Below are 144,179 nucleotides of genomic sequence, written 5' to 3' on the forward strand. Positions count from 1 at the left end.
TCAGTCCAAGTACCAGCCAAGGGTGATGCGGAACCAGCTACAAAAATACTCAGCTGTAAGTTTGAAAATAGAAATGTTTTTCAGAATTCCACATGATGTTTCGGCCCTAGCAGAGTCTTTCTGGGAGTCTTTGAGAACGACTCTGCTAGGGTCGCAATGACAGGCTTTACTACTGTTTGCATTCATACCATTGGTCCTTTTGGTCCCCAGCCGTGACACTTGTGTCCTTAAGCAATACACTTAACCATTGCTTCGTCCTGATGGGGCGTTAAGCCGTTGGTCCCATGTGCTGTGTGAAGCATGTAAAAGAACCCAGTGCACATATCGAAAAGAGAAGGGGTTCGCCCCGGTGTTCCTGGCTGTGGCTTCTGAATGCGCCGTAGCACCTTGTTAACCCTTAGAAGGTGCTACAAAGTTGGGTCTCAGAATTCATTACTTCAATAACCTACCCTTCTGTAATAGACATCTTAAACCATCTCAGCTCCCTGGTGGGGAGTATGCAGCCTGTGCAACATTAATATGCGCTACTCGGCTAAATCAGTCACAAGAACCATCTCTGCCCTCACAGGTACCCATTTACCCCTGGGTGGAGAGAAGCAATTATAGTTAAGTGTCTTGCTCAGGGACACAAGTGTCACGACCGGGATTCGAATCCATACTCTGCTGAACAGAAGCATCAGAGCTTGAGTTCGGTGCTCTTATCCGCTCGGCCACGACACCCTACGGGTTATTATTAATGTATATACAAAACACCTTGAGATTCTTGTAAGTAGAAACGTGTGCTATATAAGACTTAGATACATCACATTACACGAAACTTGATCCCATTTTCACTAAACTCCATTTTTTGTTCCCTCAGCGGAGTATTCCCAAGGTTACAGTAACATCACGATGAAGCTTGAATACGGCTCCATTGACGGGGTAGGTGGAGAGCGAGAATGGTGGGTGGTCAACAAAGATGAAGACATGATGTCCATCTTAACGTTCAATGATCGGGTAGCGTCCGACCTGTTTGCTCCGCTAGCTGGTTATGGGTAAGTGGAATCTGTTTTGGTAGTGATTGTTAACGTCTTGAAGTTTTTGTATTGAGGGCATTGGACACTATTGGTAATTACTCAAAATAATTGTTAGCATAAAACCTTACTTGGTAACGAGTAATGGGAGAGGTTGATAGTATAAAACATTGTGAGAAACGGCTCCCTCTGAAGTGATATAGTTTTTGAGAAAGTAATTTCTCACTAAATAATTTGAATTGATTTTGAGACCTCACAAAATCAAGCGTCTGATGAAAGCATACAACTTCGGGTAATAAGGTTTTTTAAACAATTTTTAAGGTTTGATATTTTTTGCACATAATGAGATACACCAAGTGATAAGACTGGTCTTTGACAATTACCAATAGTGTCCAGGGCCTTTAAGAGGAGCTACAAAAATACATCATCATTATCAACATCATCTACCAGCCAGGCTTCTGATGGATGATACCCAAGCCTACATCCATATGGACTGTAAAAGGGGTAACCCTGTTTCAGCCCTAGGAGTAGCTGGCAACAGCCCCTGGAAAAATAGATGATTTTTAGCCCACACTTTGAAGTGGCCTTCAGGACTTGTGTGTCTGGCGACTTGCAAGAAAAAATATACATGTAAAAAATCATCATCTAAGGTTTCAAGCTGTTGGAAAAATCCCTCCTCTTTAAATTGTTCTTGTATACATGTACATAATCCTATAAAATATTATAAAAATAAAATTCCTGTCGTTCCGAAAACAGAATCGTCGGTCTGTACGTTACCATCGTCCTGGTCGTCGGCAAGTTTGTGCGCATGATGTTCAGCGGCGTCTCGCAGACGATCATGTTCAAGGAATTCCCCAACGTGGACCGTATCGTCAAGCTCTGCCTGGACATCTTCTTGGTGCGTGAGTGTGGCGAGATGAAACTGGAGGAGGACCTGACGGCCAAGCTCATCTTCCTGTATCGCTCGCCAGCAATGCTGATCGAGTTCACCAGATACAAGAGAGACTAAACAGCCCCCCTCCCCCCACTCGTCGGGTTGAGAGGGAAGGTTTGTTAAATGTTCAGTTAAGAGAGAGAAGGGTTGCATGGTTGTGAGTTAAGGGTGGTGAGTTAAGCTCGTCTCTTGATGTATAGCCAGAGAAAACAAGACGATTTGTAAACTAAAGACAAACAGAAACAAGAAATTGTATTCTGCTTTGTGACAGCATTAGGGTTTGTTTTTCCATAGAAGAGGAAAATTAATTGAAACAGAAAAATACTTGTTTTTCAAAAGCATTTGCACCTGTTATGGTGAAGGGTAGGTGCAGAGGTTCAGTGTCATGTACATGTACATGTATCTCGAAGCATACAATGAACTTAGGTTATTTTATTACAAGAGTCTTTTAACACAGTATTTCATGCCTTGTGTCTTTGTTTTGTGTCTGGTATAAGTTTCTGGTATTGAGGCGAATGAAACGATGATTTGTCATAATATGGGCTTGAAGCTGCCATTACCAGCAAACAGTCTAATCTATATGCCTGCATTGCCTTTGGTACAGTGTTGTACTCAAAGAGGTTCTGCATGCATTACCTTGATTTATGAATGAACAACAATCAATGCAATGTATACAATAACCCTCCTACTATTGGTGCACTCGCCTGCCCCCAACTCGCTTGTTCCATGGGCAACTGTGGAGACTGGCCAAGAATACACAAGCCATGGGGTTTCATATAATCCGTGTACATGTACTTGGTCTGGCCACCAAAGTGTGTGTTGGCCACTAAAGTCATGAGATTTTTGCCTTTGGATTTTAGGCACCAATTTGTCAGCTGAGAGTGAACATGTTTTCAATGCAAGGCACAAACATCCCCTCCCCCCACCCTGAGTTTTTCAAATCTTTGAGTTTTTCAAATCTCTGAGTTTTTCAAATCTTTGAGTTTTTCAAATCTTTGAGTTTTTTCAAATTATTTTCTACGCCACTCTGAAATAAAGTAGGAGGATTGACGTTAAGATTAGGAGTCAACCAATCAGGAGAGACGTAGCAACCCTGAGTAGAGAATGGTTGGGAAACCATTTGGTCGTTGGTTCGCACAGTACTAATCGTGATTTTCAACGCTGATATTTAATCATGTTTTTCTACCGCATGAGGGCGCTTTCAATCGCAAAATTTCCTTGCATCACTGTTACAGTTTTGTCTTGTTTTGACTGGCTGAAATGGCCAAATAAATGATAATAATAATAACCATGGAATAAAAAGCAACACTAAAAAAAAAAAAAAAAAAAAAATAATAATTTTATTTGTTTCACATTATGTTAAATGGTCCACATATGCCTTCATGTGGTCAAATATGCAGAATTTGTTTTCTTCAAAATCTTCATTATAGACAATGAATTACATTATACGATATGAATATTTTAATGTTCTCGAACATGAATTTTTTTTACATCGAGGTATTTTCAGAAGTTAGAAACCATAAGTCGTTACTTTAGATTTAATGACTTTTGTCCCATGCTTAGTTTTAATTAAACCTCAAGCACACTAAAGCAGTCTTAGATTTTGAAAAAAAAGTTGAGTGTGTTTGGAGAACAGAACTTTTTGAGTTTTATTTTTACTAACTCAACATCTTTTGAAGAAACGAAAAATATATTTTTCTTTGCCAAAATGACTTTTGCCTTATGAGACGCAACTCAGGAGCTGAAAAGTTTTAAAATCCGTAAATTATATACTGTTACTGAAACGTTAATTTGTTGATGTTTTTTTTAATTCTGAGTTTTTCCTTTTGACTTCTTCTGTTTGTTTAGTTTTTAGTGGTTGTAGTTTAAGTTACTTTGAGTAATAAAATAATTTGTTAGTTTTTTATCTTCACTTAATTTTGGAGTAGTGGTAGATAAGCTAGTTCGTAAAATGGAAAAATTCCGGGTGATGCATAGATTCTGTGAATATAGTTAGAAGAACGTTTGTATAGAGCTATGGTTGTTGTTTTTGTGGTGTATTCGAGAGGTTTCGCAATACGGATACTGATACAAATACGATAACCGTATCCATTCACGTTGAATGCGTGTCAGATTTCGCAATCTGTGTCATATTTCGCAATCAAAGAGTTGTGTCAGGTCAAGGAAAAAGTACATATATTTACACTGGATTTTCCACATATTTTGCAAGAAGATTGCGAACATATTTCTATCTATGTAATGAATGACACACTGAAAACAATCACAGGGACAATGCGGCTGCAAGTGAAGTGAACACACAAAGTGCTGACGTATCCGTTTCTGTATATGTAGCCTTGTGAAACCTCTGTATTGTCTAATCATGGTGTGTAACATCTATGTCATTCTCGTTTCGTGTAAAATCTGTTTTAAATTTTGTCGTAAAATTAAGAGTTTTTTTTTTTTTAAATGTGTAATAATGACGCTTTGCTTCTGTATGTGCCATAAACCCAAGGTGTTCACTGATTGGTCGCTTTGAGAAGAGAATGTCATAACTGAGTGATCTGATTGGACGACATTCTCAAAGTGTGACTTAGATTCTGACCAATCATGATTCCTGTATGTAGCGTAGTTCGTAGGTAAGTGTTTGGTGGATTAAAGTACATGTAGGGTATGATATTTGAGCATTGTGATGTGATAACGTTAGGAAAAATTCATAAACCAAGAAATCTGTGGCCTTTAATTTGATTTTACAATATTTTTCAGATCTGCTGTTTGTTGGCAAAGCAGTGATGTTTGTTTTTAAGGTGCTTTTGAAGCGTAAATGAAATAATGTTAGGTGTAGAAAAACAGTTAGAAAATGAAAAATTTCAGTACAAATTCCTGACAAGAGATGGCAATGGCAAACCTTGTTGCTTAGTTGATTTAAAAAAATGACCTTTGATTGATTGATTGATTGATTGATTGATTGATTCTACTTTTGTTTTGTTTCGGTTCCTTATGATATGTAATGTACTGCAAAGACCTGGGCTCGATTTCACAAAGTAGAGCTGAGATTGATCTGAACTTTGAATCAGTCTTAATTGCCAAGGAATATGTGATATACTAAGCACTATTACAAATCATCTTAAAATATGAATATTGGTGCTTTGTGAGATCGAGGCTTTGATGCCCCCACAAAACTTTCTCATAAACTCAAGATTCCCAATAGAAGAGATCTTTGCAAAAAGGAAGATGACTTTGCCCTCCCTAACATGCAAATCCAGCCCTAGCAAACACCTATCATCACTACTAGTGATTAAAGGGCAGGAAACAGTTTCCTTAAGGCCGAGTTATAGTCGGTCGCGCGATGGTCGGGCGTCGGAAATCTTGACGCTCGATCATAAAAAGACATGGTTTTTAGGCCTCAGTCTTAGGACTGCGCGCAAGTCTTCCGTCGCGCGACCATCGCGCGACCGACTATAAACCGGCCTTTAGACTGACTTCACAAAAGATTACGCACACTCTTGTAAGTTTTTTTATTTTAACTTGGTGCTTGGAAAATTTAACTTTGAAAAATCACAAACTTATCTCCCTGATATATTATAAATAACACTGCAGATTAAGTGCTAAAACAGACATGTCTTTAAAAACAGAAATGGCGCTAAATTTGTAGATCTAGATTTTTTGTTGTTGAAGATGATGGAAGAGTGTTGAGAACTTCCGAACCTTGCCTTGGTCGTGACAACGACGTGAACTTGAAGTGAATTTTTGTGAAACAGAAGGATTATATTGATGAGATTTTTCTCCTTTTTCTTTTGTATTCGCATGAGTGTTTCGTATGATGTCCATCCAGCAGTGTGGTATCAGTAGCTATTAGAGTTAGAAGATTATGAGCAATATTGAAAAAAACAAAAACAAGCATAGTTGTTAAAGATGCTATGTCAGATTTTTGGCCCCAAACATTAACAAATAGATATTTTTGAGTGATTGGTATTTCAAAGAGTATCACCCGCTCTAACAAAAAAACAGTTTAACTTTTACTTTTAATGGTCAGGAACCATGACAAAAATTTAAATTGTTCTTATAAAACACATAAGAATTGGTCACGTGATATATTGTCGGGATCCCGACAAAAACTAATTTTGAGCACTTTATTTCACTGCTACTAATAATTGGCGGACTTTTTCGAGCAATGTCTCAAATGAAAGCTTGCAACTTTCTCGACCCCCATCAAAATACCCATTGAACTTTAAATCAAAATTTTTGGGTCAAATCGGCCGAAAATCTGAAATACCATCTTTAAAGGGTTTTTAGGAAGTAATGATGCCTAGGCTGATAGAGGTTGTGCTGAACGTTATTTTATTTTTGAATTGTTAAACAGCGAGGATTTGGAACGCAATAAGTGTCGTATAGCCTTGTCGATCTGAGTTTGTAAGATACATAAGAAATGTCAGGTATTATGACCAAACAACTAAAAAAACAAATCTTGTAAAAATCCTGGGAACTTGAGTTTGAGTTTTCTCCAAGCTGTGTTCACCATTAACGGTGGTCTGCTTGCCAAATGCCAGTTATAACACCTGGGAACCTGTCAAAATTCTCTCCAAGTTGGTCCATCTGGCTTGTCCAGTGTTTGCAACATATGGACTGGTGAAAACACATTTTCAAGTATCTAGTGAAATCAATTCGCCAGGTGTTGTTTAGAGTTTTAAAGATGATTCAATTTTGTGTACGTTTGAAGCGATGGTCGACTGACCATCATTTGAGGTTTTATAACAGATGTGAAAGCTGAAATCCATTACAATTTGCAGTCGCGGACGCACAATTTTAAAATGGTAGTTGGAACTGTATTTGACATTAAATCCTATCCCACTCTTCACATTTTCTTGAAAAATACAGCAAATAATAATGGTGTAAATTTCCCTTTCAAACTTTTTGAAGAATATTGAAGGATCAAGTGCTCTCAAAACAATGGCTGATTGTAGATAGTCACTTTTAAACATAGAGTTGTATAAAAGAACTAGAGGGCCCAAAAGCCTAGATACGCGGCACCCACTCCAGCGTGTACTTCTTCAAACCCAATGCGCGTAGAGTTCATCTTACAAAATGGCGTGCATGTCTTCTTGCGGTCCTGTTGCGTTTGTGCACGCAGCATTGCCAGTGCGCCCTCTTGTTCTTATATAAACTCTATGTATTTAAACCTTTTTTAAAGTAGTTTTACTTTTACTTTAACAAATCTACAATGTACTAAAAATTACTAATCTACAACTCAGTGCAATATTGAAAAACCATTTTTGATCCATTTAAGAAATTGTACGACTTCAAGGGACACTCGGCTTGCTGTTTGTTTGAACGATTGTAATTTTTTCTTTTGTAGGTTGGGCTTCAACATTGATGAATAAAAATTGTGTGTTAAAATGCCTGACAATGATTTATATGTTTTATAGCGTTTGATCTTCACTGTTTGTTTGCCGTTGTGATTTTGAAGGAAGGAGGCGCAAGGGTTACCCCTTGTTATTTTGGAGGTAAAGGACAAGGCTAACTAACCCCTTGTGATTTTGAAGGGAAAATGGCGCAAGGCTTACCCCTTGTGACTTTGACGGAAAACCTTGTGATTTTAAAGAAAAAGGATGCAAGGCTAACCCCTTGTGATTTTGGAGGAAAATATCGTAAGGCTAACCCCTTGTGATTTTTAAGGAAAGGGTGCAAGGCTTACCCCTTATGACTTTGTCGAAAAACCTTGTGATTTTGAAGAAAAGGATGCAAGGCTAACCCCTTGTGACTTTGATGGAAACCTTGTGATTTTGAAGAAAAAGGATGCAAGGGGTAATTTTGAAGGGAAAATGGTGCAAGGCTAACCCCTTGTGTTTTTTTAAGGAAATGGTGTGATTTTTAAGGAAAGGGTGCAAGGCTAACCCTTGTGATTTTAAAGGAAAATGGCGCAAGGCTAACTAACCCCTTGTGATTTTAAAGAAAAAGGAGGCAAGGCTAACCCCTTGTGATTTTGAAGGAAAATATCGTAAGGCGAACCCCTTGTGATTTTGACGGAAAATGGCGCAAGGCTTACCCCCTTGTGATTTTTAAGGAAAGGGTGCAAGGTACCCCTTATGACTTTGTCGAAAAACCTTGTGATTTTGAAGAAAAGGATGCAAGGCTTACCCCTTGTGATTTTGAACAAAAGGATGCAAGGCTTACCCCTTGTGATTTTTAAGGAAAGGGTGCAAGGCTAACCCTTGTGATTTTAAAGGAAAATGGCGCAAGGCTAACTAACCCCTTGTGATTTTTAAGGAAGTGGTGTAAGGCTAACCCCTTGTGATTTGTAAGGAAAAGGGTGCCATTGACGAGTGTGAAAATGAGAGAATCCTGAGAAGTCAATATGTGTTTTTTTTCACATAATTTTAATATATTCATTAGTACTCCAGCAATAGCACTAGAAATTCACAAAAATCCACACAAAACCTTCAAGGAATTGGTTTGTTAAATAATAAAATGGACGTGGAAGTGTATTATGAGGAAGGTTAAATAAGATTAAACTATCCAAAATTATCTTTTTAAAACAATAACAAATTTACATAATATGCCAACTTACGAAAAAAAAAAAAAAAAAAATCAAGAAAACCACTTATAATATAAGTCTTTTAAAATATACTCTTTCATAAAACAAATAAAATATTTCCCATCGAACAAAACCACTACCCAATACATGCCTTGTGTTATACATATTTCACATACAGCTCTTTAAAACAAGTTGTAAAACGATAGATTTCATCGAGCGATAAGGTTAGTTTTACAACAGAGCTGCCAATCAGGAAGATTCAGTACAATAACCAGGGAGATAATTAAATTACATTCAACTTAAAGGCACTGAACACGTTTGGTAATTGTCAAAGACCAGTGTTTTTTTTACTTGGTGTATCCCATCATAACCATAAAATAACAAGCCTGTGAAAATTTGGGCTCAATCGGTCATCAAGTGTGAGAAAATTATGAAAGAAAAAAACACCCTTGTTGGACAAATTTGTATGCTTTCAGATAGGAATAAAAGCTAGAAGTTTTTTATTATTACTTCTTTCTCAAAAACTACTTTACAATGTTTTATATGGTCAACAGCTCTCCAATGCTTGTTACAAAGTCAGTTTTAAAGTTAAGATTTGTTTTGAGTAATTACCAAACGTGTACCTTCCCTTCAATGAGTCTTTTTTAAAAAGACATGGTGGACAGATTACCAGGGCACTGCTTGGTTTGGGTAAATTTCTCTGTAGGCCCCAAAACCAAAGAGTGCACTCCTACAGTGTTCAGCGCATCTCAAAAAGGCTAAACAATTACCACAATGACAGAGATTTTCAAACTTGTTCATCAGAACAATGAAAGATTGTTTTGATTTCAGGGAACTTTTTTGCAGAATCAGGGAGATTTGGCGGCTTTGCCTCAAGCAGAACAAAACGTAGCTGAAGCAATGTTCCCATTGGACTTTTTCTTCCGCTGGCACTCTACTCCCACCTGAAACGGCAAGTTGAAAGGGAGGTCAGTTTTCCATGAGTCCCCTTCGGATTTAACTTGTCATTCTACAGAAAACTTGCAGTACTTAAAACCAAAAATTAAAGTCAGATTGGAACACGGCTTATGAGCTTGCAGGGAGTGAGCCCAACGGGGGAGAATGCCAGTGATTTTTTTCACAGGACTCGGGGGAAAGTACTGAGTATACAGTGCTGCATACATCGGTGTGTGGGTAAAAACCAAAAATTAATATTCTTTATCCCCGATGCAAATTTAACATCTATTAAGTCAACTGGGGAGAGTTATGTATCTATCTTGCTCTGTGGAAGCATTGTGAAAATGGCACTGGTATTTTTTACGTTATATTGTTTCAGAATATAACTTCAAGACATCTTGATAAAAGTTGAAAAACATTTCAGTTGCGATTATTTCTAGTAGAGAAGAAAGAAAACCAATATAATCGGAAAGATACATGACATAAAAATTTGTGAAAAAGTTTATCTCTGAAAAGTTTGGAACACGGAAAGCATGTGAGACTCAATATTTTGTCAGTCACAACTCCCTCACAGCCATTCTACAATCACACATGAAAAAAAGCAATTGCCAATGTATCGTCAATAAATAACACTGCTCTCAAGTACCACATAACTCTACACAAAGTTTGATTCTTTGTTACAAACAATTTCAAGGGTCTGTAGTGTTTGGTAATGACTCAGGAAATGTATGGCACTAAAAACTTACTTGGTAAATACAGAAGCTTTGGATAGTATAATGCATTTTGAGAAACATTTCACTTTGAAGTACTTCGCTTATGTGGAAAAAGAGTATTACTATTATTGTTATTAGTCAGAGGAATTCAAATTTAAGCATTAATTTGTGGATGCTTCGTGTATATAAATCGCAACGTCCTATGCCGCCCTTGTTTGCACCAAGTTTGTTTTATAATTACATGAATACTTTCATTTAATAATGCCACTAAGAATTAAAAATTTAGAACAAATGTCAAAAGATGTTAAAATTCAGACCACATATTACAGTTACACGACAGCGCATTTTGTTGACACTTCTTTTACTTCACTCTATGATTCCTTTATGAAGGTGAGCATACTTCTAGGTACTTCCAGCACTTTGTTCCAAACACACTTTTACTTAAAAGACAGTGGACACTATTGGTTATTGTCAAAGACCAGTATTCTCACTTTGTGTATCTAAACATATGCATAAAATAACAAACCTGTGACAATTTGAGCTCAATTGGTCGTCGGAGTTGGAAGATATGAATGAAATAAAGAACACCCTTGTCACACGAAGTTGTGTGCTTTGCTTGATTTCGAGACCTTAAATTCTTAACTTGAGGTTTTGAAATCAAATTCATGCAAAATTACTTCTTTCTCGAAAGCTACTTCACTTCAGAGGGAGCCGTTTCTTACAAAGTTTTATACTATCAACCTCTCCCCATTACTCGTTACAAAGTGAGGGTTTTGTGCTAATCAATATTGTGATACCTTTTGTAGATCAAGTTTTTGGCCATGACATCAATCCCTACTCACTGTGAACGAAAACGTATGTAATAAAATTTACCTAAAGAAGGTACAGCTTCATTAGTCCTCAAGTTTTTGAAAAAAGGTTTAAATCACATAGTGATGTTTTCAGGCGAGTCCATAAGAACCATTACTGGTCAATACATTTACTAATAATGTACATCATGCTAAAATAATGCTCTACTCCTGAGACGAATATTATTTTGGTGACATTGTTTTTAATACTTATTTCTTAAAAACGACAGCAAGTAATATTTTAAGGGAAGCTTTCTACCATCATTATCTTCAAGTTAGCTGTAAGTTTAATGTAAATTGTGGCATTGAGTTTTGTGGCCTACAAAAAGTACCAGCCCCTGAAAGGCAGTGGACACTATTGGTAGGGCCACTGATTTTCCGTTTCAGAAAAGTGCAAATTCCGTTTGGCAAAAACATGAATTCCGTTTCAGGCACAACAAATTCCGTTTCATGTTTTTTTAATTAGATAAAAGGTTGTTTAATACCCAGGGACACACTTATAAAAATCAAATTAAGATAAGTTGCACTGCCGACTTCGTAAAATGTCCATTTGAACTGACAAATTTCAAAAAAATACTTTTTTTATAATTGTGGATTATTTTGTATACTGCTGTTCGATGAAACAAAAACATGTAGTCAGGGTAAAAAGGTTGCACTGTGACTGCAGTATTAATGCACATAATGTGATAGACTTGATTCCAAGTCTAAAACTGCAATTGATTCTCTGCATCAGCCACATTGTAGGCTAATGACAGGAGTGTATCCACAAGAGGGCGCTGTTTCAGCATGATCAAAGACTTGGGAACAAGTCTATGGACGTGACCATTCTCCATCCACAAACAAAATGTCAGCCATTTTGTTTTCGTTTTGGCGACAGAATGTTGACAGTTTACGGTTTTATTTTAGACCTTTTCGAGATGAAAAAACATTGTATGTGTTCTTACAGGTCATAGGTAAGCTAGTTTGTGTATTATTGTTGGTAAAAGAGAGGGAGAAAATGCAATTTGGGTGAACAAAAAATGTTTAAAACGTGCCGCGAATAATGCCCTTCGCTTAACCATGTTAACAACGTGTGTACATCATGTGTGTAAACATTGAGGATGGTGTGAAGTAGAACAGAACGATCCACGGTTACGATCTCGTACTTTTTAATGGTCTGATTTCTGATGCCTTTTTAGTTTAACAAGAAGAATCTTAATAAAGAATGCAATTTCAATAGTTTTGGCGTCGAAAAAAAAAAAAAAAAAAAAAAAAATCAAATTTTCTGAAATCCCGTTTTCCGTTTCAAAGGGCCGATTCCGCGAATTCCGTCCGTTTTCCGCGATCGCGGAAAATCAGTGGCCCTATATTGGTAATTACTCAAAATAATTCTTAGCATAAAACCTTTCTCGGTGACGAGTAATGGGGAGAAGTTGATGGTATAAAACATTGTGAGAAACGACTCCCTCTGAAGTGACATAGTTTTCGAGAAAGAAGTAATTGTCCACAAATTTGATTTCGAGACCTCAGATTAAGAACTTGAGGTCTCGAAATCAACCATCTCAACGCACACAACTTCGTGTGACAAGGGTGTGTTTTTCTTTCATTATTATCTCGCAAGTTCGACGACCGATTGAGCTCAAATTTTCACAGGCATGTTATTTAATGCACATTTTGAGATACACCAACTGTGAAGGCTAGTCTTTGACATTTACCAATAGTGTCCACTGCCTTTAAAGACAATTTGCGTGAACACAGCCTTGCCTTTATGACGAGTTCCCAAATATGTTGTTGGTCTGCTGAGTGACACGAATGAAGGTCGTTCGTCGGCTTAGTTCCTTCAGTTTGCCAGCGCCTACGTAGGTACACGCTGAGCGCAGTCCACCCAGGATGTCCAGGACTGTGCCGTTGACGTCACCTCGATATGTAACCTCCACTGTTTTGCCTTCACTGGCTCTATAGGAATTAAACAAAAGGGAGGGTTACAACATGGCTCGTAAGACCCCGTTCCCACTGGACCCGGCATTGATCTCCCAATATTAGAGAAAAGGGCAATCAAGACCCCGAAAGGGCTTTCAAAGAGAAATAAGCTCCAGTGGGAACGCGAGGGCGATCAGGATCTGACCGTGCGATTTTTATCCTCCTCGGGAGTAGGATTAAAGCCGGATCTGATCGCCCTTGTGGATTAATGGGAATGCAAAGGGCGATCAGACCCCGCAATTTGCATTCCCAAAAAGGGGGATCAATGTGCAATCATACTCAAGTGAGAACGCGACCGCGATTTCACACCTGCTACGACCCTTGTTGCGGGATCCCGATCTCGAAATTGTGGATCCAGTGGGAATGCGGTCAAATAGACTGTGCATTTGGGTGAGGTTTGCAATAACACCACAAATAAATCTCTTTGAGTAGTGTTAGTTAGGGGTGGTTGCTCAACGTTTCAATCAGTATGCTCTGATGGTCTTCAGGAGAATGCTGGATTCTGTTGTTGGCTTGCATTCAGGTCTTGCATGTGTCAAAAACGGAGAAAAAAAAACTTGAACGAAGACTGTATTTGTGGAAACTGTCCCGGACAAGACTTCTCACTTCAGGCATAGTCTTGGATTCATGGACAAGAAGAACAAGAAAATCGAATTTATCAGACTAAAGAAGGAAAAATATCATGACTGTTCCCAGGCCTGAGAGTTCATTTTTGAACATGTTGAAAGGGCAAGGCCGTTTTTTTTTGCATAAGGCAAAATCCGTTAAAAATCTTTAAGTCAATGGGAAACTTTTGTTTGGAGAGCACCAAGGCTTAGACCAGGGGCCTGTGTGACCTGCATCTAACTCCAGGCCTGTGTTATTTGTCGAATAGAAACCAACGTTTCAGAGACTAAACCCACCTGTACTCTGCCACACCACCGGCGTGTTTGGTCATGGCGGTCGATGAGCTCATCCCGTAAAACAACTTCAACTTCTTGCCGTTCCGTTCAATGGTCTCTCCTCCACTCTGGTCGTGGCCGGCAAGCATCCCACCGAGCATTACATAATCAGCACCAGCTCCTAAACAAATAAACAACAACGGTCATCAGAAAATTCAGTCGCAGCATTTGAATTGTATTGCTGGAGAAGGGGGGGACAGGGGAACATCTTGGCCGAGTGGTTCAGAGCACCGAATTCAAACTCTGGTGTTTCTGATCAGCAGAGTGTGAAGTTTGAATCCCCACACTAATCTATTACTTTGTCCTTCAGATGGGACATAAAGCCGTTGGTCCCATGTGTTGTGTAACGTATGTAAAAGAGCCCAGTGCACTTGTCGAAAAGAGAAAGGGTTAGCCCCGGTGTTCCTGGCTGTGGCTGCTTAAGGCGCCGTAGCACCTTGTAAACCCAGCTCCTAATCAAATAAATCAACATCAGTCATCAGAACATTAAACTGCAATAATATTTTTGGAGGAGAAGGAGAATATATTCAAAATAATTTTTGTTTTTAAACGTAGTAATATTTGATTGATTTAAATTGCGCCCATTCCATAAAATGTACAAACCAAAATAGTGAAAACAATAATTAATTACTAATTACACAATAAGACAAAGAGTCACTTACCAAAAGCCTTGACAACATCTCCTGGGCAGGTACAACCACCATCCTAAGATTGAAAGTGAGCAAAAAAAAAACACTTTTTGAACCCAATTCAATTTCCAGCTAAGTGTAGGCAATTAAAACTTTGCCTAAATGCACTCATGCTATCATCCGACCCAGCATTCTCCCTTATCAGTGGTCTGCAGCAAGCCACTGCTTGCACTGGTTGTAAAAGGACAACCACAGGTAATTACTCCAAATAATTATTATCATAAAACCTTTCTTGATTACAAGTAATGGGGAGAGGTTGATAGTGTAAAACATTGTGAGAAACGGCTCCCTCTGAAGTAACGTAGTTTACGAGAAAGAAGTAAGTTTCCATGAATTTGATTTCGAGACCTCAGATTTAGAATTTGAGGTCTCGAAATCAAGCAACTGAAAGCACACAACTCTGTGTCACCATGGTGCAACAAGGGTGTTTTTCTTTCAAGTAATGGGGAGAGGTTGTTGTATTAAACATTGTGAGAAACAGCTCCCTCTGAAAAGACGTAGTTTTCAAGAAAGAAGTAATTTTCCACGAATTTGATTTCGAGACCTCAGATTTAGAATTTGAGGTCTTGAAATCAAGCATCTGAAAGCACACAACTCTGTGTAACCATGGTACGACAAAGGTGTTTTTCTGAGCTGAGGTCTCAAATTCAATTAAAATATTTGAGTGAGAAATTACTTCTTTCTCAAAAACTATGTTACTTCAGAGGGAGTCGGTTACAACAGCTCTCCATTGCTCTTTTACCAAGTAAGGTTTTATGCTAACAACTATTTTGAGTAATTACCAATTGTGTCCACTGCCTTTAAAGAAAAACAAATATTTAATATACTCGCCAGGGAGCTGAGAAACATTAAAGGAATGCTATTGGCCACAGGGCAAATTTCAGCTGTTTTGGCAGAAAATACTGCTTGACCAATTTCATTGCTAAGCAAAAAAATGACAATGCAAAGTTAAATAATTTTTGACAAGTACATGTAAACCCGTTTTTCCCTGAGCCATACTTTCTTGTACTTGGCACGTTTCAGAAAATTGGCACAGTCTATTATGAAAATCTGCCCCATGTATTTTTCTTACTGAGATGATGTGTCCTCCTAATCCATGGGCAGCATCGGCACACTCTAAGACAGCGCTAAGCTGAGGGTAGCCTACTCCAGCCTTCTTTCTTGTTGTACAAACGGAACCTTCAAAACAAGAAACACCAGCCACATTAAAGGGTTACAATACTTTTGTAGATGAAGTTTTTGGCCATGACATGAATCCCTACTCAATGTGAATGAAGATCTATGTAATTATAATCTATCTGAAGAATTTTCAGCTTCATTGGTCGTTCTGATTTTGGGAAGGAAAAAAGTGAAAATCACAGAGCAATGTTTTTTTAGGAGAGTGGCATAAGTACGCTGTACATGCTACAATAATTTGTTGTCTCATTTATATAAACGAATATTATTTTGGAGAAATTGTTTTTCTCATTTCTCAAAAACTACAGCACCTTAGCAAGTAATATTTTAGGGGAAGCTTTCTATCCTCATAATCTTCAAACTTTGTAAGTTTATTAATCTGTGGATGTTTTGGTTTTGTGACGTTAGAAAAATACAATGTACCAAACCAATCAACCCCGTAAGAGGCCGTAGCGGCCGCAAAATGGCTGCAAGATTTTAACAACTTCTACTCAAAAAAATAAAAATAAAAAATGGTTAGTCCCAATTGACATGTCCCACTGTTTCCGATGTTGACATAGAATGTAAAATTTTATAACAAAACCATGTATTTCTGCTCCTTAGTAACTTCCCAGACATTTTCCTGAAATAACGGTGCAACAAATCGACACTAGTATCGATGTCTGGGAATATGGTGCTGATTATGCAGAAAAGAAGAGTCTCTGATGGGTTTAATAAACCTTAAAAGCATTGACGTCAACACGCTGATAGAGGAAGGATCCTAGTGAATCACTCAAAGCTAAAAGGTTTAGACTGAGGCCTAATTTCATCTAGCTGCTGAAGCAGAAAATATGGCGGATATTATTGCTTTGTGGACAATGACAACTTTATCTATAATTTGTGTGTATGTGGGGCAACAGATCTATGGTTCATATTATGTATTTGCTTTTGCTGTTCCCCGGCTATCTTTTGGGTATATTGTCTTTTATTTTGTCTGTAAATTGATGTCAAATTAATAATACTAATTAATAATACCAGTTATAGATGGTTCACTATCTGACATATAATTTAGGCTGGTAGTCTTATTCTGCTAAGCGTTTCATGTTGTTGTGCTTAAAGGGTTTTGATACTTTTTGTAGATCAAGTTTTTGGGTCATGACATGAATCCATACTCACTGTGAATGAAGATGTATAATTTACCTGAAGAAATTTCAGCCCCATAAATAGTCAAGTTTTTGGGTCGGGTTCGCATAGATCCATTGACAACATTTATTTTTGTGAAACAGTTTTACTTAATTTCTCAAAAACTATAGCACCTCCGCTTAAAAGGGTTTGGGTCATCATGATGATAGTTTTGTCAAACAAATTTAACTCCTAGATGACATTTTCAGTAAACTTTTTCAAACAACTAAGCACAGTGTAGCCCAAGTAAATATTTGAAGAATTGTTCTTGCTTTGCCAACATGAATAAAAACCTTCCTTAAACATCTTTTCAAACCTGTACATTTTGAAAAAAATATCAGCTGAAAAATCTGGGCAGTAAAAGTATAAAGAGATATCCAGACATGGGGAAAAGGGAAAAAAAAAATAAAATAAATGGGGTCGGGGAGTTTTGAACAGTCAGGCGGGGACGATTAACAGTTTTTTGTTTTTATGTGGCCTAACAATGACATAGCCTCCCCCTCCTTTAAGCACCTCATTGGGCCCTGGGCCCAACGTCATAGAGCTGCTTTAAAGCAACACAATTATGACTACCAGAATAACGTTAACTAGCTAAAGATACAATTGACCTTAAATCGCAAATACTCCTCGCTTCTAGCTCGTTAGGCGTGGATTGAGATGCATAAACTGGTCTCTAGCTAGCTAGCCGAGTGTGCACCCTACTCAGTGGTTAGCGCTTGCGCAATGGGTATTTTCGAAAAGGTCTATGTCAAATGTACAGTTTGTTACTGGTACCATGCTCATTTCTGCTTAGCAATACCTGTTTCAAGAGCAACATTTTTCTGCTTAGGCAATTCTACAAAATTTGGCTCTGAGTTGTAAGCAAGAAGTCATGGTTTTCGAGCATTAAGTTTTAGATATATGTAGGTGAGACATACCTGGTCCAATGCCTACTTTGATGATGTCAGCACCAGCTAGGATGAGCTCTTCCACCATCTCACCAGTTACAACATTGCCGGCCTGAAAACAATAATGATTTTTAGTCACAAATTTACTTTATTTTTAAATTAAAATAGATGTTAAATTTGCATTGGGAATAAAGAATACTAACTTTTTGGTTTTACCCAAGTTACATCCATACAAATTTATCATGTTGTTGTCGTACCCGCTGCTAAAATATGGGATTTGAACTGCCTCAAGATTGCTACCAGGCAATCGCGGTGCTCTAGAATTGCAAAGGTAGGTTGTGGGTTAGAATCTCACCAGAGTGATCATTTACTTTTAGTAACGATAATGCCCGAGGTAACTTACACCTATTATACAAAACAACAACCTGTACATTTGTACAATAAATAAAATGGAAATGTAGGCCAAAGCTTAGAAATAAAACGGCATATAATTTAATATACATTTGGTTTACGGTAGCACCATGTGTGTATCTCTTGCCAGGTAGAGTTTGTTCTTAGAGAACTGTCTTACTTTACTCTACTAGCGCGGAGTAGATGTTCGGGAGACTTCTCAGTTCTTAAAAGAACTGTCCTGCTTTTTTAACTATTACCCGGGTGGATTGTATAGAAAATAGGCTGAGACTATTATTTTAGCTTATATGAGCGTGATAAACTGTACTACCGCTAAGTCAGTTCTTAAATTACTAAGACATAATTCATTACTATTAATGGTTTTTGCATCATAAAATGAAATATGGTCGCTAATGTACAATATGGTAGTTAATACGATCAAAGCAGCAATCGCCAAAATGCAAGGGCAAATGAGACCCACAATTGCTCAAAAAGACATCCCCATACAAATTACAAAAAAAAAAAAAAAAACAGGAAAAAGTTGACTAAACAGATTGGCTCTAATAACAAATGGCAAAAGAAAAACAGCAAAAGAAAAACAGGAACAAAGTTGACTGAAAATAATTGAGAACATAGCTGTTGCAAACAACTAACCATCAAAGGATCGATGGTAAAAATGCAAACATAATAGTCAATGGCCTGACATTTCGACCCTAGCAGAAAATAGTTGACTGAAAAGATCAGCCCTTTTTTTAATTGGTTTAATAGACCATTAAGGCTTCACAAATGAGATAAGCGAAGGCTTTTAAATGGTCTTAACTCAATGCTGGAAACAGACAAAAGTGAATTCTTTTCTTTCCCTTTACGCTTTCTTTTTCTTTTTTTGCGAACACTTAAAACTGCACTCACATAAAATGGTTTCAGAGACAGCCTTATTGTCAGACTTCTCTGAGTGATGCATTCAAAGTAATTACATAGTGTGTACTAGAAAAATATTTGCTTGTTATCCAGTTGAGTAATCCCACGATCTCGTGAAAAATTCAAGGCTTTCAAGATTTTGCAACAACTAGGCCAAAAAGCTGGAACCATCTTCCTCTATCCGTTTGATTTTAAACTAATTCCCTGAGCTCTTTCAAATCTTAACTTAAAATATCCTAAGTCATGCTTATTTGTATTATTGTTAATTGCATTGTTATTGTCTGTGTAATGAGTAGTTTGTAATCTATTTATCTTTGGTTGTTTTTGTATTTGTTTTTAAAAAGAATGCTTAATACATAAGTTTTTTTATTATTATTACCTTTTATCATGTTTATTGTTTTATGATCACATTTTGTGGATCCTATTTTTGACCTTTTAATGATTTTGCTTTTTGTGGTTTAATGTTATAGTTTATCTTATTGTTTAAGCGCCTGGGAGCTTTTATAATGGATTTGGTGCTATATAAATGTGTTTTTATATTCAAATTCACAATAAATCATCAAGACAAACCATTTAGAATGCTCCAGATTGTAAAGTAGGGCTAATATTAAAGGCAATGTACACTACTGGTATTTACTCAAAATAATTATCAGCATAAAAAATTACTTGGTAATGAGCAATGGAGAGCTGTTGATAGTGTAAAACATTGTGAGAAACGGTTCCCTCTGAAGTAACGTAGTTTTCGAGAAAGAAGTAATTTCACATTAAAATTTCTGAATTGATTTTGAGACCTTAGCAGAGGTCTCGAAATCAAGCATCTGAAAGCACACAACTTGGGCGACAAGGGTGGTTTTTCTTCCATCATTTTCTCTCAACTTCAAAACCATTTGAGTTCGAATTTTCACAGGTTTGTTATTTTATCCATATTATGTTGAGATATGATACACAAAGTGAGAAGACTGGTCTATTGACAATTACCAAAGGTGTCCATGCCTTTAAAATCAAAGATAAACACCAAGTATTGCATCGTAAGTCTGCCTAGTGCACAACTCTTTTAATTTGCTGAACCAAAATCGAATATGTGCATGCTGGCATATTCCATTGGAATGGTTAATTAAAAAATTCTTCTATAAATGAAATGACTACCATTTCCAATCAATATTTGACTCTGCAATTAGAGACTCAGTCCTAAAATTTAACCAGTCTTCTGTTTAATCAAATTTCTATTTTAGTTGGGAGTCCATAGTTTAATAGCAGGAAATTTACATCAGGATAAAGAACATTAAAGGAACACGTTGCCTTGGATCGGACGAGTTAGTCTTTGGAAAGCGTTTGTAACCGTTTGTTATAAAATGCATATGATTGGAAAGATGTTTTAAAAGTAGAATACAATGATCCACACAAACATGCCTCGAAATTGCACAGTTTTCCTTTTACCTCGTCGACCATCACGGTCAGCCATTTATGGAAGTCAAATGTTTTACTCTCATAAATGGCTGACCGTGTTAGTTCGCACAGTAAACGGAAAACCACGCAATTTCGAGACAAATTTGTTTGGATCATTGTAATGTATTTTACTTTTAAAACATCTTTCCAATCATATGCATTTTATAACAAACGTTTACAGACGCTTTTTATAGACTAACTCGTCTGATCCAAGGCAACGTGTTCCTTTAATTTTGGTTTTACCCGTATACACCAGTGTGTGTTTGAGAAAGTAGAGAGTATAGACATAAACACAGTGCTAACAGTACACACATCCCTGTATATGGGTAAAACCAAAATTAATAGTCTATAATTTGTTTGAATACTGGGAAAGCAAACACCTGGGCCCAATTTCATAGAGCTGCTAAGCACAAAAATTTGCTTAGCGTGAAATTTCTTCCGAGGTCAAAAACAGGATTACCAACCAAATTTCCATTTATTGCATATTGCTTGTTACTGGTTTATGATCAGCTGTTGTTTGCTTATCCTGACAATCACGTGAAAATTTGGTTGGTAATACTGTTTTTATCAAGAAAGAAATTTCATGCTAAGCAAATTTGTGTGCTTAGCAGCTCTATGAAATTGGGCCCTTGGTTGATTGATCAGTGTAGGACTGCAGTCTAGATTGATTTTCTTGGTTGAGAGGGAGCGATTCACATCCCCCATGCAGAGATTCCAAAAAGCTGTGGCTGACTGTCGGCCCTAGCTTACAGCCGAGGGGAGTGGCTGCGTTAAGGTAAACAAAGGGGACTATATTTAACAAAAATTATTTCAAAGAGAATTTAAAGGCAGTGGACACTATTGGTAATTGTCAAAGACTAGCCTTCACAGTTGGTGTATCTCAACATATGCATAAAATAACAAACCTGTGAAAATTTGAGCTCAATCGGTCATCGCACTTGCAAGATAATAATGAAAGAAAAAACACCCTTGTCCCACGAAGTTGTGTGCATTTAGATGGTTGATTTCGAGACCTCAAGTTCTAAATCTGAGGTCTTGAAATCAAATTCGTGGAAAATTACTTCTTTCTCAAAACCTGTGGCACTTCAGAGGGAGCCGATTCTCACAATGTTTTATACCATCAACCTCTCCCCATTACTCATAACACGAAAGGTTTTATGCTAATAATTATTTTGAGTAATTACCAATAGTGTCCACTGCCTTTAAGTAAACCATTTTTTTTTTTTTTTTTTAAGAGAACATGTCTTTATGGTACTTTTTAGTGTAAAAGTAAAAGTCTGTGGAAATATTTTTTACAGACCCTACTCACATTGCGTAGCGCACATAATCGCGCGTCTGTCTGCCATTTAGGGCGTCAAAAATGCGCACTAAAGGATGGAACACATGTTTACGCACCTCTGAACAATGCACGTCTTACCATAACCCACCTCTATCCTAAGTTACTCTAGATTGTATCATTTTTAATTGAATTGTTTTGTCTGTAAAACATGTAGTTTATCTCTGTTTAGTTGCTATTGTATTTCGTAAGCACTTTGTATCGCTTTTGTAAAAAGCGCTATATAAGTAAGGTTATAATTATTATTGTTGTTATTATTTGTGCATGCCAAACAAAATTGCAGATGAGAGAAGTGTGTGTATCTGTGCTGCCCGTTGTGAATTGGGTCTATACCCACGAACAGGATGCCAGTCTATCACATGTTATCCACCCAGCTCACACATGTACCCATTTGAGAAGCAATTATGATAAAGAGCCTTGTAAGGATCCGAAGATCCAATCGGACTAAGCTTGGGCGATATTGCTGTTTTTAACCCACGATGTATTGTCAAAAAATATTGCCATATTATTTATATCAATTACATCTATTGTGTTTAAGCACTTTATGCTATTCACCATACATAAACTGCCAATCTGTAGAAGTTTAAGATCGATCTGGGTCTCCAGGAAATAGTGAGAAGTTGGTTAAGAATTTGCATTCGATGATTTAAAAAATAATAATAATAAAACGCTCACTGTGATTAACTCCAAACGAAAAATCAGTTTTGTTTATTTCTCATCAAATATGACATTTCAGACAGAAATATTTCAAGGGATGTTTGCTACTATCATTATCATTAGACCATGTAAGTTTTAATGTAAATCTGTGACCTTGGTAGACAAGTTTTTTTCTCACCAATTCTGTAATGTTACTTTAATATTCTTAGAAAAGCAAAACTATACTTACCATGATAGTGTGCTCTGGGAACATTTCTCTCACAGTTTTCACATGCTGAACAAAGAGTTCTGAGTAACCGTTGGCAACGTCCAGACAGATGTAATCAATGGCAGGCACGGCTTTGACTATCTGAGCGAGTTTAACCACATCTGTTTGGCTGGTTCCTGCGCTCACAGCAAGGTTCTGAAGAAAAGAAATGAAGAAATAAAATAAAAAATCCTTGTTAATGTTAGACTCTCTTTGTGTGGTCTGCCGAGAAAAATTATTTGTTGCGCCCGTTACACAAGACACATGACCTTTCGCTCCAGGCTCTGGTAAGTTTTTGTACTTTTTCTTCAAAATATTTCCTCAATGGGGTTTTGAGTGTCATGAAGGGATGCATTAGACACCGAGGATCAAGCTCGTGTCTATTAGAATTTGTGTCAAGATTTTCGAAAGTGGTAAAAAAGGAGCAAATCTGGTGACTAGCTATCGAAATGGGAGACTTTCTGGGACGATAGAGGGCAGCAGACTTACCGGGTAAATCCATTGTTCTCAGAATTATGCGCATGTTCAGAACTACGTAAACAATGGAAATTTACCCGGTATGTCTGCTGCCACCTAGCGTTGGAAAGTCTCCTATTGTACGTGTGAGACCAAATTCCCATTTGCCGGACAACACTAGCTCGTAACCCTCCGGCTTCGCCATCGGGAGGAGGGTTACGTTAAAATTGCCACTTGTCTTGAGTTCACTGGCCAACTACTGATATCCAGTAAAGAATTGAGAGCCCTGAATAAAATGAAAGAGTTGTGATGGTCTTCGGAGAAAAAGAATTTACCTTCAAGGTAGATGGGTTCTCCGCTGCAAACGCCTTCCATTCGTCAACAGAGTAGTGTTTGTGTATACAGGTGAATAGGCTATGCTGTAATTGGTAAACAAGTAAACAAGTAAACAAGCAAACAAGTAAACAAGTAAACAAGTAAACAAGTAAACAAGTAAACAAGTAAACAAGTAAACAAGTAAACAAGTAAAAAAGTAAACAAGTAAACAAGTAAACAAGTAAACAAGTAAACAAGTAAACAAGTAAACAAGTAAACAAGTAAACAAGTAAACAAGTAAACAAGTAAACAAGTAAACAAGTAAACAAGTAAACAAGTAAACAAGTAAACAAGTAAACAAGTAAACAAGTAAACAAGTAAACAAGTAAACAAGTAAACAAGTAAACAAGTAAACAAGTAAACAAGTAAACAAGTAAATAAGTAAACAAGTAACTGATTAAACAAACACAATTATGTAGGTTCTGCATGCATCATTTTTTTATCAAAGTTTCCTGTATGAAATCATCATGCTGGACAAAAACAGAGGGTCTCGAGGAAGAGGGAAAAATTGTGCGAGCAAAGTTTGCGTAATGTGAGCAATGACATTTGAAGCGGGAGTGGGATATGATGAAATTCTTACATTTGTAAACAATCGGATGTGATATTAAATATTTTTTGAAATCCACACAATCGGGTAGGGACTGAAGGCTTCAGTCTGAGGTGGGGTTCGAACCAGGGTCATAGAGGTGAAAGGCAAGCTAAGAAACCACTGAGCCAACCTGGAACATAGGGGTTTCGGAACGTAGGGGTGTTTGAACATGGGGTTGGCATTTGGCAGAACATAGGGGTGTCAGAAGACAGAACGAAAAGGGTTGTTAGATTAGAACATATGGGGTGTTGGAACTTAGGAGTGTCTGAACATAGGGGTGTCGGAAGACAGAACATAGGGGTCAGTGTTAGATTAGATCATAGGGGTGTTGGAACCTGAAAACCTACTTCTTTAGTCAGCCTAGTCATTAATTCTTTGCTGTTTTGTTTATCTTTCTTTCCTCGCATTGTTAATAATATGAAATTCTTATATAGCGCATTTCACAATAAACCGTATCAATGCGCTTTACATTAGTCCCCTGGTCATTGGGCCAATAAACATCCCTTTAATCTTTCTCAGCTCCCATTAGGGAGTATACAGCCCCGAGCTGCCGTGGGGCTCCGAAAGCTTGTCATTCACAATATCAACCTCTACCCTCGCAGGTACCCATTTATACCCCTGGGTGAAGAGAAGCAATTATAGTAAAGTATCTTGCTCAAGGACACAAGTGTCACGACCGGGATTCGAACCCACACTCCGGTGAATTAGCACCAGAACTTGAATTCGATGCTCTTAACCACTCGGCCGTGACACTCTACAGCATGTTCTTATTGTTCTTGTTTTATTTTGTGTACAGCGCTTTGATCTGTGTTAAAGGCGCTGATATAAATACCTATATTATTATTATTATTATATTATTATTATTGGAACTTAAGGGTGTTTGACCATAGGGTTTTGGATTCAATAGGGTTATTAGAGCATAGGGTTAACATAACATGGGGTTGTCTGAATATAAGGGTGTCGGAACAAAGAGCTAGTCATAAGTAGGCAAACATTTATGAGTTCTCCCTACTCTTACTTACCGAGGCTAGGGCTTTGGCCATCTCAAAAGTTCCCACTGTGTCCATATTGGCAGCCATGACTGGGAGGCCATTGTAGGTCTTTGTAGAATTACGGAATATGAAGGACCTCATTAGATCAACCTGTGGACAATTTTGACAGAGTACGTGGTTAGCAAATAATACAAAGCTTCCGGAGCACACAGCATAGTCTTTACTTATGCGCTTTGAGCCTACAGCAGACCGGTGCATGTGTGCCCCTAGAATGGTTGGTCTGACTATATTCGGTTTCAAGCGAAGTGTGCTCCGACAGAAAAACAGATGCAGCATGAATCAAGTAGGGGCCTGAGAAATTTCTCTTTTTTTTCACTCCTCAAGTCTTGGTCTACAGTTTACTCTAGCTAGAAAAAGAATACCTGAATACAACAACAAAACCACAGGTCCGATCAAATCAAGTAAAAGATAATTATTATTATTATTTATTTTTTAAAGACAATTAGGCCTACAATTAAATTATAATTAAACAATATTATTAATTTTTAATTCATTTCAGATACATTTATGTCAACATCAATCAATACAGTGTGATAACATGGTTCAGAAAATATATAACAATAACTTGTACTAAGGAAAACTTAATCCAGTTAATGAAAAATAAATAGAAAAATAGTTTGACGTTAACATGTAGGAAAAAGAAGCAAAAGCTTTTTCCTCTTCCCTAAAGACAAGGACAATTTACACAAAAACGAACACTAACAAACAAAAGGGACATTGGCATTATGCATGAGTGAGACTGGGCAATAGATAAAATATTTACTAAAAAATGTTGCGTATTAAAATAAAAGAGATATATAATTAATAAGTAGTCTATAAATCAAACAAAATCTTCTTTAAAAGCTTTTTACGAAAATAAAAAACACTGACTGACAGTTTAAGATCTGCATTAAGGCTATTCCAATAAAGGACCCCTTTATGAAACACACTCTTTTAAAAAAACTCAGTTGTACTTTGTTTCACAAACAGATTCCCTTTGGACTGATGAGTGTGAACTGAAGCCCTAGCTAAAAAGAAGCCTTGAAGTTTATGTGGCAACAAATTACAAGAGTTATATTAAATTATATTTTAGGCCAAATAACAAAAAATACCGGTTGATCGTCCGGATTTTTCAAAAAAGAGGAGGATGAGGGCCTTGCTATTTACTATTTACTATTTTTTTTCAAGATGGCCGCTAAGTATTTCAAATCAAACAGGCCACCAATTCTTCAGTTTGAGTCAACTGCAAACTAATTTATACCTATTAGTTGCATGAGGACCTGTGCTAACACTAACACTCACAGGTTCCTTGTAGTTGGAACTCAAAGTTCGCATTATTTAAAATTGTTGAATTTTCTCCTTTGGTGTTAATATTTTGTGAAAAGAAAATTGAAATTAGCGTGTTCCGATCCCACGTCGTGCACTAACTTCCGTGTAAATGTTGGGCACGATCGGTAAATCTGCGCGATCAGTCGATCGCGCTGCGCTATTGAAAGATCAATTGGCCGCGCAGCAATCGGTCGATCGCGCAACAATCGGTCGATCGCGCAATGAACATCTTTGCGCGATTGACCGATCAAGCTACAAGTATTTTTTCCCGTGATCAGCCGATCGCGCAGGAAAGGCTTTGCGCGATCTACCGATCGTACAGGAAAAGTTTTGCGCGATCTACCGATCGTGTAGGAATGGGTTTGCGCGAGTTACAATGTTGCAGTGCTACAGTGCGTGCGCGCCATTATGGGTGAACGGCGTGCAAAGCAAACGGACAGCGCGCACACACACTGCAACATTGTAACACCCCTTTTACAGAATGGTTTAGCCCAACAACAAAATAATGCGTTTGCAAAGCGATGAGACAGGTTCAAAATATGAACCTGGGAATTCGCTGCGGGAGTTTTTGTCAATTTTTCTTCGAAATATTTCCTAAATGGTGTTTTGAGTATTATGGCAGGCTGCATTAGATATTGCGGATTAAGTTCGTACCCTCAGAATTTGTGTCATGATTTTTGAAAGTGGTAAAAATGGGGCAAATCTGGTGACTAGCTGTCGAAATTGTACGTGTTGGACCAGATCAACCGTTTCCGCTCGAAACAAACTCGTAACCCTCCGGCCTGGCGGCCTTCGGGAGGAGGGTTACGTTATCGCAACTGTGCTGCCCGGTCGCACTAAATACCGACAACTCACGACCCCTCACCACAACAATTTTTAAATGCACTTTAACAAAACATTTGAACATAAGTCAACCGTTAAATAAATGCACAAGAGTCATATGCATCTAAATCACTTTTAAACTGTTGACAATTTTGTTCTTTTAACCGTAAAAAAGGTGTTTTTTACCCCGAATTTTGCGAACGGAAATATCCGCCATGTTGTGTTTCGACGTACTTGGACGAACAAGCATTTCTACAATGGACCGTTCCGGCTTTCCACTAAGCTCCGGGTGATAAGACACGTGTAAAAGCACTCCCAATGACATTCTGCCGCGCGTGCCAAATAAACGCGCACGCATGACCGAGTTTGTCCGACCACAATCATTGCTGTGATTGGTCAAAAAGGGTGAACGCGCACAGTTTGATTGACAGGCCAGATCGGTCCATAATAGACATTTTGTTGAGAGAGGAGGGAACACTTTCAACACTTCAGACAAGGATAAATCTTCTAAACGATCAAGGTGCCTAACCAATTTAGTTAATAATTACAAATTGTGTAGGCCTACCTACAATCTATTCTTACATTTTTAAGGCCTACAACATTGATTATTAAATTTACAAATTTGACAAAATGTCATGCATGGACATGGATTGGAAGTTGTTGCATTATATCAAAATTCAAAACAATCAACTTACTTCTGATCGACTTTTCAGTGTGCTCCTTTTTGGACGAACCAGCACATCTTTGAAGTCCAACTTGATATCTGTGTCAATGCGCGGCATTTTGGCGTCTTGGGTTGAATGCCAATCGAATGTTTACGTCCTTTTCTCTCACTTTGGCAAGAAATTTTTACTACGATGTTCCCCCGTGAAAAGTTCCCGCGAACTGCGCTGAATTTATGACACCAAGTACTCGTTCTTTAATCCCTCTCGGATACGCTCGCCTTATTTGGCGATAATTAGGAACAACGTCTCCCATTGGACCATTCATGACGGAGGGAACTTTATTTTTGTTGCGCGGTAAGATTTACGGCGAACTCAGTTGATTTTCATTCAAAGTAAAAGATCGTACCTCAGCTAGTAATATATTCCTCTATGGTGTGATTCCACCAAAATACTCATCTGTCGACCTTCAAAGTCTTGAATGGGGAAGTAGATCCCCCAGGCGACATTAAAGAACCACCTTTTCAATTGTTTCCCTTCGCCCCCCCGGGTCTTATTTAGGATCGACAGTTTCCGGTTCGTGTTTTGGAATTTGCCCCGCTCTGTCCGTACATGATCCTCCTAAACCCAGTAACTGTGCCGGTGTCGCATGCAATTATGTCCTCTATGCAATACTATCTGGAGAACATTATTGCATATGCAATAATGTCCGCCGGACGGTTTTACATATGTAATCGTGTCCGCCCGGACGCTGCTGCATAATGCAATTGTGTCCACCCGGACACATTTGCATATGCAGTTGTGTCCGCCCCGTGCAAAACCGTCCTTGCAGTAAATTAACCGCCATTGGTCGACGGAACACGTTTCGAACATTTGTTTTACAAGCTAAGTACATGTCATTATGACATGGGAAATGTTCGGCCGTTGGATATTCGCTGCAATCATGAAATACGTGAGTATTCATGCTGCATATACTGTAATATACGTAGGTTCAGTGCATGCACGCTCGCTTGCGCACACATACATGTCCACCGGACGGTTTTTGCATAGCCCCGGACACGATTGCATATGCAAAAGTGTCCGGAGCAGACAGTATTGCATGGCGGACACAATTGCATCTGACACCGGCGCCGTAGGCCTACTCCTCTGTAGTTTTTGAACATCTGTCGTACCGCATCAGATGCCTTGTTTTGTAAAGGAGTCAGTTTCAGTACAGCTCCCCATCAGTTATGGGCCTCCACTGAGAGGTCCGAACAAATCAAAGTTACATTTCTGGTTCACGTCCACAGGAAACAAATAACAGCCTGTGGGGGGGCCGACTGGGTTGTTGGAGACCGCAGGGTAGGGGGGGGGGGGGAAATGAATAAAGGCTAAATGGAGGAAAAATTTAAAATAAAAAATTATTTAAAGTTTTTCACCTTTTCCTTCAAAGGGAAGTACACGTTTCGCTTTGGGCTCAATTGGTCATCGAATTTGTGAGAAAATGATGAAAGAAAAAAAAACCTTGTTGGACGAATTGGTGTGCTTTCAGATTAAAAGACTTCTAGCTAGAAGTATTTTATTTTTTTAGTGAGAAATTACCTCTTTCTCAAAAACTATGTTACTTCGGAGATAGTCGTTTCCCACAATGTTTTATACTATAACAGCTCTCCAATGCTCGTTACGTTAATATTTGTTTACACGTTTGGTAATTACTCAAAACAAATAATTTATTAACTACAAGGGAAGGTACACGTTTGGTAAATACTCAAAACAAATAATTATTAAACTCATTAAAAACTGACATGGCAAACTCACAGCTACTCCACTAGAGCCTGCATTAATCTTTATGTTCCATTCACTCGCACCACTTACTCTATGAACACAATCCGCTTCTTTGGTCCTCATGTGTCCCAATGTCGAAGATGAACGCATTAGATCTAAGCGGTCAGTGAGTCTTTTTAAGTCTGCTTTCAAACGTGACATTATCTCCTATTATGTATCCTAGCTTCCCATCCTATGTAATTGAACCACATCCATCTCATCAATACTTGTCTTATTTATTTTCAGCTTAAACTGTTCTGCCATCTTGTCGCTTCTATATTACAAATTCGTTGTGTCATGTGTTCATCTGTCCTTTTGTCTGTTTGTCTGTCTGTCTGGTTGTCTCGTTTTCTTGTCTGTCTGGCTGGTTTTTTTTTTTACAAGCTTATGCTTACCAAAACGGCCCGTACTCTATTTATTTATTCATATTACTCTTAAAGAAATGTTTTGCTTTACTCCGTAATACATATAACTGTTGTTATTCTTTTATGAGAGTGAGGAAATAAAATGTATTCTTGAATTAAATTGAATTGAATTGAATTGAATTGATAGTATAAAACATTGTGGGAAACGACATCCTCTGAAGTAACCTAGTTTTTGAGAAAGAGGTAATTTCTCACTAAAATATTAAAAGACTTCTAGCTAGAAGTCTTTTATTCCTATCTGAAAGCACACAAATTCGTTCAACAAGGCCATGAACGTACCTGAACGTCATACGCACTTGGATGGTCCGGATCCGCGCACCAGTGGGGACAAAATAATGGGACCGTGATGAAGGAAAAGTATCTGGCAGCAGGAGATGCACAAAGCTCTGATTTTAGACAGATTTCTTTTTTCTCATCTTACACATTTTTGAGACACTGGAGCAGGCATTGTGAAAACCGTGGTACGTTTTAATCACCAGTTAAAAAAAAGTTCTGCTTTGGGTCAATGAGTAGTATCTTGCGTCCAGGCGTTTGTGCACTACACACATGAGCCGATACAAGATTTCTGCACTTTCAGAAAAACTTTTCCGGGACATTCTTTCCGTATGAAAAAATTGACCAATCATGGTGGTCGTTACTTATAACTACGTATAACTGTGCGATATTTTTGACCGTGTACTTCGCGTTAAAATAGTCTGGCGCTAGAACTGCTTGATTGTTTAGTTGTTTACTTTGTGCTACAGGGTGCCGGACTGTCTGAAGCAACTAGAATTTGCATGCGTATTTTAATCTGCCGCCGGGTTCCATTTTCCAGGAGATTCGACAATAAAATTCTCTGCCCGTAACGTCAAAATCAAATAAAAAATGTTGATCAAAGTAAAGGTAAGTCATTCCTTTTTTAGGTTTATACAAAAACCATTTGATGATTCTTAGTCTTTGTTCATAAACAGTATTTAAAATGTAACTATTTGTTCTTGTCTGGTTTTTTTTACAGACGCTGACGGGGAAGGAGGTATGTATTGTGGTGCGCCTTAGCCTGGTCAAGTCGACCTATTTTTCATTGTGGACAGGATCTTCTTTTTGTTAAAATGTTGGACTTTAATGGAAAAGGAAAAGTTTCCGTATGGCGCCACCACTTTTTCATTCGATATGAAATAATATAGTATCTAATTTATCTCAATGAGATATCCTTTTTTGTAAAAATTAGTGAAAAAGTGGTGGCGCCATACGGAATGTTATCCATGGAAACAATTCTGCATCCTGCCACCACCTTTTCATTTGTTACAAGTATAATCTACTATTAAAAATTTTTTTTTAACAAAATAAGAATAAAAATAAAAATAAATATAATAAGATTAGTTAGTTAGATTGGGCCCCTAAAACTTAAATTTAAAAGACAGTGGACACTATGGTCATTGTTGGTAATTGTCAAAGACCAGTCTTCTCACTTGGCTTGGTGGTGTGTATCTCAACATATGCATAAAATAACAAACCTGTGAAAATTTGTTTGAGCTCAAGCGGTCGTCAAAGTTGCGAGATAATAATGAGAAGAAAAAAAAACCTTGTCATTTGAAGTTGTGTGCTTTCAGATGCTTGAAGTTGATTTCGTGACCTCCAATTCTAAATATATGAGGTCTCAAAATCAAATTCGTTGAAAATTACTTCTTTCTCGAAACTACGTCACTTCCGAGGGAGCTGTTTCTCACAATGTTTTATACTATCAACCTCTCCCCATTACGAGTAGGCCCCTAATCAAGAAAGGTTTTATGATATTATTATTTTGAGTAACTACCAATAGTGTCCACTGCTTTTAAGAAGAACAATAAGAATAGATTGGCCCTAACTTCTAACCCTAATCCTTTTTTAAATTATTTTTTAAGGTAGTTTTTGGTATGCTAATATTTGTGTAATCACTGCGAAAAAAAACCCACTTAACACTTATCTCTACTTCTAACTAAGACAAAGAGAAGGGTTTTGCCCAATTGTGTTTTGGTTGTTCTGTATTTTAACTTCATTGCATGTGAAGGAAGAAGATTGTTATTGTTAATGTTATTAGAGAGTTTGGATAATATAGGATAGTGGCTTCTTTATTAGTGTTCATATCAGTCACTCAGTAATGCTCATACATAGCGCTTCAACATTCAGGATTTTCCTGCAAGGTATGTGCTGTGGGACTACGTTTGAATTTTTTGAGACCTACTCCTTTTCAAATATTGCCGTTTCATGCAAGTTGCATTTTGCCAGAGAATAATGAGGTGATATATTATTTCTTTATTTAATTTCTCAGATTGAAATCGACATAGAGCCAACAGATAAGGTAATTGAAAAAACAAAACAATTATTTTGCATCCTTCGTTCTCAGTCAAACCAACACTGTTGATCAGGTTTCTCGGACTTCCAAGCTACACAACAGCATTGTAGAATACTCTCATACCAGTATAGTTTCTTCCCAATTGTCATCTGTATCTGGAATGCCCTACCAGCCTCCATGGTTTCAGCTCAGTTTCTGGAGATCTTCTGGAGCCACCTGAATCCAGTCACCCTCAAATAGGTTACCACACCGACATCTTTTTACTTGCATCTTGACTTCAGTTTGCAGCACATTTTGTTGATATGTGTTCCTGTGACCAGGCACATTTGCGAATGTACAAATATACTCCTCTTAATGGAAGATAGCTAGATACAGTGATTCAAATAAGGCGTCATTGAATTCATTACCAGAAGTATAGCAATAACATAACAATGGAGACTTTCCTGATTTTCACCACTGCTACAAACCCAGTACCATGCCCGCTGAGTGCAGTTTGCAAATTAAATACTGTATTTTTACTCTTTCTGTTCCTGATTTTACGCTTTCTAGGTTGAAAGGATAAAGGAAAGAGTAGAGGAGAAAGAAGGAATACCACCACCCCAACAGAGACTTATCTTCAGTGGCAAACAAATGTAAGTTTCACCAGGGAAAGTTTCTTCCAAATAATGTTGACGCTATTGTTACTTTGATTGAGGTACATGCAAGATGCAAAACATGTAGTGCAAACTGGATTTGTTTAGAATTGTTGTTACAATTGCGACAAGAAAGCAACATACAGGCAGTCATAAGAAGATAAAAATTGTAACTTTGAAACATATTTGGTTTGCGGTAACACCATGTGTATATTTGAGAACTTGTCTTGCTCTATTCTACTACGCAGAGCAGATTTTTTTGGAATTAGGGAAACTTCTAAGTTTTGAAAAGAACTGTCGTGCTTTTTAACTACTACCTGGACGGAAGGTAGACAATCGGCTGGTACTACTACTTTAGCTGCAGTGGATCGAGGGGACTTCTCGTATAGACTAGCCTAAGACTAGCTTGCACGCGTCGTCAGTAATCTGTATTTGGATTCAAGAAAGTTTGCCATTGAAAGCACCCACGCGGTCATAAATATAGTGAATTCACACTCATTTGTGGATTCCCCTCCTCTAACCAAGCTTGACCTCCTTTCTGCCCTCAGGAATGACGACAAGACGGCCCAAGAGTACAAAGTTCAAGGAGGATCTGTGCTTCATCTAGTCCTCGCCCTGAGAGGGGGCTCGCTGTGACCCACTAGGAGCAACAACTTAAAGAAAAGATCAGTAAAACAGAATTTCAGTAGAAAATATCATAACTCATGCATCTGTGGCTAGAGGGCCAGGCAGTTACGTTCAAATGTTACAAGCTTTACTTGAACTTTTTGACTTGAACCTAACTCCTCAAGATTTGTAGAATCCATTGGTCCGGAATCCACTAGCGAGGAACTATCTAAGACTCAAATGTATCTGCTATCTTTTGTACATGAGAAGCTCGGCATGGTGGTTTGGCAATGTAGTACCACTTTGGTTGGATTTTCATGGATTTGGGGTTCAAAATTAAGGGCAAATTCTTTTTGCTGTAATCTCACAATGTTATTACTGTTGAAGTATGCTAAGTAAGGCGTATTATACAGATTGATGTGGAGTTTACAATTTTGTGAAATGCTTAAATGAGGTGGGATTTTTTTTCTTTTTCTTGGGGGGGGTGCGTTTGGGGGTTAGGAGGCCTAAAGAAAGGGAAAACTACCGGTAATAAAAAAAAAAATCTCTAATGTTAAATGTTCAAATGTACATGTATTGCTTTGGCATCTGTGTTCTTCGTGGATTTAACTATGTCAAATGCTCAGAGGGAAGGGATTTGTTTTGGTTTCAAACTGACTCGGAAAATGGGTCAACTTGAAAAAAAAAATGTAGCATTACATTTGCAATGTACATGCATTGCTGTTTTTGTTTGGAGAGTCACATGTGCAGAATTTTACCGTTCTGTGTTTTGCTTGGTACTTGAATTGGCCAAAACATTTTTTGGGGGGTCTTTGTTTATAAAAACAAGAATTAAAATAAAGTGCTAACCCAACTGGTATGTATCTATGACTAGTTTTTGAAAGGGGTTGTGGGGGGGGGGGGGGGGGTTAATGGTGTTTTTTTTAAAAACTGTATCACAAATTGTGTTTCACAATCGATGGCATGCTTAAAGTAATTTATTGTTATCTGAGAGCAAAAATTGAAAAACAAAACAAAAAGTGTTATATTGAAAACAAGGTTGTGAACTTTTCTGTGTAGCTTCAGTGAACCTTGCTGGACCCACACAAATGACTAGGAACTAATCCTTGACGAGACTGTTGAATGAGGTGCATGCTGGTCTAGCTTGACCAGCATCGGGCCTGGAGTGTGCGTACCCAGTATTTGCGATAAGCTCATGGCATGCCCAAAAGTTTTCTTTTCTGTGTATGGTTCACATACATTTCTACTGTTGATTTAATATGTAAAACTAATCGACATTGTAAAAACTTAACATACTCTTTTTTGTTTACAGAGATTTACCATGTAAACTGGACAGTCCTTTGTGTTAAATTATGTTTAGTAGTACTGTAAGTACCACTAGGTACGAAACCTATTGTCTCATTATCATGCAATTTTTGTTGAGGTTTTTGGCAACTTTTGTTAATTAAATTATTTAACAAAATACTCTTGACTGTCCGACTTTCTTCTTAAGTTTCTGTTATTATCCATAGTAAGGCATGTCCAAAATGACAACTTCGGCTACAGCTTCGGCTAGATCAGCCGTCTGTCAGTGTTGAAGAATAGGCAGATATGCGTGATCTAGCCGTAGCCAAAGTCGACATCGCCATTTCGGAAAAAGCTTTATTGTGTTTAGTTATGTAGATTTCCGAGGGTTTTAAACCGAGGCGGCCACCGACCGATGCACCCTATGATGGCCGGCTCCCAACACTTTGGCCTTAAAGGGAAGGAACGTGTTTGGCAATTGTCAAAGACCAGTGTTCTCACTTAGTGTGTCTCAACATATACATAAAATAACAAACCTGTGAATTTTGTTTTTGTGTGCTTTCAGATAGGAATAAAATACTTCTAGCTAGAAGTATTTTAATATTTTAGTGAGAAATTACCCCTTTTTCAAAAACTAGGTTACTTTAGAGGGAGTCGTTACCCACAATGTTTTATACTATCAACAGCTTGCCAATGCTAGTTACCAAGTCAGTTTTTGAGTTAATATTTGTTTTGAGTAATTACCAAATGTGTACCTTCCCTTTAAAGGTGGCATTCACAATGCTTCATCAGGCCGAGGATCTGGCAGTGCCCACTGTCAAAAACTGAAATATTAAATACTTTTTGAGTGGAAGGGTCTTGGGGCAAGTACAAAAAGTGCATCTTTGATTAAAAATATAGCCTGTTGCCATGGTTACAGCCCTTTCAGGCATTTGGCAGTGGCCACTATTGGTAATTACTCAAAATAATTATTGACATAAAACCTTTCTTGGTGACGAGTAGTGGGGAGAGGTTGATGGTATAGAACATTATGTGAGAAACGGCTCCCTCTGAAGTGCCATAGTTTTCGAGAAAGAAGTAACTTTCCATGAATTTGATTTAGATACCTCAGATTTAGAACTTGAGGTCTCGAAATCAACCATCTAAACGCACACACCTTCATGTGACAAGGGTTATTTTTCTTTCATTATTATCTTGCAACTTTGATGACTGATTGAGCTCAAATTTTCACAGGTTTGTTGTTTTATGCATATGTTGAGATACACCAACTGTGAAGGCTAGTCTTTGACAATTACCAGTAGTGTCAGGAGCAAACATGAACCAGTGTCCAATATTGTTCTATGGACCCCTAAGCATGGGAGGAGGAAACCTGGTAGACCGGCAATAACTTACACGGACATTCTCAAAATGGACAAGGGACTAGAATCAACAGATTTCAAGTCGGCAATGGGGGACAGGAAGGCTTGGGGAACCGTCGTGATTCGACGACACCACTCGACTTAAGCAAGCAAGTAAGCAAGCAGTGTCTACTGCCTTTAAGGCAAATTTTGGGGTATGAAAAACCTTTTTTGTCACTACAAAGTATCACCCATAGTCTTTCTTGAGAAAACAAATTGATATAAATTCCACCACTTTTGTTGGACTTTCATGGATTTGGGGTTCAAATAAAGGGCTAATTTTTTGCTCCATGGAAACTCACAAGGTTATCACTGTTGAAGTATGCTAAGGGTATATACAGAGGGATGTGGACTTAACAATTTTTGAAATGCTTAAATGAGTTTGGGGGTTAGGAGGCCTAAAGAAAGAGACAACTTAAGGGGCAATAGTTTTACGTTGTATTGGCATGAAAATTGTTGTTTACCTCTTTTTAAATTTGATGAAAATTTAAATTGTTGTTTACCTCTTTTTAAATTTGATGAAAATTAATATTGTACACAGAGTGCACAAATGTCATAATTTCTTCATTCCATCTTGTTGCTTTTTTTATATCTTGTCGCTACCATGGCAACGTCTTTATGTTTGGGGTAAATATTTTTCCAATGATGGAGCACAACTGACATGTGAATATAAGCAGCTAATTTTTTTTTTTTTTTAACCCTCCTTAAAAAATATATGCAACCAAATATACATCATATTCTGTCCCCTCACGTAGGGGTCTTGGAAAGCAGTACTCGAGCCCGCCTGTGGTTGACCAAGTGAGTGAGTGAGTGAAAAAAAGCCTCCACCTTTACATACATGAATGTCTCTTGCACTTGCTGACAATTTCTTACTCTTTTTGTCATAGGTCAAATATCATGCCTGCTGGTACACATTCTGAAGGTTAAAACCAAAAATAAAATACAGTTTATATCACAATATCATTTTTAAAAACACCTATAGACATTTATTAAAAAAAAAAAACACTTGTTGGATAGATACAATTGGTTACAGCTTCTTCATGGTTAAAATATTTGCAGTAAAAATACATGTACATGTAGTATTAAAAAAGCAGAGAAAAATTAAATGATACCCTTATTAATTACTTGAAAACACCCTCTTGCATGGCTGTAATCCGAATTGAAAGGTATGGTCATACTTTTTGTAACTACCCCCAAAATAAAATTGTGTAATTGTTATCTAAGCATCATGTAACATTGAAAAGTAGGGTCATACTTTGGTAATTACCCCAAACAGAAATTGTGTAATTGTTATCACACAACCTACTGGTTACGATAGTAAGCTTTCTGCAAAGTTATATGTCTGAAGTGCGCTAGTTGATTAGAAATCAATGAAAGTATGTCAACAATTTCTAATCCCCCACGGATTCCCCTGGAGGCAACTTTTGGGAATGTCTAGGGTGGGCGTTGGAATGCTGCTATAAAAACAGCCACATGTACAGTTGATTGCTACTAAATATTTATGGAGTAAACGGGTAACTGCAAGGGCAGATAATGGTCCGTTACATTGATTAAGCTATTCTGATGAGCCACATACTATAGCAGCACAGGCTATACTTCCCAGGAAGCTGAGATGGTGTAAGAAATGAAATCCATTTCAAACGTTTGTTTCCAGTTATCACAGATAGAATGTTTAACTCAGAATGGGAAAGTGAAAATTTGAGAACTTATCACATATGACCTTTGACATGAAATGGAAAAAGGTTAAGTCTTGCCGGCATAAATTTGCAGCCACTATGGCTCATTAGTTTTCATTAAAAAAAAAAAAAAATGAAAAAGTACTTTTTTACCCCAAAGAAACAACTCCAACAAGAAAATATGCAGATGACCGGAGAAAAGATTTTACTTTTTTTCAAATCACCGGATAAAATGGATTGTTGACCAAATTCTGTTATTGATAAGTTTTATATTTAATTAAGTTTTTTCTTCATCATACATCTTCCTCCCTAATATGCTGACAGAACCTGTTTGTATGAAGAGCACAGCCTTATCTACAACATTTTCTTCACTTGGGGCAAGCAGTTCTGTAGCCTGACGTATACTGAGTGACGTACTCAAATCTGTACACAGTCCTACATTATAGAAAGAAAACACACAAGAACATATTATAGTTTGGGTTTGAACAAAGAAAAATTGACTTTGTAGTGGGACTTGCCCCATCAACCTCCAGATTAAGGTGCCAGCGCTCTACCAACTGAGCTATCGCTATGGTGGTCAGGTCTTTGTTAAGGGGTTCCAGTCAAGAATTACTGGAGCGTTACTATTATTGCCCCATAACCTCTGGATTAATGTATTAATGTACAAATGTAGGCGCCTTGGGCTCTCTATCGGTGGATATGTGCACAATTAAAAGTTTTGCCATTTTTATTTTATATTTTAACGTACTGACACTCTACCAAGTGAGCTTTCCAGCTCTAGCCTATGTTGGCTGTGTGTCCCTAAAAGCCATTTTCTGTGAGGATACTGGGGTGGATTTCACAAAGAGTTAGGACTAGTCTTATCTCGAGTTAGGACCAGTTACTCGTCCTAACTTGAACTATCCATGCAATTTGTATATCTCCTAGGACTAGTCCCAAGTTAGGACTAGTCCTAACTCTTTGTGAAATCGACCCCTGGTCTTTGACAACCATAAGTAAACCCCTGCTTTTAATTTAAGGTTGATTTGCAGTTGAAGATGAGGAACAAGTACTACTTACCGAAATTCTGTGCACTTTCTCCAGCCGAATGGTCCACACGGAACAGTCACTTGCTCCTTTGCATTCCTTCTTACACTCTTTATCACTGACTTCATATATGTCTCAAAGGGGCATGTTCTGTACAAATGAAGAAAAGAAATTCACACCAAAATCAATTCTCAAGTCATATTTACAATTACAACATAAAACAATTATAGAAATTCATCAATAACAGTGCCTTATCTCGTTTCATTGATTCTAATTCTGGTTGTTAAACCAATGACAATCAGAATTTAATCACTGCACTAGCCTATAACCAAATGGAGAGCAGTCGAATTAGAATTAAAATCATTGATTCAATATGAATAAAGAAGGAATGTGAAGACAAAGAAGAAATTTTCAGTTTAAGATGTGGGAAGAAAACCCAAGAGAATTATTCCCGGGTAAGCCCACTGAAAACCCAATCCACATATGGTGCCCCTGGTCAGATTTGAATTGGGACTCCTAAGGTGAAAGGCACTGCAAAATACCACTACGCCAACCTGTTTATAGAAACAGAAATTGTTATAATTATCACCTCTTCTGACAGTGAGATCCTCCGGTTCCTGTTGGACATGCACACCTATTGCCGGGTAAGCAGGTACCACCTTGACGACACTTAGGCCGACAATCTGTCATCTTCACTATTATGAAAAAGGCAAATGATTGAAGAAGAAAAAAAACCATAATAAAGTTTGATCCGTTCAAAACAAATAGGAGAGATCAACTCAAATGAAACTATCAATATTGTTCTTTTAATAAGGGAATCAATTAATGAAGAGGTTTCCAACTAGTGGTTTAATCCCAACGAAGCCTGGTTCTTGATAATTTACCGAGACGAAATTATTAAGAACCAGGCCTCAGCAGGTTTAAACCACTAGTTTCCACACACTTTGATTCACATTCATAAATACCTTTTCAGTCAAAAACATCATCACTTTTTTGTCAAAAAATAAAATAAATGCAAAACTTTTAACTGTTAAATGATTTCTGTAAACACAACACCCCTCCTGCCCTCGCGTAAACAACTCTTTATAAGGGAATGCTGTGGGCGTCGCGCGTATCGCGTGATGTGGCATAACTGTTTCAGCCGTTGCTCTCGACCAATAGGAATGAAGAAACTGTCTCATAAGATAATTGGGTCTCAGAATTCATCACTGCATAACATATCTCTCTGAAAGTTTGTTTATACTCAGCGCCTTGAGTACCTTGTTTGGTAGATACGTGCGCTATATAAGACTTCGATATTATTATAATTAAGAACAGGTGCACGGTCGCGTGTCACGCTTATGAATTAGCACTTTTTACCGGTCATTAACAAAGGTTTATGCACACCCACGTGGCGCGCTCTCCACCAATAGGAGTAGAGAAACTGTCTGAATATAAGATAATTAAATAAGAGCAATTGTTTTCAATGAAATTGCCAAATCTTGTTGATAAGTTCATGAATACTTTTCTATATGGACTACAAATTAATAACAATTATAAGGATAGTAACAAAAATAATGTAAAAATTATTCAGGAAACAACACTCATTTGAAGCTTTACTGCGGTAAAGATTCTCTGATTGTGTATTCATAATTATAGGGATTATTCTTCCTGCCTGGAGTTTCGGTGAAATCTCGAAAACGCGACCATCTTTTGAAATGGAATTTTCACAGGTTGATTTTATTGTATGCAACTACCTTTATATAAGGTTTTAAAACATTTGAATGGTTAAAAACAAAAGGTGTACATTGCGTTTAAAAGAAAAAAATCTTACATGTTTGACAGCGAGAACCACTGTGCGTTGACGGACATGTACACTGGTTTAATCCAACACATCGACCGCCGTTTAAGCAAGTCTGAAAACATCTTGCTATAGCTGTAAAAAATAAAAGAAATAATCAAATAAAAGAAAAATTCGTTGTTTGCAAAATCTTTCCAAATAAACTATAACCTAGGCCTACTGTAACTGCAAGCTGATCAGCATGAAGGGGCCGGCGCCAGAACAGCTCCCCAGAGGAGCTTTGGCTGTGTTAACCAAAAAAGCTAAATCTAGGCCTATATGCTACAGTATGGTACATTTAAAAAGGGATAAACCGTTTACCAAATAATATGGGAGAATGTATTTAGTATGAAGGTTATCAAGAAAAGCCAAAACTAAAAATTAAAAAAATCCTAAATCTAACAAATTTAAAGTGAGCTTTGTAGGGCTGGCCTACTGTAACTGCAAGCTGATCGGCTGGAAGGGGCGCCAGCACAGCTCCTTTTGGCTGTGTTAACCAGAAAAGCTAAATCTAAATCAAATTAAAAGTTAGCTTTGTCAGGGTTGGCTTTATAAACACTGAAACCCAGTCAACCATTATAATAATATCAAAGCTCACACGCACACAACATTCTTCAGAAGACAGTCAGAGCATACTGATTGAAATGCTGAGCAGAAACCGGCTCTTCTCAGAGCCACCACTACTCACAAAAGATTTTTTTTTAGATGGTGTCATCGCAAACATTACTTACTTATACAGTATTTAACAGAAACTAAAACATTTTTGCTTTGAATCTGACCTGTTTGGCAGCGTGACCCTCTGAAGCCTACTGGACAAATGCAAAAATTTACATTGAGGCAAGTTCCTCCGTTTAAACAAGCTGGCACGCAAGAAGCTGAAAAATAGAACAAAAAGTAACAATCTGTAATAATAATAATAATAATAATAATAATAATAATAATAATAATAATAATAATAATAATAATAATAATAATAATAATAATAATAATAATAATAATAACAATCGTATTTCTATAGCGCCTAACACCTCCAAAAGAAGGTCTCTAAGCGCTCAGAGGAAAATAAAAGAATAATTAAGTATATGAAGATTTGAATAGATATGTTTTGAGAAGAGTCTTGAAACTTGAGATCGTGGTGGCTTGTTTGATGTGTAGAGGGAGATTGTTCCATAAGTGAGGAGCAGCAAACTGATAACTACGCTGACCATTATGCTTTGGTGGTAACTTTAGGGATATCTAATATTCTGATTAAAATATGACTGACACATTTTTCACTTCTTTTTTTAAAACAGCATACATTGTTTTATGAATAAACAGTAACAATAGATGCTACTTTTTACATCGGGGATCTAAAAAACACTTATTTGTTTTTACCCTTACACCGATGAAAGCATTAAATACTCAGAACTCAGGCGAATCCCTCCAAACCAACAAACTTTGGGATTCAAACCAACAAACTTTGCATTGCCTGGTGGTCAAGTGGTTTAAACATCTGCTCTAGCAATACAAAGGTTGTCTTTGAATCCAACCCCAGTGATTTGCCTGTAGATTTTTCCACAGAACTTAGGAAAGAACTGGGTAGATACAGTGTTTAATACACGTCATGGTAAAAACCAAAAATTATGAACAGTAACAACAATAAATGCAGTCAGTCTACTGTAAGATGGGAGCTCCACAGATAAGTGTTCATACCTACTCAAACAAAATAAGAGTGACAACTCAGGCCAATCATACTTTGTGGCAACAAAAACCACATTCAATATGGAAGAAAATAATACTTCAGGGAACAGGAAAAAAAACCTGAAACTTTGTCCCTTTATGGGCTCTGCAAAATTACACACCAAGGCAGTGAATGAAAAACTCTTGGAAATGGGGCAGTGGAAACCATACCAGGTCAGGTTCTTGTCATAAAACAATAAAAAGACAGAATCAACATTCAATATGGAACAAAATAATACTTTCAGGGAACAGGAAAACAACCTGAAACTCGTCCCTTTATGGGCTCTGCAAAATTACACACCAAGTTGAATGAAAAACTCTTGGAAATGTGGCAGTGGATACCATACCAGGTCAGGTTCTTGTCATAAAACAATACAAAGACAAAATCAACATTCAATATGGAACAAAATAATACTTTTAGGGAACAGATAAACAACCTGAAACTTGTCCCTTTATGGGCTCTGCAAAATTACACACCAAGTTGAATGAAAAACTCTTGGGAAATGGGGCAGTGGATACCATACAAGGTCAGGTTCTTGTCATAAAACAATAAAAAGCTTTAAAACTCACGTTTTTGGCACTGGGGTCCTTCATAGCTGGATGGACATTGACACTCATTGGGTCCAATACAACGCCCACCGTTCTGACATGGCAAGTCACATTGCGCTGATGAACAAAACCACAATTACAGGTTGAAGAAATATTACAATAACATTTAACTGCGTTTCTATAGCGCATATCACTGCCAAGTGCCTATGCGCTGGATAGGAAAAAAGATAACAACTGGAAAAGAAATACCAATGGAATTATAACTAGTGGTAAACATTGAATAGATGAGTTTGAAGGCGATTTCTGAATTGCCCAACCATGGCTGCTTCAACAGACTCTGGTAGGCCATTCCACAGTTCCGCTGCAGCTACTTGGATTGTTCAAGCTCCGTTAAACAGGGAGGTATCACAACACATTTAGTAGGCCTAATCACTCTTACAATTAATGGCAATCAAAACTTTGGTTAAAAGCAGACAGTATAGCTTTTGTTAGTATCAAAGCATTTTGACAAACATTTTATTTGGAAGATATTGGTTTTTATCCCCATAAATTTGAATCTCAAAAGTACAAAAAATGCGACCACTTTTTAGACACTGCATTCAATTGAAACTTTCACATGTGACTTTCGACTAGGAATCAGTAAACTATAGAGGAAGGATCTGGTTAAACAACATTTTAAGTAAGTACTGGTGGTTCACCAACCTGTTTGACACGCTTTACCAGAGTAGCCTGGTGCACACATACACCGATTCCTACGCATGCAGGTACCACCGTGAGAACACGCAGGGTTACACGTAGCTAAATATTAAGAAAAGGAAAATAAAACAGCAACATGTATTGGATTAATTACAATTAAGTGGAAGCAAATTCTATTAAGTTTAGTTTTCTTCTGGTTTCACAATTCAACAGGTTCTTACCTCATAGTTTCTAATAATAACAATCGTAACACCAATATAAACATTAATTAATAAATAATAATAATAAGTTTGACTTTCTATTGCTCTCTCTACAGGACCAGCCTGTTTGAGGGCACATAACAGTCAAAAATATCATTATTTTTTTCCCGAAGATACAGCTTAAAGCCAATGGACACTTTCGGTAAACAGTATTGTCCAAAGGCCCACACTTCGTGTATCACAACTGATATAAAAAATAACAAACCTGTTAAAATTTAGGCTCAATCGGTCACTTGAGTCGGGAGAAAATAACAGGGAAAACCCACCCTTGTTTCCGCATGTTTCGCTGTGTCATGACATGTGTTTAAAAAAAATTCTGTAATCCTCAACAATGAGATTTGATAATTGTTTTAATGTTTTCTCAAAAAGTAAAGCATTTCATGGAATAATATTGCAAGAGAAGTCTTTCACCATTACCTTCTGTAAACCCTGTAAGTTATTTGTAAATCTGTGAACTTTTTTTTTTTTTTTTGTGCCGAAAGTGTATAATGGCTTTTAAGAAAAGATACACCAGTAAAAATAAGCAAAATAGAAACCAAAGCCTTATGGACCAATAAATGCGCATAAACATCATACTACTGTAAAATCAATACAACTTACATGTACAGAAAGCATTCACAAAGCTCACAATAAAAAATAAAATAAAAAAAAAACAACAGAAAAAATTCTGTACATACGAGTGCCACAAAGTTCGCCTCCATATCCTGCAGAACAAACGCAGCGGTTGGGTCCAGCACAAACACCATAGTTACGACACGCTGGCTCACAAGTTGCTAAAGGAAAGAAACGACAAATGTAATCAATTATTCAATAAATTAGTACTGACAAAATAAGTTCAGTAATACTTCACTCCATTATGTGCTTAAGCAGCTCTGTGAAGTTGGGCCCTGGGCCCAATGTCATGGCTCTGCTTACCGAAAACACAGAATCGGCGCTAACGGTAGCAGGGAATCGATCTGTGCTTACGGCAAGCGTATTTCACGGGTTAGCAGCGAATTTTGGCTTTTGCGCGTGCGTACTCCCCGTTACTAGGCATTCTAGGCTTACAAGGCTAGCGCAGAAATTTGGCGCTTGCACGTAAGCGGGGAATCGTGATCGTAAGCGCAGAATTCGGCGGTAAGCAAAGCCATGAAATTACTGTATGCCTGATTTCTTACAGTTTTAAAATATTCCAAATTTGAATTTGTTTTTAGCAGAATTGAGAATTGAGCAGAATCTAAAAAAAATGGGAGCTGTGCTAAAAAGAGATCAGCAAATTATTGGGAAATTGAGTTTGACAGTCTTCATTGGAGACAAAGATCTAATGGAAAATGAGGGTTGAACAAACTATTAATCTAAAAAAAAAAACTTTCCAGTCAAACAATTCAGAACCTACCTTCACAACGATGGCTGCTGCGTGGGCTGACCTGGTACCCATGACGGCATTCACACTGGTAACCACCGTCTTTATTTCTACAGTGTTGCTCACATCCACCATTTGCATCCTTACACTCATCAACGTCTGTCAAATAGAGAAAGTGCAAAACTCATTTAAAAAGCAGACCTGGATCTTGAGGCAACAAAAGCGATCGCCCCTATATTCCCCTAGTCATCGCTTATGGTGCCCTTGAAATGCTCCAGTAGACATTTTCAACTTCCTCATAAGGGTGCTCTTTACCAGATGCCGAATTGCCAAATTACCAATTTGCCTTTGTGCCCTTTCTAAAATGAAGCAAAGGCCTGAAAATGGTATACATTTGGCAACCACTTTGAAAGTTTGATTTGAGGCCTACAGCAGTTTTTGATAGTTTATAAATCATTTTGAGAAACGATTCACTTTGAAGTAATGTGGTAAGTGATGATGTTTTTGACCGAAAAGGTATTTATGAATGGGAATCAAAGTGTGTTGAATTGGTTTTCAACTAGTGGTTTCAGAATATCATCTGAAAGGCAGTGGTCAGTAAACCATTTTATTGTTTTAATCCTGTATAAATAAGGGAATCAATGTGTGTTGAATTGGTTTTCAACTAGTGGTTTAAACCCGCCGAGGCCTGATTCTTTATAATTTACCACGACTGCGTCTCGGTAAATTATCAAGAACCATGTCTCGTTGGGATTAAACCACTAGTTGAATAACCTCTTCACCACACATTGATTCCCTTATTTATACAGGATTAAAACAATAAAATGGTTTACTGCCCACTGCCTTTCAGATGATATTCCTAGTACATACCAATGCAGTGGCGTCCATTATCACCCAGTACATATCCCGCTCTGCAGTCACACGTCAACCCTCGCTGATCAACCCTGCACAGCTGTGCACAAGCTCCATTCTTTACATCGCATGTTGTGATATCTAGTAAGAAAGAAGCAATATATTTAATTAAGCAACTACAAAAGAGCATCAAAATTCCCAGCTAGTACCACAAACCTAAGTTTCTTAAATTACTTTCAGAAACATGTCACCTCTGTCATTGGCATTATAATGCCAATAGGCGTTAAACTTTAGTTTCTTCAATTACTTCTTCAAAACCATCTGTTCTATTTAGAATCACCTCAACTCATGAGAGAAATAAAGAAAATTGGTGCAACAAAAACCATAGTTTCTACAATTACCTGAAAGCAACATGTTTTTATTCCAGAACCACCTAAACTCATCACAGGAACAGCAACTGCAATTATCACAAACCTTAGTTTAGAAATTACCGCAAACCTATATTTTATCAGAATCACCTTTTAACTCTAAAGAGGTATACCAATTGGTGGTACCACAAAATTTAAAATAACCCCAAACCATCAGCTTTGTTCAGAGTCATTTTAACTCTTAAGAGAAATAGGGACAATGGGAGACTTTTGGACGGTCCCTTTTTACAGTTCTTGCCATGTGCGTCGGGTCAGACCAACACGCACAATACTGAGCATGAGCGAGCATGCATGCTCAGAGCCGCAAAGAAGGACTGTTATGTCTGCTGAGGGCAGCGTCTCAGAAGTTTCCAATTGACACTCCGTAAACCTTAATTTCTTGAATGACTTACCTTGGCAGTGAGTGGTGCTGTTGATAATGAAGTACCTTGTTGGACCACATTCGCAATTATATGATCCTTGTGTGTTGATGCACGTCTCTTCACATCCACCATTGTGAAGTTTGCACTCGTCAATATCTTGAATAATTCAGGAAAAGAAATAAAATTGATTCATAACTTAAATTTTGAAACTTCTTCTATGGTCCTCTATGGTTTATTGTACTTCATTTGTCATTCTTCTACAACATAAAAGTACAAAAAGGGACTCTCTAATTTAGGTGCCATAAATGTATATCTCTTGCCAGGTAGATTACGTTCTTTGAGAACTTGTCTTGTTTTCTATTACGTCAGGGCCCAATTTCCCCGCTTACGTGCAAGCGCCGAATTTCTGCGCTAGCCTGGTAAGCGTAGAATGCCTAGTAACGTGGAGTACGCATGCGCAGAATCCATTATTTGCCGCTAACCCGTGAAGTACACTTGCCGTAAGCACATAATTCCCTGCTTCCGCAAGCGCCAATACTGTGCTTACGGTAAGCAGAGCCATGAAATTGGGCCCAGATCTCAAATGAACATAATCTACCCATCAAGTAGACACACAATGGTGTTACTAAAAACCAAATATACATTGATACCTCACCATGTTATGCCTCAAATTATTGAAATATTTATATTTGTGGGCATATGACTTACCTACACATGTGATGTCATCAGCATGTAGCTGGTACCCTGCATCACAGGTACACCTGAACGACCCCAGAGTATTCTCACAGTGTTGATGACACATTTGATCTTCAAGACATTCATCAATATCTACAGAAAATAAAACAAACATTCATTTAATCCGAGGAAAAACAGAAAACTAAAGTTCAGTAACACTTGTCTTCCTTTCCAGCGATGAACCTTTTTCGTAAGAAAAGTACAAAACCTTATTGAATAAAAGAATCCAGCAGAGTGTTTATAATATACTTTTCAAAAATAAATAAGAACTAGTTTTAAAAATATTGCTTTGTCCATCCGGCTTCTCCTTAGATTAGACCCAATAATATAAAAAATAATAATTAATAATTACACAGCATTTGTAAAGGCGCACTAAATCTGATGTTAAACCATTCCAAGGCGCCGGTCACGATTGAAAAGAGGGAACTCTCAAGTGGGAGGGAAAGCAAGTGTGAACAGGTGTGTCTTTAGTTGCTGCTGAAAAATGAAGATGTTGTGTATTTCCCTAAGGTTTTCAGTAAGTGAAATCCAGAGCCTCGGTGCTGTACTGGGGAAAACCCCAGTTCCCCGTAGCTGGCTAAATGAGGCCAGGGAACAAGAAGCATGTCGCTGGTAAATCATAAAGGGTGATGCAGCACATTCAGCAGCAGAAACATCATTGTGGCAAACCTGTTTTCCTAGTGATAAGTGTCATTGGGCCCTTTTACATTTTATATTCTTCTTACACTGCCAGCAACTGTTTTACTAACAAACAAACAAATTATGTAATGTTCCTTTAAGAAAACAAACATAAAATTGAATCTCACCTAAACATTCAGCCCCATTTGACTCCATGGTGTAGCCAGTATAACATTCACACTTGAAGCTCCCTTGGGTATTAATGCAGATTTGCATACATCCACCATTGTTCAGAACACACTCATCGGCATCTGAAAAAGGGGTATTTCGAAAAACATATTGAAAGGCTGACAAAAATCACAATTCATTCCAAAAATAATATTGGTTCATATTGGAATACTGAATTTCCAATTGGAACGAAATCTTATTCGCCAAATATGAAAAAAACGAAACTGCGTCCAATGGGGTCCATTTTTTTCTTTCTATTTCAAAACACAACATTGGACAAAATTCCAACTGGTTCCAATTGGAAAAACTGTGTAAGTTTTTGAAACTGTATCCTTATCAAAGCGTTATAGATATATCTATTTGTTAAGAAAATCAACATTATGTTGACTAAAAACCCATTGATGACCCAACCTTTTAAATGCCTCGGCAGCCAATAATGCCTTTAGTTCCGCTGGTAATACTAAATCAGACAACATTGTATCATCAAAATAATAGCTAATGGCCCGATGTTTAATTCGACCCTAGCAAAGTCTGCTAGGGCTGAAACGTCAGGCCATTATTTTGTTGCACATATACACCATAGGTCCTTTTGGATGGTACAAATTTGCAACAGCTAATTCTATTTCCTCAATATTTTATCATAGTTTGAATTTCCTTCATCAGTCCATTTTTTCAAAAATTCTCTCATGTTATGTCATGGACAAAAAACATTGACAAGAAAACCAAAGTCTAAACTAAATTCAAGTGTTTATCGTACCATAACATGTCCTTCCGTCTCCATGGTAGCCAGTTAAACACTGGCAGAAGTAGGAACCAATCAAATTGCCACATCTAGCAAGCGCGTGGCAGTCGGCAACCTCGGTTTCACACTCATTTATATCTGTAACCAAATTTGAAAATAGTTTTGCTAACGCCAATGGAGGTCTCATTTTTAGTTTCAAGTAATAAACTACAGGGGAAAAAACTCAGTATGTTTTAAATAGTTTGGGTTTGAACAAAGACAAATTGACTGGCCAACAACCTCTGGATTAATGAACCGCTACTCTACCAACTTAGGTGTAATTGACAAAGACACATTTCAGAGCTATTGACCCTTACATACTGGGAACGCACCTCCGCACAATGTGTATCTGCCATCACCATTTTGGAGTCAATTCCTTTGTGTCTTTTTCTCCAATAGGAAAGATGTATAGTGTGCTGCAAGTAATGCATTTGGTAAATTTGATGTATCAAACTAGTTATTTGTGCGTTATTTTAATCTCACTTTAGGGGAGAGCAAAGGTTCTGCGCTGGATGCTACCACCCCCTACCTGCCCTCTATGACACCTAACAAAATATCTAAAGCGGTCCAAAAATTACCTTGCATATCACAAAAATACCTTGAGAATCTTTAAAACCTGTTTGAGTGCATATAAAGACAACAGAAAGAATTACCTATTTATAGAGACCAATTCAAGAACTGCCTCCGCGGTAGTACAGTTATTTACGATCCTATAAGTCCCAGTCAATTTTCTATACTTTGCGCCCTGACAGTAGTTAAAAAGCAGGACAGTTCTTTTCAGAACTGAGAAGTCTCCCGAACATCCGATAAATCTACTCCGTGGTAGTAGAACAAAGAAAGACTGTTCTCTAAGAACAAACTCTACTTGGCAAGTATATGCACACATGGTGTTACCGCAACCCAAATATATATTGATACCTCACCATGCAAAGCCTCATATATAAGAATTACCTAAATATAATATAAACAAAAAAATGAAGAAGAAAAAAATCATTTTCTTAGGCCTAATCCGAATTGGTAGCTTCAGGTACAGCTCTGTCTGTTGCTTAGGGTGTGGTAAAGGACGTCTATATACTTCATCGCATGATGCCGCAGAAACCTGACGCAGCCGTAGCTGTATAGCCATCAATAGACCCTTCCCATGAAATATGTAAATTGCACGTAGCGTGTGTGCACTAACGTTTTGGTTGGCAAAATGAGGGAACATCGCGCTGTTTTGTGCATGGCTAATGGGTGCGTGACGCAGACGCGACTGCGCGTCTGCTTAGTGCACAACTCTTTGGCGTTTACCAACCAACAGGGTCTGTACGCATGCGTGAATGTAATTAGCATATTTCATGGGAAGGGTCCATTCGAACGCAGCCTTACCTTCACAATGGTCTCCATCAGCAATGAACCCGGCTGGGCAGCTACAGAAATAGGATCCTGGGAGATTCTCACAGGTAGAAAGCCCTGGGCAGACACCGTCTGCTTCACACTCATTAACATCTAAAGAGTGAGAACAGAAATGTTTATTAGCTTGAAACCTAATCTGAAAGGCAGTGGACACTATTTGGTAATTACTCAAAATAGTTATTAGCATAAAACCTTAATTGGTAACGAGTAATGGGGAGAGGTTGATAGTATAAAATATTGTGAGAAACGGCTCCCTCTAAAGTGACGTAGTTTTCGAGAAAGAAGTAATTTTGGTCTCGAAATCAAGCATGTAAAAGCACACAACTTCGTGTGACAAGGGTGTTTTTTCTTTCATTATTATTTCCCAACTTCGACGACCAATTGAGCTGAAATTTTCACAGGTTTGTAATTTTATGCATATGTTGAGATACACCAAGTGAACCGTTATTCAACTACTCTGTTAATGGTGCCACCACGACTACTACAAAAGAAGTCACAGGTTTCTGCTTTGTGAACCAACTGACTCTCTCACGCCTATTCATGACAACATAATTTACTTATGAAACACAATCAGACATCAGCATGAATTTAACAATATTGCGCTTGCAAAAAACAATATGCCGCAATACACCTTGGGAATTAAAAAATTTGTCACGACTAGTGGCAAAGTTGCAACTTTTTAAAGTATTTTATAAGCTTACATACCTTGACACCCTGGCTGGCCCTCCGCTGCGTATTCATAACCAATGTCGCAGTTACATCTAAAACTGCCCTCGGTGTTCACGCAAACCGACCCCTCGCCAGAGCAAACATCCTGAAATATGCACTCGTCTACATCTTTATGAAAGAAAGAAGAAAGAATTTTATAAATGTTAATTTATATTTACTCCTCTCATGTTTGAGTGTACTTTCTTCGTCACCTGTGAGAAAAAAACTACTCAAATCACCCACAATAATACTTTCAAACAAGCCCCTTTTTTACACCTCTTGTTATGACATTTATATTTTGTTATAAAAACATACATTCAAACTAAAAAAGAAAAAATAGTTTTGTAACAAAAATCATCACATGGTGTGAGAGGGATATTCCGGAACAAAGAATATGAAACTATAGGATAATTTTTGAGAGAATTAGATATGAAATTGTTCTTCCCAAAATTATGTAAAAAGTTTAAACAGTTTTGTAATAATCAAAATCATCACATGGTGTGAGAGGGACTCCTGAACAAAAAAAAATGAAACCAGGATCAAGATTTTGTGAGAATTTTGCACAAAATTGTTCTTCCCCAAATTATTTAAAAGTTGAAACGCTGCCTCTTCCCAGGCGTTTACTTTGGTGTGATCCCTGGCAGTAACAGATTGCACAGCTTCTGAATGGCAGCACTGGACATTGGCAAAATAGGGAGGCCGCCAACGTGAGGGCTAAGTAGATAGCTCAGTTGGTGGAGCACAGACAATAAGTTAATCTGAAAAGTCGCAGGTGCGTGTCCCCTCTGGTAAATTTGCTCCTCTGAAGGTCTTATTGTCCGTGATGGATATCATGTATGTGGTGGTAATGTGTTCCAGTATTTATAACTGTTTTGGGTATGAATGAAAATATTCCACCAGAAGTGATAAAACTATTTTTGAGAGCACCCTCATGCGGTAAAAAATATGGCAGACTGAGAATAACTTACCCTGGCAGCCAGCACCAGGTAATGCAGCATATCCCGTGTAGCATCCACACTCAAAGGAACCAGCGGTGTTGATACAGTACGAGTCTGCTCCGCATCGAGTCTCCCATAAGGCTGGAAACTCACACTCATTCACATCTACAAATGAGAAAATAGAATTAATAATGATTAGGTTTGTGGAAAACACCATGTGTGTATCTACTTGCTGGGTCGATTATGTTCTTTTGAGAACTCGCTTGCTTAATATTTCTACCACCACGGAGTAAACATTTTGGAATACAAGAGACTTCTCAGTTCTGAAAAGCTTTTTAGTGGATCGGGGGGGACTCATTGTTATTATGTTCACTACCACAGAGTGAACTCTTAATAATTGGTCTTAATCGTTTCGACCAAAATATAACTAGCGTAGTTACGGCTTACGCAAACGAACACCCACCCACCCATACAGAATTTTAAATGGTTGTGTATGATACAATGGTACCAGGGTTTGCTCATCTGGAGGTTGTTATACAAATGTTTGCCCCGAACCATTTGACATAGCAACTGTCTCTATAGTCTGAGGAATTCATATGTATGCGGTACACTGTGACTGAGCAAGTCACTTTCTGCAGAACCTTATTCAAATCTAACTCGCAAATGGCTTATTGAGCCCTTTTCATTCCACTCTATTTCCTAGGGATGACCCCGGAAATTACCAGCCAGCCCTTTACGCATCGATCACTTTACCCGCCCTGATCTACCCTGGTAAAAAGGCATACCCTGGGGAACAAAAAAAAACACCTTATTCGCAAAATGGTGGACAGGAGATGCGCGAGTATGTGCGCTGCACATTTTGCACAGAATCTGTTCTCAGTTTTAATGCACTCACCTTCACATATCCCTGATGGGGTGGAAATGAATCCAGGGAAACACAGACAGTCATAAGAGCCTGGAGTATTCCTGCAGCCTGCATTATCCCCACATGGACTGTACAAACATTCGTTTTCATCTGCAAAGAAATCATTCAGAGAGAAATATTAACTTATAACATGTAGTCAAGATATTGACAGATAGGAAGACTACAAAACCAATGTTAGAATGCTCAGACTGTTGGTAGAGTGCTGTTGTGTACAAGGTCTGTACAAACCTTTGTTTTCATCTGCAAACAAAATCATTAAAGGCAGTGGACACATTTGGTAATTGTCAAAGACTAGCCTTCTCACTTGGTGTATCTCAACATATGCATAAAATAACAAACCTGTGAACATTTTAGCTTGATTGGTCATCGGAGTTAATAGCTATGAAAGAAAAAACACCCTTGTCACACAAAGTTGTGTGCCATCAGATGCTTGATTTTGAGACCTGAAATTCTAAACTTGAGGTCTTGAAATCAAATTCGTGGAAAATTACTTTTTTCTCAAAAACTACGTCACTTCAGAGGGAGCTGTTTCTCACAATCTTTTACACTATCAATTTCTCCCCATTAGTCTTTACTAAGTAAGGTTTCATGCTGATAATTATTTTGAGTAATTACAAACATTGTCCACTGCCTTTAAGAGAGAATTGTTTAAGTAACATTACGGAATTGGTAAAAAAACTTGTCTGAGATCACATATTTACACAACAATGTCACAGTCTAATGATGATAATGAAAGTATAAGAAAACATCCCTTGGAATATTTCTGTCTGAAATGTTATATTGAAGAAAAATAATATATGAAACTATAATTTCCCATTTGGAGTTTATTGCTCAGTGAGCATTTTGTTTTAAAACTAACTCTTTCTCAAAGCCTCTTCAGGAGCCCTTCTCAACAGCTCTCCAATGCTCGTTACCAAGTAAATTTTAATGCTAACAATTGTTTTGATTAATTAAAAAGTGTCCATTGCCTTTAGAGGATTCTGGTACTTTTTCAAAAGGTTGTGTTAGTTTTTAAGAAATGAGTAAAACAAGTCACAGAATCATTTTGGTCTCATCAGGCCAAAATGATTTTAGCATGTAAAATCCCCTTAATTAGTTATGATATTATACCAAAACCATAGCATAACTGGTTGATATGTTTTTACATGCTAAAACTGAGACGAAAATATTACTACTTTTACTCATTTCTCAAAAACTACAGCACCTCAGTAAGTAAAATTTCAAGGGAAGCTTTCTACAATCATAATCTTCAAACTGTTCAAGTTTAATGTAAATCTGTGGACATTGTGTTTTTTGTTAGGAAAAAGTACATAAATACCCTTTAAGACAACTGAACAATCGACTTACCTTCACAGTATTCATAATCAAGCTCAATATATCCCAGAGCACACAGGCAGACGTAGTTTCCAACAATGTTGTAGCATTCTTGGGTCGAATCACATGGGGTGCTCAGACACTCATTCACATCTAGAATTTATCAACAAAATTTCAAGTCAAAACAATTTTCAAATATTTTTAGCTGAACGATACGTCAAATTTTAGGTGAATTGTCTTTTTTTTTCATCATGAGCCACCCATAAAGGATTTGCAGCAATACTTACATAGTGTTTAACAAATCGTACACTCAGACATGTTTAGTAGAGCGACATTGTGCGCTTTCCCCAGTTTTTGTCTATTGATATTTTCTTTGATGCACCCCAGGATGTAAATATTTCATATTTTGTTCATTAAACCAACCTCCTCACAATGTAGCTTTTCTAGCAAGAAAGATTCTTGACCTTAAATAAATCAAATTTCTTGTTTTCATTTTTTTCCCCAATTTTGTTTTTCTGACAAATTTTTCTAGCCGTCACAAGGTCAAGTTTAACTTGAGGTGAATGTTCTTTTTGAAATCCTGAGCTGACCATAAATGAATTACAGTAATTTATTTTCATGAAGATTATAAGTGAGTTCGACAAATCGTAGACTCAGTGAAATCAGCAAAATTTTCCCTAGGGAAAAAGCCATTAATACATGTATTTTGCTTTTCAAGAACGATTCTTGAATTTAAAAACGCCAAACTTCTTTTTGTTTTTTATTTTGGGGGGACTTTTTGTTGTGAAATATCGCCTAACATCACAAAACTACACTGAATTGGCCTGTCGACCCAAATCAACTGTCACCAGGGGCACACTGAAACCTACGGATAACTTTCCGTATGGCGCCACCACTTTTTCACTCATATTTACAGAAAGGGATATCTCATTGAGGTAAATTAAATACTATATTATTTCATATCGAATGAAAAAGTGGTGGCGCCATACGGAAACTTTTCCTGAAATAATATAGTATCTAATTTACCTCATTGATATATCCCTTTTTGTAAAAATGAGTGAAAAAGTGGTGGCGCCATACGGAAAGTTATCCTCTTACCTTCGCAATTTTTCCCGTCTTGACCCAACTGGAAGCCATCGAAGCACCGGCATTCGTAGCCACCTTCCCCGTCAGGCAAGCACATGTCTGAGCAGCCACCGTTGTCAAATACACACGGCTCAACTAAAAGTATTGAAGAACAAAAACGGTTTGGTTTGATTTTACCCTTAGGTCCACGTGGGAAGGATACATGTATGCGTGTACATGTAGATGTAACATGTACATGTGGTGTTATGCCAGAAAGAGAGAAGTCAATTTCGCGACGGTAGGACGAGTAACGGAAAACCACATGTTACAGTTTGGTGAAATCGTCAGCACTCCAGCAGGCCGCTTTGAAGGTTTGGCGGGACACATTTTGTTGTTTACAACGCAGTGGGTTTGGTACTGTATACTCCCAATTACCTGTCTTGAGACGAGACTACGTTTCTAGTTTCTACGTTTCTAGTTATTGCATAGTGCTCATTCTTTGAGGATTCAAAATGAAATCCCAAATTCCATACAGTAATTATTATAACGCCTTTATGCACTTCTCCCCTACTGCAGGATTATTTCAAAAATCGTTGCAACGTAGTCTCATACTCAAGTCAAAAATTGACAGTTTACAGAACAAAACCCCTCACAGCCGTGTCAAAAAAACAAAAAACTAATTATTTTTACAGAATTGCCACATATCAAAAATCACGAGAGTGGCCATTTTGATGGAACAGACAAAACAATTCTTTGGTTTTTTTTTTTTAGAAGGTAGGTTTGATGGTTCGAACATGTGTTCTTCCGTTATGGAGATTTTTATATGCAGTATACACCCGAACCACAAGGTAGGCCTATAGTACATGTTTACACCTTAATCGGTATATTGTCTAGGTTTTTGTAGAAATTTATTTCAGACCTGAAGAATCCCTGATGCAAACAAAGTCTTTTATCCATATCTGAAAGCACACAAATTCGTCAATGCATAGTTGAGAATACCCTGAGTGAGAACACTGGTCTTTGACAATTATCAATAGTGTACCTTTTCTTTAAAACGTGTCGCCGCGGCATTGGTTCAATTACCAACATGAAAGTCAGTTCTTCATTTTTCACCGACAAATGTCCCCCAAGTCCCCAGGGTTAACGAACAACAGCTGGTTAACGACATTGACCTTGGTAGAAGGCTCATGGGTCCCCATACACAATCTGTGGTTGAGGTTCCCTTGTTACTGATATAGTTTCGATTACCATTGACAAGCTAGCTCTGTGAAGTGATGCCGGTGTTTTCAGCTGATTATGCGCTCAATCCGTGTGAAAAATCATCATCAACAGCAACTTGAAGCTTATATTCTTTCGCCCGGATTTAAAAACAAGATGGCAACCTTTCCACAAAAACTTGTTATTATTTATTTCAAAAATTAGAGCACTTTCAGCTGCAATTCCAACTGCTCTTTCTACACCGATAAACCTTTTCTACCTCCATGGATAAACCATAAATTCCATGGAGTCGGATAAACAGACTTTGAAAACAGCAAATCCGTGACTGCCTTACAAGAAGGCGTTGATTGTTTGTGTTTTCTTTGATTTACTTTGAGTTCAACAGGCACCCGTGTCTTTGGTGTCCCAGGCAAGGGTTTCAAACGAAATATTATTTTATAAAAACCCATATACATGTAGTTTTGTTTTCCTTGTGAATTTCAAAAGCTATGTATTGAAAGGCCATTTGAAAAAGTCCAATGTCAGCCAATAAACAAGTTGAGGTTTAAAAGAAAGAAAAAAACTACTTCATTTCCGATTTTTGTTTTCACAAAAAAGGGAAAAATCCCACTGCAGCTGTTTTTATACAGATCTGACTCCCATGTCTGTGTGATCATTACGCCTACACATTTCTCATCCCTGCGGCAGACATGCATGCCAACCCCTTATCTAAATGTCATTAAATTCTGAGTCCAATTAAAGTTCCTAGAAAACTGATAGAACAGATGTTTTCTCTCCAGTAAACGTAGTCTTGGTTCCAAGACCATTGGTGTTGCGCGGTCACACACAACCAACGTTCCGATTATGCACGGCAAAAACTGTACACGCTTGTAATGAACGAACGCTAGCGGGCGCTCTGTTTCTCTGATTTAGATCTACCATGGTCTTGGACTTTTGCAACGACGGGTCTTAACTTTTTTATTGTTTTTCGGCAAATCTCCCCGACTTTCCGGTGGAGCCAATCAGAGGCTGCGTTGCGGTTGGCTCATGAATAATTCATCAGTGTTGTGCATGCAGATGTACAATGCATGCAGTAATAATTGCGTTGCATGACTTTTGCTATACTCTGCATGTGTGTGTGGGTTTATGTTTTTATCGGAGTATAATAATGTCCAGATCAGTAGGATTTGAAACTTTGCCACATGATGGAAATACGATAAAGAAAGGTTTGCGGTACCACCACAAACCTTTCTATGTATAATATCCAGATGCCAAAAGATTCACACATCAGTTTCCCAAATTTTGGGTGTTCTACGTAAACTTAAACATATTCTGCCTAGAAATGTGCCTTTCTCTATTTATAATACGCTGGCATTGCCCCACTTTCAATACGGGATTCTAGCCTGGGGAAATACTCATATGCTTCTTACCTGAACAAGCTATTAATCAAACAGAAGAAATCCTTGAGAGTTATAGCCAATTCTAGCTTTAGAGAGCACACTGCACCCCTTTTCAAGCAATTTAAAACACTCGATATTTTTAAACTGTATAAATATCATCTTGGGGTCCTTATGTTTAAGTTTGAATCTAACTTGTTACAAGGTAACATAAGACTCCTCTTTACACGAAATATTGACATCCATTCACATAACACTATATCAGCTACTAAAATTCATATTGGAAAGGCTCGGACCACTTTATTTATGAAAACAGTCAGACATCAAGGCCCCCTACTCTGGAATCAGCTCACCCCAATACCTTCATTTAGAACTGTGCACAGCTTCAAAAAATACATGAAAAACCTACTTATAACCAGTATCGTCTAAAATGACACCACCTGTAACTACACGCGTACCATGATTATCCATTCCAAATTATCAAGTTTTTGTAATTTCCTAAATAATGTTCTGTTAATTTTCCTTTTTGTTATCAACTCTCAATATGTATTTATGGCTGCATAGCAAACAAATTTTTTTTCAAAACAGTTTAATTACAAACAATCATTGTTTTGTGTTATTTTTGCTGTATGCACTATACCTTTCACCGTACCTTGATTTCAATAATCAATATTGTTATTGGTATAAACTAAAACCTATTAATTTATATTATAAAGGGTCCAGGCTCTGTACAAGCCTAGGCTTTTTCCTGGTGCCCTCCTCTTATCACTCGTTGTTCTTATTTCTTGTATGTTTCATGATTATTTATTGTGATATTTGGAAATAAAAAAACAAACAAACAAACAAACATCATTGTGATAGAAATAGTGCATTTAGCGATATTTTCGTCCGTAATTGTTTTAAATATTATATTCTCTATATGGACAAAAACTGACTAAATTAATTTACTTCACACCGGGCTAATCTGCTATTCAATTCACACTCACCTGTTGTTTGAACAACCGTTGTGGCTATTGTAGTCGTTGGTGCAGCCGTTGTGGGTGCCGTTGTGATGGGTGCCGTTGTGAGTGTCGTTGTGGGTGTCGCTGTGAGTGTCGTTGTGGGTGTCGCTGTGATGGTTGTCGCTGTGATGGGTGCCGCTGTGGGTGACGTCCCCGCTGTTTCACTGGCCGGTGTTTTGGGGCCCTCTGTACTGTTATTATTTCCTGTTAATGACGCGTTTGCACTAACATTCAAGACCGGCTGAAGGCCCTCCTCAGATGGTCCGGCTTGCTATTTTTGAAAACCACAATAACAACAACAACAATGACTGTTTGGTCAAGACATAATATGTTTTACCATGGATTTACCATGGACTTTACCATTCGTCTTTGATGTGCGTATAGTAACTCGTAACACAGCCGAGCGAGAAGCTAACCAATCAATGACAATTGACAAGGTTTTGTATTCGCTCTAACTTTATTTCCAAGACACTGGACGTGGGACACTATTGATAATTGTCCAAAGACTAGTCTTCTCACCTGGTGTATCTAAACATGCATAACAAATAACAAACCTGTGAAAATTTGAGCCCGATTGGTCGTCGGAGTTGCGAGATAACTATGAAAGAAAAAACATCCTTGTAACACGAAGTTGTGTGCTTTCAGATGCTTGATTTCGACACCTCAAATTCTAAATCTGATGTCTTGAAATCCAATTCGTGGAAAGTTATTGGAATTAGAATTATTTATTCAGCCAACGTTAACAAGTTAAAAACCTAAAACATCGGAAATTGTAGTGTACCTCGAGCTCTCTAGATTAACAATAACAAAATACATTTAAAAACGTTACTTCTTTCTAGAAAACTAAGTCACTTCAGGGGAAGCCGTTTCTCACAATGTTTTATACTATCAATCTCTCCCCATTACTTGATACCAAGTAAGGTTTTATGCTGATAATTATTTTGAGTAATCCTACCAAGAGGGAGTCCCCTGCACTTGGAAGAACATTATTGCGTTACCTTTGCAAATCTCTCCATGGGGCAGAGGCAGAGGCTAGACCAACACTGGCTTCACAACCAAAAAGTAAAAATGTTTTAAATATACGTTGTGTAAATTGTAGGAATATATATATTTTAAGTCAAAGAAAAAACAATCTTTAAAAAAAAGGTTACAATTGAACCATTGGGAGTAGTATTACTGAACCATTGGGAGTAGTATTCTAAGAAAATTAATCAATCTTGTTTTCTAAATGCTGTACCATTTCCAAACTGGAAAAGAATCTTTAACTTAATCTCCGCTGGATCGTTTCATAACAGCTGTTTTAGGTTTGACATATTTCACATTGCAATCATTCTTTGCGTTATGCAACATTATTGCATAAGGTTAAACCACAAGGAAGAAAGGAATTTCTGGAAGAAAGTCTTAGCCAGCCGTCTTTCTTCATGCTCCAGATCCACAGTTACAAAAGACCATGAAATAATAAACCACATCAACATTTCTGAATTGAAAGCAAAATAATACTATTTATAGGCCTTATATGATTCAGAATCCGGTGGGAGTTTCATGTTTTGAGATAGGTTTGTTCGACCATCGCCGACGACGTTCCACATTGCAGTCATTGTGCTGTGTTCCACAACACCTCAAACTATTGCATAACAAAAACCACAAGCATTAAGTTTAAAAAGACCATAATTTTTGTATTTATTATTAAATTGCATCAACATTTCTGAAAGCAAAATATAACAGGCATCCTAACAAACGATGTCGGTCACTTCGTACCCAAGTCACTTCGTACCCAAAATATTATACCCAAGTTAGGCCGTGTCCGAAACGACGACTTCGGCTACAGTTACGTCTAGATCAGCGCGTCTACCAGTGTTAAAGAATAGGCAGACGCGCGCAATACGGCGTAGCTGTAGCCGAAGTCGCCGTTTCGGACACGGCCTCATCACTTCGTACCCAGGTCACTTCGTACCCAGGTCACTTCGTACGTGACCGACATTCCTATTCCTAACAAACAGTGGTTATTTATTTAGCCTGTATTTATCATTGATTTTGAACTTTCATCATGTCGCGTCGATTGTAGGCCGCTTTTTCCCCAAGCCATTGATTATGTAATTCTTATAGTTTCAATGGAAAACTTTTCGTATCTCATGCCTCAAATTCGTTCACTAATTTTTACAAATAACATATCTCATTTGAGTAAATTACTCATGGAGGAAGGAATATTTTACTTAATAAGGAAAGAAAAAGTGGTGGCAGGATTACAAGTATTCGTCGTGCGTACGTAAATTCATAGCTACTACTAGTACTAGTAGTCAAGCACCATGGACGTGACGGCACGAATCTATAGTGTTTTTGAATGTAGCCGGCCGGCACCGGTCCCGTAAATTCGTGAACAGTCCACACTTCCACAATAATAGAGTGTCGTCACAGTAATCTAGTCTACTAAATGTAATAGTCTCTAACTAACAAGACAACGAGTAAGAAACTACCTGAAGTTCATGAAAACAATTAAGCTTACCTCCAAATTGTCACCGAAAGTTATTTCCTCAAGAATCGCATCATCCGTAGTCGTTGCTTCATCAGTCGTGGTTTCCTCATCATGCATGTCATCAACTTCTGGTGCTGACACGTTTGTCATCGATTCGACATCTGTCAGGAGTGTCAAATTTGATGAAGATGTCGTGAACGAAACGTCGATCTGGCCATCAGTCGTTTGACTTTCGGTGTGTCTGACAAGAAGCAGGAATACTGCCAACGAAACAGTGCAGCAGAATGCCTTGAATTCCATGGTTGGGTATTACACTTATAATGGGGTCCTTTCCATCAGACAAAAATGCAAGTTTAAGAAAATGCTCTTCCAGTACGTGAGATCATGGAGGTAGAATTAGAATGCCGTCGATAACGGTGCTTTCTCTATGAGTATGATACAACGTAGCTGACACCTAACTCGTACAACTCAAATGCTTTAGCCAGAGGAAAGTGGTACAGGAATGTGATGTTACCATGTGAAAGAGAAACGCATGTGAAATGGCCCTTGCTCTCTAAAGTCTCTGTGCGGTCGAGCAAGAAAGGTGGGTGACTGCTCAGTGTCTGTGGTTTTGTCTTACAACCCAGATGGCTTGCCAGGGTAAACTAAAGACCAGGGGGGCAGTTTCGACTGTTGATTCCACCTGGCTGACCTCCACCGTGATTGACACACTGCTAACCATGGACTCTGACAACACTAACAAGCAAACAAGCCCCCCCCCTCCCCCGATAGTTTATGGCGTTGTGCCAGTGAATGATTAGGTGATATCTAGGGACGTGATGAACACATAAACAACCACTAGACACGCGTGCGGCATACCTTTTTTGTTTTTTGTCACATACCTCCTTGCATCATAAACCATGCATAAACACTACGTTCGGAAGTGTCTGTTTTGTCAAAGAGAATGGAGGTAGAAATGTTTTGTAGGCCTACGTTTTACGCAATGTCAGTTGGTAATCTTTTGACATTCAAAGAAAACAGGAAGTTAGGCATACTTTTCCTTCCTTAAAAGTGTGATTATCACTTCCGAAGGGAACTGTTTATTTGGACTCGAGAAGATTGCAATTAGGATGTTCGAATATTTGTTCATTCATATTCCACAATATGAAGTTGCCTCAACTTCAACCACCACTTATAAAGAAATTATGAGTTATAAATATAACAGCTGAATTTTTTTTCTGAGATGTGCCCCCTTGCTTCATATCCAAAGTTGATACAAATCACACAGCACGATCACCATTTTAAAGTTTTCTTTTGTTGGGCTGTGTACCACCAGTTGTATGTGTCTGTGGGAATACAGTCTGAGGATCTTTTGTACACACAGCAGGGCCAAATTTCATAGAGCTGCTTAAACAGAAAACGTAAGACTAACAATTGTCTGCTAAGCAGAAATAAGCAGGATACCAGTTACAAATGGCATGTGACATGGAAGTTTGGTTGGTAACTAAATTCTGGTGAGCATAATTTTTGAGTGCTTTAGTTACTTTTTTTTGCTTAGCAGCTCTATGAAATTGGGGCCTGCATGGTAACACAGTCTATACTGGCAAAACCAAAATAGAATTCTTAATTCTTAATGCATTATAAGCAACACGTTTTATTTACAAGTCTAAATTTACAAGTCTAAATTAACAACAAAATATGTACATTCAACAACAACAATCAGCACCAAGTCAATGTGCAAATGTATATTTACATAATTATAAAAACAACACATGTAAGTACATTATTTAAAAACTTGATTATCTTTGGCTTTGTATCACCATGGAGGTAATTCTATCTCCATGGTATCACCAGCCACATACGAACCCTTGCCCCCCTCTTGCCTCTAAACTCAAAAATATATGAGATCGAAAATAATGTACAAATGAATACCTGTAGGGGCAAATTAAATAGAACCCTCCCCCACCAAATTATTGCCTTTGCACCCCCCCCCCCCCCCCAATAACAAAATGTCTGCTTATGCCAAAGATGACCATGAAATTTTTGGAAACTTTGGACAGCCTTGTAGACACCATTAGCATTGCGGTGTTTTGTCTTCTGTATGTTGCATAGGGAACAGCATACACACCACCATGGTCAGCTCTGTTGATAAACAGTTAAGGGCAGAACCCAATGGAACAGTCCATTTATTACCCATTATGTTTATCAAATTTGTGGCTTCATCAACAAGTATCTCTAACAGTTGGGTTTAGTTTTATCAAATGTTTATCAAATTTGATCAAATTTTCTTAATTTGTGCATTCATGCCTACAGTTTCTTCTCCTTGTTAAGTCAGAGTTTGTTGTCTTTTGTAATTTTTAATAATAATGAATTATCAGTTTTATCAAATGTTTATCAAATTTAATCTAATTTTTATCTTTTTTTGTGCATTCATGCCTGGAGCTTTTCTTCTCTTCTTTTAAGTCTGTGTTTTTTGTCATTGTTTACAAAGATGTATGTAAACACGTCAATTTAAGTCTTTTTAACTTCTGTCGTGTATTTTGTGATATTTTTAATAAAATAAACCTTAATGAATTGAAAAAAAAAAAAATTAAATCAAAGTGATATATTAATTTTGGTTTTTACTTTCCCGTGAAAGTATACAGTGCTAACACACATCGGTGTGTGGGTAAAAACCAAAATAAATAATCTTTATACCCGATGCAAATTTAACATCTATTATATCGTTGCGGTACCCCCTGCCAAAACATAGGATTCGAACTGCCTCTAGCTACCGGGCAATCTCGGTAGTCTAGTTGGTAAGACACTGCTCTAGAGTTGCAAGGGTCCTGGGTTCGAATCCCACCCGTGTAACATGCCTGTGATATTTTTTCACAGGACTCGGGGAAAGTACTGAGTATACAGTACTAACACACATCGGTGTATGGGTAAAAACCAAAATTAATATTCTTTATCCTCGATGCAAATTTAACATCCATTACATAGTGATATACTTAAGTACCAACTAATATTGTTAGAACAAAACAAAAGTTCTAAACCCTGCTTAATTACTCTGTGATTAACAGGCCAACGAAAGCCCATTGGGTTACAATTCTATACAAACATTGACAAAAAACCACACTCTTGCAACTTTCACTACAACTACTTAAAGGCAGTGGACAGTGGACACTGTTGGTAATTGTCAAAGACTAGCCTTCACAGTTGGTGTATCTCAAGATATGCATAAAATAACAAACATGTGAAAATTTGAGCTCAATCGGTCATCAAACTTGCGAGATAATAATGAAAGGAAAAAACACCATTGTCACACAAAGTTGTGTGCGTTAAGATGGTTGATTTCGAGACCTCAAGTTCTAAATCTGAGGTCTCGAAATCAAATTCGTGGAAATTACTTCTTTCTCGAAAACTATGCCACTTCAGAGGGAGCTGTTTCTCACAATGTATTATACCATCAGCTGTCCACATTACTCGTCACCAAGAAAGGTTTTATGATAACAATTATGTTGAGTAATTACCAATAGTGTCCACTGCCTTTATTAAGGGTTTTGTTTTCTCAACTTATAAACAAAGTCTGACTTAAATGAGGAATCGTTCATCAACGAGTGTCTTCTTGGCCAGGTTGGCTCGCCCCACTCCCGCTCTTATCTTCATCATCAGCTGAAAAGAAACAGATTTTTAAATGAGTATATTGCAAGATTACTGACCAAGTTCTGGTACGATTGAGGTGGCAGCAAACTTACCAAGAAAATTATGTGCATGTTCAAAACTACATAAAAAATTGAAATTTACCCGGTAAATCTGCTGCCACCTGGCGTTGGAAAGTCTTGCATTGAGTGAAAATGTCCCACTGTTGTGCCACTAAATTCTCATTTGGAAACATATGGTGCATCCAAATGGGAATAATGTCTGCAACCCACAAGGTATTCCCAGCGGGACATGGGCATATTCTTATTTGGAAGTTCCAAGAGATTTTACTTTAAAGATGCTCCCTCACAATGACAAGCGAATGTTATACTAGCATCATAGCACAATGAGAAACTTTCAGAAGCTAGGTGTCACTAAGTCTGTCCCGAGCCAATATGGCTCATCAAGTTGATTTTTATATCCGGTTTCCTTGGCATTGAATGACTGAGAATATTTCTATTCCCCCTGGACAGGATACTAGTAGTCCATCGCAGAATACTCCCAAGCCCTTGTCGGCACCCATTTATACTCCAGGGTGGAGAGAAGCAATTATGATTGGGGTGCTTGCTCAAGAACACAAGAGTAGCGACTGACCAGGACAGGGTTCGAACTGCGGTCTGAAAATCACAGAACTTGATTCTATCGCCCAACACCACTTGGCCACAACACCCCACAAATAAAAATGGACTTAGACCACATAAAAAAACAAATTGTTGATGGTCCTTTTTTTTGCGGATGGGGAGAGGGAGGGAGTTTTTTTTAAATTATTTTTTTAAAGTTTTGTTTAAATCAAGAATACAGAAATCATCACAATCACTATAATACAGAGGGTTTGTGTGATTTTGATGTTTTCAATAGTTTTGTCAAACAAATTTAACTCCTAGATGACATTTTCTGTAAACCTTTTCAAACAACTAAGCACAGTGTAGCACAAGTAAATATTTGAAGAATTATTGTTCTTGCTTTGCCAACATGTTTTTTTTATCATAAAAACAAACCTTTTCAGCTGATATTTTTTTCAAAATGTACAGGTTTGAAAAGATGTTTAAAGAGGTTATTTAAACATCTTTTCAAACCTGTACGTTTTGAAAAAAATATCAGCTGAAAAGGTTTGTTTTTATGAAAAAAAAACAAAAAAAACAATGGGGTCGGGGAGTTTTGAATGGTCGGGCAGAGCTGATCAACAATTTCATTTTTTTATGTGGTCTTACCTGGTAAGTTTGCTGCCACCTAGAGTCCCCTGAAATTCTCTCACTGCGAACCAATTTTTTTATTTGGGTTTCAAGTCATGGCTATGTATTACATGTACCCTCTCCCTCCCAGACTACTTACTATACTCCCGAGATACGTGATAATAGCTGCCAACACGTAGTTGGTGAACATCAAATCCACCAGGCAAAACAAGAGGAGTTCAAATATCTGAAGTGTAGACTCGTGGCCGTAGAACAGCGAGTTGTCAAATGAATGGCCGCCGTCTTTAGGAAAAAAGAAAGAAAAGAGGTGTGGGTTGATGGTTGAAGTGAACATCAAAGATTGATAAATGGGTTGATTCACAGGCTGTCAAGTGAGGCGCTGTGAGAAGGAGAGTCGGAGTGGAGGGGATCGGCACCGTTTTAAGGAGGCACATGGCTGAGGTGGTTTGGTCATGTGAAGAGAAATGTCATTTAGTGCATACAAATTATGAAAATAAATATTCCTTAAAGGATTTGGGTACTTTTTGTAACACAAAACACAATCACTGAGACGTAAATTATTTTCATGAATTTTTTTTACTCATTTCTCAAAAACTACAGCACCTCAGCTGGCAATATTTTAAGGAAATCTTTCTACTATCATTATCTTCAAACTGTGTAAGTTTAGTGTAAATCTGTAGACATTGTGTTTTTTGTCCCCCAAAAAGTACATAAATGAGAGGGTTACCATTGTAGAAGAATCCTTTGTCAATCGGATCGTAAAACTCAATGTCGAAAATCTGTTCAAGGAGAAGTTTATCTTTCACCACGTAGTCGATATCCCGAATACCCTGAATGGACATCAACATTAAAAAAAAAAAATTATTGTATGGTTAGGCTTACTCTTTTAAAACAGTGGACACTATTGGTAATTGTCAAAGACCGGTCTTCACAGTTGGTGTATCTCAACGTATGCATAAAATAACAAACCTGTGGAAATTTGAGCTCAATCGGTCGTCGCAGTTGCGAGATATAAAATGAAAGAAAAAAACACCCTGGTCACACAAAGTTGTGTGCTTTCAGATGCTTGATTTTGAGACCTCAAATTCTAAACTTGAGGTCTCGAAATCAAATTCGTGGAAAATTACTTCTTTCTCGAAAACTACGTCACTTCAGAAGGAGCCGTTTCTCACAATGTGTTATACTATCAACCTCTCCCCATTACTCGTTACCAAATGAGGTTTTATGACGATAATTATTTTGAGTAATTACCAATAGTGTCCATTGCCTTTGAGTGCCTACAGCGACTACAACCTGTTCAACCCACCGCCAACCATTATTCATTTCACACTTGGTGCAACTTTCCTGAGAAAAATGAATACTTTGCATGCTTACTATTAAAGGCAGTGGACACTATTGGTAATTGCTCAAAATAATTGCTACCATAAAACCTTTCTTGGTGTCGAGTAATGGGGAGAGGTTGATGGTATAAAACATTGTGAGAAACGGCTCCCTCTGAAGTGCCATAGTTTTTGAGAAAGAAGAAATTTTCCACTAATTTGATTTCGAGACCTCAGATTTAGAACTTGAGGTCTCGAAATCAACCATCTAAACGTACACAACTTCCTGTGACAAGGTTTTTTTTCTTTCATTATCTCGCAAGTTCGATGAACAATTGAGCTCAAATTTGCACAGGTTTTTTATTTAATGCATATGTTGAGATACACCAACTGTGAAGTCTAGTCTTTGACAACTACCAATAATGTCCACTGCCTTTAACCCAGGTGTGGTGGGTGTTCGTCCGACAGTATAACTTGAATTAAGATAATTGGGGATAAATTACTGGTAACCTTGCAGACCACACAGGTCAATTATGGTACACAAAAATAATATTAATGCCCATTGACAGTGGTACACACACAAAATATTGATAAGTAAGGGTGATGTTCAAAGGTTGAAGGGTTGAAGGTTAAAGGTTAATTTATTTTCCAAAAGCTTTAGAATAGACCCTTCCCCATGAAATATGTTAATTGCACATAGTGCGCACCAACATTTTGGTTGGCAAAATGAGGGAACATTGCGCTGTTTTGTACACGGCTAATGGCTGCGTGATGCAGACTCGATTGCGCGTCTGCTTAGTGCACAACTCTATGGCGTTTGCCAACCAATAAGGTCTGTACGCATGCGTGAATGTTATTAGCATATTTCATGGGAAGGGTCCATTGTTCACTGCAGAGGACCTACTGTTGGGAAAGAAACAGGGTCTTGTGAAAATCTAGTATCTGTACAATCTTGAAAATGCAAAAAGGAAATGACAATAATGTCTAGTGGTTACACAAATGAATCTCCATAATGGGTTAAATTATAGTTCGAGTGCCCAAGGTGTGGACTTAGAGGCCCGGTCCCACTTCAGCGATAATGAGAACGATAGTTATAACGACGCAAAGAGAATGCAGTCCATTGGTTGAATATGTGTGTGCGTATTCTCCCAACAAATCTGGAACAATTCTACCAGTAGAATGCGTTCTATCTGCGTCGTGATCGTTTTCGTTATCGCTGCGGTGACTCGGGGTTTAAGAGTTTGAGACTTACATGATCAAGAAAAGCTGCCAGGAATCTGTTCATCGTCTGATACGCTTGGATCATCTTGTCTGCCTGTGCGTTTCTTCCACTGTCAGGTCGACCTGTACACAGAAATATTTTGTTATAATAGTAATAATGAGAATGGGCATTTATAATGCGCCGGTATCCATCTTAAGATGCTCATGGCGCAGTGACATATAAGAAGAAGGGAAAATGATGCAGTCCTTATAAGGTGAGTCTTAAGGGAAGTTTTGAACAAAGCTAGTGATGGAGAAAGTTTTTTTTAAATAAAAAATAAACCAGTCCACAAACTATATTAAAATTCTCCTATAACTACATTGCAAACTTTCAAACTACTTAGCCAATCTTAGGGACACCAGGGGTTGATTTCACAAAGAGTTAGGACTAGTCTTATCTCGAGTTAGGAAGAGTAACTCGTCCTAATTAAGAGTTGGGACTCGTCCTAAGTCCTAAGATTAGTCTTAAGTTAGGAAGAGTTTTGTGAAATCGACGGCAGGTGGTTTACAGGCAACCTGTTCCAGGCAATCTCCAAGAAGGAAGGCCATTCACATTTTAATGTTGATATAGACCTTATGCATATGACGTCATTTCAGTAGGGCGCCCTCACCTAGAGGTCAAAAGGAGTTTGTTCATTGGCCAATACTAAGTGCCGCGCAGACGAATCTGTGCGTCTCAATTGTTTTGTCACCGTTTTTCCTCTAAGATGGCGGCTGGATGACGTCAATTCATAAGGTCTATTATATTATTGAGGATCGTAAGACATTGTTCGAAATAGTTTGGATTAGAAAGTGGTCCTGTATTATATACTGTGGTTGGTTGCCTGTAAAAGTTGCCTCGTGTGACAAGACCCTTATGCTCAAAAACCTGCTTTGGGAACCAGTTGTCGATTTCACCAAACTCTTCCTAACTTAGGATTAATCTTAGTACTTAGGACGAGTCCCAACCCTGCACTGTAGCATGCAGACCTCCTAACTCCAGATAGGATTAATCCTAGCGTTTCGTGAAATCGGCTGCAGGCATAGACTGTATTGAGTATGACGTCACGCGGCTCAAATATCTGATCTACAAGATGGCGTCTGTGTGTGTGCGTTTGTGTGTGCGTGCATGTGCCGTAGAAATCAAATCAAGAATGTTGCGTGCTGCGTGCGTGCTGCGTACTTCAATGATGTACGCGTTTGGACGCGCATACGGTTTGCCCTACGATGGCGGCTTTTCATAGCAAAAAGGGTTATTCAATACAGTGTTGTAGTGGTCTCTAGTCGATAAATGGTTCCAGCGCAACCGTGGCAATATTTGCAAATTAAAGAAATCTGAAGAAGTCTTACCTCTACTGCCATCAATCCTGGCGGCTGCACTGTCCTGAAAACAAAACAAAACAAAGTTGTGTTGTCGAAAGGAAAATTATTGATAAAAATGTATAACTTCCACCAAAGCTTTCTGATTTTCAGCCATTCTCCCTCCCCTATGCAAACAATATGCCAAGACCAATTATCATGATCAAATGCAAATCTTCAGAGAGCCAACTAGGACTAAACCCTAGACACACTTCCTTCAAGAAAATATATATATATATACTTACCAGGGGCTGTATGATGGTGTTATATTGTTCTCTAAACTTCTGCGGCAGCAACATTTCAAATGTCTGTTGTTCGGAGTTCGGCAGGAGCCCTCTTTGTCCACACAAGTTATCCTGAAGAGCAGACCATGGGCAATGCAAGGGGGACAAAAAATATGATTTTTAAAAACAACGGGAAAGTTCTGGAGGCATTTGAAAACTTAATATCAAAGCGTTTTCTACTTTAATTCACCATGACAAGCAACATACATATGCAGTGACACACTCACTCAAACGACTTGTTTGAAAGCCGAGTCAACCATCGGACCAGGATATTCAACACTCCATTGGCTTCCTCGATCCTTTTCACAATAGTGTCACTGGTTCCCCTCTGCGCTTTACACATGTTAGCATGGAACAGGCTGTCGGGACCGTGGAAGAAACCATGGACATGAGGCTGATTCCAAATCAACAACCACGGTAGTCAACCAATGGCTGAGTAGCCTGGGGTTTAGAGTCAAAAGAGTCAACCTTTAGTTATCCATGGTGCACACTCAAACTTGCTCCATGTTTCACGGAAAAGGGCGCAAAACCATTCCTACCTCTTCTCTTTTGAGTTGGTCACGCATCTCCTTCATGTCGGTGTCAGCGAAACCATGGACAGAGCGACCATGGATGTAGTATCCATAGTTACTGTCACTTAGGACAAATACACTGACCTAGAAACACAAGAAAGAATATGTGTGACACATCATAATAATAAACAATATGCTTTAACATTCAGTATTTTCATGTTAGGTATGTGGGACTACGTTTGAATTATGAGACCTACAACATTTGCATAGTGCTTAATGGTTTATAAGGTGCTGTGTCTCAATATGCTGCCAATCAACACCAGGGCAAACCCCTTCTCTTTTCTATTTAAAGGCACCTGGAAATAGGATTTTTTTTTCTTTTAAACATAAGAGTATATGTTTATTAACAATAAAACAATTTTTGTAGTAATTGTTTGTCACGATTTATATGTTAAACAAATTAATTAAGTGCTTGGGGGGTTTGACTCCGCCTACCCCTTTTGTGACGTAGGAAAAGGAAGACTTTGCCTCGATCAAACATAGACCCCCTCGATTCGTAGATAAACACACGTGCAAAAGTACATGTAATTCTAAGACGTGAGTTTGTACGCTGCGAAAAAGTTTTTTTTTCTGGCATTTTTTTGGCAATGCCGACCAGGTGTATTGCTGCTGGATGCAGCAAAACAACTAAAGATGGGGTCAGTCTTCATCTGTTTCCTGCAGATCCCACGTATAGGCGGTTGTGGGCTGCGAAAGTCAGATTAACTAGAGCAAAGTGGCCCAGTCCGACGTCTCTTTCAGCGCTATGCAGCGAACACTTCGAGCCGTCGTGCTTCGAATCCTGGATACACCACTCATTTGACATGACGAGAAGAGCCATTCATAAACACGACGCCGTCCCAACAATTTTTCCAGCTAGTGGGAAGTCAAAGAAGGTATCTGAAAGATGTGACGAACCAAGAGGAGCATTTGCTGGTAATTCGGGTAAGTTTGAACTTTGAGGGTATGTTTTTAGCTTTTGCCAAGTGACACAATTTTTTTTTGGTACCGCATGCGATTCACCGTGCGTGCAGGTCCTATGTGACCGTCCGCACATTATACAGCAGCCATAGTGCGTGCGTGCAGTCTGCTCCGTGGCCGTATTTCTATAATAATACGTAGGCAGACCCATATCTTACAACCCATTTGGTCACTAAAAAGTCGCATAGTTAAATAAAAATAGCAGCAATAGCTTTTGTAAAAACCACTAGGCGTTCAACATGTTCAAGTTTCAATGTACGTATGTGTGTAAAATCGTGACTAAATTTGTTTTGATGTGCCATGTTCCCAGACGCAATGTACGGGGGCCTGACTACAAATTTTCTCTTCAAATATCGCGCCTTGAATTACGTCACGAACAGCGCCCTCTCGGGTCGGGGCCTACTCGTAAATTTGTAAATACAATCAAAACTAATATTTTTAAACCTTAGTTCACTTTTTATTCACATTCCTCTGATAAAAACACATATTTTAGTGACAAAAGCTTTATTTAAAAAAAATACCACTTCCAGGTGACTTTAAGCACTGGATCTTTTCCTTGGATTACCAACAGCTTTATGTCCCATTCGAAGGATGAAATGTCACACATGGGTGATACGATTGGATGCTACAATGAAATGAAACCATTTCAAATTAAACCAGGGACATTTTTATCTAGAGCAGCATAAAGCATAACAAGTCGCTAAGTACGACAAAATGCTGCTCACCAGAATGTTACCAGCTAAAATACCATTTTACAAAAAAAAAAATGTATAAACCGATATCCTGCTGTGTGGGAGGCAAGATGACGAGTGATCATTCATTAACTCACATTAGCCATGGAGCAAAGATCCACAAAATTCCTCATGCTGTCTTCAACAAAACGCTCGTAGATAAAAGAGAAGAACACCCACTGAAAAAAACCCAAATAATCATCCACAAAATTACTTGAAATTGAAAAAAAGAAAAAAAAAAAAAAAGGAAACATTTTTTAGTAAAAAGGAGTGAACAGAAAAGTGCTTATCTTTAATGGAAACATAAATCATAAAATTTGTTTACGTAACCACAGAGAGACTTGAGTTGCCCGAGTAGGGAGAAACTGTGGATAAGGCACCTCCAGGCCATTCAACCCCTTGGTCTGAACATGCAGAAAGGAAATGACTAATATCTTTTGGTCTTTATCTTATCCCTTGTCCACAGTTTTGAGTCTGTCTCATTCACAAATTTATAACTGTTTTCTCCCTCTTCTCCTTCTGTTAAAGGGTGTATGTACTTTTTGTAGGACAAAAACACAATACCCACAGATTTACACTAAACTTACACACTTTGAAGATAATGATAGTAAAAAGCTTCCTTGAAAGTATTATGTGCTGAGGTGCTATAGTTTTTGGGTAATGAGTAAAACAATGTCATAACAATAATTTTCGTCTCATGAGACCAAAATTATTTTAAGCATTTAAAAACCTATTTTCGTTACATTGTTTTACTCATTTCTCAAAAATTACAGCACCTCAGTAAGTAATATTTGAAGGGAAGCTTTCCACTATCATTATCTTCAAACCCTGTAAATTTAATTAAATCTATGGACATTTTGAAAAAGTACCCAAATCCTTTAACCCAAACACTTGTTTGAACTATGTGGCACTCGGTAGGTGCTTGACATTTAGAATATTTCCTCTTCAATTTAAAGGACATTCAATAGCAGCAACCTTATTACATTGTTACAAAATCTTATGGTGCTCGCTCTTTCCAAGTAGTTGCAGCTGAACTGTGGAATGGCTTACCCGAGTCTGTCAAGGATGCTTCCACAGTTGACACATTCAAAAAACGCCTTAAAACTCATCTTTTCAACGCTTTTCAGTAACTTTCTTTGAGGGTTCATTCTTCCTTTATTTTGTTTTCCTTAAAGCGCATAGGGACTTTGTTTTAGTGATATGCGCTATATAAATACGGTTTATTATTATTATTATTATTTACCATCATTGGAAAGATCAAATCTCTCTCGTTCCAAGGACACTAAACTTTGGTATGGAGGGAGAACATGGACAAAACTGCAGGTTTTATTTGAAGGGAAGCTTTCCACTATCATTATCTTCAAACCCTGTAAATTTAATGAAATCTATGGACATTTTGAAAAAGTACCCAAATCCTTTAACCCAAACACTTGTTTGAACTATGTGGCACTCGGTAGTAATAGGGACTTTGTTTTAGTGATATGCGCTATATAAATACGGTTTATTATTATTATTATTATTTACCATCATTGGAAAGATCAAATCTCTCTCGTTCCAAGGACAGTAAACTTTGGTATGGAGGGAGAACATGGACAAAACTGCAGGTTTTTTATGAATGTCCTTTTTTTTGTGTTATCTTGGGCGCAAGCAGAGTATAGTGCACAATCGACTTAAAGGATTTGGGTCCTTTTTGTAACACAAAACACAATGTCCACAGATTGTTATTAAACTTACACCTTTTAAAGGTAATGATAGTGGAAAGCGTAACTTTAAATTATTAGTTGCTGAGCTGCTGTAGTTTTTGAGAAATGAGTTTAAAACAATGTCATGAAAATACGTTTTAAAATAATTTTCGTCTCATTATCGAAAATTAATTTTGTGACATTGTCTTACTCATTTTCACAAAAACTACAGCACCACAGCGCAAATAATATTTTCAGGGAAGCTTTCTACTATCATTATCTTCAAACTATGTAAGTTTAGTGTAAATCTGTGAACATTGTGATTTTTGTCATACAAGAAGTAGTTCCCAAACCCCTAAAGCCATTGGACACTTTCAGTAAACAGTATTGTCCAAAGGCCCACACTTCGTGTATAACAACTTATATATAAAATAACAAACCTGTGAAAATCTACGCTCAATCGGTCATCGGAGTTGGGAGAAAATAACGGGAAACCCACCCTTGTTTCCGCACGTTTCGCTGTGTCGTGACATGTGTTTACTATAATCCGTAATTCCCGTTGTCGAGAATTGATAATTGTTTTAATGTTTTCTCAAAAAGTAAAGCATTTCATGGAATAATATTTCAAGATAAGTCTTTTACCATTACCTTCTGTAAACCCTGTAAGTTATTTGTAAATCTGTGAACTTTTATATTTTGTTTCTGTTCCGAAAGTGTAAAATGGCTTTAAGTCACCATTGGGACTGATATGGTTAACTATATTTTGCATTTTTACCGCAGATCCTTTTGTAACACCTTATTCTAGTTTGCAACACCTAACTATAATTTCTTAACAATCAATTAAAAAAAAAAATTCTGTCAGGCCACATAAAACAAAAAAATTGTTGATCGTCCTGCCCGACCGTTCAAAACCCCCAGACCCCATTTTGTTTTGTTTTCTTTTTTTCCCCCCATGTCTGGATATCTCTTTATACTTTTACTGCCCAGATTTTTCAGCTGATATTTTTATCAAAATGTACAGGTTTGAAAAGATGTTTAAAGGTTTTTATTCATGTTGGCAAAGCAAGAAGAATTCTTCAAATATATTTTACACTGTGCTTATTTGTTTGAACAAGTTTACAGAAAATGTAATCTAGGAGTTAAATTTGTTTGACAAAACTATTGAAAACATCAAAAACACACAAACCCTCTGTTTTATAGTGATTGTGATGATTTCTTTATTCTTGATTTCATATTTGGCATGTCAACAAAACTATAAAAAAACAAATCCCTCCCTCCCCCATCCGCAAAAAAAGAGGACGATCAAATTTGTGTTATGTGGCCATATATACTGAGCTGTTGTCTTCCTTTTAGGAGAATCAAAAAATATAACGAAATCTATAACTACCTGCAGAAGGGACAGCAGCAGGTATATTCCTGCCGCTACAGCAAACCGCAAAACTCTACTGTAGCCGCCGTAGTAGACATCTGGGTTGATGTAAACATCGCTGCGTGGATCGGTCGTCGCAAGGTTTTTGAATCCAACCACCTTTTGGGTAAACAAAATAAAGGGATTTTTTTTTTAAGGAATATAGTTCCTCACTGTTTAAAGGCAGTGGACACTATCGGTAATTACTCAAAATAATTATCATCACAAAACCTTTCTTGATTACGAGTACGGTAATGGGGAGAGGTTGATAGTATAAAACATTGTGAGAAACAGCTCCCTCTGAAGTGGCGTAGTTTTTGAGAAAGAAGTAATTTTCCACGAATTTGATTTTGAGATCTCAAGTTTAGTTTTGAGGTCTCGAATGTGTTGAGATACACAAACTTAAAGAGTCTGGGTACTTTTTGTATTACAGAAAAAAAACAATGTCAACAGATTTACCTTAAACTAACATAGTTTGAAGATAATGATGGTAGAAAGCTTCCCTGAAATATTACTTGCTGACAATTATCAATAGTGTCCACTGTCTTTAAAGACACCGAACACTTAGGTAATTGTCAAAGACCAGTCTTCTTACTTGGTGTATCTCAACATATACATAAAATAACAAACTAGTGAAATTTCAGCTCAACTGATCATCTAAGTTGCAAGATAATAATGAAAAAAAACCAGCCCTTGACACAATGAAGTTGTGTGCTTTCAGATGCTTGATTTCGAGACCGCAAAATCAAATTCTGAGGTCTCGAAATCAAATTCATGGAAAATTACTTCTTTCTCGAAAACTACGTTATTTCAGAGAGAGCCGTTTCTCAAAATGTTTTATACTGTCAACAGCTCCCCATTACTCGTTACCAAGTAAGGTTTTATGCTAATAATTATTTTGAGTAATTACCAATAGTGTCCACTGCCTTTAAAGTAGTGTCATAGATTGGTAAGCGCTCCAAAAACACCATGTAGCTAATTTGTGAAAACTTAAAGGCAGTGGACACTATTGGTAATTACTCAAAATAATTATTGCCATAAAACCTTTCTTGGTGACGAGTAATGGGGAGAGGTTGATAGTATAAAACATTGTGAGAAATGGCTCCTTCTGAAGTGCCATAGTTTTTGAGAAAGAAGTAATTTCACGAATTTGATTTCGAAACCTCAGATTTAGAAACCTCAGATTTAGAACTTGAGGTCTAGAAATCAACCATCTAAACGCACACAACTTCATGAGACAAGGCTTATTTTTCTTTCATTATTATCTCGCAACTTCGATGACCGATTGAGCTTAAATTTTCACAGGTTTGTTATTTTATGCGTATGTTGAGATGACTCAACTGTGAAGACTAGTCTTTGACCAATAGTGTCCATTGTCTTTAATTTGGTTTCAGCAAATGTTTTGATGTATGTTGTCTGTGACTTTCTTCTGCAAACTGACCTCCAGAAAGAAGAGCATGGCCGCCATCTGAAAGAAGATGTTGCTGCGTCTCATCTCCTGCAAAATCAAATAAAGAACAAGGTTTTTAATAATAAGTTTAATAATAACTAGTTCTCATATAATGCATTTCACAATAACCTCTCAATGCGCTTTACATTAGGGCCCGGGGCCCAATTTCATAAAGTTGTTTACCGGTAGGCAAATTAAGGCACAATTACTGCAGCCAAAAAAAAAAGATGTGTGTAATCATGCGTATTTCAACATGATTTCTCAAGTAAGTAGACTAATTCTAGACGCGCATGCACATTCACCATGAAATTGCATTGTTACGTCACTCGTGTGCTTACCGGGGGTTAGCCAGCATTGGTTACGGTAAACAGCTTTATGAAATAGATTCTGCTAAGGGTCACTCCGTAAGCACAAAACGTCTGCTTACATGCTTTATGAAATTCGGCCCTGGGAACAATTTCACAGAGCTGCTAAGCACAAAAATGTGCTTAGCATGAAATTTCTTCCTTGATAAAAACAGGATTACCAACCAAATAATCAACGTGATTTTCAGGATAAGCAAACAACAGCTGAATACCAGTAACAAGCAATATGCAACAAATGGAAATTTTGGTTTGCAATCCTGTTTTTATCAAAAAGAAATTTCATGGTGAGCAAATTTGTTTTACTTAGAAGCCCTATTCCATTTGAGCCCTGTTCATTGGGCTAATAACATTCCTTCTTTCTCAGCTCCCTATAGAAAGTTCACATCCCTGAGAGCTATGTGGCGCTCCAGTCACTTTTTTTATACACAATATCAAAATAATCAATATACCCTCGCAGGTACTCATTTATACCCCTGGGTGAAGAGAAGCAATTATTGTAAAGCATATTTATTGGCAGCATATTGCGCCACAGCACCTTGTGAACCATTACATGGTGCTAAAGGATTAGGTCTTATATCTCAAACTTCGACCCACTCCTTGCAGTAATAATACCTGGCGCTTTGTATCCTTTGGCAAAAGGTGCGTTATAAATACGGTTATTATTATTATTATTATTAATATATTGACGTTAAATCAAGCATGAAATAGAACAAAAAATAAAATAAATGATGTCCAGAATCTGTTCGTTCTTACCTGCAGTTCATTCCACTCATTGGCCACAAAGTACGTCCTCCAAATGCTGACCGGTGCTACGTTCCCCTTGGCACCCCCAGCGTCATTGGACTGGACCACACGACCCCTTGACCTCTCCCAGTCAATCAGGAAGATATCGCTGAGACACTGGTAGACCAACAAATGCAAAACCTCAAGGCCCTGAGTCGACCAATCAAAAACCGACAAGAAGGTTTATTTTGGTGTGAGCAAGAAATTTAATTTCTCAAAAGATGTTGAGACAATAAACTTATTAACTCTGTTTACTATAACAGTTTATGCTTACTCAAATCCTCCAATACAAGAATATTCTGCTCACTTACCTGGCAACCACATATCTTTGAAGTTTAAATTTAGCTAACAAGCAAATGGTCTACTCTTGTTAGGGCATTACAAGACGCTTGTGGAAGGGCATTACAAGACACTTATGACGCCTTTTGTCCCTAAGACCAGTGCCTTATATATCCTTATGTATAAAGACACGGAGACCAGTCTATTCTATGACCATTGACCAACAGGTTTTAATCATGACTGTCTATTTCTGATTTTAATTGAATCGTACTGTTTTTATCTTTCGTATTTCGTCTGTAAATAGTAATTCTCAGAGATGTTTTTTATATTATATTTCGATGTATTTTTGTATAAATGGTTAAGTTTTTAGTGTATTTTTATATAACATATTTTTAGAATTTCACTGTTCAAATATCTGTTTTTTACAAGTGACAATAAAACATTATTCTATTCTTATTCTAACATCCCTTACTCAGGAGTGAGAGTCATTCCTAACGAAAAAGTCTGAAACTTGGATACAAATTCAAAGGCACGTCGAAATGATGCCATTTCTACCGTTTGGTAACCCCTGGGGTTATAGATTCCAAGGAGCTTTTGGAAACAGTATCCAAAGCAGTAGAGAAGTAGAACAATGAGCAGGATTTTTTTATTTGTGGGAAAAAACATTGTCTGATTTTCTTCACCAGGCCGACATAAAAAATTATAATTCAGCCAAAAGTCTGAATAATCTCATCCCTGCATGACCCAAAGGTGTGGTCTCTATCTATTAAGGGCTAGACTAGTCTTGTCATTACTCTTAATGATAAAAAAATAAAACAACAACCTATTTAATCTATGGACTGTAAGTAAAACATACAAAGAGATAAGAAGGTGTTTACCTTGAAGGCGAATGCGAAACATAGATACCAAATGAAGGACTCTTCTTGACGTTTCGTCGGGAGAACCAAATAAACCAAGCCTTGCAGCTTTAAAGAAACAAAAAAAGTCAAAATTATCCAATGAAAGTTTTTGCTTATTGACATTTTCTTAAAGTATTTGGGTACTCTTGTAACGTTTGAAGTTAATGATCATAGAAAGCTTCCCTTACTAGCTGAGGTGCTGTACTTTTTGAGAAATTAGTAAAACAATATCATGAAAACACATTTTACATGCTGCAATCATTTTCGTCTCCTGAAACTGTGCAAGTTCAATGTCAATCTGTGGATATTGTGTTTTTGTGGTACAAAAAGTACCAGACCCTTTGAGCTCATTTTGTAAATTGTTAAAATGTAAACTGTATTTTGTTTTTGTTTGTATAATGATTCAAATAAATAAACTATACAACAACAAAACGGTGAACAATAAAGCATTCTATGATTGAATCTACACTTTCTTGCTCATTCTCCTCATCATAGCATTCTGTGAATGAATCTACACTTTCTCGCCATTCTCAACATAGCATTTTACGCACGAATCTACACTTTCTTATCCATTCTCCTCATCATAGCATTCTGTGAACGAATCTACACTTTCTCGCCCATTCTCCTCAACATATCATTTTATGCACGAAACAACACTTTATTATCCATTCTCCTCATCACAGCATTCTGTGAACGAATCTAAACTTTCTCGCCCATTCTCCTCAACATATCATTTTATGCACGAAACAACACTTTATTATCCATTCTCCTCATCACAGCATTCTGTGAACGAATGTACACTTTCTCCCCCATTCTCCTCAACATATCATTTTATGCACGAAACAACACTTTATTATCCATTCTCCTCATCACAGCATTCTGTGAACGAATGTACACTTTCTCGCCCATTCTCCTCAACATATCATTTTATGCACGAAACAACACTTTATTATCCATTCTCCTCATCACAGCATTCTGTGAACGAATGTACACTTTCTCCCCCATTCTCCTCAACATATCATTTTATGCACGAAACAACACTTTATTATCCATTCTCCTCATCACAGCATTCTGTGAACGAATCTACACTTTCTCCCCCATTCTCCTCAACATATCATTTTATGCACGAAACAACACTTTATTATCCATTCTCCTCATCATAGCATTCTGTGAATGAATCTACACTTTCTCGCCATTCTCAACATAGCATTTTATGCACGAATCTACACTTTCTTATCCATTCTCCTCATCATAGCATTCTGTGAATGAATCTACACTTTCTCGCCATTCTCAACAAAGCATTTTACGCACGAATCTACACTTTCTTATCCATTCTCCTCATCATAGCATTCTGTGAATGAATCTACACTTTCTCGCCATTCTCAACATAGCATTTTACGCACGAATCTACACTTTCTTATCCATTCTCCTCATCACAGCATTCTGTGAACGAATCTACACTTTCTCGCCATTCTCCTCAATATATTATTTTATGCATGAAACAACACTTTATTATCCATTCTCCTCATCATAGCATTCTGTGAATGAATCTACACTTTCTCGCCATTCTCAACGTAGCATTTTATGCATGAATCTACACTTTCTAATCCATTCTCCCAAGCATAGCCTCATCCATATCTCATCAGGCCACACACAGCCAGAATCTAAGATGTATTCTTTATAATCCACATCCTACCTTAAAGAAGGTAAGCCAGTACAGTGTAGCACTAAAGAGGACGATAAAGAAGACGTTTCCCAGAGCAGCAAATGTGAAGAAGACAAACTTGAACATCGTCTGAAAAGATCAAAGTAAAAAAAAAAAACTGCCATCCTCTAGCCATCTACATAATCATAGTACAGTTTGTGGTAAACTCTGTTAACATGAAAAATCTCTTGTGAAAACAATACCAAGAGATGCGAGAAAATGAAATTAAGGGTTTAAAGTCGAGTTGTTTATTTAAAAATGCATTAGCATATTTTCTTTCAATGATGATTTTCAACTCTTTTTGTATATTATTTATCAGAAAGTAAGTTGCCAATATGAAATTAGATCTTTCTTGGAATTCAAATTTACGAAACAAATATTTTTCCAAAAATTCACTCCTTATTAGTTTTTCTTTTGCTTGTTTCTCCATACTGATATTTACGACCAAGATCGCATCACATGTCGGCTCCTCCTACCTTGACATCGATGTAGATGAGTCCAGCCCGGCGCCTCCATGCATTGGACCTTACTAGACCCCAGACGATTCCAACGCCGCTCAAGATGCCTAGAGAGGTAGACAAAGCATACTCTCCATAGTCTCTGTTCATCTCATAGGTCACTCGGAAATCCACCTGTTTGTCAATCAATTAAAAGGAATTAAAAGTCGCATCATTAGGGACATTATTGGTAGTTACTCAAAATAATTGTTTTTCATTCATCATTCTCTTGCAACTTCGATGACCAATTGAGCCCAAATGTTCACAGATTTGTTATTTTATGCATATGTTGGGATACATCAAGTGACAATTTTATCAAAGGTGTCCTGGCCTTTAACCACATGAATGCATACTAGGCAGCAATAAGGGAATAAAAGGGTAGCGATGAGTTCTTAAACGGCTGTTTAAAGCCAGCAGGGTCGTTGCCGTGTTATAAAGGCCCGACCCGAAGGCAAGAGCCTTTACAGCACGGCAACGACCCCGCAAGGTTTTAAACGGACTTTTAAGAACGAAATGCCCTTTGTTAAAAAACGTTAACAAATACAATTATAGACACTTTGATAATTGAAAATTTCGAGGTTTGAAATATAACTTTTTATTTTTTTAAAAAGAATCGACTGTTTGATGCATGTGGGTTGTGTGCGTAGAAAAAGATTTTGCGCTGTTACTAACAGCTATGAATTGCAATCCGCGTGAAAATCTTGTGCGCTCGACACGTCAAAACCAGCCGGTTATAAACAGTTCCAGCTGGTTATTATCAACCATTTATCAACACCCCCACGTGACATGCTCTCCACCAATAGGAGTAGAGAAACTGTCTGGGGTATTTATGAATGGTTCATATAATAGCTACTTTAGTTATGCCGGTTAAACACAACAGAACCCTTTCACAAGGCTGGCTGGGTGGCGTTGTGGTATCTTTCCTCGCCTTCCACCTTTAGGACCCCCTAGTTTGAATTCAACTGGGGCACTATATGGATTGGGTTTCTCAGTCCCTACCTCACTCAACATGGGTATTTACCATGCCAAAATCTCTAGGGTTTTTCCCTCACTTATCTAAAACTGAAACCTCCTTCTTTTTCTTCTCACCATAGGTTTCTCGGCTAGTATAGTCCTTTGCTCCAAAACCAAAAAGAATAAATTTAATGAAACTTCATACCGTCACTTCTGTATTATCGTCGTAGTTATTTTCATACGCCAGCTCCGTGTACGTTATCTTTAGCAGAGGGGGATGGATCTTGCCCTCTCTCGTCTCCCCATCGAGCTGTTGCATTGTCACTCTGGAAAAAAAAGGAAATCATTGGGAAAAAAATTTTTATGGGGATTTTATTGCTATAATTTATCTATTTCGACTGGGTTTTTTAGATAAATTGAGAATTTTGTGAAAATGAGTTTTTGGTAAAAAAACACACAATTTTTTTGGTCAGTGATTATAGAGTTTCAAATGATAAAGTACCGAAAACTATAGATTTTTGATAGTGAGGGAAGTGTAAACTACACAAAAATTTAGGTATAATGAGAATTTTTTTAAATTAAATTTTTGATCAAAAATAAATAAAATCACCATGCCGGTTAGGTCAAACTTTCAGATTTCGGGTCAAAAAATAATTGGTGATTTTATGGTTTTAAATGATACAGAACGGACTACTAAAGACATTTTATCGGTGTGGGTTGGAGCAGTTAGCAAAAATTTTAGAATTATTGAGATATTTGTTAGTTTGAGTTTTTGTTCCAAAATCCACAAAAAAATGTGATGTCGGCATCACTTTTTTTTCTCTAGTCAAACCATTTTTTTGTGATGTTTCAAAGAGTACAGTACAGACCACAAGAGAAAAATTTCACTGGGTAAATAAGCCAAAGTTATTAAGAATTTTGTGAAGTTGAGTTTTTGGTCAAAAAAAAAAAAAGAATTCACCATGCAGACATGTGTCATCTTTTTCAGAATTCGGGTCGAATAAAACAAATTCACCAGTGAAACGTACTTACAGAATCTCGATGCTGCTTGCATATCGAACAACTTTAGCTGGCGCAGTGGTTGACTCTTTCCCGCTGATGTTATCAACGAGAAAGAACCGGCGTGTTAACTGCCAGTTCGTGTTGGCACTTCCTGCCAAGTAAAACAACAGATGAAGGTATTAGGAAAATTAAGCGGTTCTACACAGATGTTGGATAAATAATCACAAAACAGGACAACATTAGGCCTAGGATTGGTACTCCGAATAGATGGTATAGAATAACCCCTTGGTCTCTATGAAAGTTGCCATAATGAATGTGTGTCTTATTGCGAACATCGATGAAGCACGCAGCATTTGGATACAATGTTTTCATTGGATAAACGCGCAGTGACGTAAGCTTTTAACATAAGGTGGTTTTTAACAGCTGCACTTTCGGTCGTTTGCATGACCAGAATAAGTACTGTCGTCCAGTGACTGAATCTCAATTTCTTGATTTGTCTGTTTGTGCAATTCATAATCATAGATGTTGAACCAAGTATGAGAGAGATTGACTGTTGCCAACTTGGTGTTTATATCCATTTGTGGGAGTGCAGGTTATGCTGCGTGCACAAATGTGAAGAGAACGCAAAAGACACGGGTGCCATTTTGTAAGATGATCGTTGTGTGTGCGTTGAATATGCAGTACACGCCAGTTTGTGTATGATAAATACACGCTATGCAGTTTTTGTCTAATAGCCACATGCTGGGCCGCGTAACTAGGCCAGTGCGCCCTCTAGTTCTTATATAACTCTATGGTATGAACTTACTTCTGTTAAGGAAGGCTTCATCATCTTGGTAGTTGTCTAATAGGACTGGGATTGCATACAGTGCTTCTTCTCCTGCATCGTTTGTATACTGAAGATCTACAAGCTACTGGTTCAGGAAATGTAACCCGGTTTTGCAATTTTTATAAGTTGTCTTTTACCCTTACACCGATGTTTGCAATGCTAGAGCAGATGTCTTACCACTAGATCACTGAGCTAGCAGGTACTGCAACGATTTGCAATGCTAGAGCAGATGTCTTACCACTAGATCACTGAGCTAGCAGGTACTGCAACAATTTGCAATGCTAGAGCAGATGTCTTACCACTATATCACTGAGCTAGCAGGTACTGCAACAATTTGCAATGCTAGAGCAGATGTCTTAATACCACTAGATCACTGAGCTAGCAGGTACTGCAACAATTTGCAATGCTAGAGCAGATGTCTTAATACCACTAGATCACTGAGCTAGCAGGTACTGCAACGATTTGCAATGCTAGAGCAGATGTCTTACCACTAGATCACTGAGCTAGCAGGTACTGCAACAATTTGCAATGCTAGAGCAGATGTCTTACCACTAGATCACTGAGCTAGCAGGTACTGCAACAATTTAATAGATGCTTCGTTTTGCATCAGGGCTAAATAATATAGTTTGTCTTTCACCCTAACACAGATGTATTTTACGCACTGTACACTCAGTATGCCCGGGTTCTGTGAAAAAGTCCATAGGCAAGTCAATTGGGTGTGATTGGAACCCATGACCTTTGAATAGCTAGGGCAGATGTCTTACCACTAGACCATCGAGCCAGCCAGGTTGATAGAGGCAGTTTAAATCCTAGTGTTTCAATTCCACTATGTTGTTATCAATTGATAAACAAACTGGCTGAATGTCATGGACAACCAGTTGTTTTGAACAAAGTCAACATTTTTGCACGCTTTCAATTTAATATAATATCTCTCATGATCGGTTGTTTTGTATCCAAGAAATTTGCTCATTTGCTACTGCTATTTTTGAATAGTTGTGTGACATGGTTACAAACTGTGGCCATCTGTTTTTTGTTTTTTTTGCATTTATGGCTTTCCATAGTTTTCCAACCTTTATTGGCAAAACCTCCGGCTGAGACATTGCAATAGAAAAGTCTTTTAAAGAAAAGTGTCTTCAATCAATCAATAAGAAATTATTTACAAAGCACCAAAATCAACAACAATTGTTGGAATCCAAAGGACATTTGGTTCAAAGGATAATAATAATAATAATTTGGGGGGCTAATCGTCCTTACTCGCAGCTAGAGCTGAATTGCGAAGGACGCGGCTACGTGTTCGAGAAGCAGGCATGCAAGGGCGCATTCAGCTGCCAGCCACATCAACCCTTTATGACCACGGAGCACAGCCAAGATCGAAAGTGTTTGATTTTTTCGTGAGGGAGTAAAACCGGATAGTCTGGAAAACCCTTGTGGCACAGCAGAGAACCAGCGCACAACTCAACTCACATATGGCCCCGACCGGGAATCGAACCGGGGTCACCTTGGTGAGAGGCGAGCGCTTTTCGCACAAGCCAACCGTGCCACCCAAAAGGATACACATGTCATAGAATGTTGTCTCGTAATTGTTCCACAAATCTTGGGCCGTCAACTTACACTAAAAGAAACAAAACAATCAAAGAAACATAGAATCATCAAAATGAAAACACAAATATGCCTACTATTCCACGATAAGTGTTCTGGGTTCTTTTACATGCACTACCAATCGTTATGAAAGATAAAGCAATTATGGCAAAGTATCTTGCTCAAGAAGTAAGGTAGTTTTTAAGAAAGAGGTAAATTCACACTCAATCATTAAAAGATTTCAGGTCTTAAGACTTTTTTAAGCCATGTAAAAAAGCACACAAAATAGTGCACTACAGGTGTTTTTTCTTTTAGTATTCTCTTGCAACTTTGATGACCAGTTGAGTCAAAATGTTCACAGATTTGTTATTTTACGCTCATGTCGGGATACACCAAGTGAGAATACTGGTCTTTTACAATTAACTAAAGGTATCCAATGCCTTTGAATGAGTAAGTGCTACAGTCTGACTAGTTACTTACACTGAGCAACTATAAATATAAACATTATTAGTAAACTTGCGGGTACAACCATGGGTAAAATCTCTTTTGAAGGAAAAGCGCCGGTTTGGTCTCGACATTTCAAACAGTATACTCTGCTCGTCTTCAGAGCCACCACTACTTCAAAAGAGTTTTTTTTACCCATGGTTGTACCCGCAAGTTTACGGGTACAAATTTATATTTATAGTTGCTCTTATTCTCCACACCATGCAAAGCTTCAAACACCATTTACTTACACTGGTTGTGTAGGTCATGGCAAAGGTATATGCAGCGTCCATTTCAGACACAGTGTCTTTGCAGAGCTGAAATAAAACACAGAGTAAATTTTTGAATTTTCAGAAGTTCTCCTTGGAATTATACAAGAAAATAAACAACAGTCAATTCAAGAATAATAATAATAATAATAATGGGCATTTACAATGTGCCGGTATCCATCTAAAGATGCTCATGGCGCAGTGACACAATAAACAGGAAAAAGTTATGCAGTCCTCATTTGATGAGTCTTGAGGGAAGTTTTGAACAAAGCTATTGATGGAGAAAGTTTAACATAATGCGGCAAGTCGTTCCATAATGAAGGAGCAGCAGAAGTAAATGATTTTTCACCCCATGATGTTTTGGCCAGGGGTTTTCTTAAAAGATGTTTGTTAGTAGATCGCATAGATTGGCGGTTGGAAGTATGGGGTTGGAGTCCTTCTGAGAGATATGGTGGTAAAGTGCCTTTTGATGAGCGATAGACATACACGAGGATCTTGAAGATCTTGAAGATGATTCTGTCCTTAAGGAAGCCATTAAGGAAGAAATAATATAATTTAGTTTAGCTTGGTTGGGTTGATTTAGTGGCGGTTTCTTTCCTTACCTTCCACCTCTTAGACCCTGGTTCAAATTACGCCGAGGAAGGGGGGGGGGTACTGCATGGATTGGGACCTTAGGTTCAAATCACGCCGGGCACCACACTCAAGGATCGGGTTTTCAGTCCCTACCCGACTGTATGAGCTTTCCCTGGAATAACACTTCTCAAGGGTTATCCTTCCATATCTAAAACTGAAACTTCCTTATTTGTCTTCTCTCCGTAGGTTCCTTGGCTGGTACAGTTTGATTTTCTGAGAACTCACAGCTTCAAAACTAAAATATATTTAATGATTTTATTTTTGTAGCTGAGTGAAGGAGAGTTGAGGTATATTTTACCTGTATGACACCACCATTGACCGACACCAAGCCCCTGTAGTCACCATTGGCGCCATACTGAGCTACAAACAGTTTCAGTTTACTGTCCTGAAATAAAACATCAATTAGTAGACTCAATGAAGAGTCCAAAGCGGTTCAAAATTCAAGGAACATTACAGAATGGTTTTATTGTTAACTCCAAACGGAAAATAAGTTTTACTAATCAAATATGATATTTCAGATAGAAATATTTCAAGGGATGTTTTCTACTATGTTCATCATACTTCAATGTAAATCTGTGATCTTAGAATTTTTCACCAATTCTGTATTGTCCCTTTAAGGGGTTAAATAAATACATTAATAAGGGAATCAATGTGTGGTGAAGAGGTTTTCAACTAGTGGTTTAAACCCGCGCCGAGGCCTGGACTTGACAATTTTACTGAGACTAAGTTGAGTTAAATTATCAAGAACCAGGCTTCGGCGGTTTTAAACCGCTAGTTGAAAACCGATTCAACACACTTTGATTCCCATTCATAAATACTTTTTCGGTCAAAAAGCATCAACACTTTTTGCTCAAAAGGTGAAATAAAAGCAAAAATTATAAGTGTTCAATGATTTCTTTCAACACAACACCCCTCCAGCTATGAAATTGTTAGGCCCTCGGCCCGATCGGGTAAACAACTCCTTATAAGGGAATGATGTGGGCGTCCCGCGTATTGCGTGATCTGGCACAACTGTCCGGGGCGTTGCTCTCGACCAATAATAATGAAGAAATTGTCTTATACGCACAGGTGCAACCGCGCGAGTCACGCCACTGTTATAACACTTTTTACTGGTGTTATATCATCCGTCAAACAACACCTTGTGATGCCCTCTCAACCAATCAGAATAGATAAACTGTCTTGGGTATTTATGAATGTAGGATTAAAACAATCAACTGTTGATTCTTTTACCGTTGATAAAGGGTCAGCGGAGAATTTGGTTGGGATGGCCGTCTCGGTTAGGATCCTGTCAGCCGTATCAATGGAGTACTTCAACCATGGCATTGTCATGGCCCTGCAAGTTAATCACAGAAAAGTATTGTTTGAAGCTTTGCATGGTGTGGAGAAATAATCAGAAACTATATATAAATAGTAAACTTGCCGGTACAACCATGTGTAAATCTCTTTTCAGTGAGTGTTGGCTCTGAAAAGGGCCGGTTTGGTCTTGACGTTTCGAACAGTAAACTCTGCTCGTCTTTAGGTTCTTTCGAAAACCTGTCTTTCTCCTGAAGATGAGCATAGTATACTGTTCGAAACATCGAGACCAAACCGACTCTTTTTAGGGCCAAAATTCATTCAAAAGAGATTTACATATGGTTGTAACCGCAAGTTTAGTATTTATTTAGAGTTTCTCCTTACAGAGAAAAGTCATTTGAGCAATTTTCTTATAATTTAGTTTGTGTCGCTTGGGTGAACCTGGTCAGTCTAATGCAGCCCTCTCCCATGCTAATTTATACCAATAATATAACAATCAATTTATCAGAACCATAATATTGTGTCTCCATTTGGGATTATTGGTCTTCCAGTAGGAATTAAAGTGTTTTTCATGAGTATGAGCAAAGTGAAGGCGCATGGAAATAAAAATAATAATAATAATTTGACATTTTGTTTTGTTGCCGGAATGTCTAGAGAGCCGTCAAACCTCTCCAGACATGGAAACTGTTTTTACTCCAAAAGTTGGCTTTGTTCTAAAAAACATTTTGTTTGTGACCTTTTTGTACAGTCGCTGAAAAAGAGTAGAGTTTGATTTAAGCTTGTAGCGTCAAATTTTCACATGTTAGTGTCAGTGTATACATGTACATTTTGATAGGATAAAAAAAACAAAGGTATGGTTTGCCCTTAGCACATATTTGTGTATGGGTAAAATAAAAATGAAGAACTTTACAATTCGAGGCAGAGGTCGCCCTAAGCTGGATAGACAATGTGACAAAGTGGAGTGGAAGAAATGTAGGAGAGCTAAGAAGAGCAGAGAGATTGAAAGAGAACAAGTGATGGCTGCAACTCAAGAAGGGCGCCTCCACTACATCTTGAGGATGAGGCGGCCACAGATGTAGTCTTTGCTGGATGATGATGATAAATTTGTTCCGTAAGATTGGGTCAAAATTAAACCCATCTGACCCTCGGCCTCTTACCAGTCTATGTTGTCCGCCAGTATTGGGCTTAGTCCAAACCTGATTTCTTCAAAGAAGAAGCAGGCATCGCTCTGACTGTTTGGATAGTAGTTCAACAACACGCACAGATTCCCCAGAAGTTGACAGGCCAGTAGATTCTGATAAATCTGATCAAGAAAACATAATTATGGGATTTGAGGCATTGCATGGTGAGGTATCATTATTTGGCTGGGTAGATTATGTTCTTTAGAGAACTTGTCTTGTTATATATTCTACTAACACAAAGTGGAGTAGATTTTCTGAATTTAAAAGAACTTTCCTACTTATTAACTACTAACTGGGTGGGAGGTAGGATATCAGCCGGGACTATACTACTTTGGTTTATCGGATCCAGAGGACTTCTCGTTATTAAATTCACTTCCGTGGAGTGACTTCTTAATTGGTCTTAACAATTCAACTAGATTGCTGAAAACTCTAAAACCCCTTCAAAATGACCTCTCCCAGGCAAACTGTAAGGAGCGCACTGTATCGTGAATAAATGACTTACATTACAAGCTGCTTCAGCTCCAAGAAGGTTCTCACTGAAGAACGTCGATACCAAAGGACTATCAAGAACCTGCAAAAACATTCAACAATTGTTCACTCTTTGGTTGCAAAAAAAAAACCTGGGCCCAATTTTTCAAAGTGCTGCTTAAGTAAATATTTATTTGTTCAAAACCAAACTATTTAAAAAATTTACCTCTTTTGGTTTATTACCCAAAAATATTGCATAACAATGTACTACTTAGCAGAAATGAGGAGGATACCAATTGGGGGGCCTTATTTTGGTAAGCATAATTTGTTTGTGCTTAGCTTTGTTTTGTGCTCAAGCAGCTCATATTGAACGAAGTCGCAGGATGCTTACTACTATACCATCTAAACGAGAAAAAGGCTTTTGGATAAAAACTACACAATTTTGTTTCATATGACCCTACCTTTAAAGCCATTATACACTTTCTGAACAGAAAAAATAAATAAAAGTTCACAGATTTACAAATAACTTACAGAGTTTACAGAAGGTAATGGTAAAAGACTTCTCTTGAAATATTATACCATGAAATGCTTCACTTTTTGAGAAAACATTAAAACAATTATCAATTCTCAACAACGAGAATTACTGATTATAGTAAACACATGTCATGACACGGCGAAACGTGCGGAAACAAGGGTGGGTTTTCCCGTTATTTTCTCCCGACTCCGATGACCGATTGAGTCTTAGTTTTCACAGGTTTGTTATTTTATATATAAGTTGTGATACACGAAGTGTGGGCCTTTGGACAATACTGTTTACCGAAAGTGTCCAATGGCTTTAAAACTAATTGTAAAAAATATTAAGGCGGTTTGAAACAAATAAACGTATTTTGTCAATCAGTTATAACTTTATAGTAAGGTTTGCGGTAACACCAAGTAACGATAATCTGTAAGTGAGTGCGGGTGGTTCTGAAAAGGACTGTAGTTTTAACGTTGAGTTAAACATCAATTTTTGTTTACCCACCCCAACTCATTGAGAGTTTATCATTACATGGTGTTACCACAAACCTAACAAAATGATATTTCCACCATGCAAGGTTTGAAATTCTTCTTAATTAATAACTTTCAAAAAACATTACTGACAGACATTTGACTTCAAGTTTGTCAATATTTTTCTTGCAACAAATAAAATTTATGCTAAAAAAAGATAACTTACTTCGAACGTCACCCTGTACGTATCTTCCCTTGGTTGCTTCAGCTCAGTGGATAATAGACAAAGGTCATTGAACTGTTGACAAACAAGAAGTACACATGAAACAGCCGCTCAGTGTGCAAGACAATAAGAACATAATCATGTGAATGAAATGCCATACAGCTGTTTCAGGTGAAGTTCCTTTAGCTGTGTGACACAATTTAACGACATTTAAAAATCACTCAATGGGAGTGAATTATGAGGTATAGAATATAACTTAGTGAAAACAAAACTTAGATTGAAACAAAAACAAACAAACTTTGTACCAGTATCCTGACGATGACTAGAGCAAGCTGGTTGAAACATTGAGACCAATTACGAACTCACTCCTCTGTAGTGGTGTTTACTAATTAGAAGTCCCCTCGATCAACTAAAGCTAAAGTATAATCATTTTGGTTTTTACCCATACACCGATGTGTGTTAGCACTGTATACTCAGTACTTTCCCCGAGTCCTGTGAAAAGGCATATCACTTGGGTGGGGTTTGAACCCACGACCCTTGCAATTCTAGAGCAGTGTCTTACCAACTAGACTACCGGGATTGCCCGCTAGCTAGAGGCAGTTCGAATCCTATTTTTTTGCAGCGGGTACCGCCACGATATATAAAAGAGGTTAAATTTACAAATTTAACATCTATTATATAAAGCTAAAGTGTCAGCCCTGGCTTATTTTCTACCTTCCGCCTAGGTAGAAGTTCTTTTCTGAGCTGAAAAGTCTCCTGAATTCTGAAAAATCTACTCCGTGGTCGTAGAATATATAGCAAGACAAGTTCTCAAGAACATAATCTAGCCAGCAAGCAGACACACACATGGTGTTACCACAAACCAAATTTATATTAATACCTCACCATTTAAAGGGTCTATGTACTTTTTGTAGGAGATAAAAAAACACAATGTCTACAGATTTACACTAAACTTAAACAGTTTGAAGATAATGATAGTAGAAAGCTTCCCTGAAAATATTACTAGCTGAGGTGCTGTAGTTTTTGAGCAATGAGTGAAACAATGCCATGAAAATAATTTCCGTCTTAGTGATCATGAGACGAAAATTATTTTAGCATGTAAAAACATATTTTCATGACATTGTTTTATTCATTTTTTGTTTAAAACTACAGCACTTCAGCAACTAACAATTTTAAGTACCAATATCTTCAAACGGTGTAAGTTTAATAAAAATCCGTGGACATTGTGTTTTGTGTTACAAAAAGTACCCAATCCTTTAAAGCCATTGGACACTTTTGGTGAACAGTATTGTTCAAGTCCCACACTTCGTGTATCACAACTTATATATAAAATAACAAACCTGTGAAAATAATATTTCATGAGAAGTCTTTCACCCTTACCTTCTGTAAACCCTGTAAATTATTTGTAAATCTGTGAATTTTTTTAAATTTTGTTATGTACCTAAAGTGTCCAATGGTTTTAATGCCTCAAATTCAATAAAACCAAACAAGTAAATAAACAAATCTTACCAAGGTGTTCGGAGAGCTACACAGGCAGGTATCACTTGTCCCCAGGTACCTCAGACACCTTTCGCACCTTAACATAAAAAAGGAATTCAATAATAAAAATGTGCCAAGGTCTGAACAAATTTGTAGGTTTTTATTATTTTAGTTTTTAACCTACACTTGTGTGTGTTATGCACTGAATACTGAGTGCTTTCCATTGTAACCTGTTTCTGCTTCGCACAAGTATTCAGTGTTAATTAGTCATCGAAGTTACAAGATAACAATGAAAGAAAAGACACCCTTGTTGCACAAATTTGTGTGCTTTCAGATGCCGAATAAAAGCGTCAGACCAGGGCCTAATTTCATAGAGCTGCTTAAGCACTAAATTTTGCATAAAAAAAACCTTGCTTACAAGCAATGTATGTGGCATGACATTTGGGCCAGTAGCATGTGTAAAATAAGCGAGCTGTTTTCGTTCTTAAGCAATTTGTTTTGATTAAGCAGCTCTATGAAGTTTGCCCCTGAAGTCTTAAAGTGAGAAATTACCTCTTTCTCAAAAACTATGTTACTTCAGAGGGAGCCATTTATCACAATGTTTTATACCATCAACAGCTTTAACAGACTTGTTATTTTATGCATTTTTGGGGGGGACACGCCAAGTGAGAAAATTGGTCTATAAAAATTACCAAACGTATCAAGTGCCTTTAGGCAGCTCTATGATGTTCGTCGCATTTTACTTACTGTGTTCTGTCTGCATTGGGTAAGGAGAAGGCGTCACACTGCACACAGGTTTTATTGGATTGAAGGACTCCAGTTATTGAGTACTCCGCTAAAATAAAAAGAAACCCATCAAAAGTTAGTTCTCTTCCATTGTTTAAAAACTTGCTGAAAACTCATTTATTTAAATCTTCATACACTTAGCTCGTTACATGTCTTGACAGTAGATTATTCATTGTATAATTTTGTATAATCTTTTTTTATACATATTACAAACTTTCAATGATTTAAAATGAAATAATAAATTTGACTCCTGCATCTGCTGAAATACTGCACAACACTCTTTAGTTGCCTGGTAGCTGTTGGAGTAACCCAAGGATTTGTGAGCTACTGTGATTTTTCATAAAAAAGACGGTACTTTGGCTGCTGCTGTTTCATTTCATTTCAGAAATATTTATTTTCACACGAATGAGCACGTTAGAAGAACAAAACAACTGTTACAAGAAAACTAATAAGTGGGGGAATTACACCAGAAGCCTAAGCTTATAAACGCAATGCCTTGAACACAACAACAAAAAACATTTGCATAAACAATACTCAAAAAGGAAGAAGAAAAAAAACAAAGACAATTTAACACAACAAAATAATGATACTACAGAAACAGAAAAACGAACGGAGTGGACATAAACTTAATGGACATCAGACGGACATACAAAACTTATTATATGTTTTGTATGTCAGCAGTGAGCTGTCGATTAAGTGTATTTCCACTCGATGTTCTAGTGATACATTTAATAAAAGTGATAATGCAAGCAAAAGAAAGCACTATTAAAGAGTACTATATGAATGTAGAAAACAAAACCAAACACATGCAAACTTATGCTATATACTGGGAGATAAGATGGTTCTTGAAAGTGGTTTTGAATTGAGGTAAAAAATGAAAGCAATAAATGAAAATCCTACCACCAATGAGTCCAGAGGGGCATGCCTCACACTGGCTTTGGACAAGAGTGTCACAATAGATGCAGTTCCATCCGTCTAATGTACTAACCTGAAATATAATCCGACAATCAAAAATGTTTTTATTAAATATAAAAATATCATTGGTTTCGCGTCACCTTTTGAATAATCACCTTAACATACTCTTAAGGCACTGGACACCATTGGTAATTACTAAAAATAATTGTTAGAATACAAACTTAATTGGTTATGAGCAATGGAGAGATGTTGATAGAAAGCATTTCGAAGTAACTTCACACTCAAATGTTAAAATACTTCAGGCCTGAAACCTTTTATTAGGCATCTGAATGCACACAACCCTCAGCTATTCAATCTGATCCACTGTGGTTTTGAATAAGGGAATCAATGAGTGGTGAAGAGGTATTCAACTTGTGGTTTAAACCCGCGCTGAGGCCTGGACTTGATAATTTTACTTAGACGAAGTCGAGGTAAATTATATCAAGAACCAGGCCATGGCGGCCTTGGCGGGTTTACACCACTCGTTGAAAACCGATTCAACACACTTTGATTCCCATTCATAAATAACTTTTCGGTCAAAAAACATCAACACTTTTTGGTCAAAAGGTAAAATAAATGCTAAAATTATAATTATTCAATGATTTCCTTCAACACAACACCCCTCCAGCTATGAAATGGTTAGGCCCTCTGGTAAACAACTCCTTACAAGGAGATGCTGTGCGCGTTGCACAACTGTTTCAGCCGTTGCTCTCGACCAATAGGAATGAAGAAACTGTCTTATACGCACAGGTGCAAGCGCGCGTGTCACGCCCATGTTATAACACTTTTTACACTGGTGTTATATCATCCGTTCAAACAACACATCCTGATGCCCTCTTGACCAATCAGAATGGATAAATTGTCTTAGGTATTTATGAATGATAGATAAACCATACACTGAACATGAACATAGTCAACCCTCCAACTGTTAGACCACTCAATATAATCTACTTTAGTTTTGAATGGTAGTAAATCTATGCCAGACTGCAGTATGGTATCAAGTGGTCAATGCATCAAACAGTACACAGTCGACCCTCCTACTGTGTGACCATTCAATATCATCTACTTTGGTTCTAAATGACAGCTAAACTATGTACATTTTCACAAATTGTATCGTTTGATGAACACATCTTCACAGTACACACAAATGCCGAGCTGTGGCTGAGCGGTCAAGACTCAAGCACACCAAACTCAAGCTCTAGTGTTTCTGATCAGCAGAGTGTGGGTTTGAGTCCTGGGCCGAATTTCATAGAGCTGCTAAGCACTAAAATTTGCTTAGCATAAAATTTCTTCCTTGATAAAAACAGGATTGCCAACCAAATTTCCATGTGTTGCATATTGCTTGTTACTGGTATTAAGTTGTTGTTTGCTTATCTTGAAACTTCCATGGAAATTTGGTTGGTAATCTTTTGACTTTGCTCTTAATTTTTCAATTTTTCTTGTGTATAAATTTTCTCTCTGCTTTTTAAAATGTTTATATTCATGTAATAATGTAAATCTGTATTTTAATTCAGTCTCTGGACTGCGACAAGCAGATGTTTTTACAATAAACCAGTAATCATAATAATAATAATAATCCCGTTTTAATCAAGGCAAACATTTCATGCTAAGCAAATTATTGTGCTTAGCAGCTCTATGAAATTGGACCCTGGTCATGACGCTTTCTCTCTCCATGCTATTAAAATTACATACCTGTCCTGCAGGGCAGGCCTCACATGTTAATGAAGGTCCCCCTTCGACGCTACTTGTCTTGTATGTAGATTTACAACTGCATGACAGTCCTAGGTGAAAAATGTTACATTAACAGAATTAGTTTGAATCATGTATGTTAAGGATGTACTTTTTTTTTTTTTAAACCTTCATTGACTTATACACTACCCATAATGCATCAGCAGCAAACCTGACACTTGACCTCATGAGAGTCCAAAGCCCTTAAGCTTGTGATGGAATTTTTTCTTCGATTGTGTTTGTGGACTTAAAAATTATAATTTTGAAGCTCAAGAAAAGACTGTGAGTAGAGCCAAGGATCAAATACCCAGTGGTGCATAGCAGAATGCCGATTCCCGTCTTAAACCCCTACAAAATATATCTGGTGCACTTGTAGCCTACTGGTATGATAAAAATATATAAAAGAACTCATGAAGTTTTGGTAGTGTAGTACAAAAGAAACTTCAGTTATTGCTGGCTAACGGTCGTAAAACTTTCACCTAGATCAATGCTGATTTCAAAAACGTATAGCGCTAAGGAGGCCCAAAATATTGGACCCCTATTTTTAAGGCTGACAGGGGAGCCTTATAGTTTCTAAAGTTGTCTCCCACACCCCCGGGCCACACAGGACCTACTGCTCGTACCGTCCGTACGAGCAATGAGAGTAGGATCGGTGTGCACATGAGGTGCAGAAGCAGAGTAAATACTCCCGATTTATGACAAGTGGCCTCATTTGTCCTAGGGAAAATGTGCAGACCATTTGGTTTCGGAATTTGGTGTTGGCACAAAATGTTACATTGGAAGGAAGTTGCGTCGCCTGTTCTTTAGATCACTCACTGTGAATTCTAAATCGGAAACTGAATTCTTACTAGGCCGTTTATGAACTCGCAACTGGGACATGTTTACAATACGGGGCAGATGTCGAAGAACCCCTAATTTACAAATAAAGTAGGTGGTGACTTTTGGGAAAAGTTTCCGTATGGCGCCACCACTTTTTCATTCGATATGAAATAATATAGTATTTAATTTACCTCAATGAGATATCCCCTTTTGTAAAAATGAGTGAAAAAGTGGTGGCGCCATACGGAAAGTTATCCGACTTTTGAACTGAAGAAAAACAACTGGTGGCCAGTTGGTTTGAACTAAAATACTTGGCAGCCACCTTTGATTTTGAATAGAAATAAACAAATAAAAAGGCCCTCATCCTCCTCTTCTTGTAAAAACCCAGACGATCAACTGGTATTTGTGTTTTACCTGGCCTTGTGGTTACGTTTTCCAAACAAACAAAACAATTTGTTGAGCCTTTTGTCTTTTTGAGCTTTTTGAGTTTGACTCTTGAAAAATTGAATTGAGTTGAGAGGAGGTAGGTTTGGAATCAATGTTATTAATATTATTTATGTCCCCAAAAATTCATTACATACTACACTCTGACTCTCTACAGTATCATTAGAAATACATTAGAAATTTTCCCCAGGAAAATAAATACAGTTCAGACATGGAGGAATAAATTAGTTTATTACTCCATGGTTCGGATGAGGTTTATTCGTTGTTTACCTTCGCCGACCTCAGCTGGTTGAGTTTCACTTACCATCGCTACTTTGTGTTTGAGACACGGAATCGCAATCCCTGCACACTAGACCAGCTATGTCGTAATACTGACTAGCTCCACAAGTCGTTGGGGTTTCGTACTGAATAGAATATGTCACTCCATCAATCTGTTTAAAACAACAACATGACAAAAACACGAAACGAATCCAAGAAAACAAACTCAAACTCCCGCGAGCCGCCATATTGGAATGTTTAGATTCGTTTGTTCAGTTTCCCTACTAACGGTGACTGTGTTCTCCAGTAGGTAAAAAAAACCTACCCCGTTTCTAACGCAAGGGGGCGCAAAGTGAATCATGGGCCCTTTTCGAAACCACGGCTTCGGCTTTGGATTCGCCTTCAGACTCCGATCCGTCCTGTCGAGCTAGCCAGGTGAAATCGTATTCAAGTGAACTCGTACCCAAAGTAAAATTCGTACTGAAGTCAACTCGTAACTAGGTGAACTCGCCAGCGTTAACAATTAGTGAAAATATGGAAATTAGGTTATTATGATGTTTAGAAATTTCAAACTCATAAATTTTAAGGGATGTTTTCTTCAAACAAAACTCTTTCAAAAACTTACTTTGAGCCTGCTTTTTTATTTTGTTTGCAGTTGGGGGATTTTTTCGGGGCCCTCAACCCCTTTTGAGTTAATAATATTTTATGTATTAAAAAGAGGAACTCCATTTACGGTTAAATCTATGAATCAAATCAGTTTGTACGTACCTGTGCTAATATTCAAACATGGGTTTCGGGGGCTGCTTTCCCCAAAACGGGGGGAAAAAACGATACAAACATCTCTTCTTAATTAACTACAACATACAACAAAAATAACCGGTGCACTATCGACATAAGTACGAGTTGACTGTGGCACGAGTTGACCTGTTGGAAGAATTCGGATTATATGGTACTCAAGTCAACTCGTCCCCCTTCAACTTGTACCCAAGTCAACTCGTACCCAGGTGAAATCGTATTCAAGGGAACTCGTACCCCAAAGTCAATTCGTACCCAAGTCAACTTGTACCCAGTGAACTCGTAACTATAGGTGAACTCATGGGGAAATTAGGTTTATTTATTTATGTTATGAAATTTCAAACTGATTTTTTGTGGTTTATATTGAAATTTCAAACTCATAAAAAATGTTCAGGGATGTTTTCTTCAAACAAATTTTTTTTCCGAAACTTACCATGAGCCTGCTTTTTAAAATTTTGTGTGCACCAGGGGAATTTTTGTGTGCACCTGGGGGACTATTTTCGGAGGCCTCAACACAGTTGATAATGTTTGATTTAATGTTCTGAAAATAGAGGAACTCCATTTATGGTTAAAACTATTAATCGAATCAGGTTTTATAAACTTTAGCCTGCTTTTTTATTTTGTGTGCACGGGGGGATTTTTTCGGAGGCCTCAACATATTTTGAGTTGATTATGATTTATTAATAATTTTGAAAATAGAGGAACTCCATTTACGATTAAATCTAGTAATCGAATCAGTTGTTATCAACCTGTGCTATTTAAACACGGGTTTCGGGGCCGCTTTCACTGCATCCGAATTTCAAAGTTTTAGGGCGGCTTCCATACTTCTTGATACCGAAAATGACAAGTGGGCGGCTGTGCTCAGAAACTTACCCAACAAGCCTCCCTACGGGATTTTTATGCAGAGAGAAAATCAAGTCTCCCTACGGGATTTTTGTGCACGAAAAAAAGAAAAAAAAGTTACAACGGGTGTGCGGTACCTAAATGTTGCCCAAGCCCTAATGTAGCCCGACCTTAATGTAGCCCCAAACAAAGTGTCTTTGTACAATGATATAGTGACTCGCTCTTTAACGCTGAACCCCCCCCCCCCAAACAAAAAAATTCACACGATGTAGGGCGCAGCCAGGTTATGCGAACGTCAAGTCATCAGTTGCGGAGACTAGAAGTGACATATAACCAATGGTTCATGACGTATAAACCACAGCTATCTTAGTTCACTCACATGGAGGAAGAAATAATAAATAGGTCTGCAACAAATTATGACTCAGCACTGACGTCATCATATAACACAGCCTGACACGCGGGTAGGCCCTACAGCAATCAGACTCACGTGTAGCGCAAAACGTGCTGCAGTGTGAAATTAATACTATTTTGTTGTCCTTTTTTTTCATTTTTCTTTTTACATAATGGCTCCAATGAGAAAGGATTTATCCGAACAATCGAGTTCCGAAACCCGGGTGAGAATCGCTGACCAGTACTAAAGTGTCGTCAGTGTCAAGGTGTCCTGAGATTGGTAAGTTTGGCCTGTGCTGTAATTTACATTTCTCAAAGAAAAAAAATGCACGGTTTTGTGGTTGATAACAGAGGAACACCCACAACAAACTTGGCTAACGAGGTGGTGCATTTTGTATTTGTTTGTCAAAACCCAGCTGTGATTATTTTGATGTAGATAAAGTTTGATGATAAAGGGAAGTTGGCGGCAATTACAGTATTTCAACACCATTAATCTCATTTTTAAGATTACTTCAAAGTTACTAGATACGTTTGGCAATTACTAAAGACCCGTGTTCTCAATATTGGTGTATCCTCATAAAATAACAATGTGGAAAGTTGGTCATCGAATTTGCAAGAGAATAATAATATAAAAAAAACACTCTTTTTGCATTACTTTGTGTGCCTTTAGATGCATAATAAAAGGCTTCAGCTGAAGTCTATTATTATTTGATTGAGACAAATTGATGTTATCTTTCTACGTCCGTGGGTTCGAATCCCGGTCGTGACACTTGTGTCCTTGAGCAAGATACTTTACTATAATTGCTTCTCTTCACCCAGGGGTATAAATGGGTACCTGCAAGGGTAGAGGTTGATATTGTAAATGAAAAGCTTTCGGAGCGCCACGGAAGCACGGGGCTGTATACTCCCTAATGGGAGCTGAGAAAGATTAAAGGGATGTTTATTGGCCCTATGACCAGGGGACTAATGTAAAGCGCATTGATACGGTTTATTGTGAAATGCGCTGTATAAGAATTTGTTATTATTAATTTGTTATTACGTCACTCAGAGGGAGCCGTTTCACAATCAACAGCTCGTTGCTCGTTACCAAGAATCTTTGTATGATGCCTATTAACTATTTTGAGCACGTACTAATAGTGCCCAGTGCCTTTAACAATGTATACAGTTTCGAGTCTTTAGAACCATACCGGATCCTATCCAGTTCTTATTGACCTACTCATCCATTCATTCACAACGATACACGAGAGGACCAAGTGCATCCGGGACGCAATCAAAATATTGCCTAGTGTGTCGATAGTGCTTTCTACAAAGGGAAATGTTTATTCTTCTAAATCGATTCAAAATAGGAATGCTTAAACAAAATCGGGGACATTTTTTTTTTAATTGCCATTTCTATTAAGTAAGTTCCTGATTGCGATTTTTTTTCTGTAGTACGGGGGTACCACTTTTCTAATGGCTCAATTTCATAGAGCAGAAAATATTGCTTTCAACCAATATTTGTCTGCTGAGCAGAAATGAACTGGATAATATGGGTTTGTGACTTGGTAGTTAAGTTGGTCAGCATGTTCCTGTTAGCACACTTTGTTGTGCTCAGCTATGCTTGTTGTTGCTTAAGCAGTTATAGTGTAGTTATAGTTTACCTTTATTTTCAAGAATTACATTTGTTATAATCATGGCAACATTTAAATAAATTTATTATATCCATTCTAATTACTCTTTGGTATTTATACAGACGAAATATTTTTATTTAATTTACGTCAGTGCCGCACTCAGAAACATTCCGACTCGGGAGAGCCACTTGACATTAATAAACAGAAAGCCATTCAACCTTGAATGAAATCGAAAGAAAGGAAGTCTACCAATTAACGATCGCGCCCGCAATAACAGACCAATCAATGCTGACTAATTAACCCCTAGTGATCACCCGCTGACGCAACACTAATTTCGAAATGACTTAGATTTTAAGACACTGGACACGTTTGGTAACTGTCAAAGACCAGTATTATCACTTGATGTATCCCAACATATGCATTTATTAACAAACCTGTGAAAATTAAGGCTCATTTGGTCGTTCAAAACTGCAAGAGAATTGTGAAAGAAAAAACACCCTTGTTGCACAACTTGTGTGTGTGCTTTCAGATGCATAATACATGGCTTCAGCTGAAGTCTTTTATAATTTGAGCGAGAAATTACCTCTTCCTCAAAAATTATGTTACTTCAAAGGGATCCGTTTATCACAATTTGTTATCCACCAACATCTCTCCATTGCTCACGAACGAGTTACGCTTATAATATTTGTATGTAAATTCCCAGTAGTGTCCAGGGCCTTTAAAGGGATCGAAGGCTACCCTAAGTCTATTGGCACGGTATAACAATAAAAACACAGCACACTCACACACCCACGCTCCTCTTAAAATAATCTGTGGTAATGAACTTTGGCCTTCATGGGCACCTGTACCCAGAAACTGTATTAATGATAGCATGTGCTAAAAAACAGTCATTTTTTTCTTTGTTAAATAATACCGGGTAACGTGACCCGTCCGGCGGCCTAGCTCCACCCCCGACAGACGGGACGACATTGTATCGGTCGCGACTGATCCTTACCAACCTTTTAGAGTGATACGTATAACCACGGAACAATAATAACACATGCATTCAAAATATTTCTGGCCACAGTGAAACACCTGGATATTTCCAATGAATGCACGTAAGTAATTACATTATCTGATTTGAAAAAAATAATATGTGTGCCGAGCACTTTGTAACAACAGCGCGTTTTTGATGCTGCGTGCTGCGATGTGAAATGCATGCATGGGATGATGTAGAATAGGCCAACAGGCCTATACTTTATGTTATGAAATACCATTTGGCAATGATGATTTTCTACGTTAACGAAGCAATATTTTGATGTGGAGTTTTTGAAATGTTATTGGGCGGCCTGATATGTTGTTTACAATTTAATAGACATGAATTTTATTGGGATAACGATTTTTAAAATTTTGGTTTGTAGCCATAATACACAGATGTGTGTTATTAGCACTGTATATATCTCAACCGAGCTCATATGCCTCTGATTTATTTGACATAACTCAGGAAAGTACTGAGTTAGTATACAGTGTTGACACAATAATCGGTGAATATGGGTAAAACCAAACTGAATATTGTTTAAATTTTTTTAATCTGTTGGTGTGTTTATGTTCATAGTTATGCAAGTTAGCTTTGAACGAAAATTCACTTCGAATTGGTCTCTAAATATTTTGTATACCTTGTCCTCGTGTTTTCTTTGGCACAACACACAGATTAACATATATAACATAGACCAGTTACCTTAATGAAATTAACCGCAACAAAAAATGTGGTCTACATGTGTTGTCAGATTCCATAAACATACTAATGTTGTATGTGCATACAGAACATGGTGTTTCTGATTCACCGGGAAATCACCTATGTTAAAAGGTTACCACAGGATGGCGAGCTGCAATAAGGCACTGGACAAGTTTATTACTCTAAAAAATAGAATACGAATTTTGAAGTATAAATGGAAAACATTCATAGGGCTCACTCTGAAGTAACGTAGTTTTTTGAGAAAGAGGTAATCTCTCGCTCAAATAATAAAATACTTCAGCTGAAGCCTTTTATTATGCATCTGAAAGAACACCCATTTTTTTAAAGGCAGTGGACACTATTGGTAATTGTCAAAGTCTAGCCTTCACAGTTGGTGTATCTCAACCTATGCATAAAATAATAAACCTGTGAAAATTTGAGCTCAATCGGTCATCCAAGTTGCGAGATAATAATGGAAGAAGAAAAAACACCCGTGACCCGTGTCACACGAAGTTGTATGCTTTCAGATGCTTGATTTCGAGACCTCAAATTCTAAATCTGAGGTCTCGAAATCAAATTCGTGGAAAATAACTTCTTTCTCTGAAACTACATCACTTCAGAGGGAGCTGTTTCTCACAATGTTTTATACCATCAACCTCTCCCCATTACTCATAATCAAGTAAGGTTTTATGACCACTGCCTTTAAAGAGAATGGGTTAACCCCTATGTTTCTGGTTCTCATATAGCGAGCATCCTTGTTTACAGGTTTCCTCACGCTTCCGAGCTGTATAGTGATTATGAGTTCACTTCTGAGGCAAGCGTGGTTTCATAACAATAATAATGAGCAATGGAAAACAATCATAGGGTTTCAATATGAAAAGTTACATATACGAAGCCTGTCGAAATAACATTTTCCCTTTTATACAATCCGTTTTGAAAAGGGATTGCCAAAACTGGTTCTCATTTCATAATGATTATTTGCACAAAGTCTCTCCAAATGAACACAAACTGATGTTTTGATAAAAAATAAATACAATCTAGCACCATTGTGATGTTAAAGGAACACGTTGCCTTGGATCGGTCGAGTTGGTCTTTGAAAAGCGTTTGTAACCGTTTGTTATGAAATGCATATGGTTAGAAAGATGTTTTAAAAGTAGAATACAATGATCCACACACATTTTGCCTCAAAATTGCGTGGTTTTCCTTTTACTTTGCGAACTAACACAATCGGCCTATTATAGAAGTCAACAATTTGACTCCCATAAATGGCCGACCGTGTTTGTCGACGAGGTAAAAGGCAAACCACGCAATTTTTAGTGATACTTGTGTGGATCATTATATTCTATTTTTAAAATATATTTCTAATCATTTGCATTCTATAACAAACGGTTACAAACGCTTTCCAAAGACCAACTCGACCGATCCAAGGCAACGTGTTCCTTTAATGTTGAACCTCTCCATGGGTATCTAGGTGTCAATTTGAACACACTGGTTTTTGAAGTGTGCCATTGCAGTGTTAAAATAGTACTTAATTCTGACAACACAAATACACCAGTTTGTTAAACACCATGTGATGGTAATTTTGAACATATCGTGAGTATCTATACGTGACAACACCGAAGGTGTACATTTAACACCCTATAGTTTTTGGAGTGCGACATCGGGCGCCATTTTTAATAACTGCCTGATTCGATGTGGGAGTTTTATTACTCAGAGTCTTCAAAACCAAAGTCAGAGGTAAAAAGTTAAAGAATGTCACATTTACCTTTGAGTATCACATCTTGGATTGCAAAGAAAATTATACAAAACAGTTCAACATTTTAGCCAACCACTGATTATATTTACATGTAGCTTATTCGTCAAAACCGTCAGCACTTATTTTTCATAGAAATATTACCCTGCAAATCTTTAAAAGGTTTATACCTCATAATTCTGAGAAACAAGGTCAAATAATTTTTACACGATGAAACCTATACACGAAAAGGTTCCATTAAAAATTAAATTAAATTAAGTTCCACTCTCTACATCGTAAAATACAAGTCAAATGAACGTTAAAAAAGCAAATTGAACGGATATGATAAAACCTTATACATTGGAATGGCGTTTATAACATTATAGGAACACGTTGCCTTGTATCGGTCGAGTTGGTCTTTGAAAGGCGTTTGTAACCGTTTGTTATAAAATGCATATGGTTAAAAAGATGTTGTAAAAGTAGAATACAATGATCTACACAAATATACCTCAAAATTGACTGGTTTTCCTTTTTCCTCGTCGACAAACATGGTCGGCCAATTATGGGATTCAAATAAATGGCCGACCGTCTTAGTTTGCAAAGTTAAAGGAAAACCACGCAGTTTCGCGGCAAACTTGTGTGGATTATTGTATTGTACTTTTACAACATTTTTCTAACCCTATGCATTTTCATAACAAATGGTTACAAATGCTTTTTATAGACCAACTCGTCCGATCCAAGGCAAGGTGTTCCTTTAAGTAATCCTAAAATGACAGAATCAGATTTAGAATTTAGGCGTATGTGCACAAAAACTGTACCATAACAAATGATCACGATCATGTAGATATTATATGGCTATAAATACATATTAAATGACATGCATACCTTTGTTTTTTTCATCCTACATAACTTGTGAAAATTTAATTTCAAGTAATAGCGTTTAAAGGGAGGTACACGATTGGTAATAACTCAAAACAAATATTAACTTAAAAACTGACTTGGTAACAAGCATTGGAGAGCTGTTGATGGTTTAACACATTGTAAGAAACGGCTCCCTCTTGAAAAACCATAGTTTTTGGAAAAGAGGTAATTTCCCACTAAAATAATAGAAGTTTTCTAGCAAGAAGTCTTTTATTCCTATCTGAAAGCACACAAATTCGTCCAACAAGGGTGTTTTTTCTCTAATCATTTCCTCGCAACTTCGATGACCAATTCAGCTCAAATTTTCACAGGCTTATTATTTTATGCTTATGTTGGGATACACCAAGTGAGAAGACTGGTATTTGACAATTACCAATCGTGAATCTTCCCTTTAAGTTTACTCCGTAATAAGAAAACACCATCTGAGAAACGTATATGACGTTTCTCAGACTTAAGTTCTGGGTATAAAACATTCAAGTTGTTTCCATACCCACATTAGATCGAGGCGAAACTATTCTGAAAATGCTTTATACTACCCAAAACTACTGTACCAAAAGTTTGCATTACCATAATACAAACGTAGTCCCACATCCTTGCAGGGGAAAACTGTATGTTAAAGCGTCTAGAGCGTCACTGAGTTACGGATATACGCGCTGTATAAGAAGCCACTATTATTATAGTTTTTGTATTATTAATATTGGGAATGATTACCAAACGCCTTAATCGTCCCTTTAATTGACTGGCAAAAAATGGGGCAAGGCTTTACAGTACTAACGAGACAATGGCGTATTCAAATTGGCGCCAGACTAAAGGTCGCATCTGTAACACAGATAACACAATTTACGTAAAATTTAACATTCCTATAGACGTCCTTGTACAGATAGATAAACACGACATGTTTAATTGATTGTGAAGACCATGTGACATCAAGGTAGGAGGACAAACACATTTATTGCCATCATCAAGTTCATAACAAACAACCAAACTGTAAAACACAAACAATTCACGTTTTTAGTGACAACGACGAAAATTGGATCGAGAGAAGTTGAGCAACCGAGTTAAGTAGCTTTTTTTAATTGTTCATCTTCTCAACCTTGACAGAAACAAACAACAAACAAATACAAATATGTTTACGTTTTTAGTGACAACGAAGAAAAACGGCTCAAGAGAATTTGAGCAACCGAGCTAGTTAAAGGCAGTGGACATTACTGGTAAACACTCAAAATAATTATTATCATAAAACCTTTCTTGATTATGGGTAATGGGGAGAGGCTGATATTATATAAAACATTGCGAGAAACAGCTCCCTCTGAAGTGACGTAGTTTTCGAGAAAGAAGTAATTTTTCATGAATTTGATATCGAGACCTCAGATTTAGAATTTGAGGTCTCGAAATCAAGCATCTAAAAGAAGCTACCGTTATACACTATTCGGCTGTCAAAGCAGGCTTAGCTTTCTTCAAAGCGATACTATGTTGGGAACCATTTTTCTTTAGGAGAAACGTAAAATGTCACAGACACACTCTGTATGTATTATACATCTGAAAGTACACAAATTTGTACAGCAATGTTGGTTTTTCTCTCATTCGTCTCTCTTGCAACTTTGTTGACCATTATTGAGCCAACAATTTCACACAGGTTTGTTATGTTATGATATAATGGGCTACAACAAGTGAGAATACTGGTCGTTGACAATGTTTCCAAAGTTGTCAAGTAGCCGTCTTCACGAATGATTAATCCTATCTCGAGTTAGGACAAGTAACTCGTCCTATAACTTAGGATGAGTTCAATGCATTGTAAATGGTTACGGAACTTAACTCATCCTCAGTCCTAAGTTAGGAAGAGTTTGATGAAATCGATGGCAGTGTCTTTAATGGGTGTAGAGGTACGTGTACAGAGACGAGTTCATGGTGTCCAAGCTCTGCTTTATTGAGGGAAAATACCCAAACGAGTATAGGTGAATTCGATGAATTCATATATTCATTTTTTTCACATGGTGCATGATAATCTGTTCACAATCCAAGTTCTATCCACCTCGTGATTATACAACTGTCACGTGGCACTCATGTGCATCCATAGTTTGCATAAAATAGACCTTTCTTTTGTTGGTAAACAAACCGCCTTGGTTGGCATGGTCGGCCGAATGTTAGTAAAACACTCAATCGTAAAAACAGATGTTTTAACCAAATTCAGCATTTTCTGCAAACTTTCAACTAAATAAAATACCTCTCGTAATTATTTGTTTTGTTTTTAAACAAAATCGACATATTTTGCTACATTGTTACCAAAAATAGCGATTTTTTTTTAATTTGCATATACGGGCTTTCCATAGTTTTCCAATCTGGGTTGGCAAAAACTCGGGCTGTGACGTTGCAAAAGAAAGGTCTATAGACCAAGGATCCACTGTTTTGTGCAAGTTTAATACCAAGGAACGTTTTCACCAAAGAAGTCTACGTAGCAAAACAAAGACAGCAAAAACAAGTTACTCGGTTGTTGTAAAAGCATGGAGGAATAAATCCATGGTAAAAGCATCTATGTTTTAAAATTGTTACTCATATTCTAAAAATTGAAATACCAGGAGACGGACGATTTAATTACGGTGATTTTGACACCTTGTGTGTTACAATCAATCGAGTATTGTTGTCGCGGTAAGTGCTTACAAGTGAAAAGTGCCGATTTCCATTGTTGCTGTAATTCCTATTGACAAGAACAGCTTTTCAAAACTCCCGCTACTAGCTTCACGCTGAATCAGAGGAGAGATCAATCATGTCAATAGGAGTTACTGATGGGCACTTCTCACATAAGCACTTACCGCGACAACAATACTCAACCGACTGTAAGACACAAGGTATCAAAATCACCGTAAAAAATTGTCCGTCTTCTGATATTTTCACTTTTAGATTATGAGTAACAAATTTAAAATATAGCTGCTTTTATAACAGCCTAGTTACTTTTTTTGGCTGTCTTTATTAAGACTGAACATTGTACACACTGGGTAGTTACTATAGTTTCCTTTTCTGTCAGAGATGTTATAATAGCGTGTCTAATACTTGTGTGTTCTATCACAGATTTAACGAACCGACTACGACATTGAAGATGGCCGCAAGTGCTGTTGTATTGCTCATCTTATTTGGCATACTACTGGTGAGGGGTTCATGGGCCTTAAAGAACACCCTTCATGACAACTACACGGCCGCAAACGGTGATAACACAAGCTTCGAAATCGGTAACAATGGCTCCTCGGTGAAGCTGGTTTTCCGGGAGACCTCAACGTGGCAGCTTATGGTCAACACATCAGATGAAGGCACTTTTGAATTTAGAAGTGCCGACAGGAGGATATTCAAACCCACGGAACCAATCACGGTCACGGTCACGGAAAATACGTCCTTTCCAATTTACGTGACCGTAAATTTTACTGGAGAATACATTGGGGAGAGTTATCTCGAGATGTTCAACATCGACGACGCTTTTACGCCGATTGGTGCGGTGGAAGTAAGCGTCCATCCTCCGTTTCAGACACTGGGCATCATAGCCACTGTTATTTTGACCGTCTGGCTGGTGATCTCGTACGTGATCATGGCGGCCAAAGTCGAGCCCAGGGTTTTGCTGGATAAAATCAAACCGCCCTGGGGAGTCATCATGGGGATGGTGTGTCAGTTCGTCCTCATGCCGCCTCTAGCTTTCGGAGTGGCGAAAGCGTTCAACTTGACCGGCGCTCTGGCCGTTGGCCTGGTCCTAGTAGGGACCTGCCCCGGGGGATTTTTCAGCAACATCGAGGTCTTGCTCCTGGACTGCGACATCGTCCTCAGCTTGACCATGACCACTTTCTCCACGTTCTTGGCGGTGGGTATGATGCCCCTGAACCTCCACATCTACGCCAGACCGTTCGTGGATGGAAACAGCAATCTGGAGACGCCATTCCAGAGTCTTCTTATCCAACTCTGTGGGCTGGTTATGCCCCTCTTAATCGGGGTACCGTTCTTCCATCGCTTCAAGAAAGCTCGAGAAATATGTCTTAAACTCGTCAAACCCTTCACGCTCGTCCTGATGATTCTTGGTGTTGTTCTCTTCATACCTTCTCAATACTACATCTTCTACGGTGACTGGAAGGTGTGGACTACCTCAGCCCTCATGCCGGCCCTGGGGGCCTTTCTCGGTATCTCAATCGCAAGAATCGCAAATTTCAACTACACATTTTCAATAACAGTCGCAATAGAGACCGGGTGCCAGAACACTTTGCTGGCGGTCTCGGTGGCCAAACTTTACTACAAGGACCCAGAATCGGACATCGTGGCGATCATTCCCTTACTCATCGCAATGGTGACGGGGTTCGAAGGTCTCACAGTGGCTGCACTGTATTACATAGGTCTCTTCATCAAAGGTAAGATGAAGAAAGGATCAGACTCAACGTCTTACGACATAGAGGGCGCTGACAATAATCAGACGGAGTGTGCCGAGACAAGTCTACATCCGAATGAGATGGTGCAGCTCGGAGAGCCGCCGGGCTTGCAGTACGCTATCCCCGGTGACGGCTTTGCAAACGGCCGGTGTTCGCCACGGGGAGTTCCCGAGAAGTCCGGCCGTCCGTTGGCACTAGGCGCGCCGGTGGGCTTCGGCAATTCGGACGGGGAGGTGTACGGTCTAGGAGAGGCGGACGGGTATGAACATGAAGAGATGAGGGAGACATCTCTGTACCCAGTGGAGGTACCGGACAGGCCGCACTATCGGAAAGATGACGGGCCTAATGGGTGTGTGAACGACGGCTATACGGCAGATCGGAACGAATGGATGTAGGGAGACGAGTAGGTCAAAAATAGCAAATACAAGTTTCTTTTATTCTTGCTTATTATTATGACAATACCAAAGAGTTTATTTTAATTACGGTGATGGATAACAGTAATTAGTACAATTGTACAGGCACAACCAGTGCATCATGTGGTATATGTGGTATATTGAACACATTTCAGTGTTCAATTCCCCCCTCCATGTGATCTGCAAGACAATGTTTACAAAATATAACCCATGTGCTGCCTAGAAAACCCGTAACATGTATTGCAGTTGGTTGCCTCCTAGTTGCCTCATGTGACAAAGGCCCTTAAAGGCAGTGGACACTATTGGTAATTACTCAAAATAATTATCAGCGTAAAACCTTTCTTTGTGACGAGTAATAGGGAGAGGTTGATGGTATAAAACATTGTCAGAAATGGCTCCCTCTGAAGTGCCATAGTTTTCGTGAAAGAAGTAATTGTCCACGAATTTGATTTCGAGACCTCAAGTTTAGAACTTGAGGTCTCGAAATCAAGTATCTAAACGCACACAACTTCGTGTGACAAGGGTATTTTTTCTTTCATTATTATCTCGCATGTTCGATGACCGATTGAGCTCAAATGTTCACAGGTTTGTTATTGTATGCATATGTTGAGATAAACCAACTGTGAAGACTAGTCTTTGACAATTACCAATAGTGTCCACTGCCTTTAAATTTGTGGGATTTAAATCCACTGGACACCTTTGGTAGTTGCAAATGCATGAAATAAAAAACATTTTGAAAGTTTGACTCAATTGGTCGTCGAAGTTGCGAGAGAATAATGGGAGAAAATCACCCTTGTCGCACAGATGCTCAACTTCGAGACCTCATCTGAGGTCTCGAATTAAATTCAAGTATTTTAGTGAGAAATTACTTCAGAGGGAGCCGTTTCTCACAATGTGTTGTACTATCAACAGCTCTCCATTGCTCGTTACCAAGTTATTATTTTTAGGCTATAAGAATTATTTTGAGTAATTTCCAATAGTGTCCTGTGCCTTTTATTACCACAAGCATGTGAACAAAAATGGCTTCTTTTGGGCTATTTTATCTGAAATACATTTGTTCCGTTAAAATGAAAACTCTTCCTAACTTAATGGATATTTTTTTTGTTTACTTAAAAAGTACTTTTCGGTGCCAGAAACCCCCGCTTCCATGGCTTGGTTTGGCGTAGTGGATTTTGTACACTGTACTTAACAATAAATAAAACAATTGGAAACTAATTTTGTACAAGGGCAGACATAGGTGTTCATTTGAAAACCAAAGCTTCCACAGCATTGTATTACAAGGGTTAACTAAAATTGTTCTTCCCGAAAGAAACAAATTGCCAACCAGTAGATGGTAAAGGTACGGGCGGCTCGTGCTGCAAAAAAGGGCAATTGTTTTCCAGTTTAACCCGAACGTCGCCACTGCTTATAAAACGCACACAGTGTGTGCGCCACATTAGCTATTTTAGAAGTCTTCCTTACTAACGTCTTCCATGCTACACCGTTAATTTATGGGCGTAAAGTTTAAGTAAACTTCAAAAACAATGAAGTTTATTCATAGCTATCCGTTGCTCGTTTTACCAAAGTAAGTTTTTATAATAACAATATTTTCTAGTATTTACCAATTGTGTCCAGTACCTTTAACATTTAACCTATAGCTTTTTGCTCATTTTCCAAAGTCAGTCAATTTACGCACATGTGGGGTCCAAGTTCACATTACATGAGACACAAGACCAACGCAAGGTGGCTTAAAGCATTAAAGAGTTTGTGGCTTATGGCCTTGTCGAGTTGGTTTACGTTTTGTATCCGGCTGGCTATTTGAAATGCCATCACGCGCTTCACATTACACGATACATTTTTTGTGCACTGAGATGAGCCCGTCTACAGAGCCTCTAAAGGGGCAACTTAAAGGCACTGGACAGTATTGGTAATTACTCAAAATAACTGTTAGCATTTAAAACTTACTTGGTACTAAGCAATGGAGATCTATTGATAGCATACAGCATTGTGAGAAATGGCTCCCTCTGAAGTAACGTATAGTTTTTTAGAAAGAGGTAATTTTTCACCCACAGAATTAAAGACTTCAGCTGAAGCCTTTTATTTAGGTATCTGAAAGCACACATTTTGTGGAACAAGGATGTTTTCTGTCACTTTCCTTTGCAACTTCGATGACCATTGAGTCCAAATTGTCACAGAATTTTTATTTTATGCATATGTTGGGAAACACCATGTGAGATATGTTACTAGTAAGTGCCTTTAAGGAAAACAAGGTAAAACTAAGTCCATACAAACAAGAAAGCGAAATGCGATCCCCCAAAATCACCTCGTTTCCTCGAAAATAAGTTTCAGGGCAATGCATGAAGTTGTTTAGCTGTATGGTACGGAAGCCTTGATATGCCATTTGATTTATTTAAAACTGTTTCCGTGAACTCTTTAGAAGTATCTTTCCCTGATCGCTGAAACACTGAGAGGTAGTTGGTCACTATATTTGAATGAAACAGGAGTTACATTTAGGTTTACAAAATGTAGGTTGTATAGAATTGGGTTTTGGTAAAAATATTTTACAAATTGTTGCCATTTTAAAGGGAGGGTACACGTTTGGTAATTGTCAAAGACCAGACCTCTCACTTGGTGTATGCCATCATAACCATAACATAGCAAGCCTGTGAAAATTTTTGCTCAATTGGCCATCGAAGTTGCGAGAAAATGATGAAAGAAAAAAACACCCTTGTTGGACGAATTTGTGTGCTTTCACATAAGAATAAAATACTTCTAGCTAGAAGTCTTTTATTATTTTAGTGAGAAATTACCTCTTTCTCAAAAACTACGTTACTTCAGAGGGAGTCGTTTCCCATAATGTTTTATATTTATCAACACTTCTCCAATGCTCGTAACCAAGTCAGTTTTTAAGTTAATATTTATTTGTTTTGAGTAATTACCAAACGTGTACCTTCCCTTTAATGTAAACCTTGTTGTTTGAATGGTGGCTGGTTTAAAAACAATCTATGAGTTTAAATCGCTTTCAAATAGAGGCTTATCGTTATTTCCAATGTTAATATGCAAACTGAAATTTATTGTTGTATGCTGAATACCATGCAAACGTGTTACATGCGTGACTTGTGCCCAATTTCGTAAAGAATATAAGCACAACAATTTGCTAAGCACATTTTGTATTTTTATTTGTATTTGCACACATTTATTTCATTGCTGCCCTACATGTACTCTCACACATTTTACAAAGTTTTATAATTACACTTGTTACACGCAGGTTACCAGACGAAACTACATTAGGTCAAATTTGTTGTGACAGGTGCCCACCTTAAGTTTTGCTAAGCAAATAAATCTCGCCAAGCGGTATTTTCTGCCGAACAGCTTTTATGAAATTGGGCCCAAAATGCTTGACACGAAATATCGCAGATGAAAATAATATAGTCCGGATACTGGACAATGGTTTATATACGGTTTTGCATTTTTCCCCTCCTCTTCCTCTGTGGTTTGCAGTGGTTTTATGGTCAAACTGCACGGCACTCCCTTACTCTGTTTTTTTTTTCAAGGCAAATTTTACATTTGATTTGGGATCCTTTCAAGTAGTTTAATCTTATATAGGCCTAGATGTAGACATACGTTTATATACTACGTGAAAATTTCACTTCAAAAGGTGGTAGTTTTTGTTGCGATATCGCCGAAAATCTGGAGCTGCGATGATTTAATTCAGTTAATTCGTATTCAAGGTTAGTTTATTTTATAAAAAATACATCACAAAAAAAAAAAATTATTAATAATATGTATACATGTTTATTATGTTATTTCCACCAGGAAGAATAGTCCATAAATGGAACACACAATCGGGGCAACGTTTTGTGCAGAAATGTTTTCTCAGATTGTCGTGTTTTTGAATTTCTCTCAGTCTAAAACAGTTTTCCATTGGAGGGACTTGTTCTCAAAATGTTATTAATTATGAACAGCTGCAGTGCCTCTTAAGTTTTTGTGACAATGTCTCCTGACGATGACTAGAGCAAGCTAGTCGAAACGTGGAGACCAACCCAATAACTGACTCCGCGGTAGTACAGTTAATTACGATCCTATAAGCTAAAGTAGTAGTCCCAGCCTATTTCTTTACCATCCGCCCAGGTAAAAGTAAATAGGCAGGACAGTTCTTTTCAGAACTGAGAAGTCTCCCGAACACCCGCACAATCTACTCCGCGGTAGTAGAATTAAGCGAGACAGTTCTCTAAGAACAAACTCTACCCGGCAAACCGCAAACCAAATATTTATTAAGTGTTTATGGTCATTAGTTTTTTTTAAATAGTAATTATCAAAGGTGTACCCTCCTTTTAAAGGTATGATCATCATACAAGGAGCACTACAGAGTTGGTAATCAGAAGGGGAAAAAAAACCTCGTCGAGGATAACAGATTTACATAAAACTTACACGGTCTCATGTCATATGAAATCTGAAATGTCATATTTGATAGGGAATAAGTTTTGAGTTTATCGCTCAGTGAGCGTTTTGTTTATTTGTTTTAATCGATGTCATCGGTGTAAATTTTTTTTCACTAATTTCTCGTGACCAAGATGGCCGATCGATCTCAAACTTCTACAGGTTTGATGGTGGATTACACAAAGTGCGTACAATACCAGCGTAAAACAATTCTGTAATGTTCATTTAATACAGTAGTATCATTTCGTTAATTGTATGTGCCGTTTTAGTGCCTTTCCCTCATTATTTTATATTCTTGCCTGAGTTTTTAAAAACATTTTTTCCCCCGCAATTTGATGATTATTTTCAAAAAATACAAGCGTTTCCCTTTTAAACTGAAATGTTTTTACTCATGATAACAAATGTTCGTTGTTTATATCTTTTATAAAAAAAAACTTAAAAAAAAAGTTTATTATAGATTTTTCCGGTTAATTTAAAAAACAAAACAAAAAAACCCAGTAATTTTAACAAAGATTGGCCAGGAAAACTTACTTTCAACTTTTTACAAATATTATTTATTATTTATTTCAAGGATTTTATTCTTAAACCTTTGTGGATTTTTTCTTTTTATAATTTTAATGTAAAAAACACAAGGTTGATTTAATTGTTTTGCTTATTTTAGTAATGACAACGAACCTAATATCTACAAATAAGGTACTCAAAGGCAGTCGACACTGTTGAAATTTACTGAAAATGAATTCCATTATAAAACCTTACTTGGTAACAAGTAATGGGGAACTGTTGATAGTATAAAACATTGTGAAAAAACGGCTCCCTCTGAAGTAAAGTAGTTTTCGAGAAAGAAGTAATTTTCCACGAATTTTATTTCGAAACCTCAGAATTAGATTTTGAGGTCTCGAAGTCAAGCATCTTAAAGCACACAACTTCGTGTGACAAGGGTGTTTTTTTACTTACATTATTATCTCGCAATTTCGTCGACCAATTGAGCAAAAATTTTCACAGGTTTGCTACTTTCTGCATTATGTTGAGATACACCAAGTGCGTATTAGAGAAGACTGGTCTTCGACAATTACCAATAGTGTCCAGTGTCTTTAATGCGCTGGAACAAGATATCTTTCTTTTCGTAATTCCTTTATATATTTTGGCAGCTTTGTAAAAAATAACTTGGTGTGTGCGAATGTTTAAAAGAATTGATAGAGAAATTGATCTTTATTTTGTTAAATATTATTTGTAATGGATGTCAGTATTTATTTTTGAATACGGAGATTTTACTTTTGGTGGTCAATTGTACTTGTGATATATTTCAAACCTTAATCTAAGTTCAGTGCGATACGATTCGGTCTTTATTCCAAAAAGTTAAACCAAAATTAAGCCTGTAATAATTGGTTTGAAAGATCACATAAAATCTTTAAAATGGACGCAATTATAAACCAAGTATACCATTTTTGGTGGTTTACACAAACATTGACCTTGTACATTCCAGAGTCCTTTCTGGCAGGCAATATCCTCTTCTGGTGTCCTCGTTTCTTAAAATCAAGTTTTGAAATGTGTCCCTCTTTCTTTATATCAAAAGATAATAAAAGTCAGACACGGCAATCTCCATAAAATAGTAGTTTGCATGTTTTCTTAAAAAGCCGTTAAGCAAAGTGACGACTTCATGTATACACACCCCTTGTCCGCCGTGACACGACCTTGCCTCGTGGTGGCAAACGGGTGGGGACGATTATTTTGGAAGCGTCCTGTACACATACATGTCGTACTCATGGAAAATAGAGGATGACACGTGACTCGTCTGCCACCCATCAATAAGAATACGTGTGTGCGGTATATAGTAGTATTATTTATAAAGTTAGTCACAAAAGCAATATTGACCATCATTTCTTTCGAATTTTAAAGACTACTTAACAAGAATTATAATATTGTTGAACAATTGCCTTATTTTTGCTGTAAAATGTCTTCATTTTTATAATAAAATTTCTTCAAGTATGAGGTATATCGTCATAATGGCCTTTGATTAAATATACAACGGTGTTTACAGTGGGTAAACTATTTTTTTGACACAAACTTGTTCATGAGTTATTTTTTCAACAAGTATTATTGTGCTTACCTGAAATCAACAATCAGCGACCAATTTTTCCTGAGGTCAGCTTGTTTGAATATTAATACTTTTATCTTCAATATTCACTCGGAGATGAGGTGTTTCAATATCTTCTAATATATCTTCAGGAAGTTACTCAGCATTATTTTGAATGAAGCAGGGAGAACATAGAATACCAAAATAAACCCACCCCAAAACAACAGAAGTGCGGAACTTAATCCGATGAATAATTTACTACGAAATCTTAACAAAATGTAAGGCTAAAATATGTCTTGTCCCCCTTGCATCTGGGCCCAATTTCATGGCTCTGCTTACCGCCGAATTCTGCGCTTACGATCACGATTCCCCGCTTACGTGCAAGCGCCGAATTTCTGCGCTAGCCTTGTAAGCCTATAATGCCTATAGTAACAGGGAGTACGCACGCGCAGAAGCCAAAATTCGCCGCTAACCCATGAAATACGCTTGCCGTAAGCACATAATTCCCTGCTTCCGTAAGCGCCGATTATGTGCTTACGGGAAGCAGAGCCATGACATTGGGCCCTGGCCACAGTCTACCAACGGTCTGCCATTTTGGGAGTAAAATTGTACACAATTTAATTGTCAAACAATATTAATAGGTTATTAAATCAAAAGCAATCTAGGTGGCCTCGTTACAACAGCAACTTCCTATAAGTGGTCGTCAGCAGCAGCTGGCAATCGAGTGGGATTCACTTGTTCACCCAAAGTGGACCCCACCGTATGACGTCAAAGTCTTAAACAGCGCCCCCAATGAGGAAAAAAGGAGGCGGATCATTGGATCGTAGATTATTAGTCCTTACTCATGCTCTATGCATGGGGTAGAATGTCTACCGCCATGCTCTATGATTGGATAACCTAATTGGATAACACTTTGTGGCTCGTGAATAACGACAGAGAGTGGGTGGCCTGTAGCCGAAGTCAATCCCCGTACATTGGCACATTTCACCTAGATTCATACGCAGACGACCGCAATTGCAGTTGCCAAACCAATCAAAACCCAGATTATAGAAAACCTACGTTACTGCACGTTTATTCCATGAAGTCATTGCAGTCAATGAAATCACTGGTTCTGAAAAGCAAGTACCAGTCTTTTCCCATGCGGATAATGACAGGGGACCAGTCTTACCATTGGATGACGCTCATGTGCGTACTTAAAACATGTGGGAAAAGTGCCCGAATTGGGCACATGGCACAAAGCTGCTTATAAACCACACAACAACTTATGGTTTACCAGACCGAAATAGATTATTTAGCCAAAATACCATGTCACATTGGTATTCGTGGTTGGTAATCTGCTTATTAAGTTCTGCAAAGCACGAAATCGTTATGCAATTGTAAATGGAAGGTATATAGTACGTCTGCATCCCTCTTAAAATTAGTGGCCAAACAAAACAAAAACACATTTAGTTCGAAGCCTACAGCAACTTTCGATAATAAAATCAGTTTGGGAAATGTTTACATATACAAGTAAGGCCAAGTAAAAAAAAAACATGTTTCGCGTCCCCGCCCGCTTCCTTTTTACAGGCCGCCTCCTTTTTTATTTTAATTTTTATTTAATTTTTTTATGCACATTTAAATTTTTTTTTTTTAAATAGGGTTATTTTAAATGATCTCAGCAAAAACAATCTGAATGTCTTGTCTGAATGCCTCGACTAAATTGTTTCATTTATGTTTTGTGTATTTCAGCAGTAGAAAAAACAATGGATATTTGACATTTTAACAAAGAATGGCGGCCATCTTGAAATAAAAAATAAAAAATAAAAAGCCCCTCTTCCTCCTTTTTTTGAAAAACCTGGACGTGAAACATGTTTTTTGTGTTACTCGGCCTAAGGTAGTTATGTACAAATATATAGGTTTTCTGCTCTCAAATGTGAATCTGAGAAGCATAACTGTCAGTGTCGTTTTCCGATTGTGTACTCCTAATAGGGATTTTCTGTTTACATGGACACATTCGCTTCAGATTTTCGGCAATAAAAAAACGCGACTTTTTGAAAATTCATTTTGCACATGTACATGTATATAAATGCATCTCCATTTATTAAAAGGAATCAAACAATCCAAAACGGTAAAAAAAGTTATACTTTGCCTTTAAGTGACTCCTGACATTGAGTCACCTAGTTCGAACGGATTACTAAACCGTGCGAACGGATTATTAATTCGTTTTTAATCCTGTTTTTATCAAGGAAGACATTTCATGCTAAGCACTTTTGTTGTGCTTAGCAGCTCTATAAAACTTACCCCTGACCATCAACGGCCATATCCGTTGCCATAGCCGTATAATCGAAGCCACTTGTGTTGAAGGCAAACTGAGCAACGAGAATAATAATAATAAATAACAGAGAATACACGTGAGCAGCGATACGTTAAATTGGGTAAGAAAAGAATCAACCATACATGTTGAAAGTTCAAACCAAATTATCGATGAATATGGCTCCTTCATTGTACGCTATTTATAGGTCTGGTATATTATTAGAATTTGATTTAATTAAGTGGCAGCCTTTTGGAGCTCGCTACGCATGCTGGTACAGATCGATCTGAGTTTGGCCTTTATAATTCATTAGTTTCTGTATCCATGGTTACGGTAAACAAATTCAACTGCTCTACCTCCGTGATCTATCGTTCAATAGCATCCCTCCATCCAGAGATGTGTGTACTTGGGTGCAAATATGATTGGTCACGGGAACAGATGTAAACAAATTCAACTGCTTTGCTTTTTTACACTTCCAATAACTGTACATTCCTCCATCTGGAGAACTATTGTCGTATAAGTTTGTGCAAATGTGATTAGTCAAAAAATGTGCTGCAAATTGAAATCAAGATGCAAGTAAAATGTGAAGTAGACTATCGGAGAGCCAGTGGATTCGATTCAATTCAATTTAAAATGAGTTTGTTCCATACTCTGTTTGGAATATTATAATTTAAAGAATTTATCAGCACATAAAACGGTAACCAGGTCAAAAAGGGCATACACAAGTACGCCGAATTTATATATTGTTTTCAAGCATTGGATTCGCTATATAACTGAATATACCTTATCTGCGGTTGACAACTGACAAAGTGGTCTCATTTTTACACATTTTCTTTTCACACATATACGATATCCCTCGTAAAGTAAATGGGTTAAAGGCAGTGGACACTATTGGTAATTACTCAAAATAATTTCTATTATAAAACCTCACTTGGTAACGAGTAATGGGGAGAGGTTGTTAGTATAAAACATTGTGAGAAACGGCTCCCTCTGAAGTGGAGTAGTTTTTGAAAAAGAAGTAATTTTCCACGAATTTGATTTCGAGACCTCAAGTTTAGAATTTGAGGTCTCGAAATCAAGCATCTGAAAGCACACAACTTCGTGTGACAAGAGTGTTTTTTCTGTCATAGTTATCTCGCAACTTCGACGACCAATCGAGCTCAAATTTTCACAGGTTTGTTATTTTATGCATATGTTGAGATACACCAAGTGAGAAGACTGGTCTTCGACATTTACCAATAGTGTCCACTGCCTTTAAGATCACGAGCTTGCCCCCCCCCCAAAAAAAAAAAAGAACACCTCAAAGCTTCCCAAAATAGGTTTGTGTAACCAGTAGCATTGCAAACACTCTTTCTGCACACATTCCATCTTTGTGTCGTCAATATCCGCGGTGGTGGTAAAAACCCCGCTCTGTCATGCTTCGAATAACGGAGAAGGATCTCATTAATATCTTATAAGATAACAATAAGATGTTTCATAACAGTATTGACAGTTCTTGGTTTACCCCCCCCCCCTATTTCCAATATGACAACCAGACTACTTTGTTCAAACCATTCTTCAAATAAAAGAGTAGGATCTCATTAATATCTTATAAGATAACAATAAGATGTTTCATAACAGTATTGACAATTCTTTGTTTACCCCCTTATTTCTAATTATGACATCCGACGCTGACTTAATGCGTTGTACCAGACTACTTTGTTCAAACCATGGAGGAATCCGTCATTCTTCAAATAACAGAGTAGGATCTCATTCATATCTTATAGGATGTTACATAACAGTATTGACACTTCTTGGTTCACCCCCCTATTTCCAATAATACGACATCCGCCGCGGACTGCAATGCGTTGTACTAAGACTACTTTGTTCAAACCCAACAACCCGTGTATACAGGGTAACGCGTACGCTAGCAACAGGGTCACGTCAGCCCTACCGCAGACAAAAGAATCAACTTCTACAATTATTGAGTGCTTTCATTTCGTCGCCTGAGCTTTCACCTGACATCGCTCTGGATAGAAGGCACAGAAACGGTGTCGGTATAAAAATGTATCAACAGTAGTACCCGTTCCACTTGATGTAAAGTTGTTTCAAATAGCTTCCTGGTATTTATGTACCTTATAAATAAATTGTTGGACTGATCTGCTGGACTCTTCATGATCATACTTGGTGTTTACACCACCACACAGAAGTCGCTGATATTTTAGAATCGTTAGGGCAAACTGGTGGTCGCTACTACTACTACTACGTACCAGGCAATAATGGCGCTACTACTACTGCACAAGTTAATCAGTGCATGGATGATATTAATGGTTCTACTACCATGGACAACATTTGGCTTCAATTTCTCCGTTGGCGAAACTGAAGAGGTTAGTGTGACATTCAAAGAGACAGTTCAATTCGACATGACTGTATTTTCTTCGGACCAGACAGGGGTTTTTAATTTAGAGAGTGCCGATATTGATGTGATCGTGCTTACGGATGCAGTGGAAGTTACGATCGTTGAAAATACAACTTTTCCGTTCACGACGACGATCAGCCTCCATGGACAATTTGTTGGACGGAGTAAACTTAAGATTGTCCACAGCTCGGTGGAGGTTTCCTCGGTGTTTGTTAACGTCCACACCCCATTTAAGGAGCTTGGAACAGTCGCTACTATCATTCTCGCCTCCTGGCTCGTTATCTCCTACGTGGTGATGGCGGCTAAAGTCGAGCCCAAGGTACTTCTTGAGAAGATAAAGCCACCTTGGGCACTTCTCCTCGGTATGATGTGTCAATTCATCCTGATTCCCCCTGTCGCTTACGCACTGTGCAAGGTGTTCGATTTGAGGGGTGCTGCGGCAGTCGGGCTGGTCCTAGTTGGGACCTGCCCCGGTGGGTTCTTCAGCAACATCGAGATCCTTCTGCTGGACTGCGACATTGTCCTCAGTCTCGCCATGACAACCTTCTCCACGTTTATCTCGGTAGGAATGATGCCTCTAAATCTCTTCATCTACGCTCAGCCGTTCATCGAAGAGGACGGTCGCCTTCAGACGCCCTTCCAGGAACTCTTGATCCAGCTTGCCGGTCTTGTTCTACCCCTTGTCATCGGCGTTCCGTTCTTCTACAAGTTCCCTAAAATCCGGAAATATTGCTTAAAACTCGTCAAACCGTTTACGTTCATCCTGATGGTTTTGGGAGTAGTACTGTACATTCCGGCACAGTACTACGTCTTCTTCGGGGACTGGAAAGTTTGGGTGACCTCCTCTATAATCACCCTTATCGGTGCCTTCTTTGGGATGGGGGTAGCCCGTATAGCTAACTTTGACTATGTTGCATCCATCACGATCGCAATTGAGACTGGTTGTCAAAATACTCTCCTCGCTGTATCCGTTGCTAAACTTTTCTACGTAGCTCCAGAATCAGATGTTGTGGCTATTATACCACTCCTAATCGCCATCGTGTCAGGTCTCGAAGGTTTCGTTGTAGTTTTTCTCTACTATATCTACCTTTTTGTCAAAAGGAAACCGAAAGTTGCGCCCGTGGAATCCGTGGAGTCACCGGAGGGGGACAAACCTCCCGCGGTCGGCAGCACGCCGGACGCTGAACTCGATACGCTGGCGGCAAAGGACAACAAAGGTTTCGCCGATGAGGAGAATTCAAAATCTCAGCATTTTATTGAGGATGAAAAGAAGCACGAACTTCAAGAAGTCAAGCCGAAAAAACGAACATCGCGAAAAAATAAAAAGGCTAAAAACCCCAAGGGGTATGTTATATATGGTGATACATAAGAAAGTAAATGTAAACAACGGTACAAACCGACCCCGTTGTATGCAGGGTTAGGAAATGTTGTGGCTTGAGCAATATCATACACAAGAAGTGACTAAATTAAGTATATTTATATTTTATACATAGGTATCGGGCTGCAATTTAATGCGTGCATTTAAAAAAGTCTTTCGGCCAACAAACCAAAGTGCCTATATACATGCAATTTAAGCACTGTAATAAAAAAATATGTATATAATATAATGTAACTTTATTAAATGATACTTTGGTTTTTACCCATATGCACAGATGTGTGTTAACACTGTATACTCTGTCAATCACAGGCATTATTGACACAAATCACAGGCATTATTACTCGTTTTAGCCCTAAAGCGCCATAGTGAAGTACTGAGTTTACAGTGCAAATACACATCGTTGTGCACGGGTAAAACTAAAATATATATTCTTCATCCCCGATGCAAATTTCGATGCGTCAAATTTAATGAGTTAAAACTTTAAAATCTTTGGTTTTAACTTATACAGATGAAGACAGTGTGATGCCGAAACGTAGACTATTTTTTTTTAAATAGTAATTTCGAGTGTTAGTAACATCAGTATTATGCATGTATCTGGTTAGTATTACGTCACTAAGCGCTATTGTGTTTCTCAACACGTTGTACATCAGTAACAGCTGCAGTGCTTCTAATATCAAAGAGCATTGTAATGTTTTATTTTAATTTGTATTGTTTTGTTGTTATTACCAAAGGTAAACTTTCCGTTGGAGGCACTGGACGCGTTTGGTCATTGCTAACGACCAGTTGGTGTATTCAAACATTATGCTTAACAAACCTGTGAAAATTTGTACTCAATAATTGGTCATCAAAGTTGCAAGAGCAAACATTTTGTGAGCTTTCAGATGCATAATAAAAAAAACTTCAGCTGAAGTATTTTATTTTTTGAGACAGAAAATACATCTTTATCAAAACACTACGTTACTTCAGAAGGAGCCGATCCTCACAATATTTTATACTACCAACATTTCTCCATTTGTCGTTACAAAGTAAGTTTTATGCTTTATTTTGAGTAATTACCAACAACTTCCAGTGCCTTCGTTAACCTTTAGCCAATGGACCGCCCACCAACCTAAAGCGATAGCCTTCACATACACGTAGGAGGAAACCCCGTGTTTTAACCTTAACATAAAACTGGATAGTCATTAGTCAAGTGAATGACAATTGTTTATAGATCATTATTAATTCCCCTCACAGCTGACTTGTAATGTCAACGTTAATGACGATTACATAATTTGCCTCTTTACCCAACAAAAAATGCTCATTTTGTAACCAAGAATGAAATCGTCTTTCATCAAGATGATATTAGTAATTATTAGTCAACAACGAATCCTTAGCAATTAGATCAGTAAATGCATTGTTGCCGTGTAAAACAATCACCATAAAAATGACTGGTAGTCGTTAACGGGAGGCACCTGTTGCTCCCAATGGACTATCACTTCTAAACCTTTTAAAACCATGAATACCTTTTGAAATTGAACCATGATTCTTATTTACAAGCAGTGGACACTATTGGTAATAACTCAAAATAGTTATTAGCATAAAACCTTACTTAGTAACAAGTAATGGGGAGCTGTTGATAGTATACAACATTGTGAGAAACGGCTCCCTCTGAGGTAACGTAGTTTTCGAGAGAAATAAGTAATTTTCCACGAATTTGATTTCGAGACCTCATAATGAAATGTTGATGTCTCGAAATCAAGCATCTGAAAGCACACAACTTCGTTTGACAAGGGTGTTTTTTCTTTCATTTTCATCTCGCAGCTTCGACGACCAATTGAGCTCAAATTTTCACAGGTTTGTTATTTTATGCATACGTTGCGATACACCAAGTGAGAAGACTTGTCTTTGACAATTACCAATAGTGTCCAGGGTCTTTAATGAGAGGCACCTGGGACTCGTCACTTCTAAAAACCATGGCTACCTTTTGAAATTGAACCAGGATTCTAGTTATTTAATGCAAGAATCGTGCAAATCTTATCAGCTCAATCGGGCGGTGCAGATTAGAGGTTAAAGCAGATTTTGGAAAATATTGTGAGAGCAAGGTTTAAAATGGATAACAATCCAATTTCTTTGAAATATAGGTCCTATAGAGTTGAGAGTGGTATACATCTTTAATAATATAAAACCACTATAATCTAGATGTACTTACAAAATGTATGAACCTCCGTCCTTCGAAAGATTCATTAAAAACACAGGTCCGTTTGACTGTGCAGTCTCGCGCGTATATTATTCTAAAATTCGGTACCAACCTGCAGCCGATCTCACGATCCGCTTAAGAATTTATCCCATCTCGAGTTTGGACGAATAACTCGCAATGTGTTCTTGCTTAAGGTTCTTAATTCGTCTCAAGTCAAGTCCTAGGATTAATCCTACGTTTTTCTAGGAAGAGCTTGGTGAAATCGAGGGCTGGTCTTTTACAAAAGTTTTACCTGTGCGTGCGAAACTGTTTATTCATTAATCAATCACCATATTCAATCAAGTAAGCAATGAATATAAAAGTAAAACAAAGTTTAAAAAACAACAAAAAGGGGTTATACTTGTATACAATTAAGAATTTTTTGAAAATAGCATAATCTGTTGAAAACTTCTTACCAACCGAAACGACCCTGGATGGTATAACAAACAAGTTAACGGGATATCATTTCAAATTCAGGAAAGTATTAAGTCTTTTGAAGTTTTGAGAAAGACTCTGCTACTTAAAACTGCGGTTCACAAATTCAGAAGTGATTTGAAAATGGGATTCGTTTGCTCATTTCCAAAAACGCGCGAGACGACTTGCACGGTCAAAGATGCAAATGTGGACATTTTTGGTATTCTAAAAAGTAGAGAGTATAGTGTGCTAAAATGTTAAAATGAAGTTTACATACTTATAGTGAAAATGATGTGAGTTTCACGATTACATAATACATGTATAACTTGTAAGCGAGTATGAGGCTGAATATTTTCTAAACATTTAATTATTTTGATAGGTCTCTACCCTTTGTAAAAAGTATATTAGGTAAGATTTGCGGTGACACCATGTATATACAATCTATTTTTAACAGGCCTAGTTAAGGCTCTGAGAAGATCCGGGCCCAAATTCATGGCTCTGCTTACCGTAAGCACAGAATCGGCGCTTACGGAAGCAGGGAATTCTGTGCTTACGGCAAGCGTATTTCACGGATTAGCGGCGTACTCCACGCGTACTCTGCGCGTGCGTACTCCACGTAGTGTTGGATTCAACTCTTTAGTTTTTTTAGAGCGTACAAAACCTACTCCAATGTAGGTATATACATAGCCTATACTGCAAAAGTGTACGCATAGTTTGAAGCCGACTACCAACCATTGCAGAAGATTGCTTTCATTTTTGTAAAACTGTTTTAATAATCAGGGTACCAGTTATGCTTTCATCTACTTATATTGCGTGGTGTTTAAAACACCATTTCACAGTGGCTGAATAAAATAATATTGTTTTCTTGATACCGAATCACATTTTGTTACGGTGTGAATTTTATAATTATGGACATGAGAGATTGTCTTTTCCAGCATTATCAATAATATCCACCCCTTGTGGGAAATTGCGGGGTTCATGTGACGGAGAGTTCACCGATAAAAACAAACAGACAAAACAAAGAAACAAACAAAACAAAAACAAACGAACAAAACACAGACAATTAATCAAAACAAACACACAAACACACCAACAAACAAACATCCCAACCCTACGAACAAACAAGCCTGCTTTCAGGGACCAATTTCGGTTAAGATATTGATCTTAACTCCAGAGGAGGTTTCTGCACAGTGTATGAAGGTGATGATTTAGTATAATTGTCAAAGACCACCAGGTCTACTCTGTTGTCTTACTGTATCCAAATCATAATGCACAAAATAACAATGTCAAAATTTGTGGCTCAATATTGGTCATCGAATTTGCAAGCAAAATGAGCAAACACACTTGTTAGTGCCTTCAGTTGCCTTGGAGTGAGCGCTATTATGTTTAGCTCTTACTTCAGAGGAAGCCGTTTCTCACAATGTTTTATACTAACAACAGCCCTCCAAAAATCAAGTAAGTTTTTATGATAACAATTATTTTGAGTAATTTACCAATAGTGCCCAGTGCCTTGAAAAAAAACCTATTTGGTTCCTGCATATGATCTATGAATTAACGGAACAGAGACATCGCACTGCATAACTCTGTAACCTTGTAGCTTAAGTCAGTAACGATTGTGTAAAGAAGACAAAACGCACTAAATAACGATAGACAAAGAACCGGATTAAATCGACGGAGACGGGTCTGTTTCGTGGAATCACGCACGGACAGACCATGAAATGACTTCGTTTGTGTGTGTATTACACGCCTCGCTCGGCCACCACTTCACACAACATTTAAACCCAAACCTTGACAATTATGGTAATAATTAAACGACTCCATACAACCATAATAGTTTCATATAAATGAATCCATTTCAGAAGGAACATTTAATACTGTCAAAAAAGTAAATTGTACACCATTCTAAAATTACAATACAAACAGACATTGTCAAGAACAAAATGCACATAGGATCAAATGCTTTTCTAATTAAAGGAATTAAATCATTTCAAATAGATTTTACAAAAATATTAAAAATACCATTTGGTTTGAATTATTAACACTATTTATTGATACTATCATAATTGTGAAATAAATTAAGCTCCCCACCCCCATCCTAAAAAAAGGAGAACAAAAAAATAAATCAAGATTGTCAGTGCAAATGTATCTTACCAAAAAATAAAACAAACAAACCGGAACTTCCGTACACCTTTTCCCCGACACAGAAACTCCAACATTTTGTCCTCAACAATTATTATTTTCTTTTAACTGCAGCAATATCATTGTTTAGATTCATAGACATTGGACAATATTGGTAATTACTCAAAATAATTGTTAGTAAGCATACAACCTTATTTGGAAACGAGCAGTGGAGAGCAGGGCCCAATTTCATAGAGCTGCTTAAGCACAAAATTTTGCTTAAGCAAACAATTCATTGCTTAGTAAAATCAGATTACCGGCCAAGATACCACTCAATTGTTATGCTAAGTAAACAACAGCTAAATACTAGTCATAAGCAATGTATATGGCATGAAATTTTGGCCAGTAGTGTGCAAAATAAGCGAGCTATTTTCGTGCTTAAGCAATTTTGTTTTGCTTAAGCAGCTCTATGAAATTGGCCCCTGTTGACAGTAAAACACATTGTGAGAAACGCAAACATCTGAAGAAACGTAGTTTTTGAGAAAGATGGAATTTATCACTCAAATAATAAATTACTTCAGCTGAAACCTTTTATTGAAGGTAGTGGACACTATTGGTAATTGTCAAAGACTAGCCTTCACTGTTGGTGTATCTCAACATATGCATAAAATAACAAACCTGTGAAAATTTGAGCTCAATCGGTCATCGAAGTAGCGAGATAATAATGAAAGAAAAATAACCCTTGTCACATGAAATTGTGTGCGTTAGATGGTTGATTTCGAGACCTCAAGTTCTAAATCTGAGGTCTCGAAATCAAATTCGTGGAAATTACTTCTTTCTCGAAAACTATGGTACTTCAGAGGGAGCCATTTCTCACAATGTTTTATACCATCAACCTCTCCCCATTACTCGTTACCAAGTGAGGTTTTATGCCAACAATTATTTTGAGTAACTACCAATAGTGTCCACTGCCTTTGAAGGCAGTGGACACTATTGGTAATTAAGCATATACAAACTTACTTAGTAACGAGTAATGGCATAGTATTTAAAAAAAACGTTGTGAGAAACGGCTACCTCTGAAGTAACGTAGTTTTCGAGAAGGAAGTTAGCTGTCCACGAATTTGATTTCGAGACCTCAGATTTAGGTTTTTTTCTTTTCTTTCATTCTTTTCTCGCAACTTCGACGACCGATTGAGCTAAAAACTTCACAGGTTTGTTACTGTTTGCATGTTGAGATACATCATGTGAGAAGACTGGTCTTAGACATTATCAATAGTGTCCAATGTCTGTTGTATCTAAAAGCACACAAACTAATGCAACGTCCGTGTTTTTTCTTCTTTTATTGTTCTGCTGCAACATAAATTATTATATGCAGTGTGTTGGGATACACCAAGTAAGAATACTGGTCTTTGACAATTACCAAACATGTCCAGTGCCTTTAAACATTTCCAGTTCATAGAATCAGTGTTGTCCCTTTCCCTATATAAACAAGACTTCCCAGGTTAAAATAAAACTAAAATAAACCTCTGCTTTTCACAGGAGGCCTATTCCTTGCAACCCAGATTATTGCTGTGACGTAGGTTAATAATCGATTCAATTTCTATTTGCAGAAAACATTATCGACGAATTGTTTCGTTATTTAAACAGCCTGTAAACACATGGCGACACCGCAACACAAATCTGAGTGACAATTGACATTATTAACCTTTTTGAGAGTTATGATGGACATTACAGAAACATATACCGATCGAAACGTCGAGTTGAAACCAACGGTTCTTATCAGAACCACCTCAACTCATTTAGAGATTATCATTACATGGCGTTACCGCAAACCTTTTCATATTCGTATTTCCACCACGCAAAGTTTCAAACTCACTTAATGTTTTAACTGTTTTGGCAGATATAAGCTAAAGTAAGTGCAGCAGAATAATTATAATTTCCTTCACGGCGAGCACCAACACCGAAAAGAAAATTGTTATAGAGCTACATTTCAGCAAAAGCAGGACACCAGTCATAGATGGTACACGTGGGATGGTATATTAACGGGCAACCTTATTCTAGATTTAAGGACACTGGACACTATGTGTATTAATTTGTCAAAGACCATTCTTCTCACTTGATGTATCTCAACATATGCATAAAATAACAAACTTGCGAAAATTTGAGCTCAATGGTCGTTGAAGTTGCAAGATAACTATGAAAGAAAAAACACCATTGTCACATAAAGTTGTGTGCTTTCAGATGCTTGAATTCGAGACCTCAAATTCTAAATCCGAGGTCTCGAAATCAAATTCGTGGAAAAATACTTTTTTTTTCAAAAACTACTTCACTTCAGGGAACCGTTTCTCACAATGTTTTACACTATCAACCTCTCCCCATTACTCGTTACATTACCAATAGTGTCCACTGCCTTTTATCTCAAAGAGCTGTTAAAGCACAAAACACCATCACATTACCAAAATAGCCACAGTGCCCGGACTTCCTGAAGGCACGATTTGTACACAGCCAGTAAAAGACAACATAACCTAACACTTTTATAGTTATCAAACTGTCTTGAGTTTGATTAAAAATATGAAATTCCCGCCATCATTTGCATCTTGCCACTCAAGGAGCTATTTGAAATTACATTTTACATCATGAGGAAAAAGTTTCCATCATCAGGAAGATTTTCAAATTTATTCATCAGAGTATGGAAACCTTTTGTTTATTTTCAGGGAACTTTCTGCAGAATTAGGGAAAGTATATACAAGGCCAACCCTGAAATGGCTGAGCCAAATCTTCAATTTAAATAAATTATAAAAAAAGTTGCAATAATAGCAATCTTTGTCAACCAATCCACAGATCAGGGCCCAATATCATAGCGGTGCTTAAGCAAAAAGTAGCTAAGCACAACAAAATTATGCTTACCAGAATAAGGTTACGAACCACACTACCATGTCGTTTGTACAATTGGTTACTGGTATCCTACTTATTTTTGCTAAGCATATTTTATCAAGCATTATATTTTGCTGAAAACAGCTCTTGGAAATTTGTGCAGCTCTTTGGAACTAGTTCTTTTGAAGTGCATTTCACAATAATAATAATATCAAAGTCTTATATAGCGCACATATCTACCAAATAAGGTACTCTAGGCGCCGAGTATATACAAACTTTCAGAAAGGTTTTGCAGTGATAAATTCTAAGACCCAATTTTGTAGCACCTTATAACGGTTTAAAAGGTGCTCTGGCGCATACAGCAGCCACAGCCAGGAACACCGGGGTGAAACCCTTCTCTTTTTAATAAAGTGCACTGGGGTCTTTTACATGCATAACACAACACGTGGGACCAACGGATTTACGTCCCCACCGAAGGACGAAGCATTGGCCCAGTGTCTGGCTTAGGGAAACAAGTGTCACGGTGGGGGATTCGAACACACACTCTCCTGATCAGAAACACCCGAGTTTGAATTTGGTGCTCTTAACCGCTCGGCCACAGCACTTCCAATAGCATCTCAGTGCAATTTACATTAAAATTGGGCCCAGACCAGCCATCAAAATATTGCAATACATGGTCATTTAAACACACCAACCTCTTGCAAATCCTTCAAAATGTTTTGCAATGATAGTACATAAAGAGCTAATGATTATTTACAATATTACTTTAATACATAAACGATCTGTAAAATATAGAAATTTCCCCACCACAAAATTACACAAAGTTTTGGTTTTTAACTTTTTTTTTGTCCTGATCAATGTTTGGATATAAACCAAAAAGAAAACAAGAATTAACAGAGAATGAATTGCCATGTAAATAAATTAATATACATGACTCATGTTGTCATTGAACCATTAATGGTGTAAAATAAATTCCTCCAAAACTGTTATTCTTTCTAGACGGGAATTTACATTGGTAAATGTTGTATTTTTCAAAAAAATGGGCCTGTCAGGTAGGATGTAGTATGAAATATCTTTTCGCTGAGCTATTAAAATTATTAGACTGCCGAGATAAACGAGGTCTAAGGGTGATGATTTCAAGCTGTCAGACATGAAAATACCTTATCGTATTAAAGGCAGTGGACACTATTGGTAATTACTCAAAATAATTGTTTAGCATAAAAACTTAAAACATTGTGAGAAAAAGGTTCCCTCTGAGGTATCATATTCATAGTGTGTGAGAAAGAAGTTATTTCTCACTCAAATATTAATAACCTTAAGGCCTGAAATTTGTTCCACAAGTGTTTTTTTTTCCATTATTCATTTGCAACTTAGATGACCAATTGAGTAAAAATAGTCAAAGGTTTGTTATTGTATGCATATGTTGGGATACACCGAGTGAGTTGACAATTACCAAAGGTGTCCAGCCTTTAAAGACACTGGACACTATTGGTAATTGTCAAAGACTAGTCTTCTCAGTCACTTGGTGTATCTCAATTCGATGTATGCATGAAATAACAAACCTGTGAAAGTTTGAGCTCAATCGGTCGACCAAGTTGCAATATTATAATGAAAGAAAAAACACTCTTGTCACACGAAGTTGTGCGCTTTCAGACGCTTGATTTCGATACCTCAAAATCTAAATCTGAGGTCTCGAAATCAAATTCGTGGAAAGTTACTTCTTTCTCGAAAACTACACTACTTCAGAGGGAGCCGTTACTCACAATGTTTTATATGATCAACCTCTCCCCATTACTCGTTACCACGAAAGGTTTTATGCTAATAATTATTTTGAGTAATTACCAATAGTGTCCACTGCCTTTAAGACGTCTGCTAGAAACAGCCTTGTATTTACACAGTGTTATACATACTCGTGATCATTAAACGGCATGTTCACAGGATACTGCTTCTCTCCCATTCGCTGAACCCACTTCTTGATTTCCGACACCACAAACACCGAAGAGGTTAATGTGACTAGAAGAATTAAATCTGTGAATAAAAAAATATATATAAAATACGTCAAAAATAAGAGTTAAGACTAGTCTTATTATGAGTTAAGATGAGCAACTTTTCCTAACTTAGAATTAGCCTTAAGGTTTTAATATCTCCTAGGAATAGTCATAAGTTACTAAATAGAACCCTGTTTCAGACAATTTAAGTTTACTTTGCATTTATAATTTGCACTTTAGGTAATTTTGGGTGGTAAGCAGATGATACAACGTTCTCTTTTCTCAATATTTAGTATGATATAACTTTTTATTGTTACCAAAATAACAACCAGACAATTAAGAACAATGGACTTGACAAGAAAACAGGCCGTAAAAAGTTTACAAGTAGGCCTAATATTACTTAAAGCCATTGGACACTTTCGGTAAACAGTATTGTCCAAGGCCCACACTTCGTGTACCACAACTTATATATAAAATAACAAACCTGTGAAAATTTAGGCTCAGTCGGTCATCGGAGTCAGGAATAACGGGAAAACCCACCCTTGTTTCCCCACGTTTCGCCGTGTCATGACATGTGTTTAAAACAAATCCGTAATTCTCGTTAACGAGAATTTATATTGTTTTGCCGTTTTCTCAAAAAGTAAAGCAGTTTCATGGAATAATATTTCAAGATAAGTCTTTCACCATTACCTTCTGTAAACCCTGTAAATTATTTGTAAATCTGTGAACTTTTTTTTTCTTTTTTTGTACCGAACGTGTATAATGGCTTTAAGAATAAATAAACATATAAACAAAGAAACGAAAAGAACTATGTAAATTGTCCATTAGTAGCAGAAGGTAGTAAATCACTCATGGTATCAGGCATACCACCATAATCAGAGTCCAACAGTTTGGGTGTTGAGTAACACTATAGGGTTAGGGTTTGAGTGAGGTAGACCCCTAGTAAATCACTCATGGTATCAGGCATACCACCATAATCAGAGTCCAACAGTTTGGGTGTTGAGTAACACTATAGGGTTAGGGTTAGAGTGAGGTAGACCCCTAGTAAATCACTCATGGTATCAGGCATACCACCATAATCTGAGTCCAACAGTTTGGGTGGAGAGTAACACTATAGGGTTAGGGTTAGAGTGAGGTAGACCCCTAGTAAATCACTCATGGTATCAGGCATACCACCATAATCAGAGTCCAACAGTTTGGGTGTTGAGTAACACTATAGGGTTAGGGTTTGAGTGAGGTAGACCCCTAGTAAATCACTCATGGTATCAGGCATACCACCATAATCAGAGTCCAACAGTTTGGGTGTTGAGTAACACTATAGGGTTAGGGTTTGAGTGAGGTAGACCCCTAGTAAATTACTCATGGTATCAGGCATACCACCATAATCTGAGTCCAACAGTTTGGGTGTTGAGTAACACTATAGGGTTAGGGTTTGAGTGAGGTAGACCCCTAGTAAATCACTCATGGTATCAGGCATACCACCATAATCAGAGTCCAACAGTTTGGGTGTTGAGTAACACTATAGGGTTAGGGTTTGAGTGAGGTAGACCCCTAGTAAATCACTCATGGTATCAGGCATACCACCATAATCAGAGTCCAACAGTTTGGGTGTTGAGTAACACTATAAGGTTAGGGTTTGAGTGAGGTAGACCCCTAGTAAATCACTCATGGTATCAGGCATACCACCATAATCAGAGTCCAACAGTTTGGGTGTTGAGTAACACTATAGGGTTAGGGTTTGAGTGAGGTAGACCCCTAGTAAATCACTCATGGTATCAGGCATACCACCATAATCAGAGTCCAACAGTTTGGGTGTTGAGTAACACTATAGGGTTAGGGTTTGAGTGAGGTAGACCCCTAGTAAATCACTCATGGTATCAGGCATACCACCATAATCAGAGTCCAACAGTTTGGGTGTTGAGTAACACTATAGGGTTAGGGTTTGAGTGAGGTAGACCCCTAGTAAATTACTCATGGTATCAGGCATACCACCATAATCTGAGTCCAACAGTTTGGGTGTTGAGTAACACTATAGGGTTAGGGTTTGAGTGAGGTAGACCCCTAGTAAATCACTCATGGTATCAGGCATACCACCATAATCAGAGTCCAACAGTTTGGGTGTTGAGTAACACTATAGGGTTAGGGTTTGAGTGAGGTAGACCCCTAGTAAATCACTCATGGTATCAGGCATACCACCATAATCAAAGTCCAACAGTTTGGGTGTTGAGTAACACTATAAGGTTAGGGTTTGAGTGAGGTAGACCCCTAGTAAATCACTCATGGTATCAGGCATACCACCATAATCAGAGTCCAACAGTTTGGGTGTTGAGTAACACTATAGGGTTAGGGTTAGAGTGAGGTAGACCCCTAGTAAATTACTCATGGTATCAGGCATACCACCATAATCTGAGTCCAACAGTTTGGGTGGAGAGTAACACTATAGGGTTAGGGTTTGAGTGAGGTAGACCCCTAGTAAATCACTACCACCATAATCTGAGTCCAACAGTTTGGGTGTTGAGTAACACTATAGGGTTAGGGTTAGAGTGAGGTAGACCCCTAGTAAATCACTCATGGTATCAGGCATACCACCATAATCTGAGTCCAACAGTTTGGGTGTTGAGTAACACTATAGGGTTAGGGTTAGAGTGAGGTAGACCCCTAGTAAATCACTCATGGTATCAGGCATACCACCATAATCAGAGTCCAACAGTTTGGGTGTTGAGTAACACTATAGGGTTAGGGTTTGAGTGAGGTAGACCCCTAGTAAATCACTCATGGTATCAGGCATACCACCATAATCAGAGTCCAACAGTTTGGGTGTTGAGTAACACTATAGGGTTAGGGTTAAGGCCCGGTCCCACTGCAGCGATAACGAGAACGATAACGATAACGATAACGACGCAAAGATAACGTTATCGCTGCAGTGGGACCGGGCCTTAAGAGTGAGGTAGACTCCTAGAAAATCACACAACGGCATTTGGGTTTCATTTAAGCTCTCGACGTCTTATTATCAAATACAAACAAATAGCCACATCAGTGCAAAAAAGTTGTATCTACTAAAGAAAAAGGAATTACATTACACAATATCCCATGTGCACAACAACCCAAAGGCGCCGAGGTACAACATACAACTATGTTTTGGACCCAATTTGGGGATTGGATAGGGAGTACTCTTAATATTAACATTCGCCTAGACAATGAGGCTATCCTTTTTGGTATTACAAAAAAATCTTGGAGTGCTCTTAATCTGATCCTTCTTTTGTGTCGTTTCCATATCTATAAAATGAAAATGAGTGAGAATAGACCCTCCCTTGCACTATTTAAACTGGATTTAAAGCTTTATTATACTTTGGATAAATACATCTCCATCACCAATGATTCCACTGTTAATTCCCACAAAAAATGGGACTCTTTCATACTATTGGTTCAAGGTTAACATCGTATTTTGTTTATTTCTTTGCTGTTAATGTTGAGTATTTTCACTGTGTGTTTGTAATATGAGGAGTGGTCTTAAGTGTGAATAAAGAAACTTCCTCTGTGGAAAAAAAAAGAAAAAAAAGAAAAAAGAGATACAACATGTTTGCATGGAGAGTCGACGAGCGAGATATGACATTGGTTTACAATGAAGATCTGACATTGAAGCTCAGACACATGAACAACAAGAACCAGGTGAAACAAATAATGATGGGCAGCAATATACCAACCTCATAACAATACGCCCACCAATAGTATGCGTTGTACTCAATATTGATCAGTACAAAATCCATATTTCCATGGCTGAACTGGGCACAGCTATATATATATGTGCTGTTGCTGTTGTTTATTTTTAAAGTTATTTTTGGTCATGGGTTTTTTTGAAGAGTAAATTAATCTCATTTCATTTCATTTCAAATTTTGTTGTGAAGCTAATAACCTATTATCTTTGCGTCCCCCCCACATACAAAAATCCTCCTTTTTAATCCGCCTATAAAGCCCCTTCCACAAGTGAGTAATTAGCAAGGATCCCTTGCTAAATTGTAGCGTGGTTGTAAATTGAACCTCGTGTGAAAGGCCAAACAATGTTTTTACTGTCCAAGTTCCCGAGTGTGATACACTGTTGTGAATCATTGCAACATTTTACACCCACACATCAAGGGAACCCAGTTAAAGTGATGTTGTGTCAATAGGGCTTTATTCACAATTGCCTTTTCTTCCCATCCTTGATCTTGTCCTTTGTGTTTTCAACTATCTGTAGTCAAACCAGCTCTCCCCAGCCCCCCCCCCCCCCAACCTGTTGTCTCCTTATTCATGGTTGACCACTTTGACCATGGCCCCCTTGTATATATTTGCTTCCTCTCTCTCTAATACATTTCCACTCCACTGCGTCTGTTACACATGAACACTGCTGGTTTTAGTGTTTTATGTTGTCATTTAGCTTTTGAGAAATAATCTGCTAGGTTAAAAATTTCAGGTTATAACTATTTTGGGGGGTCAATTAACCTACGAGGAGAATTGTGATAGAGTCAAAATACAAGGCTATATTTACACTATATTAAAAAAAACATATAATATAATAAGTGAAATATAATAAGTGAGATTTAAGCACTTAAAATTAAGCACTTTTCATTATCACTTATTGTTGGATTTTCGTTGTCTTAAAATAACAACAAGAAATAGATTATAATTTCCATTTATTGGGTCAAGATTTCAACAAGCAAACACACCGATACAAGAAACAGACATAGTTTGACATTTAAAATGTTATGATGAGTAGTTCAAGTTGTAAACCAATATGCATTGCTGAAATGGTACAGCAACAGAGCAGCGCAAGGACAACAGTTGGATTCAGACGTTGCCATGGTAACGTCTTCTTGTTTACCCCCCCCTCCTTCTAATCAACCATACCGTGGCTTGAGAGGGAAGCGATTCTGACCTCTTTACAGAATCCGTGTTCGTTATTACTGATTGCACATAGGGAACTTGACAATCATTACAAAAATGAAAATGGTGTCAAGATTTTTTTCTTTTACGATCAGGAATAATTGAGATTTAAAGGCAGTGGACACTATTGGTAATTGTCAAAGACCAAGTCTTCTCAGTTGGTGTATCTCTACATATGCATAAAATTGATTGGTCGTCGGAATTGCGAGATAACTATGAAAGAAAAAAGACCCTTGTCACACGAAGTTGTGAGCTTTCAGATGTTTGATTTTCGAGACCTCAAATTCTAAACTTGAGGTCTCGAAATCAAATTCATAGAAAATTACTTCTTTCTCAAAAACTACGTCACTTCAGAGGGAGCCGTTTCTCACAATGTTTTATACTATCAACCTCTCCACATTACTAATTACCAAGTAAGGTTTTATGCTAATAATTATTTTGAGTATTTACCAACAGTGTCCACTGCCTTTAAAAGCAAAGGGATAGTACCATAATAACCATACCGCTAGGGTGCTGTAAGATAAAATGTTGACACTTTAATTTCGAACCAATGGGTCTACTCTGGTCTTGATTTTGGGAGAGGAGTGGGGGAGAGGGCGTGGAGGGGTTGGTTTGCTTTTTGAGTTTTTATCAGCAGTTTATTGTTGCTGATATGTTAGCAATCAACGATCTTGCTGATGTGTCAACAGCTTGCTGCAAAAATATCTAAATTTTTTAAATCTTCGTCCTTCGAAAACTATAAGAACAAAATGCACATATGTTTTATTATACATCAACAAATCTTTTGTTTGTGCAAATAATTATCCATATGTAACCATGAACACAAGGTTATATTGGTAACTACTGGTGGGGTTGGGGGGGGGGGGGCTTATATATATTTCATAACATCTGGATTGATTCACAGCTGAGCTAGAAGGTCAGATTGATTGTTTGCTTCAATGCACTATAACAAATATAACAAATAACAAATTAACATCTACTAAATAATTTACGTACCGGTGAGACAACAATTATTTTAGCATGTAAAATGAATTTTCGTGATATGTTTCACTCAAAAGCTACAACACCTCAGCAAATGATACTTTAAGGGACACCTTCTAATATAATTTTCTTCAAAATGTGTAAGTTTAAAGTAAATCTGTGGACATTGTGTTTTGTGTTACAAAAAGTACCCAAATCCTTTAAAAATAAGAAAAGAAAAAAAACATTTGTGAGAAAAATATTTTAATGTTTGTTCTGTATCGAACGTGACCATCTGCTTTACTGAGGGTAAATTTACAAAGATAAAAAAACATAATCCGACGAGGAAATGAAAGAAAATATGTTGGAATATAACTCAAGACTTACCGTAACACGTTAAAGCTTCGGTTTGAAATATCCTTTGTAAGGGTGGAAAATATATGACGGCCAGCTGCCCCATGATTGACCCCACCACGGCGTATAAAAACATACGATTTGTGAAGAGACCAATCGTGAAGATTGACTTTGTCTGTGGATTGATCAACAACAAAAATAATAATAATAAAAAAATTACAACAATTTTGGCAGTCGCAGCAATTAAAGGGAAGGTACACGTTTGGTAATTGTCAAGGACAAGTCTTCTCACTTGGTGTATCCAAACAGAAGCATAAAATAACAAGCCTGTGAAAATTTGAGCTTAATTGGTCATCAAAGTTGCAAGAAAATGATGAGAGAAAAAAAACACTTGTGGACGAACTTGTGTGCTTTCAGACAGGAGTAAAAGACTTCTATCTTGAAGTCTTTTATTATTTTAGTGAGAAATTACCTCTTTCTCAAAATCTATGCTACTTCAGAGGGAGCCATTTTTCACAATGTTTTATACTATCAACAACTCTCCAGTGCTTGTTACCAAGTCAGTTTTTTAAAGTTAATATTTGTTTTGAGTAATTACCAAGCGTGTACCTTCCCTTTAAAGGAACATCACAGAATTGGTTTTGCTGACACAACAGTTGCTGGCAGTGTAAGTACTTTATGTAATCCACCAATTATATTTATAAACTGACAAACCTGTAAGAGTTAGGTTCCAAATTGTGAATAGCCCTTTTGAATTGAATTGTATATTACTAACGAGCTCTTATACAGGGATTTTACATTAACCGGATCAGTGCACTTTACATAAGTGCCCTCGTCATTGGCCAATAACATTCCTGTAATATTTCTCAGCTCCCTGGGGAGTACTGTATACAGCCTGAGCTGCCGTGGGGCTATAAAGGCTTTTTCAAATAAAATATCAACCTCTACTCTCGCAGGTATCCATTTTATACCCCTTGGTGAAGAGAAGCAATGGTAGTAAAGTATCTTGCTCAAGCACACACATGTCATGAACGGGATTCTAACCCACACTCCAATGAATTAACCACCAGAACTTGAATTTGATGCTCAAAACCGCTCGGCCAGGACACTCTAATTTGATAAGATAGAATTGGCCCTCGTGCTGTTTGAGCATTCAGTATCATCTACTGTGGTTTGGAATTATGGATTAACTATGCCAGCATGCAATATGATATCTATACAGTAAGCACACTGTTGAACCTCCTGTTGTACCATCCAATGGGGTTTTAAATGATAAACTATGCCAGCTGGCAAAAAAAGCGTGTGGTCAATGCATCTACAGAATACACAGTCAACCCTCCTACTGCTGGTCCATTCAATACCACCCATGAAACATTAGAATTATGCCAGCCTGCAGTATGATACAATGTGAATTAGTGTATACACAAGACACAGTCAACCCTCCTACTTTGATTTGAATGATAGATAATGTATGCCAGCCCGCAGAATGATATCATGTTGTCAATGTATTTACTTAGTACACAGCCAACCCTCCTACTGTCTGACCATTTAATATCATACAGTGTGGTTTTGATTTGAATGATAGATAAATTATGCCAGCCCGCAGAATGATATCATGTGGACAGTGTATCTACACAGTACACAGTCAACCCTCCTACTGTCTGACCATTCAATATCATACAGTGTGGTTTTGATTTGAATGATAGATAAATTATGCTAGCCCGCAGAATGATATCATGTGGTCAATGTACCTACACAGTACACAGTCAACCCTCCTACTGTCTGACCATTCAATAATCATCCAGTTTGGTTTTGATGTGATCCAAAGCTACGATTCTAAGAGCTTGAGTTTTTCAAAGGCTTAGGGACTTACTTGAGAGCGGCTACTGAGTGCGTTGAACATGTCAAAGAACACGAAACACGTAAACGTCATTGTGGTGTCCCGAGGGGTAATGATGTTGTCTCGCATCTGAAACAAAAAAATCAAACAAAATATGACTTTAAAAAAAATTATTAGACATGTTAGGGCCTACATGGTGGTGGAAAATGGCAATAGTAATAACTCATTGTTATATACAATGTAGCGCATTTTACAATAATGAATCAATGTGCTTTTAGTGCCCTGGTCATTGGCTGATCACATTCCTTTAATCGTTCCCTGGGGAGCATACATGCACAGCCCCGAGCTGCCGTGGCTCTGCTTCAAAAGATTTTTGCATAAACGATATAAACCGCAACCACCCATTTTTACCCCTGGGTGAAATGGTAACTGGGCCTAATTTCGTAAAGCTGTTAAGAAAATACTGCTTGACAAAGTTCTTTGCTAGGCAAACATTTAGTAGGGCACTAGCCACAACAATGCAAATTTAATTTGGGCTGGTAACCTGAATCTGCTGAGCAATACTGTTCTGTGTTTAGCAATATTTTGTGCACCACTGCTGTTTTATGCTGGTTTTGGGGTTAGATATCGGTCAGTAAACACTAACAGCATGAAACAGTTAAGATAGTTATGAGGAACTGATTAAAACCAAAACATTATAGATCAATCTGATGAAACAAAATTGGTAGCGCCCTCTTGAAAATTACCAACTGCGGTGTCTTTTTGTGCTCAATCTAGGCATTGAAGACACCGCAACAAACGGCGCGCGGTGCGCGTCGGATTGGTCTATAGGGTAGGCTAATCTTCTGTGACTGTTTCCTTAAACTATGTTCTATCAGATTGGTCACCAGGGTCCAATTTCATAGAGCTGCTTTAATGCAAAAAAAAGAGATTGCTTAACAGTTATCTGCTAAGCAGAAATGAGCAGGATACCAGCCACAAATGGTACATGTGACAAGTACATGGCAGTTTGGCTGGTAGCATTATTCTGGTCTTCATAATTGTTGTGTGCTTAGCTACTTTTTGTGCTAGTTGTTAAAGATGCTATGTCAGATTTTTGGCCCCAAACAATAAAAAATAAATTTTTTGAGTGAAGAGTATCAACCGCTCTTATGAAAAAAAGTTTAACTTTTACTTTTAATGGTCAGGAACCATGACAAAAATTTAAAACGTTCCTTATAAAACACATAAGAATTGGTCACGTGATATATTGTCGGGATCCCGACAAAAACTAACTTTGAGCACTTTATTTCATTGCTACTAATAATTGGCGGACTTTTTCGAGCGATGGCTCAAATGAAAGCTTGTAACTTTCTCAACCCCCATCAAAATACCTATTGAATTTTGAATCAAAAATTTTGGGTCAAATCGGCCAAAAATCTGACATAGCATCTTTAAGCAGCTCTGGACCCCAGGATGCACCAGACACCATTACGCAAACAGTACAAATGTAGTCTGTTCTCTTGGAGTCCTAACATTTTAAGCAAATACACACACACAGTAACAGCTTCTAGAGATGCTATAAATACCAATCCAACATGCTCCACCCCCTTAGTCGTGTTGCCCCAAGACCTTGTTGCTATGGGAAACGGTAAACAATGTCTAGCAATTGTGAAGGTTTCACCCGAATGGTTAATTTTGAAATGCATTGTCTTGTCGATGGGGGAAGAGTAGTGTTTGTGATTTCTTTAAGTAAGTTTCCTTGGTCGAGTAAGAATGTACACAATCGTCTTGCAGCTAATTGTGTAGATAATGGATTGAAGCATATGAAGTGTTGACTGAATGTACATAATACATGTTACGTTCATGCAAAGATTTTCGCTGTGTCATGGAGGACCGAAATTGTGGGTCTACTGCTACTCAACTAAGCTTACTGAAAAAAGCGAAAACTCTAATGACCAATTGAGCCAAAATGTGCACAGATTTGTTATTTTATATTGCACATTTATGTATATTTGGATACATCAAGTGAGAAAACGGGTGTTGACATTACCAAACGTGTCCAGTGCCTAATTAATTAATTCTGTTGTAGAAGCTTAAACCCCCGTCCTCGCATAATAATATACTAAATTGTATGTGTAGGTCAATTCGACTGACCCTTTATCCATCTGTAGTGTTTGCACACGGTAACCTTGATGGATAATTGATTGCTAAAATGCTTATTAAAGGCACTGGACAATATTGGTAATTACTCAACACAATTGTTAGCAGCTTCTTAGTAATGAGCAATGAAGAGCTGTTGATAGTATACTCAAAGTGAGAAACGACTCCTCTGAAGTAATGTAGTTTTTGAGAAAGAGGTAATTTCTCACTCGAATATTAAAAGACTTCAGGCCTGAAGT

General features: G+C 37.7%; 8 protein-coding genes across 11 annotated transcripts in view; 4 read left to right on the forward strand and 4 right to left on the reverse strand.

Annotated features, from left to right (window-relative positions):
- The window catches only part of LOC117305964 (piezo-type mechanosensitive ion channel component 2-like), a gene marked incomplete at its 5' end in the record, with an annotated part of 7,704 nt that extends 3,587 nt beyond the window's left edge, over nucleotides 1-4,117 (forward strand). The window contains 3 exon segments of the mRNA XM_033790810.1: nucleotides 1-55; nucleotides 860-1,034; nucleotides 1,770-4,117. The exon segment at nucleotides 1-55 is cut by the window's left edge and continues 25 nt beyond it. Of these exon segments, the coding sequence (XP_033646701.1) occupies nucleotides 1-55; nucleotides 860-1,034; nucleotides 1,770-2,022 (483 nt within the window).
- Nucleotides 4,118-9,015: 4,898 nt separating this feature from the next.
- On the reverse strand, nucleotides 9,016-28,244 carry LOC117305970 (GMP reductase 1-like). 2 transcript variants are annotated; one of them, XM_033790818.1, is made up of 10 exons: nucleotides 28,060-28,244; nucleotides 25,205-25,324; nucleotides 23,554-23,637; nucleotides 22,745-22,918; nucleotides 17,799-17,880; nucleotides 15,617-15,723; nucleotides 14,518-14,560; nucleotides 13,817-13,976; nucleotides 12,699-12,890; nucleotides 9,016-9,402 (listed from the first exon to the last, which is right to left on the reverse strand). In XM_033790818.1, exons 1-9 carry the CDS (start codon nucleotides 28,144-28,146, stop codon nucleotides 12,701-12,703), a joined length of 1,047 nt encoding a protein of 348 aa, XP_033646709.1. In that variant the 5' UTR covers nucleotides 28,147-28,244; the 3' UTR covers nucleotides 9,016-9,402; nucleotides 12,699-12,700. The 2 variants fall into 2 exon arrangements, with proteins under 2 accessions (XP_033646709.1, XP_033646708.1); XM_033790817.1 differs by lacking the exon at nucleotides 9,016-9,402 and having other exon boundaries at nucleotides 12,605-12,890.
- Nucleotides 28,245-31,012: 2,768 nt separating this feature from the next.
- On the forward strand, nucleotides 31,013-35,267 carry LOC117305973 (NEDD8). The gene is made up of 5 exons (XM_033790822.1): nucleotides 31,013-31,136; nucleotides 31,249-31,266; nucleotides 32,542-32,571; nucleotides 33,115-33,197; nucleotides 33,746-35,267. The coding sequence occupies exons 1-5, from the start codon at nucleotides 31,119-31,121 to the stop codon at nucleotides 33,831-33,833; spliced, it is 237 nt and encodes a 78-aa protein (XP_033646713.1). The 5' UTR covers nucleotides 31,013-31,118; the 3' UTR covers nucleotides 33,834-35,267.
- Nucleotides 35,268-37,653: 2,386 nt separating this feature from the next.
- Nucleotides 37,654-62,740, reverse strand: LOC117305972 (fibrillin-1-like). 2 transcript variants are annotated; one of them, XM_033790821.1, is made up of 22 exons: nucleotides 62,019-62,740; nucleotides 59,501-59,786; nucleotides 55,954-56,076; nucleotides 54,889-55,008; nucleotides 53,512-53,631; nucleotides 52,647-52,781; nucleotides 51,676-51,807; nucleotides 50,944-51,063; nucleotides 49,552-49,674; nucleotides 48,755-48,877; nucleotides 47,922-48,020; nucleotides 47,244-47,369; nucleotides 46,442-46,564; nucleotides 45,605-45,730; nucleotides 44,907-45,002; nucleotides 43,976-44,071; nucleotides 43,295-43,390; nucleotides 41,785-41,880; nucleotides 41,000-41,101; nucleotides 39,776-39,881; nucleotides 39,220-39,336; nucleotides 37,654-38,595 (listed from the first exon to the last, which is right to left on the reverse strand). In XM_033790821.1, the coding sequence occupies exons 1-22, from the start codon at nucleotides 62,286-62,288 to the stop codon at nucleotides 38,529-38,531; spliced, it is 2,802 nt and encodes a 933-aa protein (XP_033646712.1). In that variant the 5' UTR covers nucleotides 62,289-62,740; the 3' UTR covers nucleotides 37,654-38,528. The 2 variants fall into 2 exon arrangements, with proteins under 2 accessions (XP_033646712.1, XP_033646711.1); XM_033790820.1 differs by having other exon boundaries at nucleotides 47,922-48,041; nucleotides 62,019-62,739.
- A 2,713-nt stretch (nucleotides 62,741-65,453) lies between these two features.
- LOC117305965 (meckelin-like) lies at nucleotides 65,454-98,989 on the reverse strand. Its single transcript, XM_033790811.1, has 29 exons — nucleotides 98,788-98,989; nucleotides 97,185-97,273; nucleotides 95,439-95,526; nucleotides 94,500-94,587; nucleotides 93,783-93,849; nucleotides 92,277-92,348; nucleotides 91,098-91,166; nucleotides 90,572-90,717; nucleotides 89,352-89,454; nucleotides 88,420-88,506; nucleotides 87,471-87,536; nucleotides 86,713-86,770; nucleotides 85,138-85,233; nucleotides 84,363-84,483; nucleotides 83,536-83,656; nucleotides 82,356-82,511; nucleotides 81,871-81,969; nucleotides 80,154-80,240; nucleotides 78,967-79,146; nucleotides 77,840-77,896; nucleotides 76,378-76,518; nucleotides 73,407-73,487; nucleotides 71,585-71,701; nucleotides 71,007-71,117; nucleotides 70,753-70,786; nucleotides 69,416-69,507; nucleotides 67,572-67,674; nucleotides 66,984-67,126; nucleotides 65,454-65,624 (listed from the first exon to the last, which is right to left on the reverse strand). Exons 1-29 carry the CDS (start codon nucleotides 98,987-98,989, stop codon nucleotides 65,544-65,546), a joined length of 2,955 nt encoding a protein of 984 aa, XP_033646702.1. The 3' UTR covers nucleotides 65,454-65,543.
- A 1,919-nt stretch (nucleotides 98,990-100,908) lies between these two features.
- Nucleotides 100,909-111,858, forward strand: LOC117305969 (ileal sodium/bile acid cotransporter-like). 2 transcript variants are annotated; one of them, XM_033790814.1, is made up of 2 exons: nucleotides 100,909-101,049; nucleotides 109,813-111,858. In XM_033790814.1, the coding sequence occupies exon 2, from the start codon at nucleotides 109,841-109,843 to the stop codon at nucleotides 111,536-111,538; it is 1,698 nt and encodes a 565-aa protein (XP_033646705.1). In that variant the 5' UTR covers nucleotides 100,909-101,049; nucleotides 109,813-109,840; the 3' UTR covers nucleotides 111,539-111,858. The 2 variants fall into 2 exon arrangements, with proteins under 2 accessions (XP_033646705.1, XP_033646707.1); XM_033790816.1 differs by lacking the exon at nucleotides 100,909-101,049 and adding an exon at nucleotides 103,411-103,476.
- Nucleotides 111,859-122,342: 10,484 nt separating this feature from the next.
- LOC117305974 (ileal sodium/bile acid cotransporter-like) lies at nucleotides 122,343-125,719 on the forward strand. Its single transcript, XM_033790823.1, has one exon. It carries the CDS (start codon nucleotides 122,598-122,600, stop codon nucleotides 124,104-124,106), a length of 1,509 nt encoding a protein of 502 aa, XP_033646714.1. The 5' UTR covers nucleotides 122,343-122,597; the 3' UTR covers nucleotides 124,107-125,719.
- A 7,809-nt stretch (nucleotides 125,720-133,528) lies between these two features.
- The window catches only part of LOC117305967 (calcium-transporting ATPase type 2C member 1-like), a 47,209-nt gene continuing 36,558 nt past the window's right edge, over nucleotides 133,529-144,179 (reverse strand). The window contains exons 21-23 of the mRNA XM_033790812.1: nucleotides 141,832-141,927; nucleotides 139,992-140,133; nucleotides 133,529-133,764 (exon numbers count right to left, since the gene is read on the reverse strand). Of these exons, the coding sequence (XP_033646703.1) occupies nucleotides 133,637-133,764; nucleotides 139,992-140,133; nucleotides 141,832-141,927 (366 nt within the window). The 3' untranslated portion in view covers nucleotides 133,529-133,636. The remainder of the gene's footprint in view (nucleotides 133,765-139,991; nucleotides 140,134-141,831; nucleotides 141,928-144,179) is intronic.

The sequence above is a fragment of the Asterias rubens genome, unplaced genomic scaffold, assembly GCF_902459465.1.
Source record: "Asterias rubens unplaced genomic scaffold, eAstRub1.3, whole genome shotgun sequence".
Lineage (NCBI taxonomy): Eukaryota > Metazoa > Echinodermata > Asteroidea > Forcipulatida > Asteriidae > Asterias > Asterias rubens.

What these genes read in the sequence shown, in the direction of transcription:
- LOC117305970 (XM_033790818.1), bottom strand. Translation starts at nt 28,146, where the DNA reads ATGCCGCGCATTGACACAGATATCAAGTTGGACTTCAAAGATGTGCTG. An exon ending in CACTGAAAAGTCGATCAGAA is followed by an intron (nt 25,325 to 28,059) that starts GTAAGTTGATTG and finishes AATTGTCCACAG; the next exon opens with GTTGATCTAATGAGGTCCTT. An exon ending in CAAAGTAGGCATTGGACCAG is followed by an intron (nt 15,724 to 17,798) that starts GTATGTCTCACC and finishes CTTGTTTTGAAG; the next exon opens with GTTCCGTTTGTACAACAAGA.
- LOC117305973 (XM_033790822.1), top strand. An exon ending in ACATAGAGCCAACAGATAAG is followed by an intron (nt 32,572 to 33,114) that starts GTAATTGAAAAA and finishes TACGCTTTCTAG; the next exon opens with GTTGAAAGGATAAAGGAAAG. An exon ending in ATCTTCAGTGGCAAACAAAT is followed by an intron (nt 33,198 to 33,745) that starts GTAAGTTTCACC and finishes TTCTGCCCTCAG; the next exon opens with GAATGACGACAAGACGGCCC.
- LOC117305972 (XM_033790820.1), bottom strand. Translation starts at nt 62,288, where the DNA reads ATGGAATTCAAGGCATTCTGCTGCACTGTTTCGTTGGCAGTATTCCTG. An exon ending in CAGCACCACTCACTGCCAAG is followed by an intron (nt 46,565 to 47,243) that starts GTAAGTCATTCA and finishes CTTTCTTACTAG; the next exon opens with ATATCACAACATGCGATGTA. An exon ending in AGGCGAACTTTGTGGCACTC is followed by an intron (nt 44,072 to 44,906) that starts GTATGTACAGAA and finishes CTTAATATTTAG; the next exon opens with CTACGTGTAACCCTGCGTGT.
- LOC117305965 (XM_033790811.1), bottom strand. Translation starts at nt 98,989, where the DNA reads ATGGCGGCTCGCGGGAGTTTGAGTTTGTTTTCTTGGATTCGTTTCGTG. An exon ending in GCAAGCAGCATCGAGATTCT is followed by an intron (nt 83,657 to 84,362) that starts GTAAGTACGTTT and finishes TTTTTTTTCCAG; the next exon opens with AGTGACAATGCAACAGCTCG. An exon ending in ACACCATCATACAGCCCCTG is followed by an intron (nt 70,787 to 71,006) that starts GTAAGTATATAT and finishes TTTTGTTTTCAG; the next exon opens with GACAGTGCAGCCGCCAGGAT.
- LOC117305969 (XM_033790814.1), top strand. Translation starts at nt 109,841, where the DNA reads ATGGCCGCAAGTGCTGTTGTATTGCTCATCTTATTTGGCATACTACTG.
- LOC117305974 (XM_033790823.1), top strand. Translation starts at nt 122,598, where the DNA reads ATGGCGCTACTACTACTGCACAAGTTAATCAGTGCATGGATGATATTA.